The 122255-nt window shown below is 38.1% G+C and overlaps 2 protein-coding genes across 3 annotated transcripts; one reads left to right on the top strand and one right to left on the bottom strand.

Moving 5' to 3' along the window:
* The first annotated feature begins 10471 nt into the window (after window positions 1–10471).
* Window positions 10472–85715, top strand: RICTOR (RPTOR independent companion of MTOR complex 2). 2 transcript variants are annotated; one of them, XM_058043380.1, is made up of 38 exons: window positions 10472–10542; window positions 10693–10740; window positions 28216–28313; window positions 36753–36817; window positions 38953–39084; window positions 40040–40103; window positions 43898–44024; window positions 44884–45053; window positions 45301–45368; window positions 46405–46472; window positions 47672–47754; window positions 48409–48496; window positions 49334–49424; window positions 49567–49633; window positions 49743–49823; window positions 51143–51243; window positions 52715–52877; window positions 53271–53372; window positions 55746–55792; window positions 58585–58720; window positions 59277–59476; window positions 60444–60570; window positions 61751–61915; window positions 62350–62426; window positions 62534–62612; window positions 63459–63568; window positions 66791–66878; window positions 67642–67734; window positions 68429–68535; window positions 69182–69411; window positions 70211–71237; window positions 74715–74892; window positions 76152–76236; window positions 77478–77711; window positions 78808–78960; window positions 79658–79781; window positions 80666–80804; window positions 80969–85715. In XM_058043380.1, the coding sequence occupies exons 1-38, from the start codon at window positions 10494–10496 to the stop codon at window positions 81041–81043; spliced, it is 5139 nt and encodes a 1712-aa protein (XP_057899363.1). In that variant the 5' UTR covers window positions 10472–10493; the 3' UTR covers window positions 81044–85715. The 2 variants fall into 2 exon arrangements, with proteins under 2 accessions (XP_057899363.1, XP_057899364.1); XM_058043381.1 differs by having other exon boundaries at window positions 69182–69393.
* Window positions 85716–88237: 2522 nt separating this feature from the next.
* On the bottom strand, window positions 88238–116447 carry OSMR (oncostatin M receptor). The gene is made up of 20 exons (XM_058044030.1): window positions 116308–116447; window positions 114436–114550; window positions 111604–111704; window positions 111097–111193; window positions 106699–106856; window positions 105028–105187; window positions 103231–103503; window positions 102518–102644; window positions 101097–101254; window positions 98980–99116; window positions 97560–97713; window positions 96954–97030; window positions 96321–96543; window positions 95620–95802; window positions 94248–94349; window positions 93629–93808; window positions 91836–92000; window positions 90567–90645; window positions 90205–90277; window positions 88238–89228 (listed from the first exon to the last, which is right to left on the bottom strand). Exons 4-20 carry the CDS (start codon window positions 111167–111169, stop codon window positions 88773–88775), a joined length of 2778 nt encoding a protein of 925 aa, XP_057900013.1. The 5' UTR covers window positions 111170–111193; window positions 111604–111704; window positions 114436–114550; window positions 116308–116447; the 3' UTR covers window positions 88238–88772.
* Between the last annotated feature and the right edge of the window lie 5808 nt (window positions 116448–122255).

Consider the following 122255-nt stretch of genomic DNA (forward strand, 5'->3'; position numbering starts at 1 on the left):
TATTTTTCCACCTCCGAATTCGGTCTATAATCCTGCAGTATTTGACTGTGTCTGCTAAAACAGTCAGCAGTGAAAACATCAAAATATTGACATAAAAATTAAGTTTCAGCATGAACATCCTAGTTAGAGTAAACAGAGCTGGTTTCCATCTGTGTTGTACCTCTGTGCTGTCCCAGTAAACAGGTTAAGCAAAACCAAAACTGGGAGGGCAAAAAAGACTTCTCTAATTCAGTAGCTTTATAACATTTCTCTGCTGTTACCACAGGTTCTGGACTGAAGGAATGCAGCTGATCTCCTGCACATTCCTGTGTAAGAGGTTTATACTCTCAATCCACATAATTGCAGATCCCCTGGCTCCTCTTCCAACAGTCATAACAGAATTTCTTCTATGTGTGATCCCTTTGCATAATCCATTCTCAAGTGGAAAGATCAGTACCTTAGTAAGAGCATGGAAATTCAGGGGTGGAATGTAGAGTCTCTGTGTGAATTGTAACACCCCTGACCACTACATTACTCTACAGCAGACACTGCTGTAAGCACATGTGTGCATAGGGACACGTGCATCTGTCCTGTGTGATTATACTTCATGCATATATTGAGGCAAATTCTGAGAAAACTAATGGACCCATGAAAGGGCACCTTTATGATTTCTGTACAGCAGCCACAGACCACCCTGCACAGAAAAGCTTTTGCATGTAGTGAAAAGAACTGAAGAGCTAGGAGAGTCAATAGATGTGCTTGTATTTGCACAGCCTCTGTTCCAACTCCTCGTGTGGATGCCTCGTTAACTCTGTGCCCAGTCTGTAATTACACGATGGCTCAGTATTTTTTTCCACAGGATCCCCGCCTCATTTAGTGCATGGGCTGGATGCGAACTAATAGAAAGGGCAGTTGTTCAGCCCTGCTCATTCAGTTTCTGGCCACTCCTTCATTTAGTGCAAATCTTGCCAAGCTTATGCTGCACCCAGAATTATTAGTTTCTCATGGCATTCATCACAATGATATCTCACGTTCCCTTGAATAGGAATGGATTTATCTTATGAGAGAGGAAAACATTTTATCCCCATTTTAAGGTTTTAAAGGAAGGCACAAACAGAGAACAATTTGTGGCACATATCCATTAATCCTGGATATAAAACCAAACCACTGAAGCTAAATTAAATTTTTTGTACTTTTCTAGATTAGGACTCCCACTATTTTATCTTCCTGTTCTTTGCCTCTGCTTATGGTTAAATAGAAAGATAAGAGAGACACCATCTTTTGTTTAAAAAGTATTAACATGCAAAATTTATACTGTAAATAGACTACAGAATTACAGACTTTCCAAAAGCTTCTTGAATTCTGGCAGGCTTGCTGCTGTGACCGCTTCCCTGGGGAGCCTGTTCCAGTGCTCAACCAATCTCTGTGTGTAGAACCTTTTCCTAACACTTATATCTCCCCTGACCCATCTTTAGGCCATTCCCTCAGGTTCTGTCACTGGTCACCACAGAGAAGAGATCTGTGTCTGCCCCTTTGTTTCCATTCATGAGGAAACTGTAACTGCAGTGAGGTGCCCCCTCAGTCTCCTCTTGTCCTGGCTGAACAGACCAAGTGACCTCAGCAACTCCTCACTCTGCTTCTCCTCCTGACCCTTCACCACCCTCACTGCCCTCCTTTGGACACTCTCTAATGGTTTCACGTCTTTCCTACTCTGTGGCACCCAAAGCTGCCCCAGCACCCGAGGTGAGGCCGCCCCAGCTCAGAGCAGAGCAGGACAATCCCCTCCCTTGCCCGGCTGGTGATGCTGTGCCTGATGCCCCCAGGGCAGGGCCGGCCCTCCTGGCTGCCAGGGCACTGCTGGCTCCTGTTCAGCTCCCCATTGACCAGGACACCTTTCTGCAGTGCTGCTTTCCAGCACCTCATTCCCAGTTTGTCCGTACATTCAGGGTTGCCCCATCCCAGATACAGAATCCTCTCTGCTTTAGAGGGAGTCAACAGCTCCTCCCAGTTTTCTATTGTCTGCAGACTTGCTTACTATCCACCCAATTGCTTACTATCCACCCAATTACTGTGTCCAAGTAATTTCTGAAGATGTTGAAGAGCACAGGGCTGAGGATGGAGCCCTGTGGAACCCCACTCGTGACAGATCACCATGTCACTAGCGACATGTCTGATCTCACCTGCCACTGTAACCTGATTTCACCCCAGTTACTGTAACCCTTTGTGCCCCGCCCATGAGCCAGCTGCTCACCCATCACAGCAGCTGTGGGCTGTAAATTTTGTCCAGAAGGCTCCTGTGATCATAAGCTTTGCTGAAATTGAAAAAGATTATATCAACTGGCTTCTCTTGATTAACAAGGTGGGTTACCTTGTCATAAAAGAAAATCAGATTTGAACTGTTTACAGTAATAAAAAGGTGAGTAAATTGGGAATAGTAATTAAAATTTAATGTAAATAATATTGAGAAATTTAATAAAAAGTGAGGATGAATAGCATAATTTAGGGGGGCACATTATTACACTTTATATCAGTTGCTATCTTGCAGCTCCCATGTTGACAGGCAGTTTGTTGGTATGGTTTTGAGTGATGTCTATGGCTCTCGCCAGAATTAAACCTTTATGTGTATATGGTATAGCCTGGTCCCAAGGCTGACACATCTAAACCAGTTCTGAAAGAGCCAACTTATCTATAAGAAGCAACTCACTCAGGATAGCAGCACAACCCTACAAATCCTCCACCTTGACTGCTTAGCCTGGATAAGAAATAAGGCTTTTGTGCAGATGAAGGGTCATCTTAAGGAATTTCCAGAACGCCAGCCACTTGGGAACAAGTTCAGTGCCACTCTGATTAGCCATGGTCCTGCAGAACATCCCCTAACTCATGTTCTAACCTTGTGCTGAGCAGCAGTGTGGTAGTCCCTAGTCCCCTGGGTGCAGCAAAGTACAATGATCTCACAGTTTTCTTTCTCTGTTTTTCATTCTACATACATGACTCCTGAAGATACATAGAATTTGGTAAGTCATTTTTATTTGCCTCCTTTGAAAGCACTTTGAGAGAGAAATTTAGGATGTTAATAAATGTATAAAGTTTATTGCTGGAGGCTTTTTATATTGTGGGCCTTGCTACAAAGAAAATGGGACACTGTGTATCTTTTCCCTTAACACACAGACCTGTAAATATTGCTTGAATTTGAAATACTCACTCCTAGGCAGAAAGTAAGTATGCAAAATGTCAACACAAACATGAATGAAATGCTAATTAGATGGATACCAAGGGTATTAAGAAATATTATACGATTTGCATTACTTCTGTAATAGCACAAAATCCTACTGCTCAGGAATCATGAGACAGGCAAAGAAAGGAAAATTTAGCACTGGCTTTTTTCCCTGCTTTTTAAAACTTTTTTTCCTTTGGCCTGATTCCTGATTTTCAAGTTCTTAACATAAAAAGCTGCCTGATCCTTCATTTACGTGTGGGTGTGCTTCAGGTGGAAAATGTACACAAAACACAGACACACAATACGAGGCTCTCATCCATTTTTGCTGCTGACAGAAGGGACATACTGCCAAGCTCCCTTCCCTTCTCCTGCGTCTCAGCTTCTTCCATGTTCTCCTGCCTTGGACAATGTTGTCACACACCTTCCAGCTTACGCAGGTAAGCCCAGTTTCTTCTTTTGTATTGATCCAAAGAAAATGTATATTTGATTTTCATTACCTCCTTTCAATGCCTGACATGCTCTCTGTACATTTTTTTACTCAATTACTTCCTGTTCCCCATAATTATTCCTCTTTTCCTTGAACGTCTGACCATGGCAATCTGTTCTTTGCTTTGCTGCTTCCTTGTTCCTTTCTCTTTTCATCCTCATAAACTGTTCCCCTACTTCTTCATTCCTGCCCCTGGCACTTTCATTTTTATTCCATTTTTAAAAGCTGCTCTGTTTAAATGCCTTTTTTTTTTGTGCAAGATTCCTAACTCTGTGGGTGACACCAGCAGAGGTTTAATGACTCAACAGGCACTAAGGAGACTTATAATTCTTGTATTTTGAGTTCTAGGCTGTTTATCCCAGCATTTAAAATCAGATCAAACATAACTTCCTCTGCCCTCAATAGTTATGTGAGTTTTATTTAGTACTCAAGTTGGGATGCTATATATAACTAAATCTTACAGCTGACAGCTTAAACTTTAAAAAAATTCTTTTCTCTCCTATCCCTTTTTTCTGCGTCTGTATTCATATTAAGCTACTTGCTACTGGCCATGTAACAGACTGAAGCATGCTCTAATGGCAGCCACTGGTTGCTGAGAAATCTCCAATACCCAAATAGTTTAGTATTCATACCAAGATGTTTGTCAGCATTGCTGTTGAAATGTTAGCCAGTGTTTGTCAGCCAGCGCCCAAAGAAAATATTAATGGACTTCTTCAGTTTTTAAGGAAAGACTATGAGTAACAAAAATAGATTCTGCTGCCACATAGATTTTGTATCAATGGATGATAAATTATCCTTACATTGAGTTTCAGCACTGTTACTGGAGTTTATTTGGACAGAAACAGCAGCTGTGTTTTGTTAAAGTTTTTTCCTCAGGTGTAATTATTATGCCAACCATACACAAACTAAACACCTGCTGCTTTTCACAGCTTCAATAGGATTATACACTGTGGAATGCTGGGAAAAATCTCACATGAACGGGTGCCTAAGTGTAAGGCTGTACTAATTAACAATCTAGTTAGCAACCTGCCCTGTTAATCAGGAAGATTTGTTGCAGCACTTGACCTTCTGTTATTTTGCCACTGATTGTTATTGCTGTAGTACAATACTTACTGCTGCTCTTTCTTAATTTTCTGCTATGCACAGTATATTCATTTTTTAAATTTCTTCCATTATGGGGTACTGAGGAAATATTAACACTATAATATCAATTCTGATTTTTGTTAATAGATTTTATTTCTTTCTTTATTCAAGGGCACTATCTTTGTGAATTAACTTAGATTATGATGGTTTCCAAAATCAGAGCAATTTTAGAAAAAAAAAAAAAGAAATTTCCTGAGATAAAAAATTTGTCAGGTATTGGAGGGTTGTTTATAGCAAATCACATTACTTTTGCCAACTACATTACTGGTACTAAAAATAGAGCCTACAGAACTCATTTTCCATAGCAATATAAGTAGAACAACACCTAGTTAATTGTATTTGAAAAGGTTAGCATAGGAATATATTAAGAATACAGCATGCAAGCCAGAAGAGCACTCACATCCCAAAAAGCAAGCCCAGTAGAAACTGCAAATTGCCTATTTATTTTTCTCCAAGCTGTTTGGTGAACGTGAGACCAAAATGGTCAAATCAAAAACATCTAACATATGGATCAAAGTTCAGCAAAAAAAAGTTATTCGCATCCACTTAAATGCAGTATTTACCACTAAGGTCTTCCTGGCTTGACTTATTCTCTGCACTGTGCCAGTCTGGGCAGTTTGGCAACCCACGCCTTGTCTGTAACCAGATGCAGCCCATCTAGCTGCATCCATACTACACCCATACATCATTCGAAACTCTGCCAGGAAACATCCCTGGGCCCTGGACCTTGATGGCCTTTGCTGTCAGATTGCCTGAATCAGACAGTTTTGGCTCAAGACCAGTGCAAGCCTGTCCAAAGAACTCCCAGCTCATCTTTTCAGGATATCCATGCCACTACTTCCCTCCCCAGGTGACCCCATGAACCAGATGGATTCCCAAGGGAGCAGATGCATGTAAAATGCAACATCCCTGCTTTCACATTGCAATTCTGTTTAATGACCTCTGCCCTCCCCATATCCCAGATTCTGCTAGGGTTTCAACCCAGTTCTGGCCACACTGAATTTTTCTCAGATCCTCTGGTAGAACTCACAGCAAAAAGACTCTGTTCCCAGGAATCAGGTGAATTTACATGCAGGAGGAAGGACCTTCCCTGTTTCTGCTTGTTCCTGTATTACGGGGACATAGAACCAATTCTCAAGAATAGAACATTAAAGGACTTTGATTTATGGGGTCACCTTTTTCCCCTTGTTTCCTTCCTCACATCCTCTGAAGAGGATACCTTTTCAATCTTGCAGCACAATCCTCTCCCAAGCACGTCATTCTGTTGCACAACAGGCACACAAGCCCAGAGCTGCAGGTGCATCCTCCCACACACTGCTCTGGTTGTATCATCTCCAACTGTATCTGGTTGGAGATGTCATTCATTGTCACACTTGTACCACTTTATGCCACCTGTGAAGCACAGGGAGGTCTGAGAATTCCAGTGCATGGCTGCCCAGGGGTCGGGCATTGTGCAGGTCTGCTCCAGCACCTGTGTTTTGCTTCAGAATGACCACTGGTTCTTCAGAGCTGCCAATAATTTAATTTGATACTATACATTTGTCCGGCTGCTAAAAAAGTGCTGATGAGCTGGATTTGGTTTGACTGAAACAGTGGAACTTCTAAACCAAAAATCTACCAGGACCCATTCTTAGACAGAACTGTTTAGGTTGGAAAAGACATCTAAGATCATTGAGTCCAACTGTTAACCCAGCATTGCCAAGTCCACCACTAGAGCAGCCCCTAAACACCACATATATACAGCTCTTAAACACCTCCAGGAATGGTGATTCCCTGGGCAGCCTGTTGATAATAAATAATAAATAATGCTTGACCAACTTTCCAGTGAAAAAATCTTTCCTATTATCCAGTCTAAACTTCCCCTGCTGAAACTTGAGGCCATTTCCTCTTGTCCTATTGCTTGGGAGAAGAGACTGACCCCCACCTTGCTATATACAATCCCTGTCAGGCACCTGTAGAGACCTATAAAGTCCCTCCTGAACCTCCTTTTCTCCAAATTAACATCCCCAGCTCCCTCAGCTGCTCCTCATAGGACTCCAGACCCTTCCCTAGCTCCATTGCCCTTCTCTGGACTCACTCCAGTACCTCAGTGTCTGTCTTGACCTGATTCTGAGCTGCTACTCAGACAGACATTTTCACAGCATGAGTTTTGTTTTTTTTTTTATTTTACATAAGAAAAATCAGGTCAAATTATTTTTGTAATATTATATTGACAAACCAATATCAGATAAGCTTCTGAGATACTTCATTCAGTGATGGTTTCTTTATACTTTTCTTTTTTATACCTGCATACTCTTAGCTGCAGAGAACAGAGCTCATGTTTCATCAAGTTCTGTGCAGTTTGATGGGCTTCATGTCAAGAGTAGGTCTAAACAAATAGAGTGATTACAAAAACTCTTGCTAACAGTATAGAAACAGCAAAAAAGGGATGATTGTTTTAACCTTTTGATCCTGTTCACTAGATTTTCTTCTCTTTCTGTTTGTCCAAATGTCATTCAGTATTTATCATTTATTTATAGCTAATTTTATGATATTGCAAATTAAGGAAGAGTATTGCAAGTACATTTTTATAAGATAAAATGCTCTTCAGCTACAAATCACAGAAGCTCAATTGAATTCAGTCAGTTAACTTCTTGTCTGCATAGTTTGATTCAAGTTTATGGTTTTTATTCTACATTTATACAATGGACATCCTGGAGCTGGTGTACATGGCATATCCATATTCATTTCCATGGAGCTTAAATTATTCAAGACTGTTAAGGTTCTGGCACTCACTTTCTTTAATTGTGCCCAAATAAGTCAAAAGCTTTCCTTTTTGATCTTTATTTTAGATTTTAATTCTTGAAGATCTATAGCTCACATCTTAGTATCTTCTACATTATATGGCATATCCCTGTTCAGTGTGTAAAAAAGCTGCCCCACACAAGGGGGCAAAAGCAAAAATTTTGTGACTGGGAAAGGAAAGAAAAAAAGCAGTTTCTTTGCGAGTCCTTTGCATGCAAGCACAGAAATGAGACTCAAGTTTTAGAAGCCCCTTTCCAGTCCTTGAACATGTAGAAATGTTTTACCCTGGTTTCAACACCAACCTGCCTCTGCGCACCTCCAGGTGACACTAGAGGATTGTTATGGTCTCATATGTCATGCTTTGCAGTTGGGAAAGGAAATACACCACCAGCTCACAGGAAATTCACAGTGTGTCCCTGTGACTCCTTTTGGAGAGTTACTGAACTGCATAGAGAACTAAACTGCATACTTTCACATAAAGTTATAAAGGAAGAATTAAATTGCAGCATTCTGATTCCCCATTTGGCCACTAATATATCTTTTCTTTGATTGGATTTATAGTGATTTGATGTATTGTGTTTTAGACAATAAATGAACAACAAAAAATAAACATAAGAGGCTGCCATACACTGGGACAAAGAGATTTTTTTCCCCTCCATATTTCTCCCCTTCTGCACACTCAGGAACAACAGCGCTGATGAAAGTGTGTAGACAATTTGACAGGTAAAGAAACTTTATAGTTTAAAATAAACTTTTGTGATTCTTTCCCCACAGTTGAGTGAAGACTAGAACATAGGAAAAGCTCCAAAACAGATCCAAAAATGTCCTCTGCTCTCATAGAGTGAGAACTTCTCATGCTAGTGGTGACCACAACATTTTAAGGCCCTGACTTTCCTTGCAGCATCATGTATGGGGCTGTTGGGTTTTTTGTTTGTTTGTTTGTTATTTTTGTGGGGATCTAAGTGGTAGCTAAGGTTAATGCATTCTCACTCTTTTCCATTTCTCCATAATGAAAAATTAAAACCCTAATGTTCTTTTTCCTTTTTTTTTTTACAATTGTGGCAAATATTAATTTTACCTCAAACTTCTTTTAACACAGCCTTGTGGATTAGCACTTATAACTGACATTATAACATTCTTTTATGTGTCATTATCAGAGACAACCTCAATTTTGCCTGCAGAATCCAAATATAATTAGTGGGAAAAAGACACAGGAAACTCAAGCCCCCCAAAATAAATGTAATATTTTGATTATTAAAGGCTATCTGCTGGAAAAGGTCCGCAAAAGAGTACTCTGGGATTTAAAAACTACTCCTTTCTTATTCTCCCTTGTTGAAATATAATGTTTGGGCTCTCTTGAAGTACCTCATGTCTTCCAGTCTGTATCTCTTAGGAAAGAAGCAAGTGGTGAATGGCAGCAGCATTTAGCATGAGTGTTCAAAGCACTTAGGGAGATAGAGATTACAAGTTCAAATCAAATACAGACTGGACCAATATTTAGTGGTGAGTCAAAGTTATGTGAAAATAATTACACAACAGCAGAATTTGTAGTAAATAGGATGCAGCATTACTACCACCAGCAGCAGTTAATTTGGCATTTTCAGGAGGTCAAGGGTTCCCTGAACATGAAACCCTAAAGGACAGCCCTGAGGCACATTGATGAACCTGCTCAAAGAGGTTTGACCTGTTCCTGTGTTATGACAGATGAGATTTTACTGTTTAGAGCTCCTAATTTTCAGAATCTTTGGTTCCTCCAAAACATTAGTTTCATATTTAACGTATTTTAAAATCATCATGCAGAAGTTTTTGAAAATCATATTTTAAATTAAGTATACTTGATATAATTATATTATAACAAGATTCTTCTATGTCTGGCATTAACTGATATGCCAAAAAGCTTTTTCACTCTGTCTTAGCAAACAATTATTTTACTCTCCTAAATCAGTATTATTTTAGAAGTGCACCAGTAAGTGTTCAAATTTTGGGATGAAACTTAACATTCATGAACACTCAAAATCCCCAGATTTTTATAAGTAATGCTGGATCTGAATTGAAAGACCGCAAGAGAGGAGGGAAAATTCAGAGTGGAAAATAATTGACTAGAAAACAGGAAAAAAGTTACCTAAGCTTCTGAAGGTAGTTTTATACAGCTGGCTATTAACACATTTCAACTTTATAATTGTTTGCTGGATTTGGTTTAGAGAATTTGGGATGTCAGAGTGCAAGGATTTGTCCGTGGTAGTCCATAACATCACGGCGTGATGGGGGGTGCTATTAGCTAATTTAAACTTCTCCCTGAAGAGGAGCCAGTCTGTCAGTGAAGGGTTTCTGGCCATGGAACTTCTTTACCACACTGGGGTTTTTTGTTTGTTTTTCTGCATTTTTTAAATTGCATTTATTTTATTAACTAAGTTTCACAACTGTAAAAGCAGTAAGCAGATCAGCACTTGAGCCTAAAGTGAGACCCGCTGCGCACAAAACGAACAAGCGACGAAAAGCTGTTCCTTTTTTCCTGTTTTTAATTACTTCACGCTTTAAAAAAGAAGAAAACATCCGGCGTACAAAGCCCACGGTCACGCCGCACCCACGTGAATTATCACCTCATCACAAGGCAGAGAAACCGGGCGGGCAAACCCCGAAAGAAAGAAACAAACAAAGAAACAAACAAAAATACAGCAAAAACAAAACCACAAACAAACAAACAAAAACAGAAAAAGGGGGAAAAGGAGGGACCGCGGTTGCCAGGCCGCTGCCGCGCCCGCCCCGCCCCCGCCGTGAGGGGGGAGGTGCCGGGGGGGGGCGCCCTCCGCGTCGGCGGCTCCGCGCGCCTCCCCTCGCGAGAGCGGGCGAGGTTTCCGGTGTTGTGGCTGCGGGGCCGCAAACATGGCGGCGACGCTCCGCGCCCGCTCGCTGAGGCACCTCCGCATCCGAGGTGAGGAGCGTCCCGCGGGCCGCCCCGCCGCCGCCCGCACCGCCGCGGTGCCCGCCGGCGCCCCCCGCTCCCCTCCTCCCTTTCTCTTCCCCGTCCCCGGCTTCTTCCTCGCCGCCCGTCTAACGCGCTTCTCTCCCCCCGTCCCCGCAGGTCGGAACGACAGTGGCGAGGAGAACGTGTCCCTCGATCTCAGCCGAGGTACGGGCGGGGCGGGGGGGCCGCCCCAGCCTCGCTGCGCCCGAGGCGGGCGGGGGGCGCGGCGGAGCGGAGCGGCCTGGTGGTGCCGTGGGGCGGGCGCGGGGCCCGGGGCCGCCGCCGGGGGCTGAGCGGAGCCGCCCGCGGGTGGGAGCCGCTCCTCGGGCACCGCGGGGCCGCGCCGGGGCCGTGCCCGGGCAGCTGCGGGGCCGCGGGGCTCCCCGGCGTGCGCGCTGAGGCTGCTCGGCCGCCGCTGGGGCTGCCCTTGAAGCCCCTGTCGCTCCCAGACGGGATTGTGCTCAATGGCCGAGCCTCGGGCCGATGGTGCCGTGCGCCTCCGAGCAGCACCTCGGCAGCGGCGGCTGCTCCTGCCTCCATCCCTCCTTCGTGTGTCCCTGCGTGCCCTAGGCCGGCTGGCCACCCCGTTTGCCGTGAGCCGCTTGCTCCCAGACCAGCGGCCACTCATGTCCCCTTGGCTTGTTAAATTGTTCCAAACATCCTCCACTGCTCTCAGATCTGTGTCTGGGGTTGGGGGGGGTGGTTAAGAGGAAGGAAGCAACGCTGATATCTGCTACACACTAAGAAGTTTTGCCTCACACGAGCAGGTACTCGTTCCCTACCCATATGTATAGGGTACAAAATGTGATCTTGCCTGGCTGAGTACTGAAGTAAGGGTTAGACTCTCCCAAAGAGACTGGTAAATTCAAAACGCAAACTGGAATGCTACTGCTGTAGAAGTGGTGATATTTCGTAGGACAGAGGATCCTGGTCTGGGGAGGGAATGAAGTTGATGCTGGTGTGTAGCTGTTCTGCTTCAGGAAGGAGATCCATCCTGGTCATCCAGGATGACTATTATGCTGAATAGATCTATTTTATGGGGAAGTAGGCAGGGAAATGACAGAATCAATGAGATAAAAGTGGCCTGTGAAATGGAAAGGAAGTAAAAATACCAGCAGTAGAAATACTGTTTTCATCTTGGAATTGTTGATACTGCATTATACTTTCTCTAATTCTCTTTTCCCACAAAGTAAGCTGTGTTTGGAATTATTTTATTAAGCAGTTTTATTGTGGACTGCAAGTTATTTCTGTGTATACATATCATATTTACTAGTGTGTTTTAATAACCGGGAAAACTGCTGGGGTTTCCTCAGTTTAAAGAAATAGACTCTTCTCATTCTATCTCCCAGTGGACATGATTGCTTTAGAGAAATGCTGTCTTTAAAAATTAAAACATGTGAAGCTTTCATCAGCAAAACGTGCAATGAAGGCCTTAACAGTTTAAGCACATGACAAAGTTATTGCTGTAAGCAATGTTGCCTGTTTATGAAACTTGCAGAATTGGGATTTTAATGAATGGGTCTATTTTTTTTTTTTAATGTTCTGTAGTATACTGAAGTATTTTGAGGTGAAAGTGCAATACACAAAATTTAAATGCTGGAGTGGTAGTTTTGAGATGTGATGTGTTTTAAATCTTCTAATCAGAATTTGATAGGTAACTATCATTGTGATATTGATTCTTACCATGAGGTGTTTTCAGCTGCCTTCTGATTCCAAACCATATTTTTAATATGTGTTTTCTTTCTTTTTTAATTAGAGAAGTTATTTTGCACTGTGTCAATATATCTTCTATCCAATAGTAAATCATTGGGGAAATTGAATAAGAAGCTACTTTAAATTTAGATGTTAGAAACCCGATGTTTTTGGTTTTTTTTGTTAGACTACAGCTGACTGATCAGCAACCGTATAGCACCCTATATCTGCGTAGATATTAACTGCAGTTTAAAGGGGAAACAAAAGTAAGAAGCTTAAAAGTCTCAGCAAGACATTAGCTGAGCTAGATGATAACTTGATTTCCATGGTGAACACAACGAGTATTTGTTTTTCCAGCTGTTACAATAGTTATGTAAGCAATTATTTTAAATATTTTGTTACCCTAATTTGGTACTAATAGCACAATGTTTTGATTCACTGTGTTGTGCAGATCACATAGTTTTCCACAGGGCTCACGTTTGCATTAGCTTAAAAGAATGTTCTAATGTTTTTTGTTTCCTGGTACAACTGAACTTTGTGTTGATTAATGTGAAATATCTGATTTGGGCAAAGTAGAGAATCACCATAAACAGAGCCTCAGCCATATGCTTCTAGTTACAGGGGCCTCTTTGTTGCAAACACAAGAAATTATATTGGCACTGCCTTATTTTGAGTAGTTTCCTGTTAGGAATGGCATGACTTAGCCTACAGGTTAGACCTTTACTCGTCCATACCTGTGACGGCACTGTCCATGCAGGAGGCCGCTGCTGTTACAAAGAATTTCAAAACAAATAGGAGATGTGGGAAGAGCACTCCAGTTTGTGCTGCTCTGAGTTCTGCTTCTTCATGGCTTTTTGAGCAGTAAGGTGTGAGGACGGCCTTGCTGCTTGCAGTGGTCTGCATTTCTGTGTTTGTGTTTGGTTTGCTCTTTTCTCTGGTCCTGTGGTTAAAGTTGCTCATGTTTTCATGTTTTCGCAGAAGTCACCAAGCTTTTTACAGATTTTTACAATGGCTGCTCTGCTAGGTTTACTTTTTGGAGCTTCTTGTTACTTTGCCTTTTTAAAAATGATACATTATGTTTATGAAAGCCATTTTGCATGATGGTGGGCGCTGCATTTTGTGTGTTTGTGTAGGTATGTATTTCTGTTTACACCTATTAGCCTGGTTGAAGATGATAATGTAAATAAGTATGTGGTTTGCTTTTTCTGTGTTTTTTTTTTTTACTTTTTTGGGGGTCAGGGTTGGTTCTTTGGGGGTTCTTTGTGTGTTCTTTTGTTTGTTTGGGGTTGGGTTTTTTTGTTTTTGTGTTATTGTCATTTGGTTAGTTGGTTTTTAGTTTTTTTGTATTTATTTTATTTCTGAGCCACTAATCCCTGCCCATCTTCTAAGGGAATTCAGATAGATCTTTTTTAAGAAAACCACTTTACTGAAGGGTTGATCAACTCTGGAAAAATTGTCCCCAGGATAAACATTTGTGTGTATAATGTTGGTATAGTAAGAAAAAATGGCGCAGACATGGGGTAGACTCATTGCTTTTGTCTAGTTAAATTGTGTGTCATGTATTCTGTTGATTACAAAATCGCAGTTAATAATTGGGATTTGGAGCACTCATGTTTAGGCCTTGTGTTATATTACCTGCTCAGAATAGAACAGAAAAGGAAAAAGAGGACAGACTCACCACCAGTACAACTCCCACTGCAGTCATCTGGAAGGAATTAGCAGTGGGATGAGAGAGATTGGTTTAATTAGACTGCTGAAATCAAGCTTGTAACTTCCAAAGGCCAGAAATGACAATTGGAGGTATCAGGCAGACTAGTGCATTTGGTAGGAGTTTTTCCACTGACTTTGGCCATGTGTATATAACATAATAAAAACATTGTGCACCTCTTCTTTGTTTCTGACTGCTTTACAGACATTTGAAGTTGAATCACAGAAGCACATACACCTCCTGGAGCTCTGGGCACTGTTAAAGGCGTGTGTAATCCACACTTAATGTGCTCCTAAGTTTTTGTAGGGAGGTTGGACTGTGTGACCTTGAAAGGTCCTTTTCAACCCAAGCCATTCTGTGCTTCTTTGCTCACCCTGTAACTGAATCACCTTGTACTGCTGGGCGACCAGCACCTCTTCCTTTGTTGGAATTTTGGCTGTTGTCCTTGGATCTTGAAGGCCTAAGTAGTTTGGAACTTGGCTAGTTGAGAGCAGTCTCGTGGTTCATTATCTGTCCTCAGGCTCATCTTCCTTCAAGGGGTCCCTATTTTCTTGGAATCCTGTAGCTCAGAGATTGCCCTGGCTGTTAGGAACTTTTCAGAGCTTGTTTGCTTGCTGGTGCAGGGGGGCAGCTGCTTACTGAAGTTGAGTGCTGTCTGTGTGTCTATGTGTTAATTTCCTCCTTTCTGAGGGTAGCCAGTCTTCATTTGCTGACAGTGTACTCTTTAAGCAACTGAAATGTACCTATCTCAAGCATTAGTGCTTTCATTTATTATTAAATACATGCACTACAAGATTCTACTGTGGTTTATCACATTTTCTTGTACAACCAGTTCTGTTTTGTAGAGATTTTGTAGATGTCGAGTCTTGTAACTAACACAGGACATATATGAACAAAGCAGCAGCTGAGAAAACTAGTTGTTGTTTTTTTTCCCCTGAGACTGGTATCACAAAATTGACTAGTGTTATATGAGAAAATACTATTCCCTTTTTTGCGTCCATTTTTTCCTGTCATTTAGGTAATAATAAAACATAAAGGAGTTCCATTTAACTTCATGAGGTCTAAGTGGTGTTACTTTTCTTACTGTGCTTCCATAATTTTAAACCATGTAGTATTTGAGTCCATGTTCCCACATGGTATATCATAATGCATTGCATGCAGGGCAAACATCTCGGGATGCTATTTGCAGTTTACAGCCCACAGAAATGTCAGGCATTTTTAAGGGTTATTTGTGGGATAGTTAAAGAAGGCTGGATGAATTTTGTTTCCAAAATCAGCTTGAGATTTGATGACCATACTGTTTCCAGCTTTCTTCATCAGTGTGGAAGAAGCAGGGAGGAAAAGAGCACACATCTGATACTGGAATCTTGAGTAGTGGGGGAAGCAGAAAATAACCCTTTTGTATTGCTTGCAGCGTGGCAGCAGGGAAACCGCTGCAGAGATGGCAGCTGGTGCATACTTTGGATGGCTCAGGGGCAGTTCTTCCACGCTAATGGCAAGTCTGTTGCAGAAAGCCTTTAGGTGGTTCTTCCTGTAATTGTGGGAAATGTAGCCTGGCTTGAAATCCTGGAGAAGTGGGGCTCCACCACACCAGAGAAACAATGTTTTTGAAATAGCCAGATAATCAGAATGTGCGGGTACCTTTCACCCTCACTGTGCAGTATGCCATCATTTTCATGGGTAGCTATAGCAGGATGTTGTGCTTGAGCAGGTCACGCAGAGCGATAGGTGTTTTTTTGCTCCCTTGTTTGTGAATCTGTAACAGAAACTGTAACAGTCATAAGAAGATAATTAGTAACATTTTTTATTCGGTCTCCCGAGGCACGAAGTATGCAACAATGGGGCAAAAACCGTTGGAGAGACCTCTTTGCTGACTGAGAAATGTTAATGCTGCATTATTTTTGTATTTGGAGTTTTCTATTATATAGGAGAAGCAAAGGGAAAGTGATCAATGACGGTGGCCTGCTAACTTTTCTGGCAGTGTCTAAGCTTTCAATAGGTTTTAAAAGTAAGAGAGTTAACGTGCTGAATACAGGCACTTCAGCATTAAGTCATACACTCAACTGTCCTGTCTGCACTTGTGCTTGCACTTGTGCTTTAGTTTACTGTTGTTTCAGAATTGTGTAGTGCATTGTCCCAGTTAGATTAATAACACAATTGTACCTTTGGCTTTGCTTCCTAAGCATTTGCTTTTATAATCTTAAGTATCCTCAGAACTACTAAGATGGTGTGTGTTTAAAATATTTCCACTTTCCATTTCTTCAAAACAAGAACCACATTTTTTAATGAAAGAAAAATTTCAACAAAAGACCACTTTAAAATCTTATGGCTTGCTTGTTTATTGTTAAGTTTTCTGTAGGATTTGGGTATGTCTTTGAATATCTGCACTTATGTCTGTCTTTAAAGTTTTTGAGTACAGCACCTCTAAATTTCTTTTTGTGTGTGGATTCTTTGTTCTAGCTGTTGTGGTCAGAGAATAAAACGACTGTTCTAAGATATTGTACTTTCTATTACAAGAGATTATTCTGTGATTGGGATCACTATACGGATCCAAACACCTTCGTAGATGTTTAAGCAATGCTGTGTTTTCACGACTTTCTTCAACACACTTCCTTCCTCCCTGAGTGCTGAGTATCAAACTCTCCTGCTGCATTCTTGATATATTTGAATCTTTGTCATAAATGTTACTCATGGTTGTTTTGTTGCTTCCCAGCATCTCCCGCTTAGAGGTTAGAGCAGTGCTTAGTTTCAGCATGTTTTTCTGTTAGAGCCTATCCGGTGTAGATGCCATCTAAAGGAACTGACCCCTCATCATAAACATGGTCAGCAAAGAAGCTGTGTCAGCCATCTCCTGTCCATAAAGAAATGCATCACTTGCCCAAGCTGATGACCTTCATCGCTGCTTTATCAGTTACCTGGCAATCTCAGAAGTTTTACCCTAATAACATAGAAGAGATGCTAACATCAGGTACAGTTACTTTTCTTTAAAGTAGGAAGAAGTGAAATTGCCATAGTTAAAATTGCAGTTTTCCTACTCTTAATATCCATACAAACTCTGACACTGCAGAAAGGAGCATTGCTCAAGAGCTTTACAGGACAGCTTAAGTGATGTTGAAGTGACAACTAACTTGGGGGAATGTACTGAAAAATCATGTAAGTTTTTCTTAATTTTTATACTAACAGAAACTCGTTCTGAGATTTCTTTTTTTCAAACAGTAAATGGCACAAGTCATCTACTTTTAATACTAACTACTTTCTTGCAACTAAGACAAGAAGATGTGTCTTGAGGCTTAGATAACTACACAAAAGATCAGGTAAAGTAAGAAGTTTGCTTTTCTTTGGAAGTGTTTTACCTGTATGCAGTTTACCTGTATGCAGGCAGGCAGATGCTTGCACAGTAGTGCAGGTGAATTCACACACTGAGCAGTGCTCCTGTGCATTGTTCTGTTACAGAAGGGTAGGTGACATAACAGTACTACAGAAGTGCTGGCTGGTCTTTGTCAATTTTTTAACTGGAGCACTTGTAAATGTGACAATAAAATGTATCTGTTCTAGTTTGAGAGTCTGTAATGTTGGTATATTTGTATATGTTGCAGAATTTTTTTTTTTATTTGCCTGTCATCTGGTGTGGTGATGGAAAATTTTGGAAGCAAAACTTCAGAACACGATTAGTGAAAAATGCATTCATCAAATCTTTGCATCTGATGTAAAGGAGGAACACTGGTAAAGATGCATAAATGAGACAGTGTAGTAAAAAAAACCCAAACCAAACACAAAATCCAATCCCAAAAAGCAAACAAAAAATACTTAGTTATATTTTTTAGTTATGTTACTGAATTTTACTAGGACATACTTGAAAGCTTTCTAGCTGTCTCTAGTGGCCTGCATAAGTTTGTGTAAATAAATATAAAATGGAAATCTCTTCACCTGAATTCTACCTAAGCAGCAATAGCCTCTCTATCAATGTTGTTCGTTAAAAAATTAACCTGAGTGATAGCCTTTATGAGTGTTTTCTTTGAAAGGGAGATTTTTTTCCTAAATCTACTGGTTTTGTTCTTCCCTATACTTTTCTAAGCTCATTTTAGTTCAAATGCTATCTACTGCTATGGGTTTGGGTACACCTGAAAATTGACTCAGCTGGTTGCTCCTGCAACATTTCAGAAATACAGTTTTAAGTTTATTTATGTATTTATTTGCTTGTTTAGTAGAGCTGTGTTTAATTGTCTGAGATGCAAAATGAAAGTTTTTAATTCTGTTTCAGTTGGAAAAATGGTTAGAGAACATAATTTCATGCTGTTTATAAATTATACTTTCAGTAACCATTTAAGTCCAAGAGAGAAAAAGGGTTGCAAAATAGTAAAGATGACTGTTACTTGCCATCTTTTAAAGGACTCCTGTGAGTTAGCAGTTTGGCTGACATGAAGTAAGTACATCTCTGTCTTCTATTTGCATAAGTGCTCATTGTGAAATTAACTACTTCTGTTGATTTGGGAACTACAGAATGATTGGTAGGAAATATTTATACTTAGAGTTAAGGTGTTTAAAGCAAAACAATATGACCTTGACTTATGGAAAAATACACAGTAATTGTAAGAGTAACAAGGAATTATTAAATTAATCTCTTCATGTAAAGGTGTGTGGTGAACAGCGCAGGGATTTTGTTTGGGTTTTTTAGCTGCATAGAAGATTGATTTCCTGCTTGAAGTGTACATAGACTATAAATTAATACATATATTTAAAAATAATTATTTCATAAAAATGGAGGACTATCAAGAACAGCTGTTGCCTAGAAATTGCTTATTTAAAAACAAATTATTAAGTCTGTAAGTAATCTTATTCCTTTGTTACCTCCTGAGCATCAGTGAAGTCAGAATTCAGTTTGAGCAACCTCATATCTGGAGAATTTAGAATGTGTTCATCTCCTTCTTTATGCAAACCATATGTGTGTGTCATGGGTAGACTTCTGGGTTTTTTCATGAAGTACAAAAAAATGAAGTAGAAAAGTTCTTACTGTTTCTATAAATGTGGCATTTGCAGCACAGTTTTTAGCTTAGCCTGTTACTTCAGCTGGATAGGTTTTTCTAAGTTGAGATTGACCAATAGATTAGGTGTCTTCTGTCTTCAGAGAATTGTATTTAGATCTTGTGAAATCTATAAATATGACTGACACTTCCTGTGCTTTTTCAGGAGAAAGAGTAGAACTCTTGAATGGTCACAGCAATGTGACTATATTACCTGTGTGACACAAGGACACGTCCTATTCTTAATATGAGGGAATGAAGCCTGCAAATATCAGTCAGCATTGTTTTGAAATCTTGTGGTTATAGAGCATTTTAGGATGGGGAAACTAGCACATGACATTTGCTGCAGTTTAAATGTTTCCTGCTTTAGTCAGTGCTATTCGTGAATTACTTGTCCCTGTATTAATGTTTGAATTTGAGTGTTACTACTTTGGTGTTTCCGTGTCATGCAAATTGCCCTTCATTCCTTGGTTGGCAAACTGGGTAATCCTACATCTGGTAACGTTGATGGACTTCTTACATGATGCCCTATTAACAGGATGTTTCTGGGGACGGTGGCTGCTTCTGACTGCTTTAAGTTTATTGTTAAGAGCCATGTAACATTTATGCTTTCAGGTTCTTGAACATATTGAAATGATGCAGAGAAGAATCAGAATGCTTATTGAGAAAGTAGTCTCAGAATAAAATCATATGTCAGTTTGTTAATATTCAGAGAAATATGTGGTCAAAATCCTCTTAGGTGGTGTTGAAAGCAGATTTGCCTGGTCCACTCTCCAAATACTGGTTGCAAGATGTCAGAAAGACTCAGCATTTTGTTAAAACAACTGAAAATTATGACCATCCTGATATTTCTGCTTCTAGGAGTGGTGGCAGAAAAAAAGAAAATGGATTGGAGGAACTGAAGATAATTTTCTAAACCATTACAATAAATTTATATTCACCCTTCAAATTTGTTGTTGATGTTCTGGGAAGTATTAATTTGATTTGTGTACCGACATAAGCAATTTTGTACATCTGGGAAAGGCTTTTACTGGCTCTTGACCATAAGAACAGTTGTACTGGGTCACTCCAACCTTGGCAGTAGTTTATAATTGTTGCAGAGAAGAGAGCAGAACAACAGGGCAAACAAATGCGTAGTCACACAGTTATGGAATGTTCCCCAGCCTCCAGCATTTTGACCCTCTGTGTATTTTGTCTCCTTTATTTTTTCTTTTTCTTTTAAACATCTGAGCTTTTGAAAGTTTAAAGGAAGTTCTCCTTGAATTTAACTGTATTCCAGAATAATTTATATTTGTGTGTTAAGTAATCATGATAAAAATTTCAAGAGACTATAATTCAAGTTTGGTTTTAGTCAGGATAATACGCAATAGTTACAGTTGTGTATCTTGCAGTGAGATGACATTCTGGTGGGATTTTTTTGAGAGGCAGGAGGTGGGGGAACTGTGAGTAAGTTTGTAATTCACAAAGATATGTATCAAGACTTATTGCTGTGATTCTTGTCATCTTCACGTCTTCCTGGGAGCTGAGGATATAACTGTACATTTGAATGGAGGACTCAAATACTTTCTCTCTATGAATAGACAAGGATTTTCTTAAGAGTTGTTTTTTGAATATGCCTTGGTACCTTATGTAGTCTTAACTAATACTATATAATACCATTTTTGTAATTGATCTTTGAGGAAGTTTATGCAGTACACAAGATTTTGTATTGTTATAAAGCATTTAAAGAATAATTTGTTTATCAAAAACTGTACATAACTAATTTTCAAGTCAGCCTTGTAGTTAGCCTTTGGAATGGTCCTTCAGTTTTCTCTTTCTATCCTGGAAAGAGGATTTCATCTATGAAACCCATTTTTTAGAAGTTTTAGCAGTAAAGAATGCTGTTTACAAAGCTGCCATTCACGATCACACATTGGGAATAATCAACATAATTCCTAGGTGAGGATATAAGAATGGCTTTTGTACAGGTATAATCTCAGTGTCTTGGTTAGAAATAAGATTATAAAACCACATTTTGGAAAGCGGTTCATTTTGGACCTGCTCTTCAAGCTGACTGGAACACCAAACTGCTTATTTCCTGCTACCTTTATATGTACTTAAGAATACTAAAATTAAAAAAAAAAAAAAGTCCTTTAATTTACAACATTTATGCACATCAGCAGAAGAGAAATCTGTGCAATCACAGTAGGCATTTAAATTTTACTTAATTTTTTCAGAAGCACGTGTGTGCCAAAGCAGTCCTGATACTTGGTTTCCTGTTTATCTGAAGTTCTAGTGATTTCTAGATCCTACCTTGAATACACTGTCTTTTCACTGATTTCTGGTTTGTGGGTATTTTTGTATAGGAGTTTTTTACCTGAGTGATGTAGGGAGAGGAATAGTTTTGAGACTTTCTTTGCCATGTGTACTTTTTTCCATATTAGTGAGCCAGTTTCATACATTCATAGCTTTCTTAAGCAGCAATGGGGAAAATAGTCTCAGTTCTTAGTTTTTGTTTGCTTTCTGTTTTCACATACATGAGTTACTGGAACTTACCTATATTCAAAATAAAGTGCTCTTTGTATGGTTTCCCCACAAAAGCTATGGGAATCAAACTAAATAAATTTCTAGGTGCATTCTGCTGAAATCACACTTAGTCATAGGTACTTTTTAAGGGGTTGTCCTCAATTGTTAAAATGTGATATGCGTGTGAATTTTTTTAATCTAAAATTTTCAAGTCTTACTTGGCAAAACTTAGAGAACAAAGTATTTATGGCTTGAAGTGTTAAATACAAAGTATTTATGGCTCTAACTGTGATCATAGAGGATATCTATCTGGCTCTGTATTCAGTACATTTTTCAATGTAACTACATTAATGTGATACTACAAACAGGTTTTACACTATAAATTGAGACATACCTTCAGTCTAAATATGTATTATTGTGTTTTTGAAAATGACACATTGAGTGTAAAGTGTTTGTGCACTAATTTTTTTAGAATCTGGCAAAGTAGAGTTGATGTGTTAATGCAAATCATACAGGAGTGATCTGTGTTGCAGAATTTGCTTTTTTATGTAGCTTTCTCATCTTTCATATTCTCAAGTTTTCTGTGAAGTTTCCACCTTTTTGAATTAAATGTAAATTAAGAATACTTTAATATCAAGAAGATTACATAAGTGTCCTGGTTTTTATTTTTTAGGAACAAGCTGATAATGGTAGAATATGACTTACTGTTGATGATCACCAGATCATCAGAATGATCCATTATCCAATCATTACTGTGTTTCTTTCAGTAAGAGGAGGATAACCTCTCATGTATGTAAATGGTGAGATGATTAACTGTAGTGAAGTAAAACTTCCTTCTTTAAAGGAAGTATTTAGAAGTATTTAATCTTTTATTTCACTTTTTGGCCTTGTGATTATAGTAGGTGTGACATCAACTGCTCTTGTGACATCAGTCTCTCACTTGAGAGTTACTGAATATATATACACATTGCTACTGTGTACAGTACTGTGTACTGTTTTAGCACCTACCAAGTGATGCATATAATACGCACTCCTCAGTTCAACCCATGCCTGACTTCAGAGTTACTGAATTATTTGTGTGCTAAAGCCTGCCATTTTTTTTTCTGTTTCATTCACATGTGCATAACAGAGCAGCGAATTGTGCTTCTAGCATACTGAATGTGGTCAAACAATGCTGCTAAATCTGTCAGGCAGAAGAAGTCGTCACTTGTGCTAATATAGCTATTGCTGGTCCTATGTCATCCCTGCATTAGATGGAGCGCTAGCTGTTTTGTGTAGCTGGACTTCTGTCGTGTTCTTTCTCTCTGGAGAATGGGATCTGTCAGAATGCATTATGGTTCTCGCTGGGGAAAAACAATGTCACGGTCCTGAAGGGGTGAAAAAATGAGTCAAGCCTTAAAAGGTCATGGGAGTTTAAAAACAAACAACAACACAACATTGGAGATTTTTGATATACAGCATCTGTGAATTACTTTAAGGCTTAGAGAATCATGGAGTTCTTGAGGCTAGAGTTTTTAAAAACACCGGCTTTGCTCTGTGCTGAAGATTATAATTGTAAGTACAGGGTGTCAGTGCAAAGAATTGTGGGTGAGAAACTCTGTTTAGTATAACAGAAGTAAACAGAGCAACTACTGCTACTTTAAAGTTTTTGCTGTCCAACAAAAAGCAGACAGAGAGAAAATAAGAATATTGATGAGCAAGCTAAGCTCTTGCTGCAGGACACAAGTGGGCTGACTTGCAACTTTTGTATGTATCAACAAGTTTTTAGATGACATTTGAGCAAAGTGGCTGTGTACAATAATTGGGACAACTTGCCAATTGTAAAGTCCATGAAAAAAAAAAGGGGGGGACTTCTTTCTACTGGGTGTCATGTGGAACAGTTATGTCTTGCTTCCACCACTCTACCTCTGAATGGCTCAGTGGCACAGCTACTTCTGAGTGGGTTTTGTAAGAATTTAGTATTCAGTTTGAGTCAGTAACTCAGTAGGGAATGAACACAGAGGAACAAGAAAAGGATTTTACTGAGATATTTGGCAGGATAATTTTATTGTGAATTTGAAGATGGGTGCTGAAGTAGTGTAAAGGAGAAAGGTGTATGGTACGGTGGGACAGAAGAGGGAAGGGAGTCACACATCCTTTGGCAGGTGAAATCTGGAAGGTCAGTTTAGCCATTTTGCACAGCTGCACCTCAGAAGCACCATGGGAAAGAATGTGAAGGTATTTGGTGGTTGCTGTGGGCCAGCTGGAGATGGTAGAATCATTTTGACTGACCATTGAGTTCAACCATAAACCAGACATTGCCAAGTTCATCACTAAACTGTGTTGCTAAGTGCCACATCTGTGCATTTTTTAATTACCTCCAGGGGTGGTGACTCAGCTACTTCCCTGGGCAGCTTGTTCCAGTGCTTGACAGCCCTTTGGATGAAGAAATTTCTCCGAATAAAAGTCAGTGTATCAGTAATAAATGCAGTGAGTCAGGAAAGAAAAGACTTTTGAGGGGGTCTTAAAATAATAAGTAGTTTGTCTTCTTGGGGTTTTTGTGTTGTAGATACAAAACAGGAGGAGCTAGAGAGTAAGAGCTGAGAAATCTTTACAGCAGTTTTAGGAACTGGGGTCCTTAAAACAAAACATACAACACTGATGAGTGTAGTGGGCTAGAGCATGGTGCTAATAACACCAGGGTATTGAGTTAAATCCCTGTATGAGCCATTTACCAGAGTTAGTCAGTGATTCTTGTGGGTCCCTTCCAATTCAGGATATTCTGTGAATCTGTGAAACAGCAACAAGAGCCCCTTCCTCTCCCTCCACAACTCTCCCACCAAAACAAAACAAAACAAAAAAAAACAACAAAAAACCCACCCCTAACAAACTGAAACAAACAGAAAACCAAACAACAACAAAAAAAGTCTTTGTCAACATCAAGATGAACTGTTGACCTTGACAATGAAATCTTAAGGCTGCGATATTTCTTTGGAAAATCAGTCTGTGATTTTGCACTATACTTTTTGCTATTTCTGCATTACTTGGTATTTTATAATGCCTTTGTAAGATTTTGTGACAGGAAGATAAACAATGCTGGATCTGATCTGTGATTACAGTAAAGCTACATGGCTTAGTTTTTAGAATCCAGTCTATTTCCAAGTCCATTTCAGTGTGAAGGGCAGACTAGCGAAAGACTGAATCACTGCTTATGAGGTCACATTGGTTTGTTCAAATTGTCTTACATCTGTGACGTGAGGTTTTCTTAGGCCTGCCTACCTTCCTTACTGGCTTTACTTTTACTAAAATGAGTAATACTTGAGTAAGTAATATAAATTTTCTACTTCTTTGTAATGTATGATGCATTTTCAAAAGAAGGAAAAAGAAGATAGCCGGTCTTTCCTTGAAGTTAGTATGTCACAGTTATTTTGTTAAATTTTTTATGGGATATTTTTTGTGAGAAGATTCTTCTCACAAAGTTTAAAACACGACTTCACCTGACATTATTTGACCAAAAGGGCTTCTGTTACTTTAGTTCCTTCTGAGGTAATATACTAGGAGAGAGTCTTTATTTCTTTACTGTCTTGTTTTTCTGCAGCAGTATTGGTTTTGGTAAGATTGAAGAGGGAGACAGCTAACTTGCTCTACTTATATTGTCAGTTCTGTAGTGGAAATGTCTGTCATGTTCTCAGTTTTCTCACAGTTTTGTAGCTTTTGCTCTGGAGCCCCTAGTTTGCTTCAAATTACTTACCTGCTAATAAAGCTTCTGGGAAATACCTGACTGCCCTGCTAAGCACCACAAACCTGTCTTTAATCACACTTTTCAGTCTCTAAAAATGAGTTTTTCCACAACTGAAAGAGGACACAGTGAGGAAAAAGTTGACGTAACTGCAGTTTTTCATGCAAAAATAGAGGAAAGTGGTTTTAGTATACGTTTTCTTAGGTGGCCTTATTATATGGATCTGTCATTGCTGCAGAATTGTTAATATGGGAAATTGTAGTATGGCAAGTTGTGTCCTTATTTCTTCACATCCAAACTGATTGCCTTTTTCCACAGGGCAACATAGGCACTTCAAGTTAAAGGCAGCTTTATCAGATAGCAGAATAAGAATGTCCATTGCTATTGCACAAGAGGTTTTCTGGGCTAGTCTTGTGGTCTTTCCTGTCTGCACAGTGAGCTTAGTTTTTGTAGGGGTTTATTGTGCATATGTAGCCATTTGCACTTTCAAAATCAAAACATACTTTCAGTCATTTTGTAAAGTTATGATGCTCTAAAACTGCTTACCTGGGATCTTTTTTGTGACATAATGGGGAATTCTACAGGTCCAAAAGTATTGTAAGCCAGGGAAATTCCCACACGTTACCCAAGGCAAGCCAAAGCATAGATGTGAGCCAGACTGTATTTTCAAAGAAATCAGATTATGAGTAAGCTATCTTCCTCTCCTGTTATATTCTCTTGAAAGTAAGTTTATGATATAAACTATTTCTAGTGCCATTAACTAATCCAGTCTACTTGTTTTCAGTGAGCCCCATCCCTGAAAGTGTTCAAGACCATGTTAGATGGGGCTCTGAGCAACCTGGTTTAGTGAAAGATTCCCTGCCCATGGCAACAGGGTTGGAACTAGGTGATCTTAAGGTCCTTTCCAAAAACCATTTCATTATATTATGTCTTATGCTATTGCAAACCACTTAAACTGAGTTAAGCCCTGTAAAAGCAAATTGTGCAGAGGAATCCTAAACCTGGTATAAATCCAGTAAGATTCTCACTGTCTCTGATTTCTGTAATTGTAGAAAAAATTTTTTTTCTTTTTTCCTAGGGATGCAAAGAGGTCCATGCACATATTCCAGTTTACATTGAAAGTTATTAGATGCCTGGTTTTACTGTGCATATACTGCACAGCAGTGCAAGGTAGCTTGTGTGCCTGATAGTTGACTTTGCGTATGCTCTGAGTAGATTGGTGGTAAAGGATCTTACACATCAAGCTGGTGCTAATAGAAATTGATGCCCACGTTTAGGACTTACCTTATCTTTCCAAAATTTCACTGATTCTTTATTTGAAAATTACCAGAATTATAGAATGTGACAGTAGCATGTCTCGACATGTGCTAAAGTTTCATTATAAACACCATAGTCAATACAGGTACTTACCTTACCCTTGAGTACGCATCTAGCAGCCAATCAAGCTGATGGCAGTTGATTTCATCGCTAATAGACAAAATCTCCATTGACCACAGTGGGTTAACAGGTTTGTACATTTTAATTGGGGTGCCTACCTGTAAGTGTCATAATTTTAAATAAGGTCTTGATTCCTGGTGACAGTGCAAATACAAATAGTGTCTGTCCAAGCACATTCTGGATATATCCTAGTAAGATTGCTACTTATGTTTTCTTTTCTAAATTTGTTTAAATTTTTAAAGTACAGGAAGTGATGTAAAAGCATGGTTTGTAGAGAGGTAGTGAAGATGATGCTTTCTTTACATCTCCAATACTTGATTTCCTTTCCATTATGAATAGTACATACACACTTTTACAAGTAGCAGGAATGTAAAAGACTCTGTATATGCCACAAACTCAGCTGTAGCTCTTCAGTTCTGTAGTAGGAGGCAATTTTTTCTTACTGAAGTTAGTATGCACAACAGCTCTCTACTTGCTGCTTATTAGAGGTCAGGCTTCTTCTAAAGACTTCATTTTATATAATGCAGTTATTTCTTCTTTTTGGTAATATATTTCTTCCTGTAGTTTTTACATCTTCAGGATACCCTTGGTTTTTCATTTTTCTCAAACTGCTGATACCTATCCTAAATCAATGTCTAATCTAAAACTCCATGCAAATCCTGCATCAAATTGGTCCCTTTAAAAACTGCCCTGCCACAGTACCACCAAGTACAGAACTTATTGCAGTGTCTGTTACAGTAGCTCCCTGGGCCCAGTCTCAGTGCAGTCTGTTCCACTCTGCCTCAATTCCAACCTTAATTCTAAAAGTGAGACAAGAGTGTCTCTTCTCATCATGGTACCTGTTCTTTGTTTTCTAGCAGAATGCAGGGTCATCAGTTGGTGTGTGAATAGTGTTTTCTGGGTGGCATTTTTTTGTTCATCTGTTTTTGTTGGGATTCTTCTTAAGAAGAAGAAAGATTACATTCTTAAGGCTTTTGTTTGCCATGTAGTTCACTTACCATGTCACTGGAAAGGCCTAGCCCTCTTCTTTAAAGCATCATTATGGAGAGCAATTAATGTAGAGAGAAGAAAAGAGGTCTCATCTTTCCAAAATCCCACCAACCCTTTGTCTGGAGGAGAATAAAGGAGTACTGTGGAGTACCAGTAACATGCTACAGTTTAACTTCTGTTTTTGAGCCTACTTCATCTTTAAATTACAGCGGGATTAACAGTAAAGTTGTTCACTTACAAGATATAAGGATTGGCATTTCGGACACTGAATGGATTTCTTTGTCAACTGCAAATCTAAGATATTGATTAAAATCTACTTTGAAGTAAGAGTGTCTCTATTCCATGGCCTTTAGCATTTATTCTACAGAACTTAGGTATGCATGGTTTTGGTCCCTCACATAAATCAGACAGATGCTTCTTGGAGCAAAAGTGCTCTGCATCCCTAACTGAGACCAGGAGAGTACCTATTTTATATATGAATATAAATGCATGTTGAATGCATCTTTAGATTTTTCTTCTTTTTTATTTTTCTTTTACTGTATCTGCTAATACCCTCTTTTCTTTTGCAGATCCTTGTGATAATATGAGAGAGATTCTCCAAAATGTGGCCAAATTACAGGGCGTGTCAAATATGAGAAAACTAGGTCACTTGAATAATTTTACTAAGGTAAGACCTCAAATAATGTCATGGAACAAGTAATTGTACAGGTAAAATGTTTCATATTTACTCAGACGTTGGCTAGGATGTTAATGAAATTGCTTCATATTACAGAACAGTACTTGAAGCCTACATTCTGTGGAAAAGGAAGGTAACAAATAAAGACAAGCAAATACGTGAATGCAGAGTTATGCTAAAGTTTGCATATCTGTCCTGCTGGATGAATTTTTATAGTATTTTAGTGCTTAGAAGATGAAAGTATCTCGATCCCAAGTTAGTGGGTTAAGTTGCATAACTCAAGCCAAAGATTTGTTTCCTGATGTGTAGAATTGAAATAAAAAATGTAGAATGCCATACTATCTGAACGTAAGCTGATTGAGTATGGTGAGGGAGGAGGATTGTAACAATGTACATTATATGCAATGTTTTGAACGCTACTAGAATAGGAACTGCAACTTTCAGTGCAGTTTCCATAACGAAAAAGATTTAAATGGTCCATTTCTGGAAGATGTCTTGTGTTGGTGATTTTTGATGTGCTCCTTCCAAATCACAGACCTGTGGCAGGTATGCACTGAAAATACAACAGATGTATTGGAAGCTGTCACTGTAAGCTGATGAGGCAAGAATTAAAAACTTCTGTAGCATGAGGGTGTAAGCTGCCAAAAGAAACTATGAAAGATTTTCAGAAGGACAAGAAGTAGCATTTTTTGGGTAAAAGAGAAACCCGTGGAGAGAAGCTAAGATGACTCCTGGGAGGTGGTCAGGGAGTTAGGGAGAAGGTGTTCATTGTAGGGCACGTGGTGGTTGTGGTTGGAGCAGTGTTGCATTTGTCAGTGCAAGGGAAACATGCGTTTCACTCAGTGAGGCAGGAGACACTGAAGCCTCAGTGTGGGCCTTACCCAGACTGATGGACTGATAGAGGGATGGAGTGTGTTGTACACCTTTCTGATAGAGGGCAACACACCTGAAAATGAAAACTGATTTCCTGTTTATGGACTGAGGATGGACCCTGCAACCAGCAGCAGCCAAGAAATAACATAGAGAATATGAGGAATAAAGTAAGGTTTAAATTATGCTTGCAGATAAGTTTGTTACAAAGAATTAAGTAAGATTGCCAGGAGTCTGTTTCACATTTTTGAGCCAATCTTAGGTGGAAGAGTGAATACTCAAGGGAAGGTGTGGGGAACCAGTTGATACAAGAAGGACAAACGTGCGTGATAACCTTTGAAATAGGAATCTTGGCTGTTAAAGGCACTCCTTGGGAGATGGACCACTTCAGTGGTAACGTGTGAGATTCGCTTAACAGGAGGGTGACTACTGAGAACAAAATCACAGTAACAAATTAATTTATCTTCTACTGCATTAATAGCAAATCTCTAAGTTCTAAATTTTCTGCATTGGTTCAGAACATGTGTAGGAACGTTTGCTAAGAGGTTCATTCACTAAGGAACTGAACTTCACACTGAGATCTCTTCCTTGGGCTATTGCTTGTGTCTGTCAGACATCAGCCATTGACAGAACACTGCTGTTTTCACTGGGATTCCAAAATGTGTTGCAAGAATGCCCTTTATTCTGCTAGAAGAGTCTGATGCATAGCTTGATTTCATTTTTGTGATAATCTGGAAACTTTGAAATGTGAATGCTTCCAAATTCTCTAGTTGCTTTAAAATTAAAGACCTGGATTATATTTGTGGATGCACAATTTGTTCTGAAAAGTCAATATTTGAACTAGGGATCTTAAAACAGGGTCAATTTTGCTGTTAAAAATCAGATATAAAATCAGGTTAAAATAATCCATAGCTGTTAAATTAATAAATATGCATATTGTAATAAAAGATGAACCAAATATTCTTTTTAAAAGGTAGTTTTGAGAGACTGCATAATAATTGAAGATTATTTGGGGGTTTTGTTAAACCCAGTATTCAAAATGGAAAATACTTACAGAAATGTAAGGATGGTTTTCATAAATTGCACTTAAGACTGCAGGAAATTACAAGTGTAAAGCAACGTAATAAAATTAAATATGTTCTTTGAAGACAGAGAGTGTAGTTCATGACCTGATTTTGATTCTAAATCAGAATCAACGTGCATGAGGGACTCATACTACTCAATTTAATATTGAACACTTGTTCTTATATTCATCTCCTTGGAATATGTATTTGTATTACTTACTGCATTTGGTTTTAAAACCTCTTCGTATTTTTGTTTGACCTGTAAATGCAGTCATGAGAATAGAATAAAAGTTGCAAGTTGTACTGTATTGTCTGCCTTGTGGTTGGAACAATTCTGTGGTTTTCATTCCAGTGGTTAAAAGTGAAAGCCTGGAGCTTGGCGAGATGGTTTTATTTCCTTTTTGCACTCTGTTCTTCTACGATGAGTTGGTATAGTCTCAGTTCCTTATTTCTGAGACAGGAGTGTGAGTAAGATTGATATGCTAAGGCCTGAGGATGTTTGTATCCTGTCTTGGAATTATAGTGAATATGAAATTGATTTGTTTATAAATTGTTGCATTTTGTGGTCCATTTTTAAAGAGCTACTTGTTATCTGCAATATTTGTACTATGGACAGGGAAAGGACCTTTGAACATTTTTAATAGTGTATTTCAGATAAAATTATATGGCATCTGTTATTCTCCTGCTAGAAATATTAATATACTTGAAGGAAAACGTCTGAACTAGTCTAAGCAATTGTTCCAAATTACCCCACATTTTTCCTTCAAGGAGTGTGAATCTTACTGTTTTAGTTCTTCAGTGAGGGAAAGCAAAATGTTCTTATCACATGGAAAAAAGTAACATAATTTACTCCAAATGTGGAGTTTCCTGTCAAGGATCATAGTAGACACCAAGTTTTGTATTATTTTCAGGATATCTGAGGTATGTTATGTTTAGATTTCTTTATTTAGACTGGATTTTTAAGGTGAGATCTGTTCCGCTCACCTCCCTTTTTTTAAGGAGCAGGAACATAATCATTCTTTTAAAATTACTGAAGTAGTACTGAACTAAACTTCAGGGTTTTATGTAGAAGTTAAGTACTTTAATTTTTTTTTAAGATAATGGTGATCAGAAGCCAACAGGAGTTGACTTCTGGTCTACTAATTAATCTCTAAGAATGAGACAGTGAAGCAGATGCTTTATATGAAACTCATGTGCTTAGGTGCTGTAACTCCTGTTTCATTGCTATTTCCCTTTAAGAGAAATGTTAGCAAGACATGTTTAGGTTTCCACAGCACCCATTATTACTGTGCGAAGTATTCTTAATATGTGATATTTTACATTGCATTGAAATGAAACTTGCATTTCATTTATCAAGGTCTTGCTAGTACTCCTTAGTAGCTAAGTCATTAGTGTTCAAGTTCTTCACCCTTTGTCTGCAGAACATGAGTCGTTCTTGCTTGATAGGTGGTCTTAAGTTTTCTGTTCCAGGAAGTTAGCATTCCCAGTGTGGTGATGCACAGGCTGTGGAAAGGTATGTTTAGTTCTGAATTGCAGCAGCAGCAGACATTGAAATTTTATCTGCTTTTAATGAGAACACACTCCTGTGCTTCTTGTCACCTAGTAAATGAAGTTTACTTCTCACCTAGTAAATGCAGTTTTGTGGGCAAAAGCTTTTATGAAGTACTCCCTCAATCAATATTCCTTTCAAGCCACTCTATTTAAGCTAACTTATGTTCTGACCTGAAAACTGTTTGAGAATTTGACCTCCAGTAAATGGTCAGTGGCACTTTCAAATGTCACAGCAGTTCACAAGATTGGTATATGCATTTAGCTCCAGTAAGCTGAGTACGATTACCCATCTCTAATTTATATGGCCGTCAACATAAGGCAAGCACCTTGAAGTTCCCCAGCTTCTGCTGATTAGTACCAAAATATCATGGTTACATCTTTCGGGTTTTCCCCACCCCTGTGCGAAGCAGTAAGATAAATCATTGAAAACCTGAAGAAACTGTACAATTGCATTTACCTAGTGGAAAATATCTTTGTGATTTGAAGTATTTATTTATAATCCTTTGTTACAGAAGGTTTATCCCACTGGGAACTTCTGAGAGATCTTTCATACCTTTGTAAAACTAAAAGAGTATTTTAATAATACGCTGAAAAAGAAATCCACAGATATTGTATGAATGTATGTTTTCTTTCAAAAAGAAAGGAACTTCTTAAAGGACAAAATCCAGCAATTCATTTTAGATATAAATTTAGGATTGGAACAGTATCAGTAATATAGTGATATGGAAAATTATGTTTTCAATCTGTTGAAACTAGTTGTCATTATTTAATGAAGCTCTATTATTCTGCTCTATGTATCTGTTAGCTTTTGGCCATGCTGCTGATTTTCACTAGGATGATATGGATTGAGTGGCTTGGATATGAGAGAGACTTTCACGATTATGTCTAATTCACAGTCTGGCGTTTTAGAGTCTCTTTGTCTTTTGCAAAACCCAGGTTATCTTAGACTGAATGTATTGCCTGACTGTAACATTCATCCAAGTAGATAAACCACTGACAAAACTTGAAATCTCACAATGATGTAGCAGATAGGAACAGAACATGTACTTAGAGACATTCAGCTGTGAAACAAATATGTCTAACTCCAGAGTCCACAGTTTCAGGAGGGGCTTCTCTTAAGACTAGGATCTATATAGTAGTCTTTGCTTAAATATTACCAGTGGTGGCTCAAACTGTATTTCCAAAGTTATAATGCCATAGTTAGATCCTGAATGCACAGAATAATATAATATTTTTACCTAGTAATTGCTGTGGGTATTCTGCTAAATATAAATTGGAATGGTCTCAAATGTGCACTCCATTTGTGCATGTTGTTGACCTCCTATGGTTTTGTTGTTCTGAGCTACTGTTTCCAAGACATGTTGATATGTTACTCATATTGCTGTGACTCATCTGAATAGTATGAAGAACTCATAGCTGACAGTAAACATGAAAAAAAAAACCTTCACTGTAAGTTAGTCACTGTCTGGCCTAATGTACTTACCATTTTGTCCTCATATTTAATCTTATCCTCAGAGAGTCTTTGCTTTGTCCAGTCACTGTGTATTTGATCACAAATACTAATTTTGAAGTGGACTCATTTGCCGGTTTAATTCACAAAGTATATTCTGTTTGGTTTTGTTTGTACACTTTATTTTGTTATGAAAGTATATAAAGTTTGTGTGTATTTAAAAAGGTATACTTGTTATAAGTAAGATCTATATATGGAAAATATAAATACTATAAATGTATAAATAGTTTCATAATTCCAGATATTATAATCCATTGCCATTTTAATGAACTATGTCAATGTATATCCAAAGATAGATTTCAGTATTTTGGTACTGCATGTCTACTGAGTTATGCTATCATGGTATATATGTTAATTGGTAAATTTTACAGTCAAACAAATGAGAGTTACTTGACTTTGTCAGGAGTTCAGCCATCTACAAATACCAGTGCATTTGGGCCAGAATCATTGATCTACTTAATGTTATTTGAAGGTGAAATGAGAAGAAAGCGATAACGTTTTTTAGTATATTTAAGGACAGGCATTTTTAACATAGCAAATACCTAAGGAATTTGAACCAGCTGAACAGAGTCTGTTCTTTATAGCAGCTTCCATGACTATTTTTTCCCCCTTTCAAACTTACAGAAATCCAGCCTTACCAGCCAGTTTGTTTTTTCCTTTCCCTAGGTTAAATAAACCAAATGGCTCAGCCTTCATTGGTGGATTTTCTACCTGGCTTGTCCATTTTTCTGCTACATGTTTTCCACTTTGCTCTTAAAATATGGCGCACAAAATTTTGTTCTTGTGGTTTTGAGAGCAACCGGTAAAATGCAAAAAGTCTTTTAAACTGAATAAAGCAGTCCTATTAGTATTTCTAGAGATAAAATTTGTTTTCTTTTTTCTTTTAAATTAACATTCTGAATGTGAATTTCTGGACATATTCTGTTTCTCTGTTGGCCTACTTTCTTTCTTGTGTCTGTTAATTTGTGGTACCCTGAAGGATATGATATGCTTTTCCTACTGTTTAGTTAAATCTGTTTACTGGGTTGGGGCACACCTTTCAGGTCACTGAAACGTATTTGAATTCTGATCTTGCTGTCCAACATTTTAGGCCTTTTCTATATGGAACATATATAAATAACAAGGAAGGTTAATACATAAGAACTGGTGTCCCATTAAAGGGAGAATAAACTAGTAGCTCTTCTCTTTTTTTCTGGGAGAAGTATTTCAGCTGCATGCACAGACACCATCAAACATTTCTATAATTATTGCTGTCAAATTCAGAAATTTATATCCAAACAGCAGTTAAACTTGATGAAAGTTTTAACTTGTCAGGTTACATGACTGTTTGAATTTCAAGATAAGGTCATGTTCTTTTCAGCATCGGTGAAGATGTGTGCAGTGAGAGCACATACATAGTTGAAAACAGTTGGTATTGTGCAGCTAATAACCACTGTATATATTTGGTGAGAGTGACAACCAGACTAGAACTGGTTCAGTGAACTGATTGTTTTTTAGCAGTGCAGCAAGTTAGGTGGGTTCCTGGAAGAAATGCTTCAGTTTAATCTCAGGACTGCTCAAGATGCAAACCAATGGTAAATGTGTGATGGGAGACCAGCTTCACTAATGCACTAGTGCACACAATAGCAGCTTTCTAAAAAATGGGTTTTTCTTACATCAGAATTCTATGGGTTTTTTTTTAAGTAGGAAAAATAGGCTGTTGAGGACAATCTGCTGTGTTAAGTTAGGATTTCTCATTTGTGTCTGGGGTGGAATGCTGGGGAGTGGTTTAGATGTATAAATGATTAGCCTAAACAACTATTGATGTAATTGTCTGCAACTGAACAATGAACTGTTTTTACTCACTATCTTCTCACACTGTTTTGCTTACACTGTGCCAGCCAATTTTTACAGTTCATAAGATGTCAATAGAAATGCTAAAACAGCACTGGTGGCCTTAGGCAGTCCAACAACATGGCATAAAAATAGATTGATGTTAGGAAGTGACATACTGTCATAACCAGTTAGTGCATCAATTGTCTAGTTTTATTATCACTTAAACTGGAAAGGTGGTAAAAAAAGGTTATGTAAAAACTTTCCTTATGTTTGACAATTGTCTTTGGTTAAGAAAAATGCAAAATCCAAAATACTTCAATTAAGTTATTTGAGCCCAAACGTTGAGCCGATCCAGGCCAATTTAATAATCTCATTAACAGCCTTAAATTTCTGCATTATCACTATTTCTCTTGAAAGGCTATTTTGTAAGACATAATGTGATAACTGAATTAATTTCTACTTGTTGGTTTACTTAAAAGAGGAGTTTCTGTCAATGTCATTTTTTCAGATGGAGGTGAACAGTAGAACTGAAGCACGGAACATACCAAATACTTTAACTTACAATAGCCTTGATTTGGCTGTTTCTTATTGTTAGCAGTAAATACACATAAAGAATGTGTCACAGGGTTTGATATATCACAGTATTTTCAGAGCAGAAGTAATAACTAGTTAGCACAAATACTTCCTGAATTCCTCACTAGGAGAAACTTAATGCTGCACTGACTTAAAACTGAACACATGCCTGTTTTGAAAACGGAGGACAAAGTGCAAAGCTATTGCAATCAGTATTAGTCACTTGAGTTTTTGGAAGTGCTTAGAAAAGTGCTTTGGGATTTGGACATGATAGTATTTTATAATTTTAGCCAGGGATAGTGAGATTACTAGGAATTTATTTGCTGTTCTTGAAAAGGACAGCATCAGCTCTTCTTACAGAAGAGATTGTTTTCCTTTCCTCAAGAGGCTAAAACATTGGCAACCTAGGTTGCTCCTTTTAAGCATGGTTTTGGACTTTAAAACTGTGCTTGTAAATCTTCTCTGTTCACAGTGACTACATATGGCTGAAGTGTCCAGTTTGTGACAGTTTACGGCTGTCTTTCTGTGTGCATTAATTCAAACTTTGCTCTGATTTTTCAGAGATAAAAATTCTACGGGATGGGTGGCAGGCCAAGACCAAATGTCAGTTACACAACACTTGTAATGCCTTCTGATTTTTTTGTACTTCTGTGCTATTGTGACAAAACATGACAGTAGAACATCTGTCAGTCTTTGTATCAAAACTCTTACCAGAGCCCCTGCAGATTTGCTTTGACTTCAGTCATTTTTGCTCTCTGCTCAAATTACCAGTTGTAATTTAACCAGTAAAATTGACTGACCAGTACACAGCTTACACAAAGTGCAACCTTTTTTTGGTATGGAAATCCACAGGTGAGTCTCTGTGTCTGGTGTGTATAGGAGCACAATATGTACTGCAGAAATTCTCAGGGAAGTCTGAAGCTGGTGTTCTCTCCCTTGCTACAAATTAAATTTCTCAGATTTTTTGAAAGCATTTCCCAAAATCTATACTTCTTCATGGTTATTTTTGGATACCTATAAATAATAGGTATTTTATCTTACTTTCAGCTTCTTTGTAATACTGGCCATGCTGAAGAAAAGTTGGGCTTTACCTATGACAGCATCATTATATGGTAAGTAGTAAAGAGCACTAGGCAATACTAGGGAACTTCAGTTGTTTTGATCCAATTAAATAAACTTCATTTGTGCTTCTGAACTAGTATTTTGTATTTATAATATGTTTGAAGCTTCATAATGCAAGTATACAACCTGCAAATATTTCAATGAGTAAAGTCAGAAATATATTACTTACTATTTGCCAAACAGAGATAAACCCTCCAAGTTAGAAGTGTAGATTTCTTCATTATATTCCTGAGATGTAAAAGTACCTCTAAGTATTTCAGTAGTTGTAGAAAGCACTTGTAATCAAAATGTACATCTACAAAATTCAGAGCATACTCTTGATAAAGAGTCAAGATTTAAAGATCAGTATTTTATGTTGTACTGGTGTCTATATGTCCATGAAGCTCTACTTGCCTTGCTACTGACATGTCCTGTGTATATTCTTTTAAGTGGAATTTCTGTCTATTTTTTGGCCATTTTGACTGTCAGATGTAACTACATGCTTATTTGCATGCAGAAATTTTTAAATTTGTCTTGAAGACCAGCACTGGTGACAAAAGCAAATATCTAATATTTAATGCATTTCTGTGTTCTTTCAATTTAGATCTCACTTAAGCAGAAAAGGTTAGGAAAGCTAACTGCTCTTTGAGCAAAATGTTGGGAAACTTTGTGTAATTGTTTTCTCAGCTAAAACTGATGTGTCTGTCTTTTTGACTATGTTTTCATTGCATACCTAAAGATAGCGACACATCTCTTTTTGGCAGCTTTTGCTTTTGAGTGTTGAATCTCATGATAGTCTTTTCCTTTGTAGTGGTTTCACTGTGCCAGTTCATTAACTGGTCTGCAGCTTCCTCGCAGGGGAAGAGGAGGAGGAGCCTCTGCTCTGATCTTTCTGTTGACCAGTGAGAGGACCCAAGGGAATGGCCTGAAGTTGTGTTAGGGGAAGTTTAGGTCAGATATCATAAAAAGGTTCTTTACCCAGAGGCTGGTTGGGTAGCAGAGCAGGCTCCCCAGGTAGCCTGGCAGAGTTCAAGAAGTGTTTGTTTGGACAACGCTCAGGCTCTCAGGCTCAAAGTGTGGTCCTTGGGATTGTCCTGTGCAGGGCCAGGAGCTGTACCCAAAGATCTGTGGTATCAGGAATACACTCAGTATCAGTGCAGGCTGGGCTTGAACTGATTGAGAGCAGCCCTGCTGAGAAGGACTTGGGGGTCCTGCTGGATGAGAGGCTGAACATGAGTCAGCAGTCCCATGTCCAGTTTTGCAAGTCCAGAAATCCAGCTCTGTCCTGCATCCAAAGCAATGTGGGTAGCATATTCATATTACAGGAAAGATGGTCTTGAAACAGGTCCCTATTTGGTGCTGAAAGTAATAATCAGTTCATCTTTTTTGCAAATGGTATGGCAGCCTACTTTGTCTAGGTATCACCTGGGAGTAGGCCCCTGTTACAGCGACTTGCCCTGGCCAGGTATTCACCAAAAGACTCTGAAGATATTTTGCCTTGGAGTAGCTGATTACTATGTAGGACAACCCTAGAATAAGGGGAAAAAAAATCCCAAACCTTTTTAGAAGTAGTAATTCAGTCTCAGTGGATGAAGTATTTATGATCTTAGATGTCCAGTGAAAAATCCTCTTAGAAAATGTCATTGGGAGGTTGAGGATTCCCACCCCACCCTGCATGTTGTTGAGGAAGAGGAACGAATATGTTGAGAGCCTTCAAAAGGACAGTGTTCTACCTCATGCTTTCTAATTCAATTTCTAGAGTTCTTCCATATCTCATTTATTCTTAGCTACCTTATTCTACCTCTTAATTTTCTTGAACTAGTATTATGCTCAGCTGTTTTGTCAAATAACTTGTGTACAGGTTTTCATTCTGTGTCGTTTCAAGGATATATAAGCTGTTATTTGAGGGAAAAATCATTTGTGGCTTTTGAAGATTAATATATTGTCTACATCTGCTGACCAGGATGAGGGCTTGCCTTCTAGGTTGCACATGAGAAGACCTGAAAGTCAGAAAATTAGTTCAGAACATTTATTTTTAAAAATCCTACTTTTTGTCTTAAACGAGGGAGTTGTAGCTGCATGTCAGATGGTGAAGTCTTACCTGCTGCCTAATAGTTGTTTCTCCCTCTTATTTTCTTCATTGTAGTCTGAGGTTAGCTCTACTAAATGAAGCAAAAGAGGTGCGAGCAGCAGGATTGCGAGCCCTCCGCTATCTCATTCGAGACTCCAGTATTCTCCAGAAGGTGCTAAAGTTGAAAGTGGATTATTTGATAGCCAGGTAATTTTTCTCTTTCTTCTTGTTGCAAGTTGTAAGGTTCTAAATCATTTTCCTTTTCATGGTTGATACAGGAGAGAAGTGTTTCCCTAGTCTTTTATGGTTTTGTTGAGTAGTTTTAAAAAATCCTTTTTGCTTCAACAGAATATTTCATCAGACTAGCTAATCCAAATAAAATACTGTCCTAATATATGATACATTACAAGTATCCAAATAATTTCTACTTTTAGTCATAAATGCCATTAACTATTAATTAATATTAATTAATATGGTTGAACTATTAATAATTTTCATGTCTTAAGTTTTTGTATGGGAATTGTTTGATTCTTTGTATTATCACATTGCTGTAATAGTTGATGTCCACGAATTCGTAGTCTAAATATAATCAATGACACAACAGAAAAATACCAAAGGGCAAACCAACAGTGAGATACTAATAGAATCAGCATGATGAATAGATGTAAATAATAGCATTTCTAGTGCTTCCTGTAACTAAATTTTTTATTTAATATGCTGGTACAGATATGTGTGAATTTCATTTCTGTTTATAAATATACACGTGTAATTTTAGTACGCTGTTCAACTTTTTGGAGCAAAAGACTTTTCTGATTTCAAACTCTGAAAAACTCAAGGTGTGTTCATATAAAACATTAGAAATATTTCATGTGGTCTCATTTGCAAACGACAAATGCAGCTGCCTTGGAAAATAGTTGTTGAAGCATTATGCTTTGCCATTTTATATTTGAGAACATTTTAGTGACTTAGTTGTAATGAAAATAGCAGAGAAAATATAAACCAAACCTAACTGATGTATCATAATGAGTGTATTTGCTGAATAGTGTAGTTTTTAAACCATAAGTCAATTATTTTTCTTTTATACTCATGTGCATAAATATTAACATGAGGTGTTAACCGTTAAGGTGAAAGTTACAAAATGTGTTTTTTTAACTTACTTTAGGTGCATTGACATACAGCAGAGTAATGAAGTAGAAAGAACACAAGCACTTCGTTTAGTCAGAAAGGTAAAATCTCCTATGTATGGTTGTATCTGCTGTGCCACTCAATTGTGCTGACTCCTGGCTGTCTCCATCAATAGTGCTTTTTCACAGTCTCTAATACCTTGCTTTACCTTTATCGTGTAATAAAGCTGATAATTTAAAAGACAGAAAAATGTAGTGAAGAGATTTGTTTTGGTTTTACAGTTCTACCATTCAGAATCTCAAGTGTGCTAGAAAAATCATGCTTACTGGACGAGGTTTGGGAAACACTTATCAAAGAGTGAATGCAAGAGCATAAAAACAATATTAAGTTTCAATGTTGAAATTATGACTACTTCATTGTATAGTTTGTTTAAGCATCTGTGAGTCAGAGATTGGGAGATTTTCTGCCATGCAAAACCTGAGACAATTTTCACTGAAGTGATCATTCAAGGAATGCTTATAGCATTACGCTTTGTTGGTAGCAGTTGATGCTGTCCACAGGATTTTGTCTCAGATACTCAATGAAATGTGTTTAGTCTGTGATGGTTACTGTACTGTGCACCCATGGATGTGAGATTTAAAAGTATGGTTGCTGCATTTTCAAGTTCATCCTAGAAAAATTGGCATATAGAGGTACCAAATGTCTTCAGGAAACATAATATCCTGCCTCTGTGCTGGACTTTGCTGTTCTTTATTGTTCTCATATTCTTGTAGAAACTACTGAAGTCTCGAGTAAAGCTTGAAGTAGTTGAAGAATAGTTCCCCAGGAGTACTGTCTATGTTAAATCTCTTTGTGTTTTAAATCTATCTAAATATATTTTCTGTCTCACAGGAGATGCAATGTACTTGATTAACAATTGTGCCAAAAAAGAGAGTTTTAAGTATTAAAGACATCTGCCTCCAAACCCAAACAAGACAAAAACAAACAAAAATGCCCCAGTATGAAGGAGCAGGTCCTTAACGAAGTTGCACTTTTATTATAAAAGTGTTTTGTGAAACTTCTTTGAAAGAAGAGCTTCGGTGTAGACTCATCAGAGGATGGAAGCACATCCATAATCAGTTTTTATTTGGGTCAGAAATTTGTCCTCATTATATCTGGGCTTTTTTGAGCATTTTCTACTTGAGCAAAAACTTCTGTCTTGCATGAAAGAAGAGAGAGACAGCAAGAGAAACAAATTCATTAGCTTGATCTGAAAAAAATGATGGTCAAAGAGAAGCATCAAAGAAAGCATACAGCTGACCCTTGGTGGTTTTTTTTTTTCTGTCGTGGTGCAAGAATATTGGTGTGCACCAGGTGTGTGCATCAAATGCACAGGCTGTGCAGCCACGCTTGTGGTTCCTTGATGCTGAGAAATGTTGATGGAAAGCCTTTTCTAGCATCTTTTGCTACTTACCTCTAACATTGTTTTCTTAAAAGACAATGTCAGACCAAGAAAAAGCCACCCAGCCTGCTACCACTAAAGTTAGCAGCTTTCTCATGTGCTGTCTAGGCCACAGCAGTTAAGCATGCATTGGCATAGAGCAGTCAGTACTCAAGAAATTCTCTCACAAGGAGTACTGTGCTTCCTGAATAGCATATTCTGCATTTTCACACTGTCTTTTTGTTACCCTGCTCTTGCCCTTCTTCTGCTTCTGTCTTCATCTCCCTCAGTGTATCAGATTTAGTGATTTGATGCCAGGATTCCTAAAAGATTAGGAATAGGACTATATAATATAAACGACTAAAAGCAAAGAATAGAGGGCACATAAAAGGAAAAAAAGCTAACAAACTTGTTCAGAAGATTATTAACTGTGAAACTGAATTGGGCTTTTCCAGTATCACAGAACTATTGTTTTCAATTTCAAGATGCGGCTCTTTAACCTCATCTTAGGTAGTAAAAATGTCTGTGAGAATTGCATACATTAAAATTAAAACCTTCTCTTTTCTTTCTTTCATAGAGAAGAACAACAAAATATAAAGTAGTAATACTTCTTTATGAATTTAGAAAATGCAATTGTAAACTTTGTTTTAAAAATATTAGGTTTAAATGGTGTATGCAGATTTAAAAAAATCTAACTTTTTAAACTTGATCTCGAATAGTTTTTGAAGGCTGAGTGCTCACTGCCTGTTTTGACCGTAATCACCTCTATATTTACGGGTAAAAGTCTTACAATTTAGTAATATCTTCAACCATGAAAAGGGTGTCATGAAGTTGCTTCCGGAAGCATTTTTATATCTGATAGAAGTCAGTAACACATTTCTTTTAAATTTTATTGGGTGTTTTCTTTTTAAAGCAGAAGTCAGGGTTAGATGCAATATGAGCCATGTTCTTTCTTCCTCTTTCCTAAAGGAGTCTTAAAAGACCGAATTCATACTCTCTATTACTTATTTCATTGTAGCTGCTTATAAGTAGCTTTCCTTTACCTGTCCTTGGTCTTTAGAACTGCATTTTAATACACAGAACAGATACAAAGTAAATGGGAAAAATTGTTTACTGATATGTTTAGAATTGAGCATTACAAGAAACCTTTCCTTCTCTTGTCTGTAAAGCAAAGAGGACAGTGAAGCAGAGCAGCTTGTGTCCTCACAGGAAGTCCCATGTCAATATCAGTAGCAAAGAAGTCGCAGTTTCTAGAGCGGATTGGTGCACCTATTCTGTTGCTTATTCTTTTTTCTTTTTCCCATGTAAAAGTGAAAGACTGTGTGGGTGGGAGAGAATTTGTTTTCTCTTTAAAGTTCGATCTTAAAACTTCCTGTTTCGTGGCATTAACATTATGTATAACAAGAAGCTTCTCAAAAACATGTATTTAAAGATAGATTTGTTAAAACTGTTCCAATATTTTGGTCGTAATTGTTGATCCTCTCTCTTTTTAACATCTCTGCAAAAAAAGGTAAAAAACTAATCGTCTTTGCACAGATACCTACAACACCGCAAAGGGAGATGTGAAGCGGATATAGGACAAAATATTTGTGGAAGAATTATGAAGATAAGCCTGGTTTTGTTGAAAACAAAAAATATGATAAGCAAAAGCATTGGAAACTAGTCTTAATTTTTTAGGTGCTTGGTGGATATTGAGTATTTTTTTGTCTCATTTTTATTTATTAGTAGAAAAAAAAAGATGACATGGCTGAGTGGGCTATAAAACATTGCACTGTTCCCTTTTTAGGCAGTCACTCAAAAACCTGCTTCCTCCTTAGTAATACATCAGTTTAGTGATCTTGTTCCAGCAGGATATTTTTCAGTTTTCACAAATTGAAAAAATGTGAACAGTTGCTCAGCCTTTGTAGTCAAAGGCTCACTTGGGGGACAGTGAAGAGTTGGTGTATTGGTTATTCAGGAATGGTTTTCTTTAGCTTTAATACATCTTGCTCCTTAATCTGGTGTGAATTCTGAGTATCTCAAACTAACAGCTGAGGCTTTCTGTAGTGCAGAATGTCCTTAATAGTCGATGAGTTTGTAGTTGACTGTGTCACTGGATAATGTCGTCAATATTTTGGCATACTGGACACATTGGATAATGTTGTCAAGATAATTCTGGGAAAAAAAAAATCCTATGATGAAGGTAGTCCTAATTCTCACTGCAAAAAACATCTTTTAAATTCTTTCGTATTAAGATAAAATATAAAAGTAAAAAGCTGAAACACAAAGAGAATGGTAAAGTAAATTGACAAACAAATTGAAATTGAAAAAATTTCAAGAGCAAAATAAGTAGTTGTGAAGATTCACCAGATACAACCAAGTAATAGGCAGACTGGTCTGTCTAGCTGTATGAAGGTAATAGAATACTGGTGAATATGTAAGAGTATTTAGAGAAATGTAAAGAAACCACAAGGCTTTTTCTTTCCTGTTTGGCAGATGATCACTGTGAATGCTTCATTGTTTCCCAGTTCTATTACTAATTCTTTGATAGCAGTTGGAAATGATGGTCTTCAAGAAAGAGACAGAATGGTTCGAGCCTGTATAGCCATTATCTGTGAACTAGGTAAGATAAATTTTCTTAATTAGTGTTCAGTTTTGACATGGTTGTCATTCACAGTACTTGTTTAATAAGGAATTAGATGTTAAGTGTTCCTATCAACAGTTTCATGGATTGTAGTTATTTGTGTGATATAAACCAAAATGACTTAAAAGCTATTTATGTATCATAGGCAAAGGTTTCAGATTTTCATCTTTTCCTTCAAGACCTGATAGTTTTGGTTTGCCTTAAAAACATTTCTCTACCGCAGTTGGAGTTTCTTAAAGTAATGGATTTGAAATAGGGAGATTTCCATACACAAGATGCTTACAAATTTAGAAGAGTTCAGCAAACTACAAAATATCCTCATTTTAAAAAAATTTTGAGATGGGTACTGTAGTAGTCAGGACAGTGCTTTATACTAACTCCCTAAACTTTCATTTGGCTGCTAATTTTTAAATGTTTTCAAAATCAATCAGTGGGAAATAATTCAGTAATTTATTTACAGGATTAAAGTTTCTGTTTTAAAGAAATAAACAAAATGTTACTCTTATTTCAGTATAAATATTTTATCTATGTTGATTCAGTGTTACGTGAAAACTCTTCATGGGAAAATCCAGAAACTGCTATATGGAAACTTGATTGGGAGTTAAGCTGGGAAATGGCCCAGTTGGAGACTGAGTGACCAGTATTTTTGTGTATGATAAATGAATCCAAAATCACCATTCATTACCAGTGTCAGCTGGTTCCATAAAAAGCTCTACATGTGCCTCAGCAGTGTTCAGGATAAATAAGATACTCATACTAGAAATGACGAGTTTGTCATGTACCGTGAAATGTTTTATCTTAGTTCATTGGCCAAAATTACCTGTTTTCCTTTATCTAGCTCTTCAGAATCCTGAGGTGGTGGCTCTTCGGGGTGGTTTAAGTACCATCTTGAAAAATGTGATTGACTGTCAGCTAAGCCGAATAAATGAGGCTCTGATAACTACAGTTTTGCACCTCATTAATCATCCAAAGACCCGACAGTATGTGCGAGCAGATGTAGAATTAGAGGTGAGTGCAGTTTTATTTGTTTAGTGACAGAAATTAAACACTTTATTACTCATTAAAATGTTTTACTTTTGTCTCAGATTTCCTGTGTGTTAGTGCACAGTGTCTAAAAGATAAAATGTTTTAGGATAAAAGCCTGAGACTTACAAAGCAGAAATAATACAACAGTTTGGAGTGGGATTGAGGAAAGGGCACTAGTGATTTAACTGTATTTTCATGTGAAAATAATGCGTGTCTTTCTTTTGTTTAGCGAATTTTAGCCCCTTACACAGATTTTCACTACAGGCATAATCCAGACACAGCGGAAGGACAACTCAAGTAAGTGTTAGTGCTGCTACTTTTGCCATCAGTTATCTTTGTAACATTTTAATTGAGCTGTACTTCTTCCAAATACCAAATTTCTAGAAGTTGAATTTTGTAGGCCAGAGTGCAGTTTTCTAAAATACTGTTAAGAATTTAAGATTTAAAAGGGTTTGTTTAGCCTAGAGAGAAGGTTGAGGCACGCCCTCTGCTGAATGGCGGCCTTTTTACTACCTATGAGAATGCTTTCAAGATGGTACAGGCAGGGCCCTTCATGGTGGTGTAAGGTGGGAGGACAGGAAGCAACAGAGACAAATTGAAGCAAAAAAGATTTCAACTTGATATTAGGGACAGTGGGGATGATTTTATATATGAGTCTGGTCAAGAGTTAGAATATGCTGTCCAGAGAGGTCCTGCTGCCTTGAGTTTCTAGCACCCAGCTGGATAAAGCCTTCAGGTTTTTTGCAGGTATTCCAAGCTGAATTACAGACGCTTGTATACCTCCTAAAGCTCTGGACACTGTAAAGGCATTTACTGAGTTCTTGCAGAGGGGTTGAACTATGATGACCTTTAAAAGTGCCTTCCAACCCAAACCATTCTATGTTTCTATAATCTGGCCTAGTCTGATAACAGGTGACTTTTGTGCAGTGATTTCAACTAAAGAGAGATCTCCTGAGGTGGCTTACAACTTGAATTATTCAGTTTTTTAATTATGAAACAGGATTAGATGCTTAAGTCTGGGTAACTGAATAAGGTCCAAATCTTTTCATCTCTGCTGTAGACTTAGTGTCAGTGGAGGTGCAGAGTGATTCATATGACCCCTTGGGGTGTTTTTTTTGTTATCCTCCTGTGGAAATTCCCCTGGAAGAGGAAAAGTAACAATAATCAAAATTTCTAAACCTTTTCATATGTACACATATATGCATACATAAAATACTTCTTTTACTCTGGATTTTGTCCCCTATCTCAGTTAACTACCTTTTAATAATAATACTGTAGTACTGTTTGTTTTGTAATTATTACCTGCATTGTGACATTTTTGTTTCACCGGCAGAGAGGACAGAGAAGCGCGATTCCTGGCTAGTAAAATGGGAATAGTGGCTGCATTTCGATCATGGGCAGGTAAGATTTGTTTATTTGTTTGAAATTGGATGATTGAAGTGTGATTTTATTTCTATTATAAATGGCACAGGATCTGACTCATTTGATATGTCTAATTTCTATCAATACCTTCTTACAATGGTACTTAATATGTGTTTTGATACTGTAAAATTGGAGGATGCAGTGCATAGTTTTCTTAGACTCCTGAGAAGGCAGAGCTTTTCCCCTTCTTTGTAAAATGCCTTATAAACTACATTTTGATGGTCATTCTTGAAATCTAATGTGTTAAAGGATATTTAAAATAGCATTCATATCATAAGAACTTGCATTTGAGATGGTTCTGCCACTGTAAATGAAGTCTTTTTGTCTGTGTTAATAGATACTGGCAAATATTTCACCTGCTTTTGCCATAGCTGAAGAGAAATTGGAAATGGACATAGCAATTTTTCATGTAGAAGATATTTCTAAATCAAAAAAGGTTTTTTTTTTCATTTTACTTAATCCTTTCTCTGTGATATTACAATATGTGAGATGAAGGTACTGCCTCAGGAATTGCTTTTTTTTTCCAAGCCACTGTCTTGCAGATTTCAATCAGTTAACATAAACATTCACCATAATTTTGAGTGGAATTTTTCCAGGCTATACTTAAGCTGTTTTGTGACACTATTTGTGTTATTTTTTAAATTCTGACAATTATCGCTAAGCTTAATTTTAATATCTAGGTATCTTTCAAATGTTCTCACATGCTTGAAGAGAAGGCATGTGATGACTTTGAAACTTTTCAGAAAACAGTTTCTGATAGGTGTGTTACTGCATCTTCCTGGACTCGGGCACTTAGATCTAACAGCTGTTAGAATTCCCCTGAGACTAAAGGAAAAGGAATTAATTTGTTAGGTTAAGATACAGCTTTTGAATGAAATACCTTACAGTTCTCCTCAGATGATGGAAACCTTCAGGCTGAAGAGTTACTCATTAGAGACACTTTCATCTTTTTCTCATTTCTTCCATGCATATGTTGTTTTCACAGGTAACTTTTGAATACTGTTCACAATAGGAAGGACAAAAGTAGCACAGTTTTTTAATGAGGAAATAAAGTTTTGTGATTAGTAATTTTTTTTCATGTGTACTTATTTTCAAACTGAAAATCTAATTTAATAATTTGTCTATTGTCCTTTCTTATGTTGATAAGGGAATATTGTTATACATTTAATGTTTTCTAGGTATTATCAGCCTGTGCAAACCTGGAAATTCTGGGATTCAGTCTCTCATTGGAGTACTCTGTATACCAAATATGGAAATCCGGGTAGGTGGTGAACATTTAGTACTGGTAATATGCTTACTGGAATATATTACTGAAATAATACTTAATATTTTAATTAAGTTATTCTTAACTTTTAAACAATTAAGTGGTTTAAATAAATACAGACTCCAGTTATGAAACATGAAACAAGAACTCCAGTTATGTTCTTGAGTTTATTTAACCCCCAAAGTTCAAGTCTGTAATTCTGTTATAAAATTCCTATGAAATTGGGAAGCACACTATGTACATGTGACAAAATGAAGTAGAGAAAAATTCATAAATAACTTTTTACTCTGGTCATAAATCAAAGCACATTTACAGTAGCTGCAGTCACAAGTTATAAGCATAATAATCAGAGTTGAATTTCAGGTTAAAAAAATGTTTCTTCACAAATTAAACTTAATAGAGAAAAGTTGATGGTTACAGATGTAACTATTGTAAAAATCTGCAGTCCAAGTAGCCTGAACTACTATTGCATTCATAGTGCCAATAAGGGACAATTCAAAAGTAAAAAAAAACTCATTCTCTCTTCTTCAGTTTATTTCCATTTGTGAAAAAAACACTGCAACAAATGCACCAGTGTTACCACACTAGAAATCTTAAAGGACAATTTTGTAAATCTGTAAAATTCCTGTTGTGTTATGTTTTTTTTGGTAGCGAGGTCTGCTTGAAGTTCTCTACGATATATTTCGTCTTCCTCTCCCTGTTATTGCAGAAGAATTTATCGAGGCACTGCTCAGTGTAGGTAAGTATTTAAAACAATTCACATAAGAATTCTGTGTGTTAAACTCCTATACAAATTTAAAACCTTTGCTGTCTCCTATGTACTGTAAATTGCTTTGTTTTATCGCTGAATTTATTGGGTGCTCTGAAGTCCTGTCTGAAATTCTTTATCACCTGTTAAGTCTTATACGTTTGATGAAAGATCTGCATAGTTAGGCATTAATGCAAAGACTATAAGGTCAGCACTACAGATTAGACTCCTTTGAACTGTTAGGAGTATTATAATTTGTGGATGTGTTAGTGAATACTACAGACAAGTTGTTAGTCAGTCTTTTCTATATATTGTCTATCTGTTAGTTATCTCCATTGTCCTTAGACTGCTGCTTTTTTGAGGGCAAGTTCATGCTTTTTCGTGTCTTTGAATTTAACCAAGTTAGTATTTTACCTTTAGAATTACTCTGTTGTAAACCCAAGAGAAGTCTCTGCTTTTTTAAATTTATAAGTAAATAAATTTGTTGCAAACTTTCTACTCCTATATATTGATGTACCTTGTAACATTGTAGATGCTAATGGTATTTTCTCTTAAACTTGTTTAATATGTTTATGAATTGGAAATATCACTGTTTTTGTTGACACTTAGATGTAATCTTTGTCCTAGCTTTCGAGGTACCCTTGCTTTGTTCAGGACTGTGGACTAGATGACTTGTTAGAGATTCCCTCTGACAAAATTTTCTGTAATTTGAAACCACCTGAAATAATATTTGCGGGCAAGGGTTATTATTTACATACAGACTGCCATTGTAATAATACTGTAAAAGCCAAGTTTATAATTACCATTGTCCATATTTTCTTGTTCTAGATCCAGGCAGGTTTCAAGACTGCTGGAGGCTTTCTGATGGCTTTGTAGCTGCTGAAGCTAAAACTGTTTTACCCCATCGAGCCAGGTCAAGGTGAGGATTTAATGACTAACTTAGTCTAAGCCATTCCTCTTCTTTTGTTTTGTGGCAGTGTGGACAAAACGTTTCTTGTTTTCTTGCAGGAACAATAAGAAATGTACTTTCTAAACTGTTTTCCTACTTTTTTTCTCTTTAGGCCTGATCTCATGGATAATTACTTGGCTTTAGTTCTTTCTGCTTTTATTACCAATGGACTTCTGGAGGTAACTAATGACTTTCAGTTTTAATAGATGCTTGCTACATCTATTGCTTGCAAGAGTTCAGGCAAGATGTTACATCTTAAATGTTGTAATGTTTTTTTGCTTTCTGAAGGGTCTGGTTGAAGTGATCACAAGTAGCGATGACCATGTATCTGTCAGAGCAACTATCCTCTTGGGAGAACTTCTGCACATGGTAAATGCCATTCTATGTATCTACTTGTAAATAGATACTTGCTATTATAGCATTAATTTGTATTCCAAGCTTGAAACATGTAGTTTTCATCTGAATAGTGGATTAATTTCACATTATATCTTCCGGCACTTCATGGATTAAAGCCAGTATAATTCAGTAGAAAGACTATTTGGAAAGTATGTAAACTGCTAGGGGCTCTGCTCCAAGGCTGTCCGTAGGTCTGACACTCACTTTCTTGCCATAGCAGTAATTGTATTTTTAAGCTGGAACCCTCTGAACACTCCCATCAGTAACTGTGTTTGGGGAAAAGGACCATTGCTAATTTTTGCTTTTCTTACAATGATGGTCAATAGGCCTCTGACCAAGTGTGTTTAGCTTTCTGCCTCACAGGGGAAACAGATGAAAATTTATTCATACTCAGCTTGATGTCCTTTTGGTACTTTATGTTACTCATTCAGGCAACTCCATCTTGGTGGAGTGCTCATGCTGCAGGGAAACTTCAGCTTCATTCCACTTCTGTGGACCTAAGACAGCTCCTGCAGTATCTTCTCTCTCTGAAACTAATCTTGTACTGAGATGATGATACAGTTTTCATAAATACTCCAGTGCTACATTTTTTATAATATTATATCCTATTTTTCTGGTTTCCTGAATACTTTTGAATGGGCATGATTGTTAACTCACACTTGAGTATGCTATAAAGCACAGGTATTTTTTGATTTTCTGAAGGATGATCTGTTAATCAGATATGGCTACTGTTTCTCAAAAACTGAAAAAAATACTTACCTGTTTATTTAGTGTTTGGAAATGTAACTAATCTCTTTATCTTCATGTTCTTTAGTTTCTAAAAATATTTGTAGAACTAGATGTTTATTAAAAGCATTTAAATGTCCAGTAACTTAGAATGTTATGTTAATAAATCAGGGGGCTTTGTGCGGTAATGCTTTAGTGGAAATCATCAGCTTTAATTGTATTTCTGATTTTAGGGTTTTTTAGTACTTTTATATACATGACATAAGCTCCTGCTTTGGAAGTTTTTGCATATTGCAACTTAAACTCCAGTGGAAACAATATGTATTATAAAACTCTGAAATTGTTTCAAGTTACTTGCTAGTGTAATTCAGGTTGATTTGTTAGATCACAAATTCAAAATCATGTGGATAGTTATGCTCTGACATTAAGCAAAATGTAATTTTGTTGTCATAAATTTGTGAAAATCTTGTGAAAAGTGGTAGATTCTTGAAATGTTGATCCTAAAAAGATGTATGAAATCGTTCTAATAAGTTATTTTAACTGGTCTTTTGTTGGATTTTTTACAGGCAAACACAATTCTTCCTCATTCTCATAGCCATCACTTGCACTGCTTACCAACACTAATGAATATGGCAGCATCCTTTGACATCATGAAAGAGAAAAGACAGTAAGAATTATATGTTACATTTGAAAGCATAAAGTTCTGTCACAAAATGCTATCTTCTCTGAAACTTCCTAATGGAAGAAGTCAAATAATTATAAATTCACACGTCTTTAATATGTATTTCTTCAAATTTGTGTTCTTAGTTGGTTTTCTTTGTAGAAGATAAAATGAGTGTGTTGAGGTTTCTTTCACTTGTAAAAATGTATTTGTTAAGGATTCTTGCCATTTCTGATTTCTCTTGTCAGATCAGTATTCTGATACATAATATAATGTTCTGTCTTTCATTGTGTTCTCAGTGATAAATTACAGGATTTTTCTAAACTGCTAGTGTGAAATGATGAATAGTGCTTGTAGCGTACTTCCTAAAAGTGTAGTGCTCTTCTGTTTTTAGTTTTGAAGGTTTCTTATATGTCAGTGGAAAACTTTGCTATGCAATGACAGCATTAGTTTTTCAAAAAAGGCATATCTGGAATTTCAGGAGAGAATATTTCACATGGCCAAAGTGGTGGGGTGAAAAAAAGGACAAAGGGCAGAAGACAGATGCTTATACATTACCTGAATTGTAGTCCTTGTTGGTATTTCTGGACACACCTGATAGAGCAGTAAGAATTCCCATTTCTGTTGAAAGAAAGTGGTTTTTTAGAAGTAGTATTTTTTGTTTGAGGATTTTGTCATGGGTCAGCACTCTACACTTTTATAGTCTGAAAAATTGTAATCTTTGTGTTACAGACTAAATTTAAATAAGTGACCAAATCCAAAGGTATTTGTTTGAAAATAAAATAAAAGCACTTTCCTACACTATGACAATTTTTGTTTATGGGGAAGAAAGATTGGCTTGACTCCTCTTTTTAAGACTTCCTTATTTTGATTTGCTCAGTAGGTGGGGTTTTTTCTGCTATCATTCTTTTGTAATTAACTGGTTTTACCCATGTCAGCTGTCATTCAAGTTACTCCCTATCTTTTCCCAGAAAGCAGAAACATGCTGTTGCTGAACTGTTTAGATACAAGAGCAGGGAGTGTACTCTTGATAGTCCTGCCACCCTTGCAGAGAGGCGGGATCGGGATGAGAGTGGATGAGAGACACTTTGTTACTCTAAGTTGAAGCGAGTGCTCTCAACTACTAACTTCGCTGCAGAATGTTGATCTACTGTGATATCTCACAATGGAAATCAACTTTAAACATTTCAGTATCCTCTCTGAGGTGTAGCAGACACCAATAATTGCAGAGCAGAAGAAAAGTTATCAGTAAGGATAATACTTCAGTGCTAGAAACTCCAAAAGATACTTTTCTGTATAATTTTGATATGAAACTGACTCTTGTGGTTGTATAAAAATGTGTCTCAAGAAAATAATTTTCTTTATCTTAGAATTGTTGGTCAGCTCTTTCTTGAACTGTTTACTCAGAAGGTGGTGGTCCTCTTTAGTCTGATAACAATTGCCAAATACTAATTATGGTATTTCTTTTTTCTAACAGGCGGGCTAGTGCAGCACTCAACTGCTTAAAACGTTTTCATGAGATGAAGAAAAGAGGCCCTAAACCTTACAGCCTCCACTTAGATCATATTATTCAGAAAGCCATCTCAACACACCAGAAAAGGGATCAGTACCGTGTGCAGAAAGACATCTTTATTTTAAAGGTATTATGATAATTCATTTTTCAAACCTGAATTTGACCCTCTGTTGTGGAGACTTGTGTCTCCTACCCCTCAAGCTTTACTCAGTGTAATTCAGAATAATTTGTGTGATTCTATGTAGTATTTTTTTTATCTCATTTGTCTTGCAGACATTTGTGGATACTAAATTGCATTTCTGTAAATTAAGGAATGAAATTCCAGTAACTTTTAATGGTTTTTGCGACCCGTTGTGATCCTTAATGCAGTACTTTTAGATCCTTAATGCAGTACTATAACCATAAAATTTACTGTGAAACACAGCACTTTAATGATTTTTGCATGAGGAGTAGGTAATTCATGTGGCAAGATTGAAAAAGATGATGCAGGGAAACCTGTTGTTTCATGTCTGTATTCCAGGATACTGAAGAAGCACTCATCATGAATCTTCGAGACAGCCAAGTTCTCAATCACAAAGAGAACCTCGACTGGAATTGGAATTTAATAGGGACCATACTGAAGGTGAGCTTACAAAGGCCATGATAATATGTTGGAGAAAAAGTCTTTTTTACTTCTGAGCTTTGGCTTTCTAATATTCATTCCGGAATACATCTAATAATTTGTTTTATTTCAGGAAATTAGAATCTCCTGGGTTTAGTCACTGCTGCTGTAGTCTCTTTATATACAACCCTTAAACTACATTAAAAAATGATGGTAGTTAAATTCACAGTTTCCTAAGAAGCATGTATTAAATGTTTTATGTCTTTATTTGTATAGAAATCAACTTTATAGAATTAGGTATATTTTCTTTAGAGCTGCTAATACTTCAGACTGCGGAGGGGTACAGCTATGTTTAGATTCATAGCAGATTTTTTAAATTATTGTGAGCTGAAGGTTTTATTAAGAGGTGGGTTCTGGATCAAATTTCAGATGCTTAGACTGAACCATGTATGAAAACTTCATTAAATGTTTTGAACTAATGCAAATACTTCTATAGAATTGATTTCATTACAGAATTAATTTCTTTTTACAATATAAAGGAAATAACTAATGGGGTGATGGGCATTGTTTTAAATATATTTATATATCTTAAATATATTTAATGCACAGATTTTAAGATACTACCTCTTTTTGTAAGCGGAAAATATACTTTGCTTGACTAAGAAAACTTTCTAAATACTTAATATTTCAAACCAAAATTATTCCAAAATGTCATTCTGTGCATCAAAGCCATCCTTGAGCTGAATAGCATTCTCTTACTGTCTTCTTTGCTGTGTTGTAACAAAGATGGTGAAAATACAAAAAAGGCTTAATGGTGACAGTCATAATCAAGACTATGTTGTTTTTTTGAGAAAAAGAAAAGAAACTAAATATTTCTGTGCCTTTTTTTCAGGGACCGATAAAGTTGAAAGAGCAAGAATCTGTCTGGTATAAAGACCTGAATATGTATATGACAGTAGCTTTGCTCCACCAGATTTCACTGTTTAAAGACTTTTTTCCTGCCATTATACCATTTACTGGGTTACTATATAATTATTATTAGTCATAGATACTTTTATCTTTGATTCCCTATTAAAGATATTACCAGAAAACTGTTTTTTTCAGAATCTCACTGTTAGTATGTGTAGTATTTTAACAGTGGAAGCTTTATGTAGTTGACCTCTGTGTTTTGGGTTTTTTTTAAACTGAAATTTATGTCAGTCAGCAAGTTTCCCTGCCATCTCAGACCTCCCCAGCAATGTATTTTCTAGTGTCATGTCAAAAAGTTCCTAATGTCTGAAAACTGGGGACTCCTTTCTGAATGAGAAGTGTGTATGTTTTCTGGCTTACTTCTAACCATTTCTGTTCCTGTGTAACACCAGCATAAACTGAGATAATGTTACCAGAGCGGTTGTCTTTAGTCCCCTAATGAGCAGGATCCAGATTCCAGTGTCTGAAATTTGTTACCTCATTTGGCTGCTCACCTCCCCCTTGTCTGTTGCAGCCTTGTGTCTGTGGAGCATCAGCTCTCTAACCACCTCATTGTGTGCAGTTCAGGTGGTGCCTTACTGCCTTTTTCACTTGCTCAGCTTGCTGTCTAAGCTGCTAAAAGAGCAGCAAAAGTGTCAGCCTCATCTGTATCTGGCGCTGTTACTTGGTGTAATCAATTTTACTAATCATTAACTAGTGCTGTGTGTGTCTTAATTCTGGAATACCAACTGGAAATGTAGAACAGTGTCGCACAGATAGGAAAGAAGAATGTTTGATTCACTTTTTTGCCATTCCTGACAAGAAGATACTCACTAGTAGCAGCAGAAAGAAATCTAGAAACCATACAGACAACAGATGGTTGTAAAAACAGAGGAAAATGTAATGGGAAGAATAGATCCTAAAGAGAGCATTATTTCTCATGTGGTCCTTCTTAGTGTATCTTAGAAAGTATCAACAAGGATGTTTAAATACCATTTTAATAAGCAGCATTTTTAAGTGATCTGTAACAGAGTAATGATTACTTTTAAGCCAATCTGATGAATATTCAAAACAGCAGCTAAAAATTATTTCCCTGTTATGCATATAAAATTTTTTGTTATTTGCAAGAAAGAAACTAAGCAAAATTGTTTATTTTTCATCAACTTCTCATACTTTTTTTGTTTTCATTAGAACTGTGGTCTTGTACGTATAGTATGTGGCCAATATTCCCTGTCCTTCTTGAGAGAAAAATTGAGCAATTCTTGAAGCAGGCAGTGTGGGCTTTTCAATAAAATCATGTCTTTTTTTTTAAGATATAACATTAGGTGCAAGAAAACTTTTCTGATTATTAAGTAAATACAACTGATAGAAATAAGTGAATTTTAGTGACTAATCAAGGACTGATGTACAAGTTTCATATAATGCTATATTTGCTGTTTTTTCTAGTGGCCAAATATAAATCTAAGGAACTACAAAGATGAACAGCTGCATAGGTATGTAAAAATTATGTAGACTTCCTTTGAAGAAAGAAATTTGGAAAACCAGCCTTTAGTACTGCAGTAAAATATTCCCTAGATGTATCATGTTTCTAAACCTAATCTATAGATAAGAAGTTAAGGTGTAAATTTGGATAATTAAGTTGCAATATTTGCTTTAAATAAACAAGTGTTTAAGCTTCTTTTCTATGTACAGGTGCTTTATATATTTAGTCCCATAGGAATCATACCACTTGTGCAAATACTATATTTAACTTTAAACCTTAGAAATGTTACTGCTTGATATATCAGTCAGAAGTGTTTTATGTCAGAGCTTGGAAAAATTTTATGGAGTTAAATCCATAGTTGTACGGGTTTTTAGCTACAGCTTTCATCAATATCCAAGAGGAAATTATTTCTAGTTGTTGTTAATAGCAGGAGAAGCCTGTGTGATTTGGAAAAAAAAAAAAAAAGACCAAACAAACAAAAAGCCTCCAGTACAGCTCTGGTTCCTTTCATGTCTGTTGTCAGTAAGACATGTTTATTACTTCTGTGCCTGTGTGGTCATAGTGTTACTAATTAGTTCTTGGATGTGCCTTTTAGCATATGTTTCAGAAATAGATTACATTATTTTGAAGAATAGGTCAGTACTTGTGGGCATGAAAAGCTACTTCCTGAACTGGGGGAAAACCCAAAAGATGGAATATATGCTGAAAGGCTCTGTGGCTCTGCTTTAAGTTTTTACCAAAAAGTAATTGGGGTACTTTTATTATATATTTACAGCAGAAACCGTAGCCCCATTGTTATCATAACCATGATTTAATTTTACATTTGCATTTTTTTCTGGGTTTTCCTGAACTGTTAGTTGCCAGTCTGTACTTCAGGCTAAAGGATTATTTTCCAAATATGGTAGTTTATAACATTGGTTCTCTAAAGCAGTGTTTGCAGTTCTGACTATGACACCAGCACACACTCCTCAACCTCCCTGTGTGGGACAGTGTTCCTGTTCCATGGTTTGTGCTGCAGAATTGCTCAAGCATGGTTCAATGCCTCAGTGATTTAACTCCAAATAAATTAGGAAAATCTAGAATTGAATTGGTGTAAAGCTTCTATCGTTCATTGATCATTTCTGCAGAATTGGGAGCTTAATGGCTTTAAAATGCTGTTTCTCCTGTTTAATTATAAGTAACTAAGCCCCAAATCTCTTTTGTTTCACTGCTGATGATAAAAAACAATCTGCCGCTTTGTTTTCCAAGTGTAAATTACATTTATTTCTCCTTCTATAAATTGATGTTTTTTTAATGTTAGTGTTGTTGTGATGATCTTACAGTTGTAAAAATGAAATTCCAGTAATTTTTTTATTGATTCCTTCAATTCAGAGAGATACATTTCATGCTGTGTATGTATACATACAGGATCACAGAGTCATGAAAAAGACCTCAAAGATCATTGAGTCCAGCTGCTAAAGTCACTGCTGAAGTTTCTAAGTGCCATGTCTATGTGTCCTTTAAATCCATCTGGAAATGGTGACCCCAACAATTCCCTGGGCAGTTCAAATGCCTGACCTCTCATTTAGTCCAGAAATTTTTCCTAATATCCAATCAAAACTTCTTTGGGGCAACCAAAGGCCTTTTTCTCTCTTTCTGTCACTTGTCACCTAGCAGGAGAGACCACGTCTGCCTGGGTACAGCCTCCTGTCATGGAGTTGTAAAGAGCACCAAGGTCTCCCCTGAGCCCCCTTTTCTCCAGGCTAAACAGCCCCAGCTCCCTCAGCTGCTCCTCACAGGACTTGTGCTCCAGACCCTGCCCCAGTTCTTTTGTCCTTCTCTGGATGTTCCAGGACCTTAATGTCCTTGCAGTAGTGAGGGGCCCAGGGGCACCAAAACTGAATGCATCCATGTTGATGAGCACACATACACGCTTAAATATACACATAGATACATATGTGTATAAATTTATGTGTCAATATATATTTATTGCTAGTAACCCAGGATAAAATACATTTTATTTCACAAAACTTAATTAAAATGCTGATTTCCTTTGTAATTGGTCCTGTGTTTGGAGTTAGGCATAGTGGATTACTCTGGCTTTTTCAAATATGAAACAGTTCTGTAAGTAAGTTTTTTAATATCTGACATGTCTGCCTTCTGATGGAACATTCTGTGTTATTTTAAAGCACAAATTTATATTTTGAAGAGTTTGTGAGAGGAGGATCTTTGCTGGAGACTTATTCCTGTGATGCCAAACTCAAGCTACATTGCTTACTGTATTTTTAAAAGTCTGAGAGTGTGTTAGCAGTGTGTTATGCTTCAGAAATGGTTAAGTCAGGTGTCTGGAAATAGTGTTGCTGAATAAATGAGGTTTTTTCCTCTCAGAACATGAAAATGTGTTTTACAGATCCAGTAGCAGTAACTATAATAGCTGAAGAAAGCTCAGGTCACAAGTTTCTTTTTTAAGCTGTTTGTTAGTTTAGCTAATACCATCTTTGAAATTTGACACAGGATAAATTACAGCAGAATAAATTATGAGAATGAGAAGGAAGATACAGCTTCTGAGAGCATATAGATTTTAAGTTCCTTTGCTTATAGTAGGCCATGGTATAGAAAACCCCTTGTAATGCACAGTAGGGCAGCATCTCTGAAATTGTGTCTGGTTAGAGTCACTACTGTTACCTGCTACTCTTTTGATAAATTTTTAAGACTTATTGCCAAGAAACCAAGTACAACCTGTTTTTTCTAGCATCATTTTGTATTGTGAGACTGTCTCCTTGTCATACTGAAAAATAGCCAATTCTATTTTACTTTCTATAGGTTTGTAAGGAGATTGCTGTATTTTTACAAGCCTAGCAGTAAACTCTATGCTAACCTGGATCTGGACTATGCCAAGGCGAAGCAGCTCACTGTTGTGGGTTGTCAATTTACTGAATTTCTTCTTGAATCAGAGGAGGTAAGATTTTTTCAGCTATAAGACTAGAAGTAGAATGAGTAGTCTTGTTGCATGCCACCTGCAACCTTAGTTTTTGGTAAAGACATCTGAGATTTTGGGTGTTAAATCTAAAATCATCAGTGTAATTAAGAAATACAGTGTGAAATATTGAGAAAGATGACCATGTTTATGTAGAAGTTTTATTAAATACAGCTTTGTTAAATACAACTTAGAGTTTGAAGGATTTTTTTTATTATTCATGGTGTGTATAACCTTCCTTTTTGAACTTCTCCTTTTGTGCTAAAAACTTTTATGCCTCGGGTCAGAGGAAAATGTCACTGAATAATACTTTGCCCTTTTCCGGGAAAGAGAGAATTAATCCTAAGATATCGCTATGCTTAGCTCCTTTTATTTGGCTTGAAACTTATTCTTTAGTCTGAATTGTTTTCCAGCCTGCATTTCTGTTTTTGTGTCTGTATTGTGTTTGTACATTTTAAGAAATTTAAAGTAGTGAGTTTCAGTAAAGAAGAAACACATTTCTATTACTAACAGATGCTATTCCTCTTTATTTTGCTAGGATGGACAAAGTTACCTGGAGGAATTGGTTAAAGATATTGTACTTTGGCTCAACTCTTCATCAGGCATGAAGCCTGAACGTAGTCTTCAGAATAATGGGTTACTAAATACCCTTAGCCAGCACTACTTCCTGTTTTTTGGTACTTTATCTTGTCACCCTCATGGAGTGAAAATGCTTGAAAAATGTAATGTTTTTCAGTGGTGAGTACTTTTATTTGGTTTGAGTTGTGCTTGCTGTGTATTAGCTATGCAAATTCTAAACTGTGTGAGGGTTACCATCTGGAAAGCTGAAAGCTAAGGTTATTTTGGTTAAGTTACAAATAGAGGTCCCCATTTTTTTCCTGAAGTCTTCTAATCTGTCATTACTAAGCAGACAGAGGTGATAGTTTACTTTTTCCTGTCCACACCTGTGTGAAGGAGATGAGTATGAGGAAGAATTATAGGGTACTGAAAGACACAGTGTGGGGAAATAGAAAAATTAACAAAACTAAAACCACACAAACTGTGATAAAATGGAAGGTACCATACTGTTTGTGAAATGCTGATGTATGTTGCACTTAAAACTTCACTCCTGCATATTTGAGTGCAGTTTTGCAGCTCAAAATTTTGTTGAGGTACAGACAAACTTAGGTTCCTTAAATTGGCTGGTGACTAGTACTAGTTTATCAACATATAATAAACTTGAAGTTAAAATGCAAGTGTTTTAATATACTCCTTTTTATCTTTTATTGTTGATTTTGTTGATTTTTAGAAAGCAAGCTTTTCACTGGCTTTAGAAAACGTAATATACAATAAAATCTAGACGATTAATAAGACTAGCTTAATGGCAAGCTTTTTACACAATGTTTTAAAATGAAGAATTATTCACAGAGCTTCCTGAGCATTTGTTTTTATACTGATAATCACTAATTATGCTGACAAAATTTTTACAGGGCAATTTTTAAAGATGTTGGTTTGAGGTTTTCCCCTTGAATTCAGTGCATTATTTCATCCCTATTTGACTTCATAGTTATAACAATTTACCCAGTTTCATACAAGAACACACTTTGTATATCACATTTATAGTAATAAAAGTATAATTCAAAGTACTTAAGTTCAAATTATTGATGGTTCAAGTGGGTTCAAATACTAATTTTGTTTTCTTACTCCTCCCCTTGCATGCCTCCAGTCTTCTTAATCTTTGTTCTTTGAAGAACCAAGATCACTTGTTAAAACTGACTGTTTCTAGTCTGGATTATAGCAGAGATGGATTGGCAAGAGTCATCCTTTCTAAAATCCTGACAGCAGCTACTGATGTAAGTTCAGCTCAACTTATAGTCCTTTGTTACTGCCCTCTACACATTTATTTTATTATTCAAGGTGTATGACTTTATTTTTAAGCTGTTATATATGAAAAGGTTTCTTAATTTTGTATTCAGAGAAATGAACATCCTACAAATGTAGCTTTTAAATGTGTCGTGAACATCGTACCCTGCATTGTATTTTTGCTCAAGAAATTAAGTCCTTAAAATAGAACCTTCTCTCACATCAGCTGGGGTCTAAAGTCTTGATATGTATAATTAAGTGCAATGTGGTTGTTTGGGTCAGTGGCATCTTAAATAAATTGTGAAGACATTGATATCACAATCAGAAATCTGTATTTCTAGCAGTACTAAGCAGGTTAGCCTTCTAGTAGACACTGTTCTGATAATGATGGAGGTTACTCTGTATTGGAACGAAGTAGATGCTATAGCTGCTGGAATAAGAGTTTGGTTCAAAAATTGGCATTGGGATGTGTTCTTCTGAATCAAAGAAGGTGGATAAGGATAAAAAAATATAATTACATGGATTTGGGAGAGGAAACTCTTGACTTTCAAGGTAACATTGTTAGACAAGCAATCGCTGATGTCAGGGAGATAGATGGCAAGAATTTGAAATGCAACTAGGAAAGAAAGCTCATTACTTCAAATGAAGTTGTTTCTGTTCTCTGAACGGACAGAATATTTTCCTGAATAGATAAAAGAGAGGAGAATGTAGGTACTAGCTTTAAATGCCTCACTGTACTTTGGAAGAGGAGGACATACATTGAGAATATTTCTCTGACGCTGTCAAAGATGTGATGATTCTTATGGATAAAGAGTGGAATCTGAAAGTAATGTAGATACTTGAGGTTGAAGGAATGACTCATTGAAAGACAAAGCTCCCTACTATATTTTTTTACTTGCTTCTAAGTTCTCTTCAAAAGACATAATAATACAATAATATGTAGGATTGGACATTTATTATGACCAATTTACTTGTGATCTTAGATTCAGTTTTCCCATTTGCTGAAATATAAATAGCTCTCTAAAAAACTGTAATTTTAATAGATAAGGTGTGCATCACAGTTGCTTGCTGCAAAATGCCATAATTGAAAAGTATTTTTAGAAGTTATAGATCATGAACTGTGTTGGTTATTTTTCTTCCATTCAAGAAAACATTTTCCTTACTTTACAGAGCTGCAGGTTGTACGCCACAAAACACTTAAGAGTGTTGCTGAGAGCTAATGTAGAGTTCTTCAGCAACTGGGGGATTGAGTTACTGGTGACCCAGTTACATGATAAAAATAAAACTATTTCTTCTGAAGCACTTGATATTCTAGATGAGGCGTGTGAAGACAAGGTGAGCATCCCTTTTCTTTTTAACCTCTTTTTGGTATGCTGCTCTTAAGCTCTTCCCCACCCCCTTCCTAGTAGCAAAGTACAAATAGGCAAGAAGGTACTGATGGTTTCCTTTTTGAATTGTCATTGATGGACTTAAAATAGTTTATAAGACCCCTTGGATGAAACTACTGCAATATTACTTACAAGAAGACAGACTTCTGGATTATGCCTGTATTTACATATGAATTGCAACTTTATTCATTATGCTTCTTGTGAAGTAATTTATATTTAATGACAGAAGATATCTAAAATTGATCATACTAGGATTAAGTTAGCATTTGACACTTGTGAAAAACTTGCTGTTTCATTGCAGGCAGAGTGTTGTAATTATTGCAGGTCATTTTCAGACTTATAATAGTGCTCAAATACTCTTTGTGTTCTTAATTATTTTAGGCCAATCTTCATGCCCTTATCCAAATGAAACCAGCCCTTTCTCATCTTGGAGACAAGGGTTTGCTTCTACTCCTAAGGTAAATGTTGAGTGTGCTGTTCAACCTCACATTGTGAAAACAAATTCAGATTCTGGGAGTTGTTTAAATTACAATGTTAACTGTCTGATTTTTTTTTTTTTTTTTAGATTTCTGTCCATCCCAAAGGGGTTTTCTTATCTAAATGAAAGAGGTTACGTAACAAAACAGATGGAAAAGTGGCAAAAGGTAATGATAAGAGGAAAATGTTTGCTGGATATTAGGATAAATGGTGTAAATATGCAGATTTAGAACAGAGATTCTTAAAAATTATTGCATTTGAATGTGCTTGTAAAGCTTTTGCAAATACATTAATTGCATCAGTGATATAGCGTTTTTGCTGGTAAAGGTTGACAGAGACTTAGATTTCCATAGCTTCTCTGTACATATGTGATTTTGATTTACCAAGACCTTTATAAAATTTCGATATTTCAGCAAATTTTTCAGGAGCGTAGTGACCTTCTAAAATAGGTTGTTGTGGAAGGTCCTTATCTAGAGAAGTATGCAAAGTAATGCTGCTTTTCAATATACCTGTTACCTCTGGAAATTAAAGTTAAACCTAGAGGTCATGAAGACAGAATTGGCTGATGCTGTTTAAGAAGTGAAGAGGAACACAAGACCATTAAGAAAAATTGTCATAACTTGAATTCAACTCTTCATATGTTATTTTGGCTTTGTAATTGATTATAAGACATTGGTCTCATTCCTGTTGGCAACTTTTTTAGTGGCTTAAGTGTCACTTCTCAAGGAGTACTGAAATGCATGATGATCTATTGAAATTGAGTGTGTCAGATATGAAGTATTTCTTTCTTCCTTTTTTTAACAAATTCCCTAAAATAATTATGAAATCAATTGTTGACTTGCAAACTCCTAGTGTGAAGTGCATTCATTTTCTTGAGCCCCACCTTCAGATCATAAAAAATTCAGTCTTTCTTAAGGAACCTTCCTCAATTATTTCTTCCTTATAAAGTCTCATGCTATAACACCATAAACCACTAAAGTGTACTGTGTCAACCCTCATCTGTTTTCTTACAGGAATATAACCTAAAATATGTTGAATTGATTGAAGAACAACTTAATGAAGCACTTACAACATACCGCAAACCTGTTGATGGGGATAACTATGTTCGTCGGAGCAACCAAAGGTAAATTTGGGAAAATGCATTCTGGGGCACAAGCTGGGGAGACTGATCAGGAGACCTGTAAACTGAAATGTATGAGGGAAAGGGCTACCAACAGGATTTCAGTTTATTATGCTCCTGGAGCAGTGCAGTAGCACAGTGTAAGGAACACACAGGATGAACTGGATGCATTGCTTAGCTTCTAGAGTTTTAATATAATTTATTTCAGAGCTTCTATATAATTAGTTTAAGAGCTTTTACAATTCATTTTATTAAGACTAGGTGGATTGAGTGCCATGGCTGGAGTGCTGGAATGGAGGGCTACAGGCTTTTCAGCAGGGATGGGCAAATAAATAATAAGGAAGAGGTTTGATTATACAGCTCTTACAGTTAGTGGTGATGTGGTCGAGAACCTCTGGGTGAGGATTAAGGGGATGGAAAACAAAGGAAGTGATGTAGTGGGTGTCTGCTACTGATTGCTCAGCCGGGATGTTAGTACTGATAAGTCATTCTATAGACAAGTAGGAGAAACTTCTAGATTGGTAGCTCTCATTCTTATCGACTTCCTGTGGAAGATTTCAACTTCTAGGCATCAACAGCAGATGATGTAATGCAATGACAAGCAGCCTTGGAAATTCTCAGTGGAGAAAGTCTGTAGGAGAGATACTCAGTGAGCCAATTAGGAATGATGCCCTCCTCAACTTGCTGTTTGTGAATGAGGGCTTGTGGGAGATGTGATGGAGGGGAGGTTCTCTAGGCCACAGTGATATGGCATGGTTAAGTTTAAAATTTTTAATGTAATGAGAAAAAGCACAGCAGAGCTGCTACTCAGGACTACAGGGGAGCTAACTTGGGGAGCTGCTTTAGTAGAGTACATTTTTGAGGCCCAAGAGTCCAGAAATGCTGGTCCGTCTTTAGGAGCTGTCTTTTAGAAGCACAGGGGTAGGCAATCCCACGTGTTGTAAGTCAAGCAAGCAGGGCAGAAGACCACCTTGGCTGAATGGGGAGCTCTTCATGGAGCTCTAGAGGAAAAGGAAATAATCTCAGGAAGATCACCCTTCACAGGAAGGACTACAAAACTGTGATTCACATAAGCAGAAAGAAGGCACAAAAGGCCAAAGCTCATTCAGGACTGAAGCTGAGTAGTGTTGTGTGACACAACAGGAAAGAGGAGGTCTGAACAAAACACTGCGTCAGTTCTTGCTGAAGATGGTCACCTGACTTACAGGGATGAAGAAGAAACAGAGATGAATTAAAATTTTGTGGTGTTTTTTTGTCTGAGTCTTTGGCAATATTGATAGACCTTGGGCTGCCTGGTTCTCTGAGCAAGAGGTCCACAAATGTGGAAACTATGGCTTTCCATATGTGGACACTAACATTGTAAGGGACCATCTGTGTCAGCTGAATGTTCACCAGGTCATGGGGCCTAGTTCCCACCAGGCTGAGGGACTAGCCTCATCAGTACTAGCCCACCAGTACTAAAGGAGCTAGCAGATCAGGATCCATCTGTCAGGACCCATCTCTTATCATCTGCCAAAAGTCTTGTGAGTGTAAGGAAGGTCCCTGGCGACTGGAATCTGGCCAGTTTATTCCAGTTTGCAAGAAGCACATAAGAGAAGATCGAGAGAGTTACAGACCTATTAATCTAACTTTAGTTTGTGGGAAAATTATGTAGAAGATTATACTGGGTATTGTTGAAAGGCGTTTGAAAAACAATGCAGTCATCACAAACAGTTAGCATGGGTTCACAAAGGGAAAGTTTTCTTTAACTACGTTGTTAGCCTTCTGTGGTAAGGTCACCCTGTAGGGTGAAGGGAAGGTGGTGGATGTTATTTTCCTGGATCTTGGCAAGTTTTTTGATGCTGTCCTCCACAACGTCCTTCTGGACAAGCTGTCATGCTGTGGGATGAGCAGGTTCATGGAGTGGTGGGTGAAGAACTGGCTGAGGGACTGAGCCCAAAGGGTTGTAGTGAGTGGGGCAACATCTGGTTGGTGACTGGTCACACCAGTGGTGTTCCTCAGCGCTCCATTCCAGGGCCAGTTCTGTATCTGAGTGCACCAGTGGCAATTTGCTGATGCTCCAGACTGGGAGGTGCTGTGGATTCTCTTGAGGGACAAGGGGCTTGTGCAGAAGGATCTAGATAGATTGGAGCACTGAGCAATCTTAAATGACGTGAAATTTGTCAAGTGCAAATGGTGGATTGTGCACCTGGGAAGGAGTGACACCAGGCACAGGCGTGAAGTGGGAGAGGAGCGGCTCAGGGTGGCTCAGCAGTGCCCGGGCAGCCCCGAGGACAAAGCCCATCCCAGAGCTCTGAGCAGGGCACAGCCAGAGCCCATCCCAGAGCAGCGAGCAGGGCACAGCCAGAGCCCATCCCAGAGCTCTGAGCAGGGCACAGCCAGAGCCCATCCCAGAGCTCCCAGCAGGGCACAGCCAGAGCCCATCCCAGAGCTCCCAGCAGGGCACAGCCAGAGCCCATCCCAGAGCTCTGAGCAGGGCACAGCCAGAGCCCATCCCAGAGCTCCCAGCAGGGCACAGCCAGAGCCCATCCCAGAGCTCCCAGCAGGGCACAGCCAGAGCCCATCCCAGAGCTCCCAGCAGGGCACAGCCAGAGCCCAGGGAGGGGATGGGCCTCACCTGGGGCCTGCTGGGCCCTGCAGGTGGAGAAGGATGGGAAGGTTCTTCCGTGCATCCTGAGGAGGGAATCAGAGCTGGAACCTCCTGTGAGGAGCAGCTGAAGTCTTTGGGCTTGTCCACTTTGGAGAAAAGGAGGTTGAGGTGTGCCCTCAGTGCTCTCTGCAGCTTCCTGAGGAGGGGAAGGGCACGGGGAGGTGCTGAGCTCTTCTCCCTGGCATCCAGGGCTCAGACCTGAAGCAGGAGAGGTTCAGACTGGATACCAAGAAGCATTTCCTCACCACAAGGCTTGTGGGTGGTCACACAGGGGAACAGGCGTCCTGGAGAGATGGTTGGTGCCCCAAGTCTGTCAGTGTTCAAGAAGCATTTGGATGGTGTCCTTAATAAAAGGCTTTAACTTCCAGTCATCCCTGAAGTGGTTTGGCAGTTGGATTAGATGATTGTTGTACATCCTTTCCAGTTGAAACAGTTTATTACTTTCTAAATTCCTCAGAAGAATTCTCCATTTGAAAAAAATCAAGGGTAGCCATTGTGTTACATTGCAGTGTAATTTATTTAAAAAAAAATATTTGAAGTGCTGGGAAACCTATGTATGTTTCTCTTTCTGCCAGATTACAGCGACCACATGTCTACCTGCCAGTTCACCTTTATGGCCAACTGGTGCACCATAAAACAGGCTGCCATTTATTGGAGTCTCAGGTGAGGATAATAATAATTTATAACTTGAAATATTTTAAAGATCATTATAAACCTTTTGAAAAAACGTTTTAAAAGAGATGGCATTTAAATAGGCATTGTAGAAGAAGTTGATTTTGAGTCTTAAATTGTGAAGGCAGTCTTTGCCATCTAATCTCATGCAAAATGCCTTCCTGACACTGAAGTATCACCAAAATACCTTGCAACATTTTTCTTAAAATGACTAGCAAAATCTTAGCATGGAGAGCCAATTCATAAAAAGAAAAAATTTTTAGTCTCTGTGGATTGTATATTGACAGTTATACATGTGGGAAAACTATGCCTGTCCTTTTAAGCATACAGAAATCGGGAGATGAGGGAATAAAATCTTTCTAATATTTTGAAAATCTAAGAAAACAAGCCCTAAGCCATAATTGCTTAAATTCACTTTTGATGTGGGTTGGTAAAATGATTTATTGAATTGACAATGCTCTTTGAAAAGTTCAAGAGGAAGTGTATATGTTGCAGTGTGTTCGTTTGACTAATATGTCAATCCTTATAATATTTGAAATAATTTAATGCAATCTGCAATTTCATTAGAACTTTCTTTTGCATTATTACTGCTGTTAATTTATGGTTATGATTACAGAATTACCACTGTTGTTCCTAGAGTGCATGATTTGAATTATTGCTTTAACTTCTACTATAAATGCAAGAGAACCTGTTTGGCTGAAGTCTCCTATTAATTTTCAACTTAGTTTTTTCTTCTTCTGTTTTTCTCCTTCAGAGTATTGTTACAGATCTAAGTTACACTGTTCGGTCTCCAATGCTGGATAAGTGGGAAGGAATTAAGCAGCTGAAGGCAGCCCTTTGGGCCTTGGTTAGTAATATATTTACTGAATTTTGAAATTGTTTAGTTCCGTTATAACTGTTGATTCTTAAATAACTAAGCAAAATTCTACAAAACTAAAGAAAAATACATTGCCATATCAGTGTTAGTATGGAATTGATAGTTACAAGTTAAAAGTTGCCATGGTCTGAGTTTAATGTATTTGCTGTGGTAGTCCCTAATGTTTCTGCAAGGAAGTAGGCTGCCAGTGTTGATCCATGTGGTCATGATGCCCTGGTACTTGGGACAGGCAAAAACCTAGTGTTGGTGTGTATCCAAGCTACACTCCTAAATGTTCTTCTTGCCTTCCCCAAAGTTAATTTCAGAACACTTGTCCAAGGGGAGTGTTAGGGGAAGATACTGTAGATATGTAACTGGATGCCTGTGTAAGAGGAATGTAAAATGAATGAACCAAGATCGTGCTGCAGGCTATAGTAGAGCTTACAAAGTGAGGAACACATATTAGTTCTAACTTTGAGCAGCTTTAGGTATTATACAGGGTGTGCTGAGTGCTTTTTTTATTAACACAGTTAGGAAATGCCAGAAAGGGTACTCAGGTCTTTCAACTGCTTTGGGAAGATGGGCTTTAAACTCTACTACCAACAAACAAAATTATCAAAGCTTTACATTGATAGTGCTGCAGATCATATTAAGATCAAAACTTACTTGAAAAATTTCATTCCAGGGCAATATCGGATCATCGAATTGGGGTCTTAACTTGCTTCAAGAGGAGAATGTAATTCCTGATATAATGGCACTTGCTCAACATTGTGAGGTTCTGTCTGTTAGAGGGTATGTGTGTCTGATATATACATAAAATTTTCAGATGGTAGTTGTGATCAATTTTCAGATAGCTTTATCTGATTTACATGAGTACAGATTTGTACTCTATTGGAAACCAGCTCTTAAAGTTACCAGTGTTTGAGTATCAGTCTCAGTTCTATGTAACTGCAGAATTGTGTGGGAAGTCTGAAAAGAACATGAAGTAAACAAATCTATGAAAAAAGGTAGATACTACTTTTCTCCTGTTCTGTAAAACAAAATACTTGCTGTTTATATCTCTGTGAGAATTTATTATTCCATCTTTTTTATTCAATATATTTTTTAAATATTTAAAAGCATAAATAGATGGCATTTTGTCTAACATTGCTACTGTATAAATGTTTGGCCTTTTTTCAAAAAGTAGTTTTCTGCTTTATGTAATCAGGCTGTTGTGGTAATTTTTATTTTTTAATAGTATCTTGTTCTCAGATATATTATTGAATTTCCTGAGCTTAAATTGATTTGCAAATTTAAATTAACAGTATACTATTTCTCAGTTTTGTGAAGTTTCTCCTGAATTGCTTTGAATTGCATTTTCCTTTCAAATGTCAAGTAAGTTTAGTTTAATTAGATGCTATTATTGTTGCTTTTTTTCCTATGTATACATTAAATACAGAACCTGTGTCTACGTGCTTGGTCTAATAGCCAAAACTAAACAAGGATGTGACATTTTAAAGCATCACAACTGGGATGCAGTGAGACACAGTCGTAGACAGCCTTGGCCAGTGGTCCCTGATGACATGGAGCAGCTCTGCAATGAACTTTCTTCTATACCAAGCACTCTGAGCTTGAACTCTGAGTCTACCAGTTCAAGGCACAACAGTGAAAGTGAGTCTGCTCCATCAAGTAAGTAACCAGAACACCAAAACAAGAAAACAGGAGAAAAATGAACAAGCAAACAAAAAATACCTGCAAAGAGCCCAGCCCACCACAAACAGCATTTTGATGTTCTCATCAACCTTTTGATAGGATGAGGTACAGACCAATGGTGTGAAGGTGGTCTTGCAGTAAAACAGTACAAGCAATAGGACATTGATGTCCATTCAGAGAGATGCAGACCAGTCAGAGAGAGTAAAAGAGTGTCTTAGCTTAACACTTGGTGTAGAAGAAGAATTTTCACATGAGGGTAATTATTTATTTTTGAGTCATGGTGGTTTGCTGTAACATGCTACAGAAAGCACAATGCTTAGTTACAAAGATACACTTGGTTGCCCTCAAAGAAATAAGTGTTTATGTTCTCTGGCTATACACACACACACAGAATTTTGCTGTATTTTAATTATTATGTATTTCAAGTACTTAATGCATTTTATTTTTTCTGTGGATACTTGGAATTTAAATTAAGAAATATGCCATATTTAGGTATCATTGAAAGAGTTCTTAGGTTCTAATCCTAGTAGCTGGATGTTTGCACTGAAATAAGACAGTGTGGCTTTTCTTTTGAAGCAGGGAAATCTTCAGGTCAGTTACTCCTCAAAATAGCTAATTTGCATGAAGTTCTGCAGAAAAAAAAAGAGGAATTAAAGTTTCAGTAAATTGCAGAGACTCTCACTTGGGCTTCTATAGAATGGCTTCCTATTTAGCAACATAGTTGTACACTTGGAAGAAATGCCTATTTTTGTGACAAAGTCTTATATAATTTCAGGTATGTTCATCATGGAGGATGACCGTTTTGGTAGTACTTCCACCAGTACTTTCTTCCTAGATATTACTGAAGATGCAGAACAAATATTTTATGACAGACCTGGACCTTCAAAGGACAAAGACCGTAGTCCCTTTCCTTTTTTTTCTTCTAGTAGACTTGTGAAAAATCGCATTCTAAACTCTCTTACTCTACCTAATAAAAAACATAGAAGTAGCAGTGATCCAAAAGGAGGAAAGCTGACATCATCTGACAGTAAATTTCTGAGGCGAAATCGTACAGTAACAGAACCTAGTGGTAGCATAGACTTTCCTGCTGGGGAAGAATTGAACCCTGTTTTCAGAGTTCCAAAAATCCAGACTTTACGATTAGAAACTTCTTTTGTGGGAAGCAAACATGTGGAAGATACTGATTGTACTCAGAGTATCGGAGAAAATGATCTGAAGCTGCCAAAAGGTCTTGGAAATGAAATTCATCGGGAAAACACAAGCAAAGAAAGGCTAATTGGAGATGGTACTACACAAACACATTTCAAGAGCCGTAGCTTAAGTTTTAATACAGATACCACAACAAGTGGTATAAGTTCAATGAGCTCTAGCCCTTCAAGGGAGACTGTAGGTGTGGACACTACAAATGTAGATACTGACTGTGGAAGTTTGAGTACTGTTGTAAGCACAAAGACTGTTAAACCAAGTCACTGTTCAACACCACAGTCTAACCACCTGCCTCTCTCAAAATCCAACTCTGTATCCCTGGTTCCACCAGGGTCTTCGCATACGCTTCCCAGAAGAGCCCAGTCTCTTAAAGCTCCTTCTCTTGCTACGATAAAAAGCCTTGCTGACTATAACTTCAGCTACACGAGTTCTCGAGATGCGTTTGGCTATGCTACGCTAAAGCGCCTGCAGCAGCAGAGGATGCATCCCTCACTGTCTCACTCAGAAGCCCTGGCATCTCCAGCAAAGGATGTGCTGTTTACTGACACTATCACCATGAAGTCTGGCAGCCTGGATTCTCGACTAACCCCAAGCCGGTAAGAAATTATTCTGTGCTCATTTCTTACTTCAGTGCTGTAAGAACAACTTCAATGTCTTCCTAATATTTTTTTTATCTGCACCTTAAAGTTGTTGCAAGGTGATTCATAACTTCACTGAAAGCAGTACTGATATATTAAGTGAATAACAGAAGGATAATTGTCCACTTTGTAAGGGCTCTCAGAGAAGCCCAGCTTTCATAGCTGTGCTCAACCTTTTATAATGCTGTTGCTGACAAAGGAAAAACTTTCCTTTCATCACATTTTCTTCCTGTTTTAACTTCTATAATATAAAAAATGCAGTTGCAGTGCTAACATTATTGAAGTTGCTAACATCATTAAGTTGCTAACATTATTAAAGTTGCAAACACATTGAATTGCCCATGAAATCAGAGGTAAATTTCAGAAGAGAATTTTCTCAATGTCACTTGGGGAGGTTTTAGGACAGGGCCTCCTGCCAATATGCTATATTTGTGTTCACTGCAGCACTGAGGGCAGTGATGAGATACTGATACCACTGATAGGAATGTCAGTTTGGCTTCTTAGCTACAGCAGATCAAAGATTTTACTCATAGCATTTATTTTTAGATGGCAGTGTCACCTCTTTATTTTTGAGCAATATTAGATGTTCTAAAGACTAATTAGATAGTTACATAAGATGTCTAGCTCTTGACATTGACACTGTTCCCAGCTGCAACAGTCACTGCTTAAAAACCTTCCCTTAAAAGCTCTTGTACTAAATTTTTCCTTCACATCATCTTTTAGTTACTGCATTGGATTTTCACATTACTGTTGAGATGGAAAAGGCACTTTTTATCTCTGTTCTTGCCTTATCATTTCTTGAATGAGAGAAGGGGGAGATGCTACCAATACATGAGTCATCTGCTTACTGTGGAAAAAGCAAATGCTCAGTCCTTGAGCTGCCCTCCTCATACCCAGCTGAGTGTGTCTGTCCTGATTAAAAGAACCATCCATTTGTGTTGGAACTTTTGCATCATTCTGGAAAGATGCCATTAAAGATGCCTTTGTTCAAATAAGTTAGAGCTAGACTGAGTATGTTGGTTGGATTAAGGATGATTTAGTAGTTATACTGCGCTCTCCTGGAAATTGAAGTGCCATTCCTAGCTATGTCACTGGCATCCTGTGCTAGTGCAGGAACAAGTGGGTGTCATTTCAATGGTAGTACAGGTTCTGTAATGTCTGTAAGTGATGTTTTACCATTCCTTGCAGTCATGCCCTTGATGTGCAGAGCAACCTTGCTGCAGTGGACTTTGATCCTGCACGCAATGTCATACTGACTATTCCTGGTGCTTAGCTGTTCATGTTCTCTTGTGTCAGAGAGTCAAGGATTTGAGCTGACCTGCTTAACACTGAACTGAAATGTCTGGAGTGCTTGTATCTCTGAGAAGGTTAAATAATTGCAGACATGCATACTCACGGAGAGATTCAGGTTGTGTTAGTTGCTAATAAAATTGATTGGAAAGACTGCAGTGAAACTAGTACATGTGTTTTTCTTGGTGGTTATGGTGTGTCCCCAATGAAATATTATGATCCTTACAATTTCAGATTATATTTACAAATAAATTCAGAGTATATTTACTGGTCCAGCTAAAACTGTCCTTAGCTGCTTTTTAAAAATAAACTAGAAAGAAAAATTCTGTCCTTTTCAACTGCCAAATCAATTTTTCTGTCTGTCTTCTGAAAAGTTTTATTTACAGTTTATTGACAGATTTATGTGTTACTAGCAACTAACAGTCACAGATTTACTTTTGCAATGTTTATAGTTGTTCTTTTTTTCAGAAGGTTAAAAAGCTTTTTTCTTTGCATAAATTTTGTGAGGATAAATTTCCCACTTTTTCTTTAAAGACCATCCAGAAATACTAACACACATATTTTGGATCCTGATAGTGGCTCTCAGCTATCCCCTGCAGACATTTTTCATGACAGCTTGGTGCTGTTTATCACAGCTAATGCGGTATCTGTTCGTTTTTCTAGGAAAAGCAGGGACAAACGTTTGGGATTAAAACGTCTATCTTTAATTCACGTTGAGAGTAATTGTAAAATGTTTTATTATTAAGTATTTAATGCAATTGATAACTTTTTGGGTTTCATGATTACACAATTATTTAGGTTGGAAAAGACCCTTGAGTCCAGCTGTTAACACAGCACGCTCAAGTGCTCCACTTAACCATGTCCTTAAGTGCCACATCTACACATTTTCTAAATGTCTTTGGGGATGGTGACTCAACTGCTTCCCTGGGCAGACTTTCCAGTGCTTGACAACCCTTTCAGTGAAGAACTTTTTCTTAGTATCCAATCTAAACCTCCTCTGGCACAAGCTGAGATCTTTTCCCTGTTTTTATGAAGTATGGCTTGACTTCTTTTGTGAGTCCACTGCTACTGTCACTAGCATTGGTCAGAGTTGCCAAGAAAATTGTTGCTATCCTCTCAGCTGTATTTTGTGCATTTCCATTACATAATAATTTCTTCCATGGTCAAACTTTGATAATTTAATTTTATCCCAGTGTAAATTCCAATCTGTAGGGATAAGAGGACACTTTATTGCCCAAATGAAAAGTAGATAAAAAACTTCTTCCAAGGCAAAAAGTCAAAAAATCCAGTGTTCACTTTATCCTCCAGTGTGTCATAATTTGCAATAAAAATTCAGTGTTCCTGAGGTGTGCCTTTATTAGGAAGCTTTAATCCAATGCGTATAGGCCATCTACATAGATTGGTTATCAGAAAACATTTTTAGGTTTTTCTGTTTGATGAGAAGGAAAATGACAGATGGCTAAATGTGAAATTTCCATCATCAGGTCACCACTGAGGTCGTGTTCTCCAGCCTCTTCTCTCCTGTCTTATTTTCCCATTCTGTTTCTTTCTTTGTTCTTCAAATTATTTGTCAAGTCAGCTCCACTCCCTGTGCAGGTTTAAGTTTGTTCTTTGTGCATTCATGTTGAGCAAATACTTCCTCTGTGCATGGGTGACCCTACTGGATTACTGGAATATGGGAGGAAAAAAATGTTCCTTGTGTGTATCACTGGTTGGCTCAAGGTGTGCCTTTGCAGGGATGTGCCTGCTCAGCTCAGAGTTTGTGAATATCCAGGAAATACACGTTCAGTGCATAGGTACATTTCAAAATTAGGTAGTTAGGAGTTTAGAAACCCAGATCTTTACTGGCTCTGTCAGGGCTGTAAACATTCAAAGCTAGAATGCTGAAGAAAATACATAGCTTTGCAGGATGGGCAGGAGTTCCTGTATCGAGAGTTAAAAAGGAATTGCCAGAAACTGCCAAACCATGCAAGACAATATAAGGCAGAAAAAGCAATGAGCATATAGCTGTAATTTGTCCTAATAAGCTCTGAGATCTGCTGTGGGAGGATGAGGATGGTCTTTGTGTCAGCAGTCCTTTTTACTTTTAATGTGCCAGAATGAGAGAGTAACTGCAAATGTGATCTATTTGTTTCAATGTTACAGGTTCATGAAAGCTTTAAGTTATGCTTCGTTAGATAAAGAAGATTTATTAAGTCCTATTAACCAAAACACACTTCAACGTTCCTCCTCTGTTCGCTCCATGGTTTCTAACGCTACTTACGGTAGCTCTGATGATTACATTGGCCTTGCTCTCCCAGTGGATATCAACGAAATATTTCAGGTATGTATGTGTTAACTGATTTGGTTCATTTGTATTTTCATACCGAAAGGCAGTCAGCCTTTGCCTTTTCATCAGATTGAATTAAATCTAGAGAAATGAGGAAAAAATGGATGTGGTACTTTAAAGAAATACCAGCTAGAGTTTCTTTTCTAACTGTTCTTCTCGCTTTCTTACACAAGATCGCTAGCCTGGTTTGTTTTAAGGCAAATAATGGCAAAGACAGTGTCAGAGGAATGTTCAACGGTGATTTTGCTGACAAATTTGCTATCATAAGATTTTTAGTTGACATCTGGCTCTTATACTAAAATTAGCATAGTCTGTGCACATTTGTTAATTCTGCTTTAGCCAACCAATAATTGACATGTTCATCAGCCACCTAGAAATTAGATGCATAATCACGCAGTTAACTCCCTGCCACCATGGTCTGTATTAAATAATAGATTCTTTTTATATATATATCATTATAGTACTAAGTTATATTGTCTTAACTTTGAAAATACATATATTTAGGTTAGAACAGATTATTTTCAGTGTCTCAGAAAATCCCTTCTTCTTTCTACTTGGTAGAAACACATTCCTATTTAAGAGACTGATGCATCATAGGGTTTAATACTCTGTTACTTAATCATCAAAATCAGGACATGGTCTATGTCAAATGTAAAAGTGGTTTTTATCTTACTTAATATTCGCCTTTCAAATCTAAATAAACTTCTTACCAATCTCAAAAAATTGCTAAACATAGGGCAAAATCATGTTAAATCATCTATCTGCTTCTGTTTTTCCTTTGTGAAATGACTAGGTTTTTTTTTCTCCTTCCAGTCATTGTGGCATATTTGTTACCTCATTTTGTCTCTCTCAGCTCTCTTTGTAGTTGAGAAATGCCTCAGCTCTACATCCTACATTTTAGATGTCCTGGTTGCTTCTGTACTTCATTCCCAAGATCTCCAGTGGTGTTGCATGATCATGGACAGATTATGAACAGCCACTCTGGTTCACTGGTTCCTTACAGCCTGTCACCACCATTTAAAATCTGTTAACTCTTCATGAGCCTTTGTCAATAATGTTCATTCACAGATGTATATTTTTCTCATTTGGCTTTTCTTTAGTACTCAGGAGCTCATTCCTAATTTCTTCCTCTAAATGATGCATTTTTCTTGAAGTGAAAGAAAAGCAAGATTTCATTTCCTCATAAAATGTATTTTTTTTCTTGTGTTTGATTATCACCTCTGCTAATTTTAATTTTCACTTGTGTATTCCAGGTAAAGGAAACCCCATATTTCCAGAAGAAAACTACGCCTCCATTTGATGAGCATGGATCTAGGGTCTTTACATCTGATGCAGGAGGTACTGGTTTTAATCCTGCCCCGTAGCTTTCCGTTGTTTATTGGTATATTGGATGGGTTGTTGAAATATTTGTTAATTTTCCTTTACAGAAAACATCATTTTAGCTATTAAACTTTGAGGACTGTGTTCTGGAATCAGGATAGTAGTGCATTAATTCCCTGTTATTTTTAGTTTGAGCTAATGTGTTGCTTCAAAGTTTGGTCCTGCTCTAAAAAAATGAAGGAAAACCTGCATATCTCTGATAACGTGAGCTAATGCTGCTCAGAGTCTGGTAGTGATGCTGTATACAGGAAGTAACAAAATTTAAGCTTAGAAAAATATGTATCCCACATATTCATATTTCCCTTTGATTACAAGATCATTTATAGGAACTTACGGTATTAGATGTGTATTTCAGAAAGTAGATTGTCTTTCTGTGATGTGTCCATGACAATTGATCAGTGAAGATTATGGGATGAGAGAATTGCAAGTGTTCTAATGCCTGGCTTGCTCTTGAATGTACCTCTAGAGAAGTCAGAAATCTGTAGGGTCTTTTTATGTGTTTTTTCAACTGAAAAAAAGAAGGCTTGACACTGTAATAGTTTATTGGGATAGCTGTTGTCCTACATTTTTGGGGTTTTTTTCCCCCTTTAATATTATACACAAAGTTGATTTTGCTGGAAGTGTGTCTCTGTAGTTTGCTGCGTTTCAGTGTAAAGTAACTCTGTTCAAAACTGTATTTGTTTGTTTTTTCCACCCAGGGAAGAGCATGTCACTAAAGTGTCTTCTGCTTGTTTCTGGTTGCTGAGTCTAGTTTCTTCCTGTCACAGTCACTAAGTTACAGTTTTTTAAATTGTGTTTATTTTTGCGTTGGTGCATGTGTAATTCCAACATCTGGTATATCGTTGTATTAATCTGGTTTGACACATGAAAATTGGTAATGTATTGGTGTTATGTGGGCATTAGTAATGTTGATATCATGTCAGGATTTACCACTTACCTTCTTACAGTGTGTGTACTTAGAGGTTGAATTCTGTCCTTTGCAATGTTTTGTTATGTATAATAAGTTGGAACTAAAACTTTGTCTCTTCTCAAATGCTAACAATCTTGGGAGCTTAACCACTCCAGAAAAACACTCTATAGGTCTTCACATGCACTCTATCCCCAGCCTTAAAAGGCTTGAAAGTGGAAATGAATTGAAAGAGTTAGCATTGGTTGCTTGGTTTTGTGGGAGTTTTTTGATAACTGATTCTTATTTACAGGTCTTCCATCAGGTGCAAGTGACGTTGTCAAAAGCCCTTTTCAGATACTCCGCCAGCAGATCAGTCTCACAGAAATAATGAATACCAGCCGTTCAGATGCCTGTCAGTTCTTGGAAGGTACAGAGGACACAGGGCTCCAGGAGCACACAGATGAGAACTGCCTTTACTGTGTCTGTGTTCAGATTCTGGGTTATCAGCCTAACACCAAAGTGAGCTCTTCCTATAATCGTGCAGGTTAGTGTTCCTTGTGGTGAAGTGTGATAAAACTGAGAGAACATACTGGCTTTTGTTCAGCTTTAAATAATCTGGTAGGGTTTTTGTTTAACTGACTATTGACCTTAAAATTATTTCTCTAATAAGCTCATTGTGCAACCAGTGGTATTGCCATGGTCATTTCCAGCTTTCCACTCTTTAGTAGTAGTAGGAGTAGGTGTCTGCATGTTTCTTTAGTATTTCTAATAGCATGTCAAAATAAAAAATTTGAAACCTTATTTAGTACTTAAAATGCGTGTTCTGAAACCTGACACTAGCTCTTCAACTAATGAAAAGTCTGACATCAAATCAAGTCTGTGCCATAAAGTACAATGAAGGAAATCTGTGGAGTCTGTTGAAGCTGAGCTGTAATTTCACAGATTTAGTCATCTTTTCTCATACTTTGAGATTCAGATGAGAGTTGGAGTTATTTTTTCTGACCTCCTCTGCAGAGTGTGCAGTTACATGTGTTTTGTCAATTCCTGTGATGGAAAGATAATGCAGTAGAGGATGCTTTAGTAGGAGCACTCACTGTTTTTACAGTACTATTAAACATTATTAGTAGCAATGTTGGCAAAGGGAGTGATGCACTAATGTGAGGAATGGCTCAGAGAGATAAGCTGGAGGTTGAGTTAGTAGCAAGACAGGGTGACAAATAAAGTCCCACCTATAGTTACAGGCGCAGCAGAGCCTGGCTCTTGCCAGAGCCCTTCCTGCAAACACCTGTGGCAGTTGTGTGAACAAAAAAAAGTCTGCACATGCAAGAGCATCTCTATTGTGTTACATTAAATGGAGCATGGGTATATCAGTAACTATATCAGTACTATGTGTGATGGCTTCTTAGGCTTCCATCAGTGTCTGGAAAAGACACCACTAATGTACTTTAAGATTTTTTTTTTTTTAAGATCACTTTTGGAAAAGTCTGAATATAATTTGTCTCAAATCCACCATCTAGTTCTGAGCTGATTTTATGCATAGTACTTAGTGCATCTTGCATGTTTGCAATTGTTGAAAAATAATGAAAGCATGTGAATTGAGGAAAAGTGTGAATAACAAAGGTACATCTTGTTTATGTCAGATTTTTCAGACATTCCATATCCTGACTGGTGTGGGCAGACCATTCACAATCACTTAGATGTGCATTCCTCCAAATTTTCTGGAATTTCAGGCTGTAGTGATGCAGTATCCCATGGTTCAGCCAGCAGCACCAAGAGTACAGAGCTTGTGTTAGGTAAGTCTGAAAGCCTTATGATTATTAGAGACTATCACTAATAACGTATATTTTAGGCATTGTGAAAAAATTATGTTTCACTTAATGTACACTGCAACAAATTAATGCTCTTTATTAGACAAAAACCAAAAAACTCTGAATAAAAACATCATCCATCTCCAGGTGGGAGAATATTGTTCTAAACTCTTCTCCCTCTGTTATGTAGCATTTCTGCAGATTATTCAATACCTGACATTACAAGCAAATTGTCTTTTTCTTCTGCAGATGTTAATTTTTAAAAAAAAGTTTAGGAATTATTGAATTACTGCAAAGAGAGACTTTATTATGTATTTGTGTATTATATTTTGAATTATAATGGTTTCTTATGAAGTAGCTGTTTTTTTAATTCTTCCCTATCTGATAGAAGCTCATCCAGTTTGCAACATGCTTTAGTGATAACAGTACCACTGTAACTTTATCTTGCAGTTTTTTCTTTGAAATGGTAGAAATATTTTTGAAAAGGTTGACTGTTTTAAGTCCTGAAAATAGTGGTGTTCTAAGTTCTCATTTCAATAGAAATATTTTTGATAGCTCAGAATACATATGTAAATGTGTGTTTTCATGTGTATATGAAATGCGTAAACAGACTTACTGTACGAGGTTAGCTCAGTCAAAGACAACTCTGTTTAAATCCACACTGTTTTATTTGTTTTTCCAGGAGTAAAGTCAATCCCAGATGACACACCAGTGTGCAGGATACTTCTGCGGAAAGAGGTCTTACGTTTAGTTATCAACTTGAGCAGTTCAGTAGGAACTAAGGGCCATGAAACTGGGCTCCTGACGTAAGTTCAGTGCATTACAGATACTTTAGCAACACTAAGTCATAAGTATTCTCTTAAGGTCTCAGGGACTGTGAATAACCTCACTTCTCAAAAGTTGTCAGGCTGATAGGATTGAATGTAATGTAGAAGGTGAACAAGTAATCTTAAATTGTTGCTCTGTGTTTAGTATTTACTCTTAACCAAACCTTTTAAAATCAGTAATTCAACTATAGTAATTACATACCTAGTGTGGCATGTAGATAAAAGAAACAAATACTTTTTTTTGCTGAATAATAGGTAAGTACAATAACAAACTGAAAGTGATTTCTTGAGAAACCCAGCTCTACTTTAAGCAAGAGTACAACTCCTGAAAATAATTTATTTTTAAAAAATATTCAACTACGGGAATATAAATCCAGGGACTAAATGTTATAACCTGTGGGTTTTTGGGCTAATTATTTTAATATTGCTGTAATTTTAAAACATTGGAAGCCAACAACTGCTAAAAGAAAATGCAGAAGTGTGTGGTTAAGTTTCAAAAATGCTTACAGATTTAAAAGATTAGTTTAATATTTTTCAATATTTTTATAACTGCTGTACATGTGGATGCCAACTATTTGATACACTCTTCTCTTTCCAAGTCTGTTATTTTAAGCCCAGGCAATCACAGTAATTCTGTACAACTTAAAAGCCATAGATTCTGTTTCATCTCATTAGCTTAGATTTCTTCCAGTTTTGTGCAAAGTAATGCTGTCTGTTGGGATGTTCTTACTGTGTCAGTTCTGGGATTTATAATGCCTATTACTGAAGATTTAGTGATGACATCTTATTGAAAAGATGGGGTCTTTTTAATACAATGGAAATCTGTTCAAGACTTACAAAATTTTGTTTATTCTCTTGTTCAGAATTAAGGAGAAGTATCCCCAAGCATTTGATGACATATGCCTTTACTCTGAGGTGTCCTACTTGCTAGCACACTGTACGTTTCGACTTCCATCCCGAAGGTTCATCCAGGAGCTATTTCAAGATGTTCAGTTCTTGCAGGTGAGTGGAGAGTGCACTGAATGTACCAAAATGTCTGGCTGGGTGCAGATTCCATGTCCTGAGTAAAAGATGCTTTCAGATAAGTATATCCCACAGGAAACCATTTTGTGATGCCTCCTGAGTAAAATCTGTAGCAACATTAATACTCCATCCTTCCTTTTTAGATGCATGAGGAGGCAGAGGCTATTTTGGCAACGCCAACACAACAGCCTGTAATTGATGCATCAGCTGAGTCCTGACCTCTGCTCAGGCAGTGCTCTGCATATGGACTATGAAATGCTCAGACAACCTCCCACTGACTGGATAAAAAGTTTGGAACATCATCTTTGAAACCTTCCAGAAGCTACTGGTACCTGAAGACTGAACTGAAAACATTTTCTTCCTCAACCAATTACTGGCACAGTCATTTGAGCCCTTTGGGGATTTATTAGACATTACCTTAGTTTTAATAATAGTAATTACCAGTATATGCAAGAGCCAAGCACTGAACACCTCCACAAGTTTTCATTTCATTTTCTACCATAAAATACGATGAAATAGGACAACTTGCAGAGACATTATTAATTGACTTCCGATTCTGTTCCAGAGAAGCAGAATGATGCCTTGCTTTTTACACCCTGGACACCAGGAATCAGAGAGATGGGGGTGCATTCCACTGCCAGTGATGGGGAGCCATGCTGTGGTTGTGGGCACCAGGGGATTAATGTTAGCCCTTCTCTGTTGATTTTTGTACTGTTTATAACACTACTTTGGGGATTTGTAACTTCAGACAGAAAGAAATGCCTCTGAATCTGAGGTTTCATTAAGTTATTTTAATATTGCTATAGTTTAAAGACATTTTATTAGCAGTCTCTTCGATTTCATTGCATTTACCTACATGTATCTTGTCTGAACCAGTTAAGGATTTTCACTACAATTTGATTTTCAAAACAAGTCATTTAAAACTTAAAATGCTGAAATCAGATTGTTTTCCCTGAATACTATGCATGTGTTTGCAGTTTCTACACTCATGCTCATATAGTACAAATGTGGGTCTTACTCAACTACAATCCTTTAAAACGCATGATTTGTATCAGATAAGCAAATATTGTATAAACTGAACTTGAAGACATTTAATCATTGCAGGTTTTGTGAGGAGACTTAAGTATGAGTGTTTTCCAAGTTCCACGGAAACAGCTTTTTATAAAAACAAAGGTTTATTTGAATTTTCAATGGGTTAGTGATCAAGCATCAGATAGTACTAATAATTGTAGTGAAAAGCCTTAAGTAACAAATTTTGGAGCAGCTGTACTTATAATTTTGTACTGGTATTTAAGACTTGTTGCAAAAGTTAAATGATACAGTGACTGGTAATGATTGAAGTAGTTGCCTCTATCATGTTACTAGTGCCGTTTCTAAACTAGTAAGTGCAAGCTAAAAAAAAAATAGTAGGAATCCCTGTCACTTTTATCATGGATCTAAAGACTCAGAAGCCTTTATATAAAGGTAGTATAAATATATGCAAATGTGTATATACAGTAGCATGGCCACCTTTGTTAGAATGCCTGTAATAGAGGGGATTACCCTTTGATTTTGATATAGGTGAATAATTCAGCTGGACTGTACTAAGTAGAACGTATTTTTATCCATTCACTCCTACCATTTTTTATAATTAAGTGAAATTTATCCTGATGCTCATATCTCTGTTCTTACTAGCTATGCTACTGGAGATTTCAATAAGTAGTCCTGTGAACAGTAACACACAGTTCCTAGTGAAATGTAGAATTTATTTGTTCTTATTGGAAATTTCATGACATCACATAAGCACTGCTTTGCAGCTATCACTTCACTGAATTCTTATGTGCACTGCATACCATCAGGTTCTGGTAAAGCAGACTGTAAGTTGCTGCTCATAGTCAAATTTAGTTCCTAAGATTATCTTTTCATGAGTTCCCACTGAAAGGAGCAAAAAGAAACTGATTGAACTCTTCTATGGTCATTGACATAAATAATACATCTGTGTGGCAAGATATGTTTGAAATGTTTAGAAAACACACCACACCAGTAACTATTGGGCTTCTGGTCATGAGAAATAAATGCTTCTGTAAAACCAAAATGTCAATCACAGTAGACCAAATAGTGGTATAAACTCCAAAGGAAAATAATGTAGTTTTCCCACAAATGGGGATAGCGTATGTTATACAGTAGTTTCAAACACTACCTCAGTTAGGCTAGAGTAGAAGAGATTTGTTTTAATAACTAAATGGAGTTACATCGAACAACTCCATATTATTTTTCTGCAGTTAAGGCAAAATAAACAAGTTTTATCACCTGTATTTAAAAAACCCACCTCTCTTCATTTCTTAAGTTTAACCCATAGCACTTAATGTAGAAAGCATCGTAGGAAGGCCTCTGATTATAGAAAGGTAAGCAAATATACTTTTGAAAGAATCTCCATCCCAAAATGCTCATGTGTTTTGAATAACTCGCTTGTGTGGGGATCCATGACAACAGAAACTTGACATAAAAAATTATGGCTGCAAATTCAGTTATAAAGCGTGATTTTTCTTCTGAAAGTGTATGAGTGTCAGTAGATTTCAACAAGTATGCATCAAGGATGTTAAGTCTGTATTGTACATAACATACATTTCTAGAAAATTAATTTACACACTGACATTAAGCTCACATTGATGTTTCACTTTAATTGGCAGATGAAGGGGATACTGTTATTGAAGGAAATTTATATTGGCTTAGTTATAAACTGTGAATTTCTGATTTTATAGTTCTCTTTTTTTTAAGGTCCCTTTCAAAGTCCTTATTTTGGGGTTTTATTTGTATCATGAGAAACTTCAAAAGAAAGCTGTAGTAAATAATGATTGTGCTTACATTAGCCCTAATAAAAAATCTCTTCTACTTCTCCTAGGGAAGCTGACAGACCACCCACTTTTTATATTTCCAGTCTGAGTGATTGGTTATAATGCTCAATAAACGGTAACGTGTGTAGCATTCACTTACACTGTATACAGATGCACTTCGGTTGCTGTGGGAAAGAAAACTCGTGAGGAACTCGCACACAGCTCAGAGAGAGCAGGAGCCGCTCCAGGGGGATGAGGCTGCTTGTGGAACCAGTCTCAGTTAGCAGCAGCTGCCTGGAGTCTCTGGCTCTGCCCTGACAGGCAGGGGAAAGGGGGGCCCTTTGCAAGGAGCAGAGAGCGCCCAGGCACATCCACAGGGCCCGGTCCTCTCCACGAGGGAAGCAGGACGAGCCTAGGGGCTCAGCGTCTCCTTCTGGGGAAGGAGAACTTTTCACCTCTCTGAAATTCAGAAATGCAGAACACTCCCAGCTGTTGTGGACATCCCTTGGAGCTGGAGATGATCAGGCTTTGAAGTTCCCAACTTGTATGTGGGGCCCCTGGCATGTTGTGCTGGAAACAGTTGCTTTTCCTCATCTGACAGCTCTTGCCTGACTGATGTCTGACAAACATCCCTAAAAGCACTCTCTTCGTGGGGTGGTGGTGGCGGTGGTGGTTTTTCCACAAGTGGAGTCCCAAACAATTCACTAGTTTTGGGCACAGTGGCTCAGCACACTGAGGTAAGCTGCCCTTATAAACATTTATAAGGCACCTGTGAGAATCCTGTCTTTTTTATTTAACTTTGAAACACACATAGTGGTCTGGAAAGGGAGTTGTGGTTTGCAGTGAGACTGAAAACAAAACCAAAGTGCCTCTCCTAGATGTCCGAAAGAGTAAGGTAGCTGTTCAGGAGAAATACACTGTAACCAAAACCTGGTGAGGGATGGAAGATGTGCTGCTTTGTAGTCTGTGCCTTGGGCTTGGTGTGTGGCAGTTTGGGCAGCAGGAAGCTGGCAAAGCTTGCAAGCGAGCGGGAGCTCAGGGGCAGCAACCGCAGCAGAGGAATTCTCGCCAGGCTCTGAGGTCTCGCCCTGAGCCGCTGTGGAGCCACGGGAACGCAGGTCTGGCTTTTCTTTTCTAAGTCACACTTCTGTTACTGTGTCCTTATGAAAGGTATACAATGTGAGAGCAAAATCTTACAAGTGCAAAAGACTTTTGAGGGCATGCTGGAAACCATGTTTTTATTTTCTATAGGTCTCCAATCTCCTTGGTTTTTGTTCAAATCACAAGAGTTCCCTGCATAGTTTTGTTTTAAACAGATTTATAGTCATTAACGAATGTGGATTTTCTTTGGGTTAATTTTGTAGCATAGATGGACAGCAATGCCACAGCATGCGGAAATTGCACCTTTTGCCTGAGTTGCTTTTGAAAATACACTCTTTTATTTGCAAAATGTAATTTATGCAAAAAAAAAAAAAAAGTAACTTCATTTTGCCACTGAATAGGGTGTTTCAGCACAAGATGCTATGTCTAAAGGGGAAAAAAGTTCCATCAAATTTACACTTTGTAAATCTAATTGAAAAATTGTTCCAATATTGGGCTGTCAGCATCCCTAAAACTGCATTACAAGACATTATGTAGATTAATCATTCTGATCTGAGGGAAGGGATCAAGAAAAATCTCAATACTTATTCTCCCTGTGTGGTCATTTTTTTGTTTAGTAATACGCTGCTACATATTTGGAGGTTCTAGTGTTTGTAGGTCACCAAACAGACATTGAAATCTGATTTATATTGTATACCTGTAACATAGAAAGAAAAAGTATTTATATATTTTACGTAAGAATATTGCATTGAGCTGTGTATAATTTAAACAGAGGCTTGTCCCAAAATGGTATTGCCCATCTTGATTTTTTTTTGTGTTTTCCTTTTTTCTTTTTTTTTTTCGGTTTTCTTTTTTCTTTTTCTTTCTTTTTTTTTTTTGTATACTGTGTACAGTTCATGTCAATGAGCATTAAAGGCCTCCTGAAGCGTAGTCTTATCAAAGGGATGCAATGTTAATAAAATGTACTTAAACTTCTTATAGTTGTTCTGGTCTCCTATGTACCTCTCAGCATTAGAAAGGGAGAAAGGGATTGGAATTTAATTCATATTTGCAAGTTACTAGTTAACTAGAACAATCAGAAGCTTCCCAAATAAAACTTTGTGGCCAAAACAAAATTTTTACATTAATGCTTTATAAAACACAAAGACTCTTTAATAGTTCACACACCATTTTTATTTTAAAAATTTAACATACTGAGAATGATGTTTAATTATGTGATGGTTTAAGTATTAGCATTTCAACAACAGCTGTGAATGTTGCATTATGAACAAAAAAAAATAGAGGATTACAGTTCTGAACTCATTCAACCATTAATGCAAGACAGATGTTTTAATATATAAAAATTATACACACTTATCCACATATGCCAAAATACTTCTCTAATCTTCAGTTCTGGTGCCCAGACTGTGCCCCTTGGCACAAAGGCATTATCCTTCCTGGAATCCTCCATTTGTGTACAATTTGTGCACAGGAGGTTTCACAAAACACCCCCCATCGGAGCCTGGAAGCAGAAGGGTTTATAGGGAAGGAGGAGCCGGCTGCTCCTTCCCTCACCCAGGGACCTGGAATGTGGTCAAGTGTGTCACTGTGTCCAGATAATGGAATTTCATCAGAGCAGGAGGATCTCCCTGGGAGCAGCCAGGGGATTGAGAGGTGAGAGCTCAGCCACCATCAGGAAGGCACGACTGGCTGAACCCACAAACCCCTCCATTCACCTCCTGGGTGGAACTGCTGCAGCCAGGCCTCAGTGACAGCAGCTTCTTCCCAGCTGGGAGTTGTGCCAGGTTGCAGCTGCCCCCCTGGCAGGAGGAACTGCAGCAATGTCAAAATTTGAAATGCTTTGTACGATACGCTGATTTCTTTGACTGACATCTATATCTGAATGCCTTAGTACATACTTGATTAGGATACCTTTTCAACATTTTAGAATAAATACACCTTTTTCTGAAATGTACAGCTCAGAAGATTTATACTGGTTGTGACAAAGCAGCTCCCTTACATTTACTGGCCTTTTTTCCAACAGTAAGGCTTTTAAGCTACACAAGTACATACAGTGTGGTGAAGCATTCTGGAGAAGCAAGTGTTCCAAGCTGTAAAGATACTGTGGTATCAAGCTTTCACATGCATTTCTACTCAAAGAAAAGGCTAAGATAAAAGGAGGAAGTTTCCCTGTGATGTATCTGTCAAATCAGCCTTCTCCCTCACCCTCCCTGTTCTCTTGCCCTTCAGCAGAATGTGCCCGGCCGTGTTTCCTTACTTGGCTGCTGGAGGCTGGAAGGAAGGACCATGCTGAAAACTCTTCTCTGCCTCTCAGGCCTGTGGGCCACCTGCACCTGTGCACAGCACATGGATGGACATGGCACAGTGTGGCCTGAACACCTCCAACCACGTCTGCCCACCCCTGTGTCTGTATCTTTGTGCATCCCCTTTTCCTTCTCCTCTGTCTGCAGGCAGTGCTTGTCTCAGCCCACAGGCTGTGCAAGGCCTTATTGCTTTTCCTGTTGCAACACAGCTTGTGACATTACAACAATATCTGTAACCAACAGTATAAAAACTAGATACTGTTCAGTTTCAGAACTCACTTGGTCTGCACCTGGCTTGGTTTCTAGGAGTGTGATCAGCTACTCAAACACAGGGAAGGTAAGTAATTGCATTTTAGCAAACAGGCTGAACATCAAATTGTCAGACCCTTCATTTGTTTCACCTTTGAGAGCTGCTTATCCTGTGCTCTTAAGTTGAAACCATTACTTTGTGACAGATTCCAAACAGCATAAGGGGATAAAACTAAAGGGTTCCTTGTGCACTGAGGTAAATATGACAAGACTTTGAGCTACAATTCCAACTCCGCTGCTTCACTACAAATTTACAATTTCCTGAAATCAAAATGAAAGGCCAAATTCACTGCTGCCTACTGTAAGGATTCTGAGTGTTACAATAAATATTTTTTTGGTTTTGTTTTTTTAACAAATGCCAAAGTACTGTTGGGAGATCTAGATGTACGCAGCCTGAATATGATGTCCTTCACAAATGGGATTCATACACCAGCCATGTCTGGTTGCTTGGCTGGTTGGGGCTTGCTATGGAAGTGCAGGGGTCAATGCCAAAAGTTCAGCTCATGTGCACCAGCAGAGACCTTGCCATGTGGTACTACCTCTGTCCTTCTGGAAAACCAACTCCTTTCCACCTAACTCCCTACATCTCTTCAATGTATAGTTAAGATGATTTTAAAGGGTCTTTAGGCAGAGAAGGCAGAAGTGTGAGGAGCCCCAGAAAAGAAGGAAGAAAAGGAAATAAAGGTCTTCCATACAATACCCTTACAAGAAAAGGAAGCAAGGGTCTTCCACAAGAAAATCTGTTTTCTGCGCCCTTTCACACATCCTGTGTAGCTAGGACACAAGTGAAATAAAAGGATGATTAGTGGATTTGGGTGCTCTGGCCAGCACTCCCGGGGAAGTCAAAGTTCCTTCTTTGAAGTTCCTTCTTCTAGGAATGAGCCACACTGTGTGCAGGTAATGCTTCTACAATGATTCCTTACATTGTTGGAGAGACAGAAAATACAGCCCAGCCCCCAAAATGACTGGGTAATGCTCCATGCCCAGCAGTCCCCACTGGCTGGGGTGGCCAGAGTACACAGAACACTGCAAGAGAAATACACTCCTTGAGCAGCACAACCTTCCCCCTTGTTTCATTTGCTCCTCTACTTTATGAATAATTTAATCTCTGCAAAATAAAGCAGTTCTCTGCATCAGCCTGTGACAGATTGCTGTGATGTAACGTGCTGCATAACACAAGCCACAAACCAGCCTATAAATCTCATCTAATGCCCATAAGTTGCAACGGAACCATAACACACACAACTCCTGTGCAAATCAGTGCTCAAAACTGGTCCAGGAACAACAGCTTTGCCTTTGCTATTAATGGAAGTCAGGTATGTGGGCTTGTGAGAGCCCTAATCACAGGAAGCTGTGGCTTTAGAAATTCTGATTTATAGTGTGTAGCCGAACACTGGATGGACTCACTGGAGGACAGAACATCAAAGCCTTCCCCCCAGCCAGCACACATCTGTTTGGGAGATGTATTTCAGACTGTTCTTTCTCTCACCTGTTTCTCTGGTGGCTGAGGCTGCATCCTCATGAAAAATATCTATGTAGCATTGTGGTTGGTACAGCACCACTGCCTGGTTTATCTTGCCTGCTTCCAGTGTCTCTGGTATTTGGTAGGGATCAGATTCAGCCTCAAGTGGAGAAGAATAAGCAAAATTCTCAAAACAAGTATGAGTTTGAGGTGTAGCTGTGGGTGGAAAGTCCCTTGCTACATTTTCACTAGAGTAAATCCACGAAGAATTGTGACCATCAGTGTTATCTTCAGTTGGTGTTGAAGATACCGGGCTCCAGGTAACAGGATGCAACTTATGAGCATCAGCATTACTGTCCACGGCTAGCATGTCAGGAAGGCAGTCATTTATCTTCAGCACTTTCTCAGAATCCATCTGCGAGAGAACCATTAAACAAAAAAATGACTCAATGAAAGAAGCCCAGAATTGAGAAGAGAGTGATCACTTTAAAGAATTCTAATATTCCTACACAGTGTTTTTTTAGTTTGCCCTTTTCAAATAAATTAATTTCAAGGAAAACCCATGTAGAGGATGTTCAATGGAAGCTGTATTTTATGTGAAATTTATCAGATTATTTATTTAGAGACTTCTTTTTTAAGTAAACTCAGGACGACTGTATTTGAGGAAGGAACCACATCCCTCTACTCTAAAGACTTTGCCAAGTGTTTGATGTGTGCTGGCTGTAGTTTGAGGCAGAAGCAACTGGAAGACAGCAGCAGGGGCTGTTAGGTGTACTTCACTCCTCGCTCTCAGGCTGCTGTTCAGAGAACACCAGCAGCTCCACCTGTGCAGGGCAAAGGAGCCCCTTGCAGTCGGCACAGAAGCAGCAGCTCCCAGTTCAAAAGAGCTACAGAAGCAGCTGAGGGCCTTTTGCCAATCCTGCTCTCCAGCTAGGCCTGGCAGCGCCTGGCAGAAGCTCCAGCATCCTCCCAGGGCCCCGGCACAGCCCTGCGGGGTCCTCCCGGGGCGCCGGGGCAGACACAGCCCCGGGCTGCAGGGAGCCCAGGACCCTCTGGGCTCCTCTGAGTTCAGACAGTGCAGGGGTTTGAACAGTAACACTGGAGGAATCACCTGCTGATCAAAAGATTTCATTTATTCTTTATTTTCTTTTTGCAGCAACAGACTGAAATATAAGCTGGTCACTGCAGAGTCACATAGATGTCAAAAGGAGAGTTTTCCACTAAACGGTAATATTAAACTCTGTTAATTTGTGTACAATGATTAAATGTAGTCAACACAAAAACTGACAAGAAGTTAATTTTTAAATGCAGTCAACACATGAATAATTTTTTTTAAATCTCCTAAGCAAAGAATGTACAAATTAAAAACTCCAGATTTTCAGTTATCTTACCTTAAACTCTTTGAATGACAGCACTTTGCTCTTGTTAGGACTAGGTATCACAGGACAGCACCACTCCTTCACCCTGGAAATGAGAGACCAAAGCAAATGAATTTTTGTTCTCCTATAAAAGCACACACTTAACCAGCAGAAGCCACCCACAGATGTGTGAGGCACAGCAGCAGATGACCAGTGTCTCAGAAACACCACAAGCCAAGTACTTTAAACATCCACAGAATCAGACAGCCAAAGGAAGAAATGAACGAGGCCTTGCAATGGGCTGGAAGCAACAAGCTGCAGCAGTGGTTTGTGAATTAGATTAGTAATATTCTCTATATTAGTAATATACAACAGAAACATGCATTACAACTTACCACTTCATCTTCCAGTGGCAAATAGCTGCTACTAGCGTTGGAACTATCACTAGCAGGAATATAAAGTACAGCATGTTTGCTGTGGAAGAAAAATACTTTAAAATTTAGGTTTTAACTTCTCACATGTTAAATTCAATTAGTTTGAGTTTCTGGGGCAAAAATAACATCAAGTCTGCATGGGATGCCTACCACTAACTCAGCAGTAAAACTGTGTGCTCCACGGTTGCAAGGTAGCTTGGCTGGAGTTTCTGGGATAACTCTGTAAGCCTTTAGACCTTGACTCCCTTTACCAGAATGGAATTATAACTAGATTTCTTTTTATTTGCCCTCATATTGGCACCTTAGCTGTAAGACTAATTTTCAAAAGTAAGGCAATGTCAACCTCACTTAAGTATTGTTTCAGGTTTTCTCCCAGACCTGCAAAGAAGACAGATTTTTACTGTGAGACATGAACAACATCTGTACTTCCATTTTGGACTGTCTATAGCAAGAAAAGCACTACACAAGTGTTCAAGTTTCCTAGGATTTATGCTGATACAGGGATCTCAGTATTTCCTCCTAGCTGGAAGACAGCCTCAGGCTATGCTGTTCACGAACAGCTGAGGCTGCCCTTCCCCTTCATCTCCAAACCTAACAAGTTTTCCAAAACCAGGCATCTCTAGTCTGGATCCTAAGTTCCACAACTATGCTGACTGGTGTTTTCAAGGGAAAAAGTTTTGGGCAACTGATTTCCTCTTCTGCTTTGGCGATCAAATCTGCCCAGTTAGCAAACTACTGTGCCCATGCCAACAACCCTTCTGTACTGACTTATGAAGGAGTGAACTTGGCAACAGTTTTAAAGACTGATGAGAGTAAGAATCAACATTAAAAGTTCAAGAGTCCATACAGGAATTACCTGTTTGCACACAAGTGTGTAGGTTTTTCCCTATATTAGAAAAACAGTTAAATCTAAATACAATTCTTCAATGAGTTCTAACAAACAGGACTCACTAGGTATGCAAATGTGCATATATTGAGCTATTTCCCAGAAGGATATAAGACTTAAATAAAGATGTAAATTAGGGTCATTTTAAAATTTAGAAAAAAATCCTTTCTACTTAGAAGTATCAAAATGCCATGTTGATATGCTCGTATCATTTCTCAGTTGGATTCTTTCTTAAGTGAATGTTGCATTGAATTAAATACTTTCCCTTAAGAAGGAAGATTATAACAACATTTTAAATCATCCCATCATTCTGCTAGGGGATATTATTCACAGCCAGTACTCACAGTTATATGGTGTATCTATGTATCTAAAGTTAACAATGGGAGACTCTCCTCCACCTGTAAATGCTTTAACCACTATTTTGTATTTTGTGTTTGGCATCAGGTGTTTCACGGTGTATCTCCTTTCTTCTGGGTTTTCAATTGTGTATTTACATAGTTCTGATTCATCTAAAAGAAAACAGATCACATAGAATCACTGGATCACAGAATGTTCTGGGTTAGAAGGGACTCTGAGGATCACCTAGTTCCATCTCCTCTTCTGTGGACAGGGACACCTTCCACTAGACCAGGTCACTCAGCCCCATCCAGCCTGGCCTTGAACACTTCCAGACACCCACAGCTTCTCTGGGCAACCTGTTCCAGAGCCTCACTACCCTCACAGTAAATCCTCTCCTGATAGCTAATCTAAACCTACACTCTTTTGGTTTAAAACCATTACCACTCATCCCATCAGTACAGGCCCTGGTAAGAAGCCCCTCTCTGACTTTTTTATAAGATCCCTGTTAGGTACTCAAAGGCTGCAATAAGTTGTCCACAAAATATTACAAAACCAGTTAACTGAAATAACAAAACATTTGCAATCCGCCTTCTTTGTAATTTGCAGGCTTTCCTCCATGAAGGATGATGCATCCTGACTCACTGCCACTGGGCTGGACTCACATCCCTTCTAACTGGACTGGCCACAGCATTGCCCTCCTCTGGCAGACACTTAACAATTTGTTGTCAAAGACTGAACCTTGTTTATTTTAATTTCTTTTTCCTTGAGCATTGTACCAGAATTATTTGAGTTTTGCCATTTCTTTTTTTCTTACCAGAATTCTTTAGCCCTTAAGTTTATGTCAACTTCTTTGAAGACAATCAAAAGCAAGAAACCTCTGCCTGAAAAAAGAGCTCTTTTGCCTCTCTACTGTGCAACTCCCAGACCCCAGGGAGAAAAGGGTTAGCTTATTTCTGCTGTTTTCAGTCACACCCCTTGTCTGCTAGCAGAACCAGTGAAGCAGAAAATTTTTGATTTAAACTTTTTAAAGTGTAACTGGGATTACTTACAGAATTATGGTACTTCTATGGTTAGTTCAGTTCTGACAAGAATTGCTACATAAGCCTCCCTCAGCTCAAACTACTCTTCATCCTAGCACTAGTCTAATCAGCAGAACACAGGACATGATCCAAGCAGAAGAAGAGGCATGGAAAAAAAAATAAAAATTCTTTAAATGTGTTGGAAGCATCTGAAAATTATAATGGAAAGGTCTGAGACAAATTTGTGGCTTTGTGCCACTTCACAGCTCAGTTCTGCTGAAGGAACTCCACTGTAGAGTACACACAAAAATACTTTCACTAAAAAAGAATTTACACGGGGAATTTATACAGTGCTCCAATTTTGAAGGAAATAAATTGTATCTCATGTGTTTCTAAAATACCCCAAATCCTAATAAGACCAACATGCCCATGACTTGTATTCAATTAGACCACAAACAGATGTTTTTCAACATTCATCCAGAACTCACATCACAAGAGGCAGATCTCCTCCTATAGAACCAAAGTCTTTTCTGGAGCTAAAAAGGAGTCATGGACAACAGGATGTGGGTTGTAAATCACTCTAAAGCCAGGAATCACTTCTGCCTACCAGCACCTCAAGCACAGAGGGGAACCAAAAGCAACAAGTGTTGAAATCTAGAGACAGCTGAATGAGCCAGCCAGACTGCCTAATGTGAACTTTCTAAGATGCTGCAATACCAACAGAATGTTCTGCCACCTGCATCAATGGCAGAACCTTCTGTAGCAGAGAGCTCAGTTACCTGAAAGAATGTGCTTTTTCGATCCTTTCAAATTGCAGTTCCCTTGTATCGGTGACACATAAACATGGTAGCCTCTTACAAAACCAGGCTCTGACTCATTTGTGAGATAAGAATCCCAAGACAGTGTTACTGAATTGTAAGTCAGATCAACTTTTCTCACAATAGGGTCAAGATGAGGAGCTGGAAGAAAGGAAATTTGAGTTAAACTTGCAATATTCTTCAAGACTATTTCCTCTTATCATTTGAAAAATCCACACTCCCATGTGGTGTTTATGTTTACATCTTTCTTGTATTTAAAAGCTGAACAAAGCCAGAGTTCCCTGCAAAAATGTCAGCTTCACAGAGCTTTCATGCATCCACGTAATACACGAAGCAATAAGTGATAATCACAGCTTTGTTCAGCTCTCCTAATATACATGGGCTCTATCTGGTCACTGCACTAGCCAAATATCCTCCATGTAGGACCTGTATGTTGATATAGAACCTTTAAATGCCTCACTAAAGATACAAAAAGAACACAAAACCTCCAATTTTATCTAACTGTAGGAGGAGGCAATTATTCTATTTGTGACAAATCAATTTAGCAAATGCACAAGCCCCAAATATGTTGCCAACTTACGCAGCTCCTTAAGATAACCAATCTTCTTTTCCAGTAATGAGGCTCTACTAGCAACAGATCCATAGATGTGGAATTTATATCTCACCCCCGGCACAAAAGCAGCTAGAAAACAGTTGAATAAAAATAGGCTATGGTTTGTCTTTCAATGTTACTTTTCTTTAATTGCTTCCTACCAAGGTGAATAACCTATTAGACACCTTCTCTGAGTGTTATGGTGCTATTAAAGGAACTGAAGGAGACAGAGGGCAAACCAATTCTTGGTGTGCATCACATGAATTAAACACATTTAACTCTGTCTGCAAGAGAGAATTGGGAGAGAGGTTTATATATATATTTTTTTCCTATGCAGTATTCAAGGTGACTGAACAATAAACTCCAAATGCACCAAAAAGAAAGACAACCTAATTTACATTTCTGGCACAGGAAAAGGTTGTGTTTTAGAACATCTGATGCAGACACACTACCAGGTATCAGGATTCCTTGTTCTCCTCAATGACATCCACTCCCATTCACATTACAGAATCACAGAAATTCTAGGTTGGAAGAGACCTTTAAGATCATCGAGTCCAACCCATGTTCTAACATCTCAACTAGATCATGGCACCAGGTGCCATTAAGCAAGTACAAACCACTGAAGAATTTGACAATACCCTTCCCTTGTATTACCACAGTCCCCTTCATCACACACAGGTTTCTGTATATTTGTGTGAATTGAGGTGCAGTTCCTTTATTTCAAATTTATGTGTGTTCAATCAAATTTTGTTCAAATGGATTTCATTCCAAAGTGAGCTCTCAGCTTGAGAGACACCAGGAAATCTAAATTCTTGCAGCTATGGAAGCATATCAGAGAAACTTTCACACAGACAGAAAGGATTTAGGTCTACTGGCCACAACCAGGATAAAAAACATGCAATTGATCCTCTAATCAAGGACTGGTGCTGAGACACATCATTTGTGGCACACTGACAGCACCAAACCTCTCACTACATTGTGTGTTTAAACTGCCTGAGTCTAAACTCCCGATCCATGTTACAGCTAGGATAGAGCTCCCTTCTGCATCTCTATTGCTAAATTATTTTCAATGCTTCATTAACCTCACCATCCTCTTTCAAGAAGCAGTCAGAAAAGGTTTTGTCAACTTGTTAACTTTGTTAACTTTTCTAATATAGTATGCTGCCTTCCAAGGCTTAATGGTGCTGGTAAATTTGTGGTGACTAATTATTTTGGTAGAAAAAACATGATGTCACATGCCTTTGAAGAATTACACCTACACAGCATGGAATTCAATATTCAAAATATAAAAATATTATTTGTTTGCCCACAACTTGAAGGACTGCTGCACAGTCAGAAAGAATCTTTATTTGGCTTTTACCTGAGCTGATCACAGCACTGGAAATGTTGGGTCCAAACCTCTTCCACTGCAAATCACAAGGCTGCAACCTGGGAAAGTTACACCAATCAATAATGTAACTGTCATATATACTTCTGGGCTCCCAGGACAGAAAAATGCCATCATCTGTACCATTAACCTGTCCTTCCTTCAGCTCTTCAGTGCCTATGAACGAACAAAACAGAAGCTCTTATTATTGACCTGAATGACACTTCAGACTCATAAATGAAGATCAATACAGTTCCTACACTAAGCAGGTGAAAACAACAATAAAACAGTTGCATTCCTTTGCTAAATGACATAAGGGGTCCTCCACACGCTGAAAGCTGACACCTCAGAAACCATCCAGCAATTGTTATTACATATTCACAAAAAAACACGAGCTGCAGAAACTTAGAGTCAGAGAGCCACAAGAGGCCAATCCCACTGGCACTGGCAGCACCATCAAGGCACCCACTACAGGTCTGAGCCCTAGTTTTAGGCTAAATGTGTTTTGCTCTGTGGAGACATTCTCTGCATTTAAGCTGCCACCCTGTAGGAAAACATACAGTTGTAATTTTCAGACAGCAGTAGTGTGAGTTAAGAGGAAAGGTAAATTTGTTGCCCAAGATGAGAAATTATGTCTTCACTCAAAACAGGTAGAAACAAAACAAAACTCAAATTATAACTGAAAATACTCTTACTGTTATCTGTAGCTCTAGAGATGATCAATATTGAAGGAAGTGAAAAATTAACATTGTTCTTTGCCATGACACTGATTCTGTAGGAATGGTTATCAAGGAAAATCCTTGTGCTATTGTAGACTGAAGAAAAAGAGATGCTTTCAGGCTGGGAGCCATCTTCTATTTTTTCCCAGGTCACTTCATATGAAATAATTTTTCCATTTGCTTGAAAACTTGGTGTTTGCTGAGAAAAAAAGTTATGGAGGAAGAGAACAATAACTTAGTAAGTTTTGCTGAAAAAACATGAGAGGATCATTCAGAATTTTAAGTAACTAACAGGATGCGTTATTTCTGTAAGAATATAAACATTTTTTTCCATGCATTCATACATACTGGTCAAAATGGCAATGGAGAAGCCTTGGTTATGGCATCTGATTTGTTCTAATACTTGGAAAACCAAAATTGTGTGTCTGAAATTCCAGGACAGCACACCATCATAGCTACATGTGTTCTGAGATATTTTATATACAATTTGTTTTAGATTTGTAAAAGACATTTTCATACTGAATTGCTATCAGCTGCACACAAATCATGAGAGAAATTTCCAACACCTTTATGAAGGGCTTTGTTTTTATTTCTGTAGGGATGTCTCACCTTCCAGAACAAGGTCACATTTCGTCCCCCAAAAACTGGTGTAATTTCTCTCCATATGTCCAGTTTCCCTGATGGAGCTGCGATCAATATAGCAAAACAATAAAATGAGAATACTGTCCTGTAGAAAGGATAGGCAGTTTAACTGCTTCCTCCCATTTCAAGAAATTCCACTCACAACACCTTCTTTTTCCCATCACTCCTGGGTCTTTCCCAAACACTATCCTTTAACACCATTTTCCCTTTATTCCTTTTTCTGAATTAAAGTCTGCTTGATTTCCCTAGAAAATCTTTGTTTGCAGTCACCAGACTCTTGTTCCCACCTCTGCACCATTCCTCCAGGCCTCACAGAGCACTGTAACTCAGTCTGTCCATCTTCCCACTCAGCTGGATTTCCCACTGCCTGCACTGCAGGGAATATCTGAGACTAGCAGGTAGGCTGAAAATTAATTAAGAAGTCATCTTCTTGGAGTTTGCTTAGTGTGTTTCTTTTATGCATGCGATAGGCCTCTGCTTTAGCTAACAGTGGAAGAGTAACAAAAAAACAGCAAAGAGAGGTGCAAGCAAGGAACATCCCTCAAACTCCGTTTCTCAAGAAGATGGACATACTTCCTTCCTTTGTTCTGGTGGTCAGGGGTTGGCTCCACTCACTCCACCTCCAGAAGTGCCTGGCCGCCGCGCAGCGCACCCTGGCCGTGTACTCCGTGTGCGGCCGCAGCCCGCGCACCGTGACGCGCCGAGAGTCCGCCACGGAGCTGTTGTGCTGCAAAACACAAAGGCACAACAGGCACAGAGAGCAGCGTCCTCAGCAAGGTGCTCTCCTCTGGGAAAACAGCTCCTTCTCTATACCCTGCAAGAGCCAGTTAAGGGCCACTTGGGAAAGGCAGTCATGGAACAACAATCAAAAAAAGGCAAATAATGCACAAGATCAAAACAGTGGGAGATTCAACAAGAGGGCTGGAAGTCAACTCTGTATAACTGTCTGAGTCACTCAGAACCCTCCACATGAGTACTTTTTACATCCAGGAGGGAATTTACTGAACTCTTGGCCTCATAGAGTCTTGGGCTATTACCTCATACAAAAGTAGGATGCTGTTCCAGATCTATGCAGAGCATTCTACAGCCACCTTCTCCCTCCATGTCTTTTTCCCAGCCTTTACCTCACTCTCTCCCAAGAGGCAGAGTGAGTTCTGGTAAGAGTCAAAAAGCCAACATGCTTTTACGCCTCTCTCAAAACTGTCTCCTGCAATGGCCAACTGCAGCAGTCACTTGATCTGACAGCTACAATCAGGAGAGAACACAGCTTGACTGTGATCTGTGGCTTTTTGACTGTGATCTGCACTGTGCCATTCTAATGTGCTAGAGGCAAGCTGCCTTCTAAGAAAACAGCTACAGAGAGGTGACAGTAAACAGGCAAAGAGTCCATCAAGCTCACCATTTGTGGAAAAAGATAAGGAATCTAGTTGAATAATCTTCAAGAAGCTTGAAGAGGAAGGGAAGAAAAACTGTTCTGGGATTCCATCACTAGAAACCAGATTCTCTGCAATTAACTACAGTCAACAGCACACAGAAAAAGCTTGGACTGATACAGAAGAAGCCTTCAATGCTGCTCTGGTGAGTGTGAAATAACATGAGCAACAAAAACAAATCAAGACTACCAGTAGCTAATGTATATCAATTACATTATATATATATATAAATTGTATAATTACATTATACAACTTTAGAATTATTAGGCCCTTCAGTGTTTTCACTAGCTTCAACAAATCTCAGAACCCATTCAGCAGAGCACTGAGCAACACAGTCAGACCAGTACAGGCAGCGCTTGGAGTGTGAATCAGAGCCAACAGCAGCTGCCCACATGGACTGCATAATCAGTGTAGAACTTGGGAAGCAAACAAATCCAGAAAACACACACATCAACACACTCACAAGACTTACAGTGTATTTGTATTGCTGGGGAATTATTTTTTAATCACATTAAAAAGACTCTGACTATGTTTTTGTTTAGGAAATTCAGGTTTCATACCAGTTCTACTTTGCCATCAGGTTGGACCACTTCAGTCTGACAAAAGAGTTCAATTTCAGTGTTTTTGTAATTCCAGTGTAATGTCATTTCTGTATCTCTGCAATCTTCCCAAACCTGGAAAGGTGCAGTGGGATACACTGCCAATGGAAAATCTGAGTTAGCTCTTGAAAAACATAATATACATGCAATAGTATATTAAGATATTTTAGCTGAGTAGTAAAAGCAAATAAAAAATACAGATTTTTTTCTTCTAATTTAGAAGAAACACACATAAATTGTAAAACTTCATTTCAGAATGTAAATGTAAGTAAATATTACACAAGGTTTAAAAATCCCCTTGTACTGACTTAGAAATGTTCTAAAACATCATGGACAAAAGGAAGAGAGACATTTATTGCAAACGATCAAAATCCTCTACCACAGGGCCTGGCAGAAGCTCCTGATGTAACATGGTAACATTTGACACATTCCTACACCCCAGAATTGGGCCTCTTCAACAGAAATTTTATTCATAACCCCAACACTGACTCCTGTAGTAGTTACACTCTGGTAAACAGCGCCAGTGCACTCGGGAATCTTCCAAAAGATTCCTGAGATCCTGTACTGCTGTATAAGATTATTCAGCAAGTGAAGTAAATCTCAAACTTTCCCATATTATCAGTATAATTGTGAGGTCATGGCAATGCAGGTGAGGGGTATGCTTACAGCCTTGGCCGTTTATCCTGAAACTTCACAAATTAGGTGATTGAATTACACTAGTCCATGAAATACAATTTGAGGACTTTCATAATCAAAAGAGTTTGCCTTTGATACAGAAGGTCCAACCTACCACATGCAAAATTGGAAGCAGTGGACTTACATTTTCCTTTATTTACGATCATCCTTTAAGGAAAGGAAAATTCTAATGTAAATATTTGCAGGATCAGAAAAAACATGAAGGATTTTACAGGAATCACTATTTAAAATGCATCATACGCATTATACATAATTTCTTTAACTTGCAACTATCACTAGGACTGGAAAAAGAATATTTTAAGAAATTTTAATGTACTTAGTACATTGAATGTAAACTATTCTAGCCAGACTTCCCATGAAAACTGAGTTAAGGACATTGTGTCGTCTCCCTAAAATCTGTCAGTTTACTCCTCTACTTTCTTGACCTGTTTCTTCCACTTCCAAACAATCAGATAATCAAATTTTAGAATTGTCATGCCTCTTTGGGACTAATCTAACACAGACATTTAACACAAGTTCCCTCACATAACAAAGCATGGCTTGCAAAACTGTCAGCAATGCCTCTGAGGAAGGAAGCAGTGCCAGGGTGCAGCAGTTACACCAACAGCCCTCTAGGCCACTGTCCTGTCAGCTTCTGAGCTGCACGAAGCACATGATGCCTCCTGCGCCTTCAAACAGGTAAGGCAGCCCCGGGACCTGGGGAACACTGAAGAGGACTCAAGGAGAACTGGAAATACTGCTGGAGACTGAAGAAACACCCAGCTGTTTTGAGGCAAGAGTAGGAAGGAACTTATGGGACCCAGAGCACACTGAGATAAAGGATGCAACTACTAGGGAACAAGGAGCCACGGCCATTAGATACTTCTCAGAGAATAACATGGTTTTGTCACCAATGAACCTCTCTTCCTCCCTTACAGTAGCACAGCGGAGGTTACTGTCCCATATAAGCACCAAGAGCAGATTAGCACCATCACTTTTTCCCCAGAAATAGCTCTTACACATGTATCACATCTTGTATCATACCAATTCCCGAGTAACCTACACATATATTTTGCTTAAACTCCCCATTTTATATCCTTGCATCATTTTCTTTCTCTTCCATTAACCAGCTTCAGCAAAGCAGCAGATTTCAAAACATTAAGGGGTCATTCCAATAACCAAATCTGACCTTTGGAGTAAAGCTGCTTTCTACCATTTACACAACTTCCCAAAGATGAAACTGAAGAGAGAGCAGGTAACTGTAGCACAGGGACAGATAAGTAATTAAACAGTGAAGATAAAAATCAAGGACTTAAACACTTTAAACCGAGGCACAGAAGTATCAAGCTCAGAAGGAGCAACAAAAAGCCAGAAAAAACAAAGGCACAGAAAAAACCCCTTACCTCTGTGTTTTACATCAAAAGCATCAGTGGCAGATTTCTTTCCCAGTGGGTTTTCCACAGTCACTGTGACATTCCAGATCCGCTGCTGGCCTATATCCCAAGAGCATGAGCACTGCTCAGGACAACTTGCTTCGCACAGAGCCATTTTCTGGGATGACCTATCAAAGCAAGTGAGAGGCTGGAGGCAGGGCAAAGAAAGATGTTGTCCATAATATACAATCAACACAGATCTTGGAATTTTCTGATGTCCAATTAGAATACAGCATCATAAAAAATAAAGCTGAGGGGTCTTATATAAGAAGCCACCCACTTCTTTATCTTAGCTTGATGTATGATGAATACAAACACTCTTAAAAGAAAGTTTCCTTTGAAATCCAGGTTTGTCGTTTTAAGATACAGCTACATTGCTTTTAGAAATTTCCTTATGGATAGTCTAAATCAGAGACTTATTTGCAAAGACTTAAATAATTTACATGTTTATCACCAAGCTTTTAAATGAAGTTGTAATTTCAACTGCATCTTGAAGTGCATCTTCTGACCTTCCATTTTTAAATCAGAATGCTGCCCACAGCATCACAGTATCTTAATGGAAGTGAGTGATGCAGAGAACAGGAAGGTATGCGCAATGCTGTCCTGTTTTCTGCTGAGATCTTTTGATGAAAGTTTGTTGTGGTTATGACCTGTCCTGTGTTATGAGTTACCCTCTCTCTGCAGGCCTTGCTATAAAGCCTCTCTCCTCATGTAAGGGCCGTGTCTGATATGCCACAGCTGTGTAGCCTTGACTCATGCTGCTAAGAAAGAGCCTTGAGAAAGTCTGCAGATTTTTTTTAAAGTAAACAAGCCAGCTGAAACTACAGAAATTATAGACACAAGAAGGACATTTGAGATTGGATTGTCAGTGGCTCAAGGACTCAAGAAGGATAACATCAACAAGTAAAGCTCTAAAATCCTAAAGGAAAACAACTAGGGAGAAAGGAAAACAAACAGGCAGAGTGCTAAGTTTGAGTCAGAATTAGTGTCAATGGATCATGAGCACACTAATACTCAGCCCACCCGCTGATGAGATCCTAGTTATCTGTTTGTTTTATGTGCTACCCAATAATTATGTTATACTTTTAAGTTATCTACATCCTGAATTCAGGGTGTCTTCATACCTATTGAACAATATCCAAACATATTAACTAAAAGAATGGTTAGAATAAGCTTTATCAGGCAGAACTTGATCTAAAGGACTGCCAACTTTGTTATAGTTAGTATGAATCAGAGCAGTTCTGCACTGCTCAAGCTTTGTTAAATTAGTGATCAGTGAGGTGGAAAAAGGCAAGCAGCTAATTACATGGACAAATCCACAGATTCTAAGGGAAAGAAGGAAAGGTAACTGGTACAGCACAGATCAGAATTAATATAACAATGAGACTTACGTTTTAGACAAGGTGTATTGTGGTGAATTCCTTCCATAGAGATAGGTCTCTTCTTTTCTCCAAGTACATGTTACTCTTTTCATGTCTTGGGTTTGGCAGGAAAAATCCTTAGGTGTATCAGGTGGTTCTTGTCAGATGAAATAATCAAAAAAACAACAACATCATGGCAGTCAAGGCAAAACTCATCAACCTTTTTAATACATTAACAAGCTAGAAATAATGGTTAATACGAAGTCTGGTTTACTATAGATGTTATTACTGAAATTAAACTTATTCAATAGCCTGCTGCAGAGATGGTCTGGATAACACCAAGAGTCAATAGCAATCAACAATTTTACACTACCTAATCTTTTTTTAATACTCATTCATTCACGTATACAATCTGTATTCTTTTCTATCTTTAAAAATTGTTATTGGCCTTCAAAAGGGAGGCTGTGCTGTTTTTACCACACACACACAGACAATGAAGCTGAACTCCTAAATGGATGGGGGTATTTATGAATCAACCACCTGTCATAAGGTTAATTAATTTAATGCTACTCTTTCCTGCCTCCTCTATGTAAGTTTACAGATCTCTAGTCAGATGGAGTTCAGCCAGACATGACAAGAGCATGACAACTTGCAGCAAGATTTTTTCCTCGTCCATTTTTTCTACAGCCATTCTTGAGTTAATAACAAGAGGTAAATAAAACTGTAACAATGTAATTACTTACTACCCACATAGAAAGCTGCTTCATGTGACCCCTTATCCTCATCAGAGCAGTAGACATGAATATTAGACCCTTTGTCATGTGACAGATTTCCCACAGTGAGAAGTCTGACTTGACTCTTTGTGCGCTTGACAACATCAACAGTTGGGTATACAGAGAATTCCTTAATGGTTTGACCTTTTCCTCCAATGCAGCAAAGAGTGATATTAGAGCCTTCTGCTAAAACTTTTTCATTTGGAAAGATTTGTGGCCCACTTCTGTTTGAAGTGTCCAGGCCTGCAAATTAAAAATAAAAAAAAAAAATTGAAATCTGCTCAAGGCAGCAGCCTTCAGCCAGAACATTTACACAAGAAATTGCTAGTGTTATATTATCCATTCAGACTTTTATTTAGTATTCTTCTGAATACAGAGATGAATTTCACATGTAAAAATACCTTTCTCTTAAACCTATAAACATGTAATGTAGTCCAACAAATTACCTAAGAGACTAAATCTGTTTTACTTCTTTTCACTTAAGAGAAAAACAAAAGTGTTCTGTCAAGAATTCTCTTTACAAAGGAACACCATCTCCTGCTCCTATGCACAGGCTGTTGCTTACATTCAAACCACCTGCTCTTGAAGACTTGTAACAGGGGGTTACAAAAACATCATGTGATGGTTTGATGCTCCTGCAGAGCACAGCTAAGAGGAGCCAACTTTGACTGAATCACATCAAGCGGATAATCAACTTGGAATGAGATTCCCATAGCTTCTATGTTGGACTGCTTGCTGGGTGGGAAAGTTAATGGAATTTAAGTGACTCACAGCTTTTTACACATATTGCACAGTAAAATCTACTCTCAAGAATCTGATCCAAAAACCTGATGACATCTAGAGTTACTATCTTTCAGAGAACTCTAAATCAGGTCTGTAATGTGGCATTAGTTTGCGACCAGGAAATAGTATTTTTGAGCCGCATCCACTTGCAACTGAAAAAAATAAAATCTCCAAGACTGAGGAGGTTGTGGGACAAAAAAGTCTTGCATCTTACTGCCCATTATATAACAGCAGGGAAACGAGTGCCACAATCCAAGTATGAACACCTGCGATGCCTCTTCTGTTGGAGACATGATGTCTCCAATATTTAAAAACCCTTGGTGCTCTAAACACTGCTGAGTGTTTCATTATAAAATTACTACATTCATGTTTTCTAAAGTAGTTACATATGTTGTATAAAGAAGATTCTCTGGAAACAAAACTGCTCTAGTAAGACATGGTAATCCAAAAAAAAGGATAAATTTTGTGATGTCATTAATTACATTATTGGTTTACTCCCTGTTTATTCTCATATAATTCACAAGACATTCCTTCCAAGTGAAATAAGGAGCTGACTTGCTCATTTCTCTCTGCTTCTGTAATACTTCAAGCTATGAAGCCCAGACAAAAGCCACACATTCATCAGATCATGCAGCCCCTAGCTCTGTGCTACTCCTCCTTTCCCTGAGTCTAGGCCAGGGATGTGCCTATCCAAGATCCCATGTCACTTCATCTACTACATTGTTTTAATGTGTGAGTAAAAGAAAAGCTCTAAAACTTTTGGTCTACTAGCTTAGGAAGATAGTCTGCAAATTATAGCAATGCCTGAAGCACTTCTATTACTGCTGGCAAAATATAAGGAACTGGTTAGTGCTCAGAGAAAATGGATTCTTGGTGTGATGCTATCTCTCCTGAACTGTCCTCCATGGTTACATTCACTGGTGAATTAAAACTAGCTTTATACTTGAAAAAAACCCCAATATTACAAAGTCTTGTTTTGCATACCTGGGAGAGTCTCCCACAAACTCCACTGACTCCAGATTTTTGATGTTTCTGCCTTGCTTCTGATCCTCACAGCATGTGACATACACTCCAAAGGTATGTTTGAATCCCATGTCCAATGAAGAGGCTTTCCCAGTTTATCAAGTGTGACATCCCGAAACTCCTACAAACAAAAAGCAGTAAGGGAAAGTATTGAAAACACAGCAACGTGAAGATTTGGAAATACAACCAAAAGCAGTGGGAAAGGAGAAAAATGCTATTGAAAAAGAATGTCTGAAACTCTACTAGCTACATGTGATCTCACACTAAGTAACTAGGCAACTAATCAACTGCTTACAGATCTGTGCTAGCAATAGTGGAGTGACTGATGTGCTGACATATTTGGGAGTGAGACCCTGTTCTCATGACATGGATTTGCTCTCAGAGACTCTCTGTAGGTTATTTGTGTCCACTATTACATAAGATACTGCCTACAAATGCATCCTAATGCTCTGGATTACATATCCCTGTGGTGGAATCACCATCCCTAGAGTGATTTAAAAGATGTGCAGATTCAACTTTTAGAGATGTGGTTTAATGTGGACTTGGTAGGGCTGAGTTAACAGTTGGACTCAATGACCTCATAGAGTTTTTCCAGCCTATGACATTCTATCATTCTACATGTTTTAGCAAAATGATAGATTCTCAGCATTCTCAGCATATAGAGCTGTGCTACTAGTATGACTTGTGCCCAGAGCTGTGCTACTAGTATGACACTGAGCAGCAGAGAACTTCTCTCCAGTATTGCTTTCCATTGGCAACACCTGCACTTTCACATTAGCACTGCTCTGAGAAAAACTCTGCCATCAGTTCAAAATTTAATTTCTCAGTTACAGCCCTGAGGAATGTCACCACTGCTCTAGAAGTTATATAGGCTGTCCACACTTTGGTATGAACAGACTCACAGAGCTTCTTTATTGGTACACATACTTCAGAAAAACACAGAAGCAAATATATTCCTATATGGTAGTGACATCCAAAGTAACTTGTCGTGTTTATTATGAATAACACAACAGACTACATTCTTGGATTTGAAACACTTTTACTTCCTTCCATCAAGTTAATAAGAATTTGGTGAAGGACACTTCAAAAAACCCAAAACTTAAGTTTGTAGCTATTATGGCCCCAGTTACTGACTTCAGGGTTAGATCTATTCATCAGGCTAAAGATCCTATCCAGCATATCAAAGTGGTAAAAATCTTCAGAACTGCATAGAGCTCATTTAGTAGTGGATATGTGGTTCTTCAAATTCAGAGACAAAACACCACCAGCTAGGGTGATTGAAGTAAGCTGTGATTTATAACAATGCCTATTTTATTTATCCCTGATTTCAGAAAAATAAGCCTTTGTCCATTTTATGTACTTTCTGACAAACAGCAACTCTAAAAGGGCAAGTGCAGTTTTTCAGTTTAACAAAGTTCTAAATTTTCTTTGGAGACTGCTCCCATACAGAAGTGACAAGCAGAAAAACATCTGTAACAGGCCTAACCCTATTATATGGGTGATCTCCTCTTCACAAAATGTTGCTGGTTTAGATGCTAAGGAAAACCATCAGGAGAGGGACTTTACAAAGAGACATGACTACATCTTACATCATTGTAAATAACAATACACTTCTTTTCTAAGCACACTTACTGTCCACACAACTTCATTGGTTCGACGAACTTGTATCTCAAAAGATATTGCCAGCTCAGCATCATGCGCTGACTTGACAACATCCCATTCCACCAGCAGCCGCTGAAGATCCAAATCCTTGGAAACATTAAGGTACGTTACTGGAAACACATCAGACTCTAGGAGCAGAAAAAGGGCACAAAAGTATTACTGTCTAGCTAAGTTACAAAGCAGATCTGAAAAAAGAGTGGTTAGAGGCAAGTTAGGTTCCACACCAGATGGTTCTGAAAGAAAAAAATGAAAGTGATCAGGACCTATGCTGATGATGACAAAAGAAAATATATTTCTTCTTCTTCAGGCTAAAATGCAGCAGGCTAAAATGAGTTTCCTGAATCTATTCAATAGCTTTCCACCACAGTATTTGGTATGCTGTTTAATTTCTTTATGCTGTCAATTTACTAGCTGTTTTATGGGAATATAGACCCATCCCTTCATAATCTTAGGAAGAGGAACAGCATAATGTATTAAGAAGGACTAAATCTCAAAAAATCCCAAACCCCAGCAAGCCTTCATATCATTAGGGCAGAAATGCTGGGCTGTTTTGATCTCTGACTTAATGCAGACTAAAGGAGTTCACGCAAAACTTGTTATTTTAACAGAATAGGGTAAGGGTTTCCCTCCAGTAGCTAGCTTAGATCATAGCCTAGTATTAAGTGCATTCCTAATTGCTCTACACAGAGCTTAGGTCATGGCCGTGGATTCTTCTACTGGAATTACACACTTAGTTCTAATGGAACTTGTACACACTTCTGTCGGTCTGGATTTAATTCCAGACCATGACATGATAAAGCAAAGTTTAGAAGTCAGACTGAAGTCCCTTTTGGTGTTGGGAAATAAAAGGCCCTGCAAGATTGTTCTGTGGAAAACTACCAATAACCCTGTAAGTGGTTCCTCTTTTTAGATTATTCCTTTGTGACCCCTCCCTAAAAACCCTAACTGTTGGAAGAGCTTAAATATAGCACTCACTGATTTGTCATTTCTCTACTTCCTGAAAACTACACAAACATAAACCCCCTAAATTTGATCTGGTTGTTAATGAAGCCAGGGAGCTGAAACGACTGAATAACTAATTTTTTTCTTTTGCCACAGATGCTTTCCAAGGTGCTTCTGCTTGTTATAAAAGGACAAGGTCAGAATGTTTATCCTAACCAAGACACAGAAAAGAGACACAAAAATAGCTACACCTTTTAATAAAATAGAACTCATTCTGTGCATTCCTGCCACACTACAGCCAGAATGATCAGGGACACAAAGGATTGAGTGCCCTCAGCAGCCCCCTTTCACAAAACCGCCACCTCCATTCCTGTCTCCCGGAGACACTTCGCCCATGGAACTACCTGAAACTTTCACCATGTATCACTAGCAGAAACACAAGCATTCAGGAGATTTACACTGAAAATCTACATTTTGACAGATGCTTCTGGTAGCCAGCATGTATCCAAATCATTCTGCAATTTATCCTCGAGTATCTGCATTACTCTAACCTCTGTGCAGAAGTTTTCTGACACAGGGATTTTTACATTAGGAAAAGGGAATGGAAGGCTCAAGAAAAGAAGCAGTTTTTACAATCTCTGGTCAATCAAAGGAAGCAAATAAAACTTTATATGTGTACTTCTTTATTATGAGAAGACAGACACTGACACAACTTTGTTGTTTATATAAGCCCAGACTATATTTAAAGAATAAATGGAGGAAAGAAAGTATAAAGTTATTAAAACTGCTGGAAGAAAGAATTCTCTTTTAGCAAATCATCCAAAAACTCTACTGGGATATTTTTAACCTACTCCATTTTCAAGGGTACTAAAAGTCAGAGCAAAATGAAAACCATATGCTCTCCATCTAGAGAAAGCATCTTCAGATAAGCTTGGAGAAGAAATCAAGTTTAACTGCTCAAAAACATGGTTGTAGAACTAGAACTGTGGTCTCTTCAAGTGTTTTGGAGAAAGAAATATATGCAACACACCTTCTGTAAAGTCTCACTGTTAATACATAATTACCAGGAAATGATTAAGACATAAATTTATGTGAAAGCAGAACTGACACCCTTAGTGTCTCTGCAAGGTAAGTGCAAAATATTTCAAATGCAGAAACAAAATTTCCTTTTTGGCTATGGTAACAACACGGTCCATCAGTTTCATACAGCCATACGGAAACCCAGTACCTATGACAATTACTGTCTGAAATTGAATAAACAAGGTGGAAAGCTTGGAGGTAAATTTCACTGAATGATGACAAAGCATCAATTTTAGGTTTTACCAGAAAAAAGAAATATTTTTATTAGCTTCACTGCCAACAAGTGACTAGGCAAGGAGCCAGAACAACCAAAACAACACAGTGATTCATAAACTTAACCGTGAAAGTGGAGTATCACTTTATTTTGGGAAAATAGAACAAAACACACTTCATTTTCCCACATTTTTCAGACTTATACCCTCAAAACAAGATAAACACTGTTAAAATCCAACTTATGCTTAAGAACTGACTGTAATGTTATCTGTATCCAGTATTCTGATCAACCTTACTGGTACATTCACCATCCATTTACCTGAAGCACCGTGTACCAAACTTCTTAGGGGATCTCATTTCACATACTGATCTAGAACTCTGGGCCTTGTTGTTGTCTATTGTTTTTTCTGTCTGCACTGCTCAGGCAACAGAGAAAGAAAGGATCTGGGGAAAGGAAAGGACCCTGCTAGTCTCTCAATTAAATTCAATGGCACAAAGTAAGAGCCCAGGGAAAGAAAATAAATATACCTGAAAGAAAAGCCAGCCAGCTGGCAGAAACCCCTTTTTTCTTCAGGATACACCATTAAAAGAAAATTCTGCATATCTTCTGAATTTCCCTATCCTCTTTCTGCTTTTTTTTTCCTAGCAAAATCTAATTGCGTCATTATTATGCCTATTGCATTGATGATGAGCCTGCATCTCTTCTCTGCATCTGTTTCTTTTTGTCCAAATGAAAATATCATCTCTTTTCTTGCCATAAAGAATACTTCCACCTGCCACACTTACTTAGCTTGATAAAAGAACTGCTAAGGTCTTATTAGTTTCTGTTTTTTCTCCATCTGTACAAGTGTCCCTCCACTAACTCTCTTCAGGCAGACAACATATCACTTCATACCCCACCCTATTTTTTTTCCTCAAAATCTGGCATATGACAGTCTAAATCATCAGTTGGAGCTTATACACAGTATTAAAAAATAGAAGAAACATATCCAAAATGTTGATGATCACAAATTTACAATGTAGGTATTAAAGAACTTTGCAGCGTAGTTTTAACATGTGGAAGTATTTTGCAGTATTTACAGTTACAATATTATCTCCTAGCAAAATTAGATGATCAAGGCATCTTAAGACTTGTTTTAACTTGCAAGCAAACTCAAGACTATGTGAATAGTTATGATTAACAACAGACACTAATTTTACTCCTGAAAAATTACATGTGAAAACAAGTGACCAAGTTACTGTAATGAAGGAACTGTTTGGACTTGCCTGCATTACAAAGTTTTGCCATTCTAGGAGGCCTAGTAATACGTCTCAAAACTGAGACTTGGGTGAGTGGTGAATTTCAAGGCTGAAGAGACAAAATGTCTGAAAGAGATATATTACCCCTTCAGTATGATAATAAATATATTTTTAAAACCCCAAACATATCTCTTCTTTCTTCACCAACTTAAAAAAAGGCAATAAAATTTCCATAAAGCAGTCTAAAGCCTGGTAAGGTCTGCCTTCTTAGTGGTGGTCACAGAAAGGTGAAAAGGTGAAAATTAAGAATTTTCTTTTTCTTATGGAGACATACCCAAATGCTATTGCTAGCAGCAAGTACACAGTAAGTATTTTTTACCTTAAAATATGCAGCCTTTTGAAAAGTTATCATTATATTCAAGTTTTCCCCCTTCAAATATGCATATTTTCTTTTTGTATTTGTATTGGATAAGTATGCAAAGCATAAAAAATAAAAATCTGGTCCTGGAATCTTGTGGCACAATCAGAAAAGAGCCAACAGAAATGCTAAAGTTTTCAGAGATGAGACAAAAAAAGGAAAGAAATAAAAAAACCATAGGAGTTGTCAAAGAGGAAATAAATTATTTGAAGATCACAGATCATAGGAGAAAGAGGAGGAGAAAATAAATAAATACACTTTGGCTTCACATCATTGTAAGTTGTTGATTCAACAGGTAATTTTGCATAACAGGGTTACAAAAGGTAATAATGAAAGTTGCTCCATTATCCTACCAAAGAGAATAATTTGATTAAATGTGTGACATGTTGCTTGATCAGAGATTTACAAATCAGCAAGTTGAAAGCTTCAATTGTTGTAGATTGCTTTCAAATAAAATCAAACATTCAGAAATTTACCTTGCTGTGAGTATGTAGTGTGGCACGTCCTCAGGGAGAGCAGTACTGCCAGAATCATGAAGTGATTCATCATCTGTCTACCTTTTCCTGCATAAGACTTAACAGCAAAGAAAACGTTTTTATTTATTTGTTTCTTTCAGGAGAAATGCAACATGCCAAACAATAGTCCAGATAATATTACTATATTTAAGAATGAATAAATAAAAACCCAATCACACAGACTCCAGGAAGCTTAAGAGAAATTCAGGAAGAATGCACAAAGAAAGATAAGGAATGAAAAAAGTAACCCTCTTGTTTTTCAGACCTAGTTACAGAAAAGTAGCATTATACTCAAAAAGTTCAATTGAGTCTAAACAAATAAATCACACAATATCTTTAAAGTTTTTTATCCACTTATTTCAAATAAATATTGAAGTAGAAGTTTGTCCTAATGTATTTTGGCTTTCTTCCTGCACAAGAAGATATCCATCCTAACAAGGGGAAAAGAGTATTAAAGGTGAAAAATACCTTGTGATTTCTGCCCCACCAACAGCCTGACTGATGAATCCAGCAGACTCCTCTGTCAGCACCCAGGACACTATATATGGAGGGCTTTAGTTAGGCTGGAGCTGAAACACACACATCAAGTCTTAGCAAGTTCCATTCCCAGATGGATTGTCATCTCATGAAACACACAGCTCTATTTTGCATTCCATTTACAGCTTTGACACTCATGCTGTGCCAGGATGAAACTCTTGGACTTGCACAGCCCAGTTCTGAAGGACTGATTGTATGTTAGATTTCAGAAGACATGAGTCACTTGCAAACTCCTCCATGCTGAAGGGAAAGCTAAACATCAGGCTGCAGAATGGTTAAAGCTCTCAGGCACAGAGGGTACAAGGCGTACAAATAACAGGAACAGGACAATGGATACAGCTATCTTTAACGTAAAGCTTGTACATTTTACATTTCTGAAGCTGTGCAGAATACTGATAGTCTTCTATCACTACTTCCATAACAGACACTGCAACTGCTTAGCAGGAGATAACCAAAATGACCTGTCCCCACTAAAGCTAAGAACAGAACATTTAAAGATTTCAGAAAGGCCAGGAATTCACTATGGAATTTATTTCTAGCAGAAAACTTCTGATTTAATGCCTCAGAGCTGCAGAGTCTTAAGTCTAATAAGTTTAATTAATTTACATGGTTTTGAGAAGCTCTGAATTCCTCCAAAGGATAAAAAGAAAGACTTCAGATTTTTTTTTTAAAATATGTTTCTAATGGTCACACGAATGCTGTAGAACAGCCCTGCATGCAGCATTGCAACCCAGGGCTCAATGCACACAACAAGCACCCTTGCTGCAGTGTGCCCAAACTTCTCCTTGTGAGGTCAAATGCTTCACATGCAGGCCCCCATATTTACCAGCTGTGTGTTGTCTTGCCTAATGCATAAGTTTCTGCAGTCTTTCCTGCCGCTAAACAAATATCCTCAAAAGTATTTATGTAACACTAAGATCACCATGTATGAAGAATTTAAATATTTTTGAGAAGTAAAGCTAAATTCACATGCAACTATTAGATTATTCCAAAACCCGATTTAGGGAAATTTTTTTTTTTTTTTAGATTTTCCACGGTTGTTTAGCACCTAAAAGTGAGAATAATTGGTTCTGTACTGCCTGGAATAATACAGGAGAATGTAGAGAAAAGAGTGGTAAGTAAATGACACAAAAAAACTTTTCCAAGGCAGATCATGTTAAAACTTCTGGGAACTCCTTCAGCAGATTGCTGTTTTTCAAGCTGTATGAAATTATATTAAGATACAAAGCCAAATCTTACAAACCTCTTTCCCCTCTCTCTCTCCCCAGGAAAAACGTGAAACTAAATCTGTTTCCAAAGTCAAAGGATGCACCTCTCTGCAGCATATCTCCTGGCTTAATTATATCAGCATGACGAAAATCTGGCCCTGCAAGACTCCTAATTTTGTAAATATCTTTGGGGTTGGACACACAAACTTTGCACCATTGGTTAAGAATCATTTAAATCCAACATTAAAAACAGTGGGAAGGTACTGTGGAATATTTACATATTAGAATACTTGTTTAAGTTACTTCCTATTTGGAAAATATATCCAAACTTTTTAATGCTCTTAAGAACGATTCTCAACTATTGAGATGAAACTGAGCCTAGTTTAACTAACACCTAATCATTTACACCAATTCATTTACACCACCAGTTCACTAGTGGCACAGCCTAGATGAAAAGCCTTGTGCTGCTATAGTGTAATATAATAAGTGATTACCAAAATACAGTCATATTGTCACTATTTGGATAGTGACAATGGTTGTCACTATTTGATATATTAAACTGAAATTCGGTATATTAAACTAGTAATCTAGTAAATCTAATAAATAAATCTAATCTAATAAATAAATTGTGGTAATATGTGCAATTGTAGGTAACAAACCGGTTTTCATGAGAAAAGTCCTAGAATTCTCTAACAAAAGAGAACATGAACTAATTTTAAATAAATGAAACACTAGCTGAGAAGAAAGAAATAGGGTCCTTAATATAAGAGCAGTATTTTTAGTTAAATCCTCTTTATTCAGAAATATCTGCCTGTGACTAACAAATTAATCACACATAATAATTACCACCAACAAATGTCAAGCACTTATACTGTATTATCAATAATTAAGTACTTTTATAAAATCATCATTTATAAGTCTGTCTTGGCTACAGTTCTACAAAATACATTACCAATTTAATAAAAAAAAAAGTAACAACAGCAAAATTATGGTAATAGATTAACAACATCCTTGCCAAAAGTGCAAATAGAACAACAAAGGGAATGAAGACAGGTAGCCAGAAAAGGCGAGATGATGAGTAGCAAGTTGAAGTCAGTTTGGCACCAAATGATCTGCCAGGACTACAGAAGCTAACTGAGTAACAAATCTTTCATCTTTAGTATACATTCTTTCCATTCTTATAAAAACTCAGAATCTCTGGGGGAAATAAAGCAGACTTGGTTTTGTCAGGCTGCAGGCTAAAACACTAGTTGGTGGGTTTTTTTTGGGGGGGGGAGGTTTTTTTTTTTTTTTTTATCATAACTTCATAGTCTAATTATAATTTTCCTGTTGGAAAAATGTAACCTGGGATGTGACAAAACTGATACAGAGGGATTTGGGACTCCCCTGCCTATCCTGAAGTTAATCAGCACTGACAGATACTTAAATAGAACAGAATTATTTTGGAGAGCTGACAACAATTGAAATAATATTCAGCAGCAACAGGAATTGTTCAGATTAAACACAATTAAAGAGGAGTCACTCAAGAAGGGGAGGCAGCACAGGAGTAAATTACCTTTGAGAAAATTAAATTTCCTTAAGTAGGTGGTCTGTGAATATTTTAAATAAATATCTCCAGGTAGATGATTTCTCCTTCAGAGCTAAAGGCTGATTACACGATCCCCAAAGTCCTGTCCAAGCCAAAGTTTTTGTGATGCCATGCATGAAATTAAAAAGAAATTCTCATTATTTACTAGTAAACCCACCAAAGATTATCATTTCATCAAATACCACTTCAAAGTCACTGAAGCACCAAAATTCAATTGACTAGGAGTTGGAGCTATACAGTGCACATGCTGCAGGACCTGGAACCTGTGTGTGTCAGGAAAAGAAGCCCCTGCTATGAACATCTAGTCAAAACTGACTGCAGAGTAAATCTGTTTTGTAGCAATCTTGCAAGGCACATATTTCAAATCATACTTCATACAACTTTGTTTTCTCAGTGCCCTTTGCTTTGCTTATTTAAAACAGCTGCCAGGCACAAGCCAAATCCTTAAATGAATCTGAGAATGTACATAGGCTGAGAAAAAAAAAATGTTTTCAGCTGCAAAACACTTAATCTATTTAATGGAAAGTACCTAAATATTAGATATGGATACCAACTCATGAACTGAACCATGGACTGAACAAGTTTTTCTAAAGCAGACATGGAAGAAGATGGTCAGCAAGGCAAATCAAGTAATAATACATAACACTGTTCATCCTATGTTGTTATTCCATCTACTTCATAAAGTAACTGAGGATCAGAATCATAGTCCAAGTTTCTACCCCACAACACAACATTGATAACATAAAGTGACATTTTAGGGCCAAAATCTAATAAACTCATTCTACAGCCTACAGAGGACACCCCTAGAAAGTAAGCAGAGCACAGGCAGGCTAACTAATCCTAAACATTAAGCTAAATAGATGGAATGAAAACTGAAACAAAAATCACAGTTTATATAGAAAATTGAAAATTTGATTGTCAACAATCCTGAATGCTAATAAGAAAATGAGCATCTGAGATACCACATTCTAAAGTGGATGAATCTTTCCTTCAGTCCTTGTACTTGCTTTTTTCTCCCAAGTAATTTTAAAGGTGGTTTCAATTACACTTAGTACACAAAATACATCTGTGTATTAGACACTGAAAGCTCCTAATAAGCCTTTGTAATTTAATGGCTGAGCAACAAATTTAAAAGGCTACATAAGAAAGAAAGTAATTTCTATAATTAAGGTCTGATACACATGTAATGATTTGACCACTGAGGGGTAGTTTTAGCTCCAGTGTTTAGATAAACAGAAAGCTCTGTGATGCATGCTGCGGGTTTGCTGAAAATCTCTGCCAAAATAGAAAAATATGCATTGCATGGTCCCACAAAGACAAGAATCCAAACAAAAAATCAGTTGAGAAAGAGGGGAAATGGGATCTAAAACTATAAAGCAATTTATGAACTTGGTAAGACTACTCCTGCCCCATCAGAAATGTCAGCAATTGTAGAGAATTGTAGAGAAGTTAATTATCAAGCATTATCTACTTGTAACTCTGCTAGGATCTATATTGTGCGGGAGTTTGATCCACACATGCAAAATTTAGATAAAAGCAGAGGCAAAAAGGTTCTGCAAAAAATAGTCAAACTCCAAAAACTTCAGGAACCACACTAGAATTTATGTTTTCTAATTTATATAAAGGGCCTTGAGATCAAGGAATGGATTTTAGCTGCTTAAAATAAAGGAGCAATAAGTTTTCTCTGTATCATGCCAGATTTAAAGGTCTGGGCTCACATTTCTGAACAAGTCAACACTTTCTTGAAACAGATGCTACAGGGGATGTTGAAACCAAACCCGAATCACCTCTGGTAGGTGCAGCATCCTCATCCCACGCGGTATTTTACCCACTACCCACCTAGGTAATTTTTGCGCAAGTGAAATCAGCAGCTTTTATGCTGTAGCTAAGCAGTGGCATCCTGAAAGCAGAGGAGACTACACGGTCATGAGGCGCCTTAAATTCATGGGTATGCGACCATGCTGGCGGGTTCCCGGAGGTCCGAGATGCCGTACGAGATGCTGCTCCAGCCCTGTACCTGCAAAATATGGGAGAAGGGGCGGGCAACGGGGGGAGAGGGCATCAGAAGTGCTAAAATTCAAAGCAAAAACTCCACAGCCCACTTCAAAACAAGTGCCAGAGTGGAGAGGCGGGTGTTCCTCAGCGGGGCAGACAGAGCTCCCCTCAGCGAGGGCGGCCGGGACGCCCGCGGACGGGGAAGGAAAGGAGAGGGGAGTCACTGAAGGGACGGGGATCTGAAGGACGGGGGGTCACTGAAGGGACGGGGAGCTGCCGTGACCGGGAGACACTGGCATCACTCACCTGCAGCCGCCGGGAGCGCCCTCACGGCCCCGTCAGCGGGGTCCCCGCAGGTCCGAACCCGCCGGCCCCCACGGTCAATGCCGGGAAGCGGCTCGGCCGCCCCTCCCCGGGCAGGGCAGCGACTCCTCCCACCTCGAGGAGCCGGGTGAGCCGCTTCTCGGAACTTTCTCCCCCGCTCCGGGAAGCGCGGCCCGTTCCCTTGGCTGCGCTCCCAGACACAGAACGCAGGCCGCCCCCTCCTCGAGGCGCCTCAGGGCCGCAGGGTCCGGGGGAGCCGAGAGGGACAGGGGGGCAGGGGTACCCCGAGAGGACCGAGAGGGACAGAGAATGGACACGTTCCGATCTGCCCGGTCCCCAGCGGGCAGGAGTGATGTCCCCAAGCCGCCTTCTCCTCTGGTGCCCTGGCCCCAGGGTCCCTGTGTCTCCGGGAGCGGGGACGGGCGCTCTGGCCGCCGGGGCGGACGGAGTGAGGAGGTGCCGGGTGCCCGCAGCGGGGCTCGGACCAGGCCGTAACCAGCCTGGTGCCGTGCCACAGTACCGCTGTCTGAGGAAATCCCTCACAGAAACCTCGTCAGCTAAGGCTATGGCTCACAAAGCAAACTATTCACTCCCAAAAAAATCACATAAAACACGAAAGGAAACCAGGAGTTGACCATGCTTCTGTTGTGGGCCCCCTTAAGACTGGCCTCATTCAGAGAGGTACAGTATGCCAAAAGCTGCCTGGCTACATCTTCTGATGTAGCCATGAGAAAGTTTTGTTTAGGGTTGTTGCTCATCCCTTCCAGGACATTCATGGTGAAAGTTTTTTTCAGTTTGTAGCACTTCTTCATAAAAGACGTCTTCTGTCTCTTCTTGAAGCTTGGTTGCTTTTCATCAGGGGGATGACAACTGCAAAATTTTCAGCCTTATAGGCTATCTTATACATCATGATAACCTACACTTTTCTTGTGGTCCACTTCAGCACCTTGATCCTTCTCTTCTGAACTGCTATCTAGCCATTTGTTCCCTGCCTCATTGTATTTCAGGGATGTCTCATACTTTCCTCTGCCAAGTAACATCCTGTTCCTTAGTCAGGAGTTCCATTTTCTTACGACGCTTTTGCTTTTTAGTCAGGCAAATAATTTGCAGTCAAAGGATAGTTTTATTCTTTAGAACTATTCTGAATAGTTGCATCTATTTCTTCCACGCAGTTCATGTGTATGTTTTGTGAGTCATATAAACTGAACTTTTCACAGAGGGTCACTCATTTTTCATTCCCTGCCTGTGGTCTGGAGACACCACAGCTGGACATTTGCTGTTGTTTCATAATTCAGACCAGACATAAAAGGTCGTCTAATTGCTATGTTTTACTGAAAATGCAAATCACAGATGTCTATGGTTAGATGCCAAAATTTTAGCTTTTCTTTTTTCTTATGTTTGTTAACTTATTCTTTTAGGTCTCTAGCACAGACACCTTTTAAAATCTATCAATATATTTAACATTTTCTGAATCATTTCAATCCTGCTGTGGCAGGGGTTGGAAAATTCTCTATTGCCTCTATATTTGGGTAGCAGCAACAGTCTCTGATTATGCTTTTACTGGTCCACATGATCCTATAAGTTCCAGAATGAACAATGTATTAGCTTACATTGTTCATTCTGGAACTTATAGGATCATGTGGATGCTTCCTTATGAACATATGAATTCACTGCTATTTAGAAATAATGCTCAAGTTACTAATTAAAACCAAAAAGGCCCTAAAGAGTTATTGAATAATGTCTGTAATGAATTTCAAGTCTGGTCAGAAAGTGTTTCAAAAAGCAAGTTGTCAAGTTCCTGATATTTGAGCAGGAAAACTGAAATACAAAGAGAAGAATGAAGGTAAATCCACAAAATAGCCTGGACGCTCAGTGTGTCAAGTGTCACAGAACCCAGAGAATTTAAAATCCCAAGTCAGGTACCAAACTTCTCTATATACACCAGCTTATAGCAATGTAGCCCAGAAGGCATCCAATCCAACATGGCACCGTCTGTGTCTGTAAGAACAGCTCTGAGTTTCACCTCACTTTCCTGGGTGTTTTGTTGGCTGTGTACATGTATCCAAAGCCCACCTCTGGCACGACACACCTGCTGGATCTTGATCCAGACTGCTATGACAGTCTGCCATCTGTAGAGGTTTTGAGAGTAGGGCTGTGGACATGAGATTGTTGGTATTCAAGGATTTCAGAGCGAAAGTACCAGCATGAAAAGGTGTAAAATCATAAAGGTGATGTGGGGAAGCCTGGTCAAGCTAGACAGTCGGCTGGGGACTAGCTGTGAGGCCTTGTGTTGTGTCTTAAATGTTAAAGGAAGACTGCAAGTTAGAAATGCTGGGATCCCTCTCCAGAGAGCCATGGGAACTGACCCTTACCCTTTTGGCTCATGCCTGCCTGCTCAGCAAAGACCTCTTGAGTAGTTTAATATTAGTGTTGAGTATAGTAATGCTGTGTCTAGTAGCTCATTAAACTCTAGCTAGCTCTTCTCTCTGTTAGCCAAATAACTGCTTTATTTTCAATTATGTGTATTCTTCTTGCAGAGTATCTGTGTCTGGCTAAAATGTCTAAACAAGCTGACCAAGTGTGACAAATGTACTCAACTCCTTAACCAAACTAAGGGTAGCTATTACAGGCTCCAAAGAAGGTAAAGACCAGGGCATTACCAGGGCAAGAACTTTTCTAGTTCCAGTCCATTCTATAAAAATATAAAAGAGGTGAGCATTGATGCATAAGAGCTTGGCTCACTGATCGTGTAAATAACACATGAATAGCAGGTAGCTTTTCTAGGACTCACTTATCTAGGAACAAAGAAAGTTGTGGGTGCAAGGAATCTCACAGGTATACTTCCCATTGCATGTAATTTGACTACCAGGCAACCACTTTATTCCAGAAATATGTCAGCCAAAATGAACATTTTTCAAGCTCTCTCTCATACGCTGCTGTTTGCATGGGATCTCCCCTTGAGCAGGGACACCTCCTGAGTTTGGTCATCAAAGCAGAGAGACATCCCACCAACAGCAGATGCTCAGTAACTGACAGATACCATGCATAATCTAGTATTATAATGCAGGAAGATTTTTGTATCGGTAGCTTTGAATCACTGTTACGTCCTTTGTGCAAGAGAACACAGTGAACCTTGCCATTGAATGGTGCTGTAAAAGTGTCATTTTTACAACATATCTGAATAAACTCACTTTTGCTGATACCTTTGGTGGTAATTCTTTATTTTTCATATTTGAGTTTCAGCTGGTCCTAAAATAAAATATTTCCTCTTTTATATCTCAAGTGTTTGTAGCTTCTTGGCATCAAAAACTAATTTTTCTCTGTTGACGTCTGTAACACAATGTTCTTGTAATGCTACATAACTTACTTGCATAATTTGCAAAATCTACCACTGAAGTTGGTATATTAATAATTTGTACCCATATATTACATGATGTAGTAAATCTGCCCCTTATGAGTAATAAAAAGGTAATTTTCTTATTTCTCCACCCTTCAGGAAGAAAGTAAGCCATTGGAACAATGCTATCTATGTTAACAGGACCATTTCAAAGGAAAACCAAAAAAATCTGCAAACATACGGTACAAAACACAGTTCCCTTTGTCAGGCACTGAATCAAGGACTTGAAACAAGAAAAATTTAATGGTAGTTTAATGTTCCTCATTAACCAGTGTGATGAAAGACTTTACTGCATTGTTTAAAGTAAAGCAGAAATATTTGTATTTCAAGAGTTTCTGATTCCAGTTAGTTAGTAATCATATGCATGAGCTTCTGCACAGTTTAGTAGAGGTGTTGATTCTCTTATTAAAATCTAGTAATTTAGATAAAAAATCTGAAGTTCTTTTGGTTGCAAATTAATATTCAAAATACTGTGAAAGATGTCATCTTAAGCCCCAAAGCATGATGAACCCCATCTGATTCTCAAGTTTTTTTCTTAAAGTCTCCCATTCCCAGAAGTTCCACTGCCTTCAAGGACACCTTCTGGCTCAGATATCACTATAGTGATAAAAAGTTCTCTTTTTCGGAAAGGCTTAGTAGGTCTTTATACCCACTGCTCTCTGCCTGCAAACTAATAGAGACCAAGTTATTATTTCCTGTTCTGCAGCAGCCTTTGAAGCATTGAAGATTAATAATAGGACCCCCTCAGGCCTCTCTAGGTTAAACAAACTAAATTCTTTCCATGATTTACAGAAAGTTGATTGTGTTCACTGCTATTCACGTCTCTTGAGTCCAGTTTCAAAGAATTGATGGACACAACATTTCTTTTAACAGGAGCCTTATAAACAATGTATTTACTCTCAGGTGACACTTCTGTTCCTATCTGTCTCTATGTTTGCTGTTTCCTCAGGAGACATTGTTTATTTAAGATCTACCTGTGATGTTCCATAAGTCACAGATCATTTTTGTCTTGCCAACCCTTTCCTTGTTTAACTATTTCTGCTTAACACTACAACATTGCTCTTTCCCTTTTGACACACCATTTCTTTATCTTGTCAAGATGCTTTTGGATCTTAATCCTGTTTTCTGATATGATTGTGATCCCTCATATCTTCACGTCATTTGGAAACCCTGACCATCTTCTGTTTTATCAGACAGATTGTTGGCTGGGTACAGCCAGACAGGTGTTTTGAACTCCACTACTGTTTCTTTTTAGCTCCGTGCCACTGCTAATTGCTTTCTGAATGCACAGTGGCAACTTCCAAACCCAAAGTAAAGCAAACCACTGTCTTCCATAAACAGTGTTCTTCATACATGATTTCATCCTACCTAATTTAGTCACAAGTTGCCGAAGTACTCTACAGAGTGAAAGAGTTCAGAGAAAAGTTATTGAGCTGAATTGCACTGAACAATTTCAGATGTACATTTTAGAGCATCCAGAATGCTAAGAGGTTTTCATAAATATTCATGGAGTTTCTCTGGAAGTAATTTTATTCATTCCACAGCTTCAGAGGAGCTGTTGAAACTGTACAACCATGTTGCATAGGCATAGTACTCTTTATTTCTCAATAGGCTCTCAGCTTGGAGTCAAGCTAGGATTCTTCAATGCAATCTAAATTGTCTCACAAAATGTAGGAGGCAGGAAAAGTCTTATTGTTTGCATTTGTTTAGTAGGTGAATCCTGAGTGCCATACACAGATAAGGCTTGAGCTTTTTATAGGCATTTCCATTGTGGTTCTGGTAGATCACCGTAAAGGGCAAAGCCTGATCTTGTATCAAATTGCAGTTTGTTGTACACAAACTTGTGTGGTTGCAGCAACAGTCTCTCCTCCAGGCATACCTCTTTGATCAAGTAATAATTGTAGTTCCTGACAAGAGAGGGTGCAGGTGTTATATTTGTATTATCTGATATGATCTTAACTAATAAGTCACAAGTGTAGGTTTCTTCTAAAGAATTAAAAATCACAGTAGCATAAATAAGTTATGGGGTTAATGAAGAAGAAATCATCAGTTACTTGTCTTTAAATAATAA

Source organism: Melospiza georgiana, chromosome Z (assembly GCF_028018845.1).
Source record: "Melospiza georgiana isolate bMelGeo1 chromosome Z, bMelGeo1.pri, whole genome shotgun sequence".
NCBI classification, from domain to species: Eukaryota; Metazoa; Chordata; class Aves; order Passeriformes; family Passerellidae; genus Melospiza; species Melospiza georgiana.

Bases quoted from the DNA above. Each gene is read 5' to 3' on its own strand.
- RICTOR (XM_058043380.1), top strand. From the start codon at position 10,494: ATGGCGGCGACGCTCCGCGCCCGCTCGCTGAGGCACCTCCGCATCCGA. The intron at 62,427-62,533 runs GTAAATGTTGAG...TTTTTTTTTTAG, and splicing joins GGTTTGCTTCTACTCCTAAG to ATTTCTGTCCATCCCAAAGG. The intron at 69,412-70,210 runs GTAAGTAACCAG...ATATAATTTCAG, and splicing joins AAGTGAGTCTGCTCCATCAA to GTATGTTCATCATGGAGGAT.
- OSMR (XM_058044030.1), bottom strand. From the start codon at position 111,169: ATGATGAATCACTTCATGATTCTGGCAGTACTGCTCTCCCTGAGGACG. The intron at 97,714-98,979 runs GTATGAAACCTG...TGTGTTTTGCAG, and splicing joins CTGATGGCAAAGTAGAACTG to CACAACAGCTCCGTGGCGGA. The intron at 93,809-94,247 runs GTAAGTTGGCAA...CCTTTCTTCCAG, and splicing joins TGGTTATCTTAAGGAGCTGC to CTCCTCATCTTGACCCTATT.